Source organism: Motacilla alba, chromosome 3 (assembly GCF_015832195.1).
Source record: "Motacilla alba alba isolate MOTALB_02 chromosome 3, Motacilla_alba_V1.0_pri, whole genome shotgun sequence".
In the NCBI taxonomy this organism is placed as follows: domain Eukaryota; kingdom Metazoa; phylum Chordata; class Aves; order Passeriformes; family Motacillidae; genus Motacilla; species Motacilla alba.
In genome coordinates, this window is record NC_052018.1 from 105,617,073 (window position 1) to 105,759,858 (window position 142,786).

Here is a 142,786-nt window from a genome sequence, read left to right on the forward strand (position 1 = left end):
TCTTTGCCAGGAGTTGAACACTCTTGCCCCAGCATGGTATACACAAGATCTGGGCTGACACGAACAAGTGGAAAAGTGAACTGCAATGCTCCAGCTTACTCTGCCACTTTTGCAAGGCCTCTGAACATGCTGGCCTTGAATCTTTCAGAAAATCTGCTCTGAAGCTCACATAATCTAATTCCCTTGTCAGCTTTTTATACTTTGCTTTTTAAACTTTAACATAAGCATTTAACAGCTCAAACAACTGCTGTTTTTACAGCTGCAAGGTCTAGAGCCAAAGGAGAAAAACTAAACAATGTCTATCAGAACTCAAAACAAGGAAAGTTACTGTAACTTTGTACACTGATACATATATACACTTGATGCAAAACTCTTATGAACAGCAGAGTTAACTCTTCTCAAAAGGTTAAGAATAATCTGACTGGGATTTTGAACTGAACTGCACTGCATCTTGTTCAGTAAAGTCTTAAGTGAAGTGGTTTATATGTTTATGGCTTTGGAATAAAGATAATACCATAACCTGTTTTCCTGTTCCTCAGGAGAGACCATTTATTCACTTACCTGTTCTCTCCCTCTGAAGTGTCAGCTGTCAGGATTTCACAGATGCTCAAGTGTAAGATCAGGCAGCCTGGGCATTTCTGGGCTCTGTTAACTGAGTAGCACCAGCTGAGCCTGCTGGTAAATAAATACCTGGCACTGGCAGACAAGGCCACCTGCCTTATGAGCACCTCAGCTCCACCAGCCTCTCCTTCCCAAGTGGAGGAAAGGCAAAGAGGCTTGTCTTCAGGAGGCTGCTAACAGAGCGATTAAAACAAAGGAAGATTAAAAAACAAGTAAAGTACCAGTGATTTTCATGGCATGAATAGGCCTCAGCTTCTGCTGAGCTGCTGTTCATGCCCCAGAACAGGACACTGCTCACTTGAGTGTCCATTCCCACACCAGAAGATGACACAGCCACAAGCAGCGGGCCCACCGCACAAGCACTTTGTTTATTGACGTCAGGAAGTCGTACAGGTACAAGCTTTGTACAAAAACCTACAAAAGTCGATTTCCTAGCTTGACTCCCAAGAGTTTAAAACTGTGCGTCTGGTTTGAACTGTGTGACATTTCAGCTGGATCTGCAGCTGCTCACCAGAGGCAGGACATTTGTTTGCCTTGCTGCGAGTTCTGCCTTACAGGGAAACACACAGAGGAGGGTCTTAGTCAGGATCCAGCAAGCAGTGGGTGTCAGAGTTGTAGCTTATCTAACTCGCCCTCAGGAAAGCTGATACCTACCAGACAGTGCAGAATCCCACTATTTGTGCTCAGATCTAGCTCTGCTGATTACACGTTTGACTCCCAGAACTGAGATGGGTTGTGTGAGTGTGTGTGTGTGTGTGTGTTTAAAAGAGACTGGCATTCAATTCTCGGACTTTTAAAATATTTCCTATGTTTAGCTTGCAAGCCAGAAAGAGGCAGAAAGCATAAAACTTCAAGGTACACACACGCCCCTTGCCTTAAATCAATGTCAGTAGAATCCAGGAGGGTTCTCAGACTGCCACCACTTGACTTACAAAAACGTGGGGGAGGTGCTGGATGTGTCTGTGGTAGGGAACACCTTGGTATTTCCTTCTCTAAATTCACAGTATGAAAACTACTTGAATACCACCTCAGCTTGAAAGAGGGTAAGTTTTTAAAAAACAATTTGTGGACAATTACAAATAGGTTTCAGTATTAAATTCTGCTCTCATCCTCCTTCCCCTACTTGTTATAAAACCCTCTCAATATGCAGCCACCATCACAATGTTACAAATTCATTCAAGGTAGTCAGCTGGTGCCTTGAAGCAGCACAGAAGCACTCAGAGTTTCCTGCAAGCTGTGGGCTGTGCTGGCAGTCCAGGCAGGACAGACACAGCAGGAAAGAGCAGCTTTGTCCTCGTGGAATGCACCCTTGGCTTCCAGGGCACGGGGCTGCTGCATCTCAAGAGGATGGAGAGCTGGGGAGCAACGCAGGGGAGGCTTAGAACGCTCTCTGCAAGGCTCAGCTGGACCGGGCCCTCAGAACAACACAAGTTCCTTCTTACTACTCCTCTGGCTTCTTGCCCCTACTGCTCCAGTATTTGCTGTATGCCTCTTGGAACATGTTTTTGCAGGGAATTTTGGCCTTCAGTTTGGTGCAGATCAGGAAAGAGCCGCCCATCTTCCGATGAAGAGAGTAGGTCTCCTCCGGCGGGGGGATGAGCCGATGCTTCAGCATGATTGGGATTAAACCATGGATCTTTTCAGTGGTGCTTTGGTTGCCAAAATCAAAAGGCTCCTTAGATGCAAAAGCCTCTCCCAGGATGAGGACAGCATTTAAGTGGGCATCTTCCATTTCCTGCTCAAAGGAAAGAGGGATAAGTAACACCACTAGCCATGGCAACCACCAAGGAGGAAAAGAAATGCTAGTGCTAACAGCAGCAGCTCAGGAGAAATAGCCCTGCCCATAACAAAGGGAACCTCCAGCCCCCAGCAGGACTGAGGAACATTTAGTTCATGTAGTTTTAAGCAACTAAACCTTCCAGAAGAATATCTTCCCAGTCATGAAACTTCAGGAACTGTCATCAGCTGCAGGGTCTTGCATGGGGAGAGAAAGAAGGACAGTGGTTTTTGGGGCTAGCTGCATCCTCATTACTCTTCCTGCTCCCAAAAGGAAGTGAGAACAAAAGCCAAAACCTTTTTTACCCTCCTCCCTTGTGCTTATCAAAAGGGCTTTTGGACTGACACTTTTACCACATCAAGAAGTCTGGGGAAGTTCACAGACCTGCAATCACCTTATCTGTGACCAACACCAAAATCAGACCCTTCTGCTCCATACCTTGATTTCATAGCCAGTGAGGAATTTCATTTCAATGGACTTCTTCAGTACTCTCTCTCTGTCCATGTCAGCAGCTGCCTTGATTACCTGAGAAGGAGGAATGCTTTCAGGAGAGCCAAGAGAAGACTGAACAAGGTTTTGAGCACAGGACTGCTGCACGGGCCACAGGAGCACACATCAACACCAGCCACCTGCTCGCTCCCTTGCCTCTGCCCTCTCTTCAGGGGCCTGCGTGCTGGGCAGGTTAAGAGCTGCTGGCTAAAAGATCCACCTCTTCCCAAGAGGGCTACACGTGGCCCAGAGAATGAAAGGGACAGCAAAAAAGCTTCACAAAGAGCCAGCCCCTCCCGCAAAGAAATAGCAGAGCTGACTGAGAGCAGCTTTGGGTGGCAGCTGCTGGCCCTGGCAGCTCAGTTACCACATGCAGAACATGGTGATCACAAAGGAAGCACGTTTGACTTCACATCAATTCATCTATCTGTGGAAAAATCTCAGGAAGAGGTGGGGAACAAGCAATTCCTGCATATCCTCACATAAAAATCACAGAATTGTGAGTGCTCTGATACAGCCTGTTGCCCAAGGCCCCCAGCAAGCATCACTGCAGTTCACTTTTGTGAACATGCCACCTCAGAGAGCCAGCAGCTTGCAGCACATGTGCAGACAGCCATGGCAAGGGATGAAACAGGAACAGAGACCACTCTCTTGCCTCCAGCCCTGCTTCCCTCCACACCCAAAGTGTATTCCAGTAGAAAGTGATAACAGCTAAGAGATAAGAGTATTTGCAAAATCAAGTGCGGCTCTCTAGGACACAGTGCAAGTCCTCACCTCTATGTAGACATCTGTGAACTTCTCATCAAACCCTCGCGTTGCTCCAAAGTCCAGCAGGGCCACCTGGAAATGGACAAAGCTGTCTGTGTTAGAGTCAGCCACTCTGGCAGAACCTGATCTTAAGAATGCTGCTGATTTCTTCAGGAAGCTCAGCTGGCTTTCCCAGCTCTCCTCTGCATCCCAACTGCCCCAACTCCTTTATTCCCAGTCTGCAGCCCCAGCAGCTGCACCAGGACAGGGCTGAGGCCAATGCCCAGTGCCCACACTGCACACCTGCTCTGCTGGCAGCTCCACTCAGGCTCCTCGTGCAGGGACAGAGCAGCACTGAACCTTTTCCCAGCCCTTTGCAGCACAGACCTCAGGAATAAAAAGCCCTACAGAGCACAGACAAGCGGCCAAAGCAATGAGCAGGAATTGCTACCCTTATCTTCAGCACAGCACAAGAGCATTTAACTGCAGAGTCCTGGGCTCAGGTGTGTGCTGGTAGAGCACTGCCTGCTGCAGCTTCCCACTCACCATCTTCAAAACAGATCCTGAGGTTAAGGAAGCAGCTGTGACTGCTCAAGGGGCAGGGTTAGAGCAGCCCTGCTTTCCTACAGAGCCCTGGCAAAGGGAGGTTCCCCTGTGCTATCTGCCCATGCCTCAAGGACAGGAAACTGAGAGACTCTCTCAGTCAGGACTCATTAAGTGGGGAGTGGGAGTGAGGAATAATCAAAAGCTGGTGAAAACTAATGTTTGCATAGGCAGAGAGCAGTGGCTGCCCAGGCTTACCTTGTGCAGCTGTGGGTCATAGAAGAAGTTGGACCAGTTGGGGTCAGTCTGCATGTACCGGAACTCAAACAGCTCCCGCAGGCACAGCACCAGGATGTTGTGACAGATCTTTTAAAACAAGGAGGAACAAGAAACGAGTCAGGAGGGCAGCAAGCCCTACTCACACCTGTAACTTAGAGCAGGCGTCAGCAAACAGGGCACACATTGCCACACCAGCAGGAACCATCTGCTGTATGCTGCCAGACTCCTGCAGAGCTGAAGGAACACCTCTCACCACAACACCAGCAACTCCCAGCCCACCCCTGCCACGGGACATCCTTAGCAGATGGCACAGATGTTCCAGTGCTCATCCAACTGCATTCTGGTCCTGCCTTTTAACTTTTCAGCATTGCCTACACACAGGGTAGCTGCAAGAATGGGAATCTTGTATGATCCCAGACCCAGCATGCACTCCTGTGGGCTCAGCACTGACCTAGCTTGAGGGAGGAGCAGCAGAGCCACACCTTGGGACCAACAGGCAGAGAGAAGCAAGAGTAGCAGTCCCTGAAGACCCCCCCCGATGAATTACATACTCCAGCAGAGCTTTTCTGTGAGAATTGCCAAGCTGGAGCCTGTTCAGCAGAACTGCCAGCCTCAGTCTGCCCCTCTCCAGCTTCTGCAAAGCTGAGTGAAACCTCATAGGCAAGGTGGAAGGGAGCAAGCCCAGCCCTGCTACAGGACACTGCCATTTGGGACAGAAGGCAGAGGGTCAGCCAGGCCAGTGGCTTACAGGAAAGAAGGGCTGTTCCTGCAGCAACACCTCAGCTCGCAGCCTTTTAACATGAGTCCTGGTGATAGAGCAGCTCATTGCTGGGGACAGTCCCTAAGAATAGCCAGCCAGCTCTGGCACAGCTTCAAATCTAATGTGACACTGAGATCTGTTTAACTAGAGGAACAGACTCTGCCCTCTTCCCCAGTGACCTAACAGCTGACAGCTCACACCACACACACACACAAATACCAGGACAGTTATTTCTGCTACTAGAACAGCTGCTTGTCCCACCACAGCACTCCAATCCCTGGCTATATCCAGCACCAACGCCCACCTATCCCCACATCCCTGCTTTTGTTTACTGACAGGTACTTTTCCAGCAGCTCTGTGCAGCACAGGTCAGTCCTGCAGGAATGACACCCAACTGCTTGTACTGGCGTGATTCTGCAATCCTGCCCAGAAGAGCAGCTGCATAAAGCACCTTTGCCTTTACTGACAGTCCCCCCAAACTTAAGGGCATCAGAAATGGCATCACACAGTGAGGCTACCTCCCCTTCAGCTGCCCTTGCCATTCACCCCCTCCAACTCCTCCCTGCTGAATGCTGGTGCCTGCAAGGCCCAAATAAGCCTGGAGAGACTCCAGTATCACCGCCACCTTCCCTAAACAAGTCTTCCTAGAGGCTCCAGACAGTCCCTGACTCCAGCCCTGCTCAGGGTTTGCTGTGCCACAAGGCATCCCCCAGTCTGGCAGTCACAGACAGGCTGAACACAGAGCTCTGAGCAACGGCAACAACCCAACATCCCAATTCACCTCGTTTCGAATCTCCTGGCTCAGTCCTTCAGCTTGATCCAGGGGAAAGCCAGACACCAGCTCTGTGGTCAGCACGTGCTTGCTGCACAGCTCATCTATCACTCTTGGTACATAAAAGAAGGGGTGGTCTTTCAGCAGCTCCCTAGGGATGGAGAAAGGAGAGGAAATGGTTTAGGAGTCCTGAGAGCAGACAGACCCATCAGCAACACCTCACATAGCCCTTGACCAGCTCTCCCCACACCCTGGCTGGGGCTGCCAGGATGTGTTTTCCTCAGCAATTACAGTAGGGATTAAGTCAGCAGGAACCCTGCCAGTGACTTAGAGCTGCTGCCAGCTCCTGAGGTCACACCTCCTGCCAGAGCAGAGATATTAAGAAGGCTCGAGGCTGGTGCATCAAGGGGCACTGGGCTCTTTTGCTTACCCCACTTGGCTTTAGGGCCAGACGACACACATGGAAGAATTGCTCTGCCAAGGGGAGCAGTGCCACAGGGGCAGTTCTGCAGCAGGACAGGGAGAGCATCCAGCCACCATGTAAAAATAGTCTGGATGCTATGGCAAGCCAGGGGAGCAGGCAGCACTGGTGGTGGTAAATGCTTTAAGAGAGCTGAACTGAAAACCTCCCAGGCTGAAGGATGGGAGAAGTTAACAACAGGCTGAGATACAACCCAGCCTCAGGAGTTACTGCAGCACCTTCACACGTGGCACAACTGCCAGACTTGCACAGGAGGAGGTGAACACATTTCAGCTGACTGAAGCCATGCCCAGCTGAGACAAGGTGGTGATTTTGGGGGACAGCTCAGGCCACAACCACGCACCCTTCCCCTGTACCACATGGCAGGGCACTGCAGCCAGCTCCCCACCATCCCTGAAGTTAAGCAAGCTCTCCTGCCTCTCCCCCCCACACACACAGAAGGGGTTCAAGGCAATGGTGGGAACATACTGGAATTTCCTTGCACAGGCAGCTTCTCTCAGGTAGTCACACTCCAGGGCCAGCTCTCTGCTCACAACTTCAATCAAGTGCTCTGGGAACAAACCTGAAAGTCAAATAGCACAGGAGAGAGCAGGCTTAGAAAAAAAGGATCTCCTGAGGCTAAGCTTTCCAGAGCTGCAGCTGAGGAGCAGCCTGCTATCCGGCCAGCTGAGCTGAGGAGTAAGGAGGCCCCAGAGAGCCAAGGTGCAGTTCCAACTAGATGCAGGTTGTGCAGTAATCCCAGGCCCAAGCTACAGAGCTGCTCCTAAGCCAAGGTACATCCACAGCACTGCTTTGTGCAGCAGAGCTCTGTCCTCTCCCAGCTCCCACCCCAATCCCAAACTGTCCATTCCTGCTACTGGCATGGCTGTGCAGGGACACGCACCAGACAAGCACCCGAACGCTGGGCAAAAGCGGCAAAAACAGCTCCATATCTGCCTCCGAGTGGCAGCAGGCACTGCCAGGTAGAAACAGTCAGCATGACTAATACAGTGTACTGCAGCAGCAGCACGTAGCCACGGCCCGAGATGCCAAGCCCAGTCTTCTTAGTCTTGAATTTGGAAAACCAATCTCCTTCTAGGGCCAGACACAGCTGGGGCTGCAGCAACCTCTGCAGGGCCCTGCCCAGCCACCAGAGAGAACAGTCCCAGATTCTGTCAGCACCCAGCCTGATTTTAGAGCAGCATTTTACAGTCCCACGGATATTTACAGCTGCTGCATGTATTTGGAAAGAGGAGTAGTAAGTCCCACATTTCCTGTGGGAAAAGGGACTTATCCATGTGCTGGATAAGTCTGAGCATGTTCTAAGTCAGACAGTTCTCCACAGCTCTGAAAGAGAACATCTGGGAAGAGCACAGAATGGCAGGCATGGAAAGCTACAAGGGAACATGGAGAAGAATGAGTTCTGCCAAATGTACCAGAAAGTAACGGGACAAAGCAAGACTACCTCACCTGAACACTGCCCACACTCCAAGCCTAGAAAGCCACCAAAAGTGAGTATTCCCAGGCACTTTATATTTTGCCAAGAATCCCTATGGGTCTGTCTCTATAGAGAACACACAGAGACAAGTGCAGGTTACTCTGGCACGTGTGTGCATCCACATGGCCAGCAAACACACAGGTGCACTCCCCACCCCACCAAGTGGGCACTGGAGCAGGCACATGCCCCAGCAAAGGCAGCAGCAGCTCTGCAGCAGAACAGGGGAACAGAGCATGGCTCCCCAAGCTGGCCCTGCACCCTCTGCCCACATCTGCTGCCTCTCCTGCTTTCTGCAGGAAATCAGGATACTGAGTCTGCCCAGTAGCAAAGTCCCTTTCCCCAGTCTTTGGAGGGACACATGAAATGTGCAGTTTGAAAGGGGCTGGCAGAACTCGACCTGCACCACTGGGAACACAGGGCCTGCCTGGGTCTCTGTCTTTTTACCTTCAGGGAGAATATTGCTCATGCTCAGGACAGCCATCAGGTTGTTGACATCACTGTTGATGCTCTGGGCGACTCCAGGGTACTGTGGGACAGAATGGGAGAGAGCAGTGTTGAGATCAGATGGTCTGGTTGTACAGGGCATGATAAAAACACCTGGCTCAGCATCCACTGCCCCCACATCACAGCCACCTACAGCCTGGCGATGAGCCAGGGTATTCCTGAGCCACACATCCCTCCTCTAAAACCTTATTCAAAGCCCAGCATCTAAACCCAGAGACACACAGAAAGGTTAAGATGCAGCTCCTTGCAATCAGAATGGCTTGTTCAGATCCCCTGATGGGAATTCTTCCAACACATGACGGATTCTCAGACACACAAATCTCACAACAGCCACGGCAGTCAGTCCTTTCCCTCCCACAGCTGAAAGCACACACCCCTGGAAGCCCCAGTGTGTCATTCCCAGCACTAGGGCAAGTGGTGAAGCCCCATCCCAGTCCTGGCAAAGGCACCTCATCCTGTTCTCACCCTGTCTGTCAAGAAGGGAAGGAGCCTGCACTGCTGAGGGAAATGTGTGCTGATGCCAGAGGGTTGAGTTTCTGCTGCTGTTACCTTGGCCCGACTTCAGAGAGTACTTGGGGCACAAACGGCTTCAGAAGATACCCACACCCATTGATACTATTTCAAAAGTCTCCCCGTACTACAAAAACCCACCAATGAGTTGACCAGCTTTGCCTGGGATACTGCTCAGTCAGCAAGGAACCTCGCTCCTTGGGACTGTAAACCATGCTGTACAAAGAGCTTTAGCTCTAGAACGTCATTCGGTTGGAAACGGCCACCTGAGGTTGCTGACACTCAGAAAGGGGCCTGGGGCATGTGCACATCCCAGAAAGGGGACTGACCTAGGGAGCAAGTGGGAGCCTCCCATACAGCCTAAAAGTACAAGCAGTCCCTCAGCACCATTATCCCATCCTGCAGTGAAGAATCTATGGGATGTCTCCTGCTCATCTGGACTCACGCTGGCTCAAGCTGCAAAACCTTTCCTGTCTTTTCCACTCAGCTTGCACTGTGTAAGACATCACATCTTCGCTTCCTTTAAAGTGTTCCTTATTTCTCTAGCAGTACACACAGAGCTCCCCTGCCCTTCTATGAGCACAAACAAGACATGGCTGCTCTGTGAAGCCCACCTGGATTTTCATAGCAACTTCTTTCCCATTTTTCAAGCGTGCCAGGTGAACCTGACCAATTGAAGCAGCAGCAAAGGGGCGTTCTTCAAAGGACTCCAGTTTATCCCTCCAGTTGGGGCCCAGATCGTTGTTCAGAGTTTTCTACAAATAAATAGAAAGGATCAGGGTATGGGAAGCAAAAATTTAAGACTTTCAGTCTTGGAAATCACATTCCTCTAAGGTGACTGAGTTCTGAGTACCTATAACCTGCTTTCCAGATCATCCTCTGTGCCTTGTCATTGCACACCAAGGCAGGGAGTGGTGCAGCCAGCAATGCTGACCCAGCACTGAACAGGTGCTGATCAGATCAGTGTGGGGCTCTGCCCTAAGGGACAGAAATCTTGAACGCAAACATTGCTGCCTTGGCATACAAACATCCCCTTTTAGGCGCCACTTGCTATCTCCCAGAAAATGAGCAAAGAAAATGAGTTAGCTATTTCTCCTCTTTCATCATCCTGCCAAGCTGAAGAGAAGCAATCCAGGCATGACTCTCTTTAAGGCAATATTGACAATTAAACATCACAGCCTGCTTTAACACCTTTTTTGCTACCCTGCCAGACTGCCATATTTAAGTTCTAGCTCTGCTTAGTGTCTTTCAGAAGATAAGTAGTGCTGGCAGTTCCTTTGGCATCACTCTTTACACTTCAATTTACAGAGAACATATACACTGGGGAAAGCAAACTTAGCTTCATTCTGGGTTTTCTTGATAGCAAGTTAACCAAAATGGTAAGGACAAAGCTGCTGTTAATTTTCCATCAGACTGAGGCTTGTAAGTCTGTTTCTAAAATGGGATGTAGACATATCTAGACACCACTTTAAGACCCACACGAAAGAGAAGAGGAAACACAAGAGGAGGCTACACTCAACAAGACCCTGTAACTGTATTTGGGGCAGCATCCTGCTCCATATCAACATTAATCTCAGGACATGAAAAACTCTCACATTTTTCCCCTCTGTCAAGACCCAAACTTCCAATTTTTTGGGAGAAAAGACAGCACATAATTGAGAGAAGAAATCACGCGTTACCCCCAACTGAAAATACGCAACATTATTGAAATATTCTATAAAATCCCCATCCACCTCCCTTACTAGGGCATGTCACAGGTGACATTTTTTCTGTCCATTGTCTTTTTCCCTGATAAGCACTCAGGAATATTCCTCACCATCATCTGCTTTATTGGCATGAAGTCGGCGCTCTGACGCACGCGCTCAAAAATCCTCTGGAGATGGGGGTTGATGAAGGCATCGTCTGCCAAGGGAGAGCACACAGCAGTCAGTGCAGCCATTGCATCCTTCAACACACAAATGTGCTCCTGCATTCACACAAGTCAGGCTGTCCTACCCCAGGCACACCCCAGTGAAGGTTTTAGAAGTAATTCTTTAATTCTTTTGGTGTGGTGACAGGCTGCACAGACCCAAGAGCAGAGTGCTCTGCCTCTGTCACACACCAGCCCATCTTCTGGCTGGCAGCAGTAGAGCATCCAGGTCTAGGAGAGGCCACTGCCTCATGGAAATGCAGGTCACAGAAGGGACCCCTGGAGAGCCATCCCAATGCTCCAAGGTTCCCCATGTGGTTTAATCCAGTCCATATTAAGGGGCAGCAGCTCCTCTAGAATGCTGTGCAATGGTAAAACACCACTTACACAAGTACTGAACTCTTGGAGACATCAGGATTCAGCATCTGCTACTGTAAACAACTGCCCAAACACAGAGCAACTACAAGTGGGCAGAAGAGAACAGAGCTGAGCCCAAACTTATCTCAGAAGTATTTAGCAAGAAAATATTTACATTCACAAGAGAAGGGACTGGGGCATCTTGAAAGATTAGTCCTCTGCTTGAGCAAAGGCTTCTACAACAACTCAGAGAAAAACTACCAGTGCTGGCAAACTTTTCATTTCATAAATGATTATAGAGGAATCAGATTTATCTGCTGCTCTCCCAGCACTGGGAAAGTCCAGGCTACAAGCCTTGATCCTGAGAACTGAACCTGCAGATGCAATTGTGACATTCAAACAAAAAAAAAATATTGTTCCTTTCTAACTACACATGCATGAACCACCTTATGTCTATCCCAGGAAACAAGAAACAAACAGTGACCTTAAGAGGACTGTCCTGGGAAGAAGGGTGGAAAGGAATGGAGAAAAAAAGGTAAATAATGCAGAGATGTGACATTAACACTCAGCATTGTTTACAAATTCCCACTGAAGCCATAGCAGCATTTAAAAGTACTAACACAACCCCACTGTGGAACCAAGAGAAGTTTTTAAGAGGAGCAGGCTTTGCAGGAACAGTGAGTAGAGCTCCGGCTGTGACGTTACAAACCCGCAAGAAGGTGAGACACTGAAAGAAACACCTGCTCTGTCACTGATGGTGTATCACTGCCCAGCCTCTGAGCATGCTAAACAATATTCTCAGGGCTAGGTGAAGGTATTAACCATCATGCTGCAACGTGTCACCTGCACTGCCAAGGGTGACTGGGCTAAAGGAGAATGGATCTCACTAAGAGCGACTCCCACTCCCAGGAGCTGTTTGTGTCAAAGCCATCAGCATCTGCCACAGGCATTCAGGATCAACTTCCTTTATTCTGCTCACTGCTGACATCCAAAAGCTCTCAAGGGGTTTCCACCCCTAGTCTGGGAGGGCATCCATCCTCAGCCGGGGTGTTTGACCACCCCCAGCCTTTGTTCATGAGCACAACGTCAAATAGCCAAGGAACCTGCAAGGCCAGGCTGACTGTACAGAAACTCAGCAGCAATGTCAAAAATCAGTCCTGCCGTGGAAGCAACTCTGCCAGGCTTACAACATGCTGATGCATAAGGTTTTACGTCTTTGTGGTCAGCTGCTGAGGCCTTACTGGAACTAAACACGAAGCAGGAGCCAAGGTAGGGCACTCTCAGCTGGCAAATGCAGCTGCCTTTTCACCACCTCTCAGAACACAGGATGACCAGGGGCCTTTGGCATCTTTTCTGTGCGTGACCTTTAGGAATGTGGGTCCCTAACAAATCCACTGACTCCCACATCAAGGAGACACAACAGACGTCAGGGGTTCTAAGGAAATTGCTTTGTGAATTGTGCTCAGCCTCAGGGAGCCCAGCCCCCAGAGGCTCCCAGACCTGCTGACAAAAGCAGGGAGTTCAAACTCGCCAGGCCTCAGAGAAGCCCATGGAGTGGCAGGACCTGCGTGAAACCCTCCTGTCCAAACAGCCACCCCAAGAAAGACACTCTGCATTGTCTGATTTATCTCACCACAGCTGTCCCCCAGCAAGGTCACCACGGGCCAGTGTTCTTGCCAGGCACAGCAGAGTCCACACACTTACAGCAAGAGTCCAAACGAGGGCTGGGTACAACCACTGAGGTTGCTGAAGGCCTGTTCCTGACACCAGAGTGAAGTCAATCACCAAGTATTTGACACTCCTGCCAGGGCACCGTAACATTAGGAGACAGCAGGCAAGTTATAAAAATCCAGAACATTTCTGCTCCTCAGGGACAGCCTTTCATAGCTCCCTCCTCTGCACTCGCATCCAGACTTGGGCACACAGCAGGCACAACTCAGTGGTGTCCCAAGAATCTGAAATTAATCCCACCTATGGCAGATGAGTTTAAATGCAGAGCTGATTTCCAGGCATGGCTTGCTCAGCCCACACACCAGAGGCACTGGAAAGCCAGGAGCACAGGAGCTCCTCCTGGATCTGCACTGTGAGCCAGCAGTGGCACCTGGCAGTTTCTGGAGGGTGAGAAAACAGCATGTGGGTGGCAGCCTTTGACACAGCAGCTGATGCCTCCCACTAGGCTCTGCCAGGTGGCCATCAGCCTGGCAACCACCTAAACCAATTGATTAGCAAATGACATGCCAATCAGGGCCCTCTGGGACAGTGAACTGATCTTGTTTTGTTGGCAAGCCCCGAGTATTTAATACTCTACTAGATCCAGTCTCATCAGTTGGTACCTACAAAAATTAAAGCAGAAGCACAAGCCAAGCAAAGTGAGTACTTCAAACACTCAGACACTTACTCAATTTCAGGAACATATTGAAAGCTATTTACAGACAAGTCTTACAGCTATTTTTGGCTGGTTCTTTCTTTCTCTATGAGGCTGGGCAGGAAGGCAAACTGGAAAGATCCTGATAAGGTTTGAACTGAGCACACCTGCCAATTCCCTAACAGTTCAGTGCAGACACTGATGCCACTCGTGCCTTCACCTGTGTCACTGGCCTCAGAGCTTCATGGGTTAAGTAGCAGTTTGAAGTCTTCTCAGGATGGAAACAATGTTTTATACCTGATAAGATTATCAGCTGTACTGGCCTTTCCAGTAAAGCTTCAGTGCCCAAAGAGCATGTAAACCACAATCAGGTTGCTATAATGGGAGAGTATTGTGGATATAACCTTGACCACTTTTGGTGAACAAAGAACAGGATCCCATTCTTGTTGTCACCCTCCTCCTTTCTAGCAGGACATCTGCAATTAGAGTGTAATACAGCTCTGCTGCTTAACAATTGCTTGTAACACAGACATAAAAATTCACAGTGTCACCCTACTGTCAACCAACTTCAGTTACAGTAAGGACATTGAGAGAGTAGTGGTGTCTTTCATACTGGGATTAGATGGAACTCACACATTTCCATCACTGCTCTCACAGGAGAAAGCCATTTGTTCAGAGTCTCCATATTCACTTGACACTGCCTGACTGCAGACAGTGTGTCACACCTGGCAGCACTAAGGACAGCTGAGGACCTGTGCTGCCACTTACCTTGAATGCTTAGCATCTGTCCCAGCTTCAGTGCTGCTCCCCGGACCTTGCACAAGGTCCTCACGATCCTCTCTGCATTGGCCTCTGACAGGAAGGGGCTAGAATCCATCACTGCTTTCTTCCCTGAAGGTAAGGAGAGAGTATGAATGAAGAACACCCTTATCTTGGCAAGCCCACTCCACTGTGTTAGCCCACATTCAACAGGAGATTTGCCCTTCCCTGGGGAAATCAAACCAGGACTACACTGAGTGCCTTCACTGCAACCCAGGGCACTGAACTGTACACGTGCCTTGGGACAACTTTGACATTGTTGGCTTGAGGGTCAGGAGCAGCAAGTCACAGCCTCCAAGAATGTGCTGCTCTGCAAGCTGTCTGGCATCCTGGGTAGATGCTGGTGCTTGAACTCACTGTGCCAGCCAGCACAGCCTAAAACACTGTGCAAAGGTGTCTTGAGTCCCACAGCACAGCCATAGCCTCAGAAGGGCAGTGGGAGTGAGCCACAAGGGGGAAGCCTCAAAAGCCTTGGAAGCACACCGGCACAGACCAACAGGCCTCTTCCAACCTCTTAATGTGGAAGCCTACACAGAACAAGGCCAAAATATACACACTCAAACACACACTTTCCTGTCCCCAAGCACGTGTAAAGCCTGATGTCTGACAGGCTCAGAGAGGTCACACAGCCATGTACACTCCAGTGCCACAGTTCCAAGTATGCACAGGGGGATTGTGTGGCATAAGAAGCACTTCATTTTAATTTTTTTTATTATTTATTTTTTTATTGAGGGAGAGGGGAAGGTGACCTTGATTTAGTTTGTGGTCCCTTTGGGAGAAGCAACCCAGAACTACCATCCAGGGAATTGCCCAGCAGAGCAGGGACAGAGCAGAGGGGGCAGGCAGACACCCACCCACCTCTTCTGCTGGGGCTGTAGGTCAGCTCCTGCTGCCAGCCAGCCAAGCAGGAGCAAGGTCAGCTCTTGCAGCCAGGCTGCAGAGCTCACGGCTCATATGCTGATCTTGCAGCTACATTGTTTTTAGAATACTTTAGAGGAACGGAAGACGGAACAGCTGAAGCCCCCAGAAACAATCATCACAACCCAAAAAGGCACAGCAGATGAAAAGAGCCCTGGAGGTCTCAGGCAGCAGATGGAAATTACTGGTGTGCCATGGGCTGACTAGAGATCCTCTCCATCTCCTGGCAGCTCTCAGGAAGGTACACAGAGGGACTCAGACTGGCCAGGAGAAATAACAGACTGAGGTAGCTGCTGTCTGAACTCTGGTAGCTCCCACAACTTGGTACCGTTTTCTCGAGGTGCTAAGCATGTTACTGATCTGACAGACACCCTTCAGTCCCTGCAAGCAGCTGCATTGCTTAGAGACCCTCCCTGCAGAGGTGATTCCACAGAACTCTCCACTGGCAGAGCACAGATGTGTCAGGTACAGGCTGTTCTCCTGCCCTTCATCCCCCCCTCTTTCTTTCATCTGTTTTGTGGGATAGCAGCAGGATGGCACTGCATGTGGGACATTCTCTCTACAAATCCCTGTCCTAAGTCAAGGATGTAGAGGAAAAAGAGGAATAAAAACACCAGGAGTACACAGGACAGCCATCCTGCTCTTGAGAGCAAGATATGGAAAAGCAGGACAGATCCAGAATTCACCATTTCCAGCACATGGCAATCCTCAGAACACATTTTGCTCTGGATAATGGATGTAAGGAGACTTAAAGAGACTGAACAGGTAGAGCTACCCAGGGCACAAGGATCTGGCTTTGCACACTTGAAAAGCTCTCTCTCAAGTGTCCTGTCAGGAAAACTGTATGAGATGGCACACAGGTCCTAGGGAAAGCACTGAATCAAGGCCGTATCTCCCTCCACACCACTGCACACAAAAACATCCTCCTCTGAGTCAGCAGCAGAATAAAGGGGTTAGTTAATGATTAAAGTCACATCCAGAAGCCAGTGAACCCTGACCATTTTAACTCTTATCAGAGAAAGAGCCAAACACAGGCAGTCCCAAATCCTCTTCTCCTGGCAGGCTTCTCATTGAAGTCAAGCCTCCAGGGGCAATACCTGATCACCAGGCAGCCCAACAGCACAGGAGCAGCTCTTGCTTGTGTACTTTGGTACAAGTGTGCATGAACAAGAAGGTGACCTGGAAGCAAGAGTGAAAAGCAGTGCCATGTCAGTGGCAAGCAGAGAGAAAACAGACACAGGCTTCCAAGGCTGGGTGGAAAGGAAGTGGGGATAAAACCCACCACAAGTTCATGGAAAAATATACCAATTTTCAGTGAGTTAACATTTTACCCAAAAGATGGCTGGCACCTTTTGGTGCCTCACATTATTTCTTCCCCATCTTCAGATCACAAAGCTGGTTTCACCTATTTTACTAGGGAAAGGAAAAAAGGCAAATAGAAGTCCCATGCAAGCTGTGGCAACATGGACACCTCAGACATTAAGGCTCCTGCAGCCCCAGTGGCTGGGCTGTGAGTTCTTCCACAAAACAGGCAGCAGGCAGACACCCTCCCTAGTGCTTGACCCCCTTTTAGTTTTTTTTTTTCCTTTCCAAATTCAGAATCAGCATGAACCTTTCCAAACCCGTGTGCGACTCACTGCTGCATCACTCCTTTGGAGAACTAGTGACCAGATTTTGTATTTGTTTTAGGACCATCTGCCACAGAAACTCTGGGGCAAAGGAATATTTAAGAACATGGCCTAAGCACTTGAGACTGACAACCCAAGAATATTGCATTACTGCCTTTCATAAGAAAATCCCTCTGTGTCCAAAGCCAGGCCAAGTGCCAGCCTGTTGGGATTCTGTCCAGCCTGGCATTTGTGCAGGGCCTGAAGAACTGCCCGGGACAGATCATTAATAAGTGACAAAGTTGTCCTTGAACCCAGTCTCTGTACTTGTAACAGCAGCTGTTTATTTGGGCACTCACAGTTTAATTCCTGGGAATTTATTCTACTTTCCCATTCCCACCCTGTGTGGGCCTTCTACTGTATTTACATACAAGTGTGTATTTACATACACACTTTAAATACTGAGGCTGCCATCAAGGTCACCAGTGACAGAGGAGGTTTTCAGCCTACCAGGAAAATTCAAACTGGAAATCAAGTCTGTCATCTTCTTTTTAACAGGATAAGATGAGCCAAACCACTTAAAGATGGCAGCATTAGGGCCTTAAGCATTAAGAAAAAACAAAACAAAACAAAACACCAAAAAAGCCTACACCTACTTACAAGAATTTGGCAGCAGAATGAATTTATGTCCAGGACATCAGGCTTGGACAGAAAAGGAAGAAATTCACCAATTCTTGCACCAGACATATTTGGTCTAGGCTAAGTCCATAAGAAGTGAATTGTTTATGGAAAAAGAGACAATCCAAAGTAGGGAGAGAAGGGTCCTGTGGCTACTAAACAAAGATGGGGAAGCTGAGCAGGAAAAAACAGATCAGCACTAGCACAATTGCTAGAGAATGTGCAGGAGAATAGGAATTTGCAGTCCCTCTGACAGCAGCAATGGAAAGAAGAAGTACAAGCTGTGCTATCAGGACCGTGTGTAGCTCAGGAGTGTCTGGCTAAGGGGTTGGGAATAAAGGACCAGTGTTTCTAACTCCATTTTAAAGGTGTAAAGACACTTTAGTTTGTACTATCTAGGCAAGAGGAAGGCAACCAAGTGAAAACTCTTCCTCATTACTCCTGGATGCCAGTGAGAGTGTGAAATTCTTAGGCATGCCTTTGAGCATACACACACATCCCACTTGTTTAAGTCTGGAGTGCCAAGAAGTTCTTACTAATATTGCAGCAGGAGGGAGAGAAATTACATGCTCCAGCAGCTTCCCAGGAACAGGACAATATGTCATTCTCCAAAGAGACAGGTATCAGCCCAAACTCATGGTGCTAGCAGCCACAAAACTTGGGAACAAATGCCTCAAGCTGAAATCAGGAAAGAGGTATTTTTAAAGAAATGTAAAGGTACTTATGTCATGAGATTTCCCCACAGAACAGCTCAGGTTGGTACTGTCAGAAAAACAGTAAGAAAATGGGATCTCCCACTGTGTCCCTATCCTCTGCTGTGCATTTCTGCAGGAGCAGAGCCCATGGAGAGAGCTCTCATTCATGGAGCCTTACCCACCACTCTAAAATACTGTGGAAAACACACATCCAAGGACATTAACTAGAAGCTGTAGCTGAGTCACCTGGAAATCTTCCTGTGTCTTTTGCCTGAGAGGCTCCAGAAGAGTACAAAGGTTGGAAGTCTTTCACTTTTGCCTCACCTCCACGCTTGCTGCTCTTGGCCCATTCTCAGTTCCACTATTTATATTACTCTCCTTTGCAGCACAACCTCTGCTCCAAGATCTTATCTAAGCAGACTTGACAGCAAGAGGGGAAGCAACAAGGAAAGACAAACAAACACCTAAAAATAAAAGCCAGGTCATTTTCTTATTCCCTGCCTAGCACTGAAGTTGGCAATTCTCATGGCCACCTTTTTTAATCAAGGTTTATTCAAGAAAATAACTCTTCCCAAAGCAAGATTCAAGACTGTAAAGCAGGCTTCCAACAGAGAAAAACAGTAGTTTCCCCATCAGGAAGATAAAAGTTTAGACATGCAATTGCTTTATTGCAAGGAGAAAGGGTCTTCTGCCCTCTAAATAATAAAAAAACCCTAATCCTTCTCATGCTGTAAGAGAGAGGAAGAAAGCTCATGTTATTGCCTCCAACTTCATAGCTCTGCAAGCTCATGTTTTCATTTAGGGTGTGCCTAATTAGAAAACACTCTGGCAAGCAGAGAAATACCAACAGTTGTGCAATTCAGCCTCTGTTAAAAGCAACACAAATCATCAGCTTCCAACAGGTATCAACAACCTGTCAAACAACCCGGGTGCTGAAAGGAAAAGGCCTTCAAGGATTCTCTACAGGATGAGCTGTGTTTGCCTGAGTGCATGTTTTTAAATCAAAGCAAAGAAACCCACCTATCCTCAAACACCTCAGGTCTTAAAGAAAAACAAGAACTCTTTGCCAAGGATCCTTTTTCTCTGCTGGGCTGCTCTGTATTGCCTTGCTGTTAATATTTGTATTTTGGTATTCCAAATACAAGCAGAGTGCTGGGTCATCCACAACCCCTGCCTCCCATTAATGGGAATGTGTTTCATATCCTGAAGTGTTGTTTTATGGTTTAGGAATTTATTTTGGTTGGGATTTTTTTCTTCAGTTGCTTTGTTTTTTCAGTGTTTCCCCCCCCCTCTAAATTTCTTCATTTTTCAGCCACTCCAGTACCTCCTGAAACAGAGGTTCAGTTTCCATCCTTCTTCCACCCCTAAAGATGACCAGGGTGAAGACAGAAACTGAGTTAGAGTAGGATTAAAAGGACCCAGCAGTTGTCATTATCTGAAAGTAATGCTTCTGAATCAGGAACAATCTGACTTCATTTTTACTTCTAGCTACAAGTATTTCAACCTTCCACCAGCTCTCTCCAGTCACTGGAAGTAACCTAAACACACAACCATACCAGCCAAACCAGAGAGACCAGCTGCAGACCAAACAGCCTGCAGCAACTCTAACAGACCTTGACATTTTGCAGTATTCCCCACCAAAGCTTTTTCTGGATAACAAACAAGTGAATGGAACCACAAACTTTAGAGTAATCTCTTGTTTTTTGGAGAGGAACAGCTGATTTTTCTATGCCCTAAACCATGCATCCACAGACCCCCCCCCCCCCATATTTTACCAACACATATGCTTAGAAGAAAGCCACTACAACATGATCAGGTACAACTTAGGAACATTTTACATAAGCTGGAAAGAGGATCAGGTCAATTTCCACAGCACAGCCTTTTCCATGTTATGAGAATCCTTTAGAAGGCAGCACAAGACAGATATTGGAAAGAGATAATTCCCATTTAACAGGAGCATAAAGTGCTTTGTCTCTCTTACAAGAGAACAGCCATCCTCCAAGATCCTCCTAGGCAGAACATCCTTTAATTTCAAACAGACTGCAACCACTAACAAAATTTTCAGACACAGAGGCTCATGTAAAGTTTCTGTACTGATTGAAATGCATTGTTCCACTGAACAGTTTAAAAAGACTTGTTAAATCAAGGCAATCCAAGAATGGGCACAGGGATAGTATTGAACCTCAGGGATGGCTATGGGGAAGTAAAGCTGGACAAACTGTGCTGGCACAAACACATTCTCTGGAATATCTTCTGACCTCTGTCTATGTAGTGAGGCTGTGATGTACTGAGATGGGAGAAAAGCCAAGAGATGAAGAATAATATTGAAAATAAAAGAACTACCCATATCCCCTGTTAGTCTGTCTCACTGCCCAGCCTTCAAAAGAATACAAATTTGGCAAATGCAGGTAAACTGTGGCTAGAAATAAAATAAAGAGGAAGATAAAAGAAAATGGAAGAGCATTGAAATGGCTTACCACTGCGTTCCTCAGGTCTGAGGCTCTTCTTTGCCACTTCTGCCAGTGCCCCAATGCCAAGACCAACAGCGAGTCCTTTAAAATAAGAAGAAAAAGACTCAATCAGAATGAAAAAACTTTCCAAGCCACATACAGAGGCATTTTTGGTAATTAAATTTAAGCCACCCATTCAAATGTACAACAGCTCTATTAGAACATCCTGGCTTTTGCAATGGAGTCATCTTCACTGGACGCTGGAGAGTTTTCTCCTGTACTTCTTCAGCCCAGCATGCCAGCCAGGAATCCTAGGCTAGGCCAGTCTGGGACATCTGGCTTTCATAAAGCATGTCACAAGTGTTACTCAGAGCTTTGTGCCCTGGCTGATGTCCTGCTGTAGACTCCAATCATGGAGTTTTAAAAAGGGGAAGAAAAAGAAGCCAAAACTCTCACAAACATGGCTCTCAGTACAATTCTCAAGAAGGAACAGAATTCCTCTCACTGCCCACCGTGCCACAGCAGCAGGAGGAAAAACCTTATTTAGGATGAAGCCACTGCAACCCTGCTGCCTAAGCATGAGGTTTAATTGCTCTCATTAGCTGCCTCTTCCTTCCATGAGCTCATTCACTGTGGTGAACAGAAACATGTTTCACCCCAAGGCTCACCTTACACCAGCAGTGTTACACCTGCAGTCCAGGGAGCTGGGCTGGGGAGTAATCCCTCACAGCAGTAAAACCAGGAGACAAAACACCAACCAGCACTCCACATGCACTGTCACCCTGGCAAGCAGTGAGTTGCAGGGTGGTTTCGCAGCCACAGGTTAAGCCGGGACTACAAAAGCAGCATTATCTGCCTCTGCTAACCAGAGCAAAGGCACCCAAGATTAAATGAGGCACAGATCTAATCACGCAGCAATCCATATACAACCAAAGGTCTCACTGCCTTCCCAATATAAAAATATTTATTTTTCTGGATAATAAAGGGCATAAGCAACCAGAACAGATGGTGCTGCTCCACGTCTCCTCAGCAGTGGTGCATCCTGCTGTGCTCTACTCCCACACTGCTGACAGTACTGGGTGCACCTGCTTTTCAAGCACTCCAAGCCTTCCTTAAGGCACTACTGGAAAACTTCCCAGGTGAAACAACTGGGGAACAAAGTCAGCACAGTGAAGGAAGCAGAGCTGCCCAGCACATGGCATTTTGCACATGTGCAGGAAGAACCACATGCACAAGTTTTGCAGACTCAAGTGAGAAAGCCTGGCCACAAACAAGGTGACACTCATCCTGCACTGGAGCTTTTCCTCTCTCCCATCAGGCAATTACAACTCCCCCTCTCCCAGTACAATTTCAGGCTTGTATTGTTTTTCTGCTTCATAAACAGCTCCACTTTTAATCTTACAGACTACATGCACTGGGGCCAGAGAATCCTGCATAAGGTGAAGCACAGGAGGCATCAATGACATTACAAGGTGGTTGGGGTTTGGGTTTTTTGGTTGGTTTGGTGGTGGTTTTTGTGGGATGGTTTTTGTTTGGGGTTTGTAAAAAAACGTTTCTGTATTTCCTGCAAGTTCTTCTATGGAGTCACAGCACTGAAGGAAGTGTGATGTTAGTAACTAACTTGTGTAGACCCTTCAATTGTGCCAAACCATGCATCACCAATTAGCAAGTGTTTTGCACCAGAAATCCAGAGATTTTATTAGCTAAACAAAGTGAGAAAAATATCCCTAAGCTTCACAGAAAACAAGCAAAAAGGCTTTTCAAACACAGCATGAACATCTACTAAAATGCTGATACACAATTATTTCCAATCAGATCCCACATACAAGACAGTTAACTCGGAGCAAGCAGTATCAAGAGTCAGATAGGAAGCCAATAAATACAGATCTCATCGATAAGATGTGACTTCCTACACTAAATACCACTCATAGAACATTTCTGTTGGCCTTGATCCCACTTTTACCACCTCCAAAACAATGCTCCTCACCACAAATCAGCTTGGTCATTACCAGAGCTAGACTGAACTGACTGGCAGTAATTGGTTTCAGATTAAAAACATCACATCTTCTTCTTTAGGCTCCATGTTCAATGTCTGAAATTAAAAATTACCAGATTTACTGTCTGGGCATAAAATATCTGAAGTTTCTAATCTCTTCATCATTAAGACACAAACCACTTCAGAGGTAAATGAAAGTCTAGGAACCAGATTCTACTCTGTCTTGCAGAATAACGCTGAAGAAGTTACAGCTTGTTTAAAAGCAGCTTGGGTTTACATCAGTGTGGGCAAGATCAGACTACAAATGAACATGTTTTGCACCTTCCCTCTCATGGATGTGCAGAGCTAAGCATCTGTACTAATAGTGCAGACTGCACTAGAAAAAGACCTGCTTTTTCAATAGGTGCTCTTACAACTTCCTCACTGCTCACTCTGTCCAATTTCCAAAGAAAAAAACAATGAACCCAAATCACCAATCAACAACAGTTTCAGATAAACTATGGTTGGGCAAAAACAAGTGCATGGTTAAACAGCTGCTAAGCTTTAAAGAGCTGAAGTTTAAACAAAGGCTTCAAGCATCTTCAAACAATAATCACAGTGTTTGCTGCTGCTTAGCAGCCAAGCTTGCAAAAAAGGAGGATGTAAGGGTGGATGTTTGGGGCTGTTTGCCTTCCCAAGTAACCACTACAGATGCTGAGGTCCTGCTTCCCAAGAAGTACAGGACATCTGCCTGCCAGCAGGGAGTCATGAATGAACTCCTCTTGCTACTTTGCTTGAACATGGAGCTTTCTTTGCTTTCCCTCTGAAACTGCCTTTATCTCAGCTCCCAAGTTGTCTCCAAGTTTTTGCTCTTTCCTATTTCTTCCTGCAGTGGGAGGAAATGAGTAAGCAGCTCTAGGGGGCTGAGCTGCTGCTGGTCACCTGTTACCAGGAACAAGTCACCCCTCCAAAGAACCTGGAGTGCTACAAAAGCACTCTCCTCCTCTGGGCCACTAATCTGCTTGCACAGGACACTCCTGACATCCTTCACTTCCCTTGTCTGCAAGAGGTGTATTTCCTCCAAGATTAATCATTTTGGGACACTTCTCAGCATTGCTCAACAGCTATTGTTCAGCACCTTGAAAAAATAATATCCTTAAGTACCTCTATAAAGTCATTTTCCTACATTTTGCACTTCATGCAGATTATTTCAGGGCTGGAAAATGCCACTTGGTTTTAGACCAGCAGAGTGGCTCTTAGAATATTTTCCAGGCATCTGCAGCATCTGGTACACTTCAAACCAAGCCTATCAAGGGATGATCTGGAACCAGTTTTATTCAGGGCAAAACCTCTTGCTCAGCAACTGAGACAACAAAACAAACAGGAGCTGAATGGGCTGTTATCACTCTGCTCAGCCTGCCAAGCACAGGGTGGGAGCAAGACCCTCTCCTGGGGCAGCCTGTGCCCTGGTTTTGGTCACCTAAAACACCACGAACACCACACAGCACACACTGAAAGCTCCTCAGCTGGACAGGGCAATGAAGAATATAATGAAAGGCTCATGGGTCAAGATAAGGACAGGGAGATGACTCAGCAATCACCATCACAAGCAAAACAGACTCATCCTGGGGAAATTAGCTCAATTTATTACCAATCAAATCAGAGTAGGATAATGAGAAATTAATAAAAGACATTGCTTCTACTCCTCTACCAGATTTGCAAGGTGCCCCTGAGTGGGAAGAATGATGTGCAGAACTCCAGCGTCTGGGAATGATTGGCATCTGCCTCCATGATATCAGAAGGCAAATTAATTACTTTATTATACTATATTACACTATATCACACTAACAAGAACTATCACTAACTAACTCAAGAAACTTGTGACTCTCTGCCCGAGAGTCCCCAACACCCACACGTGGATCCAACTGGTCAATGAATGCAAAACACCATCACCAGAATGCAATCGAGCAATCACCTCGGGTAAACAATCTGCAGAACACATTCCACATGGGCACAAACACAGGAGCAGCAAATGAGATAAGAATTGTTTCAATCATTCTTTCCTCTGCTTCTCTCAGGAGAACCCTGAGAAAGCTAAATCTCTCTCTGTTCAGAGGGCATGTGAATACCACACTCCTCCCTTCTTTCTGAGTTTAACTTTATTTCTGAATTCTCCACCTCCTTGCCCTCCCCAGCAACAAAGGGGGAAGGGGATGGTGGTTACAGCCATTCCAGCCCATGTTGTTTCTGCTGCTCCTTCCTCCTCAGGGAGAGAACTCCTCACACTCTGCCCCTGCTCCAGCCTGGGGCTGCTCCCACAGGAGACAATTCTCCACAAACTTCTCCAATGGGAGTCCTTCCCATGGGCTGCAGCTCTTCACAGACTGCCCCTTGCACAGGGTGCAATCCTTCAGGAACAGGCTGCTCCAGGGGCACAAGTCCTGCCAGCAAACCTGCTCCTCTGGGGGCTTCACACAACTTCCTTCAAGCATCCATCTCTTCCACTGGGGGTTCTCCTCCACGGGCTGCAGGTGGAACTCCTCCATTGTGGCCCTCTATGGCTGCAGGAGCACAGCTGCCTCACCATGGCCTTCCCCCACAGGCTGCCAGAGAATCTCAGCTCCAGCATCTGGAGCACCTTCTCCACCTCCTTCTTCCCTGACCTTGGTGTCTGCAGGGCTGCTTCTCTCACTCCTCCCTCCAGCTGCATTTTTTTCTGGATTTTTTTCCCCTTCTTAACTCTTATCCCAGAGGTGCTGCCACCATTGCTGATGGCCTTGGCTTGGAGCCATCTTGGATTCAGACACGGGGGAAGCTTCTGGAAGCTTCTCCCAGAAGCCACCCTGCAGCCAAACCCTTGACAAGCCAACCTGATCCATTCACATGAGTATCTGAATCCTGCAGCTGTCAGGTCTGTATATGCTTTACTAACATACCTCAACAGAGTAGGCTTTTGCTTTTTTTGTTTTCAAAATTGTTAAAATCACATTAAATCTAGACTTCACCACAAGCTTCCTGAATTTTCTTTATTGCAAAGGAATCTTATTATCTCATTAAAATAATAAACTTAGAAACCAGGAATATGATTAAGGGAGACAAGAACAGCTTAGAAAAGTCAAATAAGGCAAGGAAGGGAGAATGGAAATTTAAAAAAAAAATCAAGAACCGAGTAGTGGAACTGATGACCCATCAGGCTACAAAACAACCATGGAACAAAAAAACTGCAGAAAAATCTGTTTTGTCAATTACAATCCTGGGAAGAATAAATAAATAAAAATCAAGGATGCTATTTAGTACTATAAATACACCTCCCAGCAGTCACTCTGGCTGCTGCAAGAAGCAAACAAAAATACATATAAAGGACTAAGAAGTTCAGTAGAGGATCTTGTGCTGATCACAGAGCAATATTAGCTCAGTATTACAGGCAAGTGTTGGAAAACATGATCTTCAATCTTTCCAGTAAAATGCTCTTTGCCCACAGAAGAGGTGAGAAGCCAGGCAAACTCAGCAGCCCAAGTATTTTTGCCTCCTGTTGCTAATTTGTCCATCACTCACCAGAGTGTCCTGACATCATGGCTGAGACACAGCTGAACACTCCCTGTAACACTGGAGGGGATGAAAGAAAACATACAAAGACAGGAGGAGGAATGGGATCATGCCAACAGCATGGGAATTCAGCTATCTGAACCCCAGAAACAGTTATATGAACTCTGGTTTTGACCTACTCAACATCACTCCATCCTATCAAACATTAAAATAATACTGTTCTAATATGGAAATAAAGGGGGAAAGTGGGTTGTATTAAAAAAAAAAAATCAAATGCTAATTTGACTGTGGTGGAGACCGGAGGAGAAGAATTCACCTCAACCACTTTATTTCCCAGAATGATTTCTTGGGGTCTTCAAATGAAGATGGCATCCCAAAGCACACAAGAAAATTCCTGCAAAAAAGTTTACTTGCTTTAAGCTACATTCCCTCACAGATATGGAGCAGCCTCCTGCCTTTAGTTATTTTTAAGGCAATGTAAAGAGCCAGGCAGTAGAGCAGGAAATAATCACCCCCACCTCTGGCATTCCTTGTCTGAGTCTAATCATTTCAATCTCCTAGGAGTGAGGACATAGCTGGCTCCCTAATATTCCACAGGTTAACAGTGATGTTTCCTGCAGTATTTCTTCATCCTCCCCCATCCAACCTGGCCTTCAACACATCCAGAGATGGGATATTCCCAATTTCTCTGGGCAGGCTGTGCCAGTGCCTCACCACCCTCAGAATAAAAGATTTATTCCTAACAACTTATCTAAGCCTGCCCTCTGTCAGTTTAAAGGCATTATCCCTCATCCTGTTACCACAGGCCCTTGTAAAAAAGTCCCAAAATATTACCAAGGGATATCTTAAACTGAAATAAACTACCTATAGACCACATCTGTTGTTTGCTAAGCCACTGTATTGACAGTACTGTTTCTCTTTGCTGCTGCAAGTTAAAATTCAGAGGGAAAGATAAGCAACGAATGCCAACATGAGATTGCAGAGACCAGAGAATCTGAACAATTTCTGCAAAAGAATTTTCCCCCAGCAGCCCTCTAAAAGCAAGCACTCTCTTGCCAGCCATTTTAATCGTATAAAGCAGACAACTGGAGGACAGTAGCAAGACCAAAAGAAATAAATGACACACAGATGTCTGGAGATGCTGCTTATAAGCAATCTCTTTCTTTCCTACTCTCCCTTAGTGGTTTTGGTCTGATGGGGCTATTTGTTTTGGTTTTACCTTGAGGTTAGGAGAAGACAGGCTGTACTTCCCCTAGAATGAGTTAGTCTTCCCTCACACAACAGCCTTGGGTGCCAAAAGCTGGAACACAAAGCAACAGCACTGGAACCCAAAGTTCACAGAAAATTTGGTCACCTGCCACTTCACATCCCCCAGCTGTCAGCAAGCAGCAACAGAAGAACTCAGAAGATGACAAATAAAAGTGCTGTGATACTTCCCCTAACGTTCAATGCTAGATTAGAATGGAGACCTGTGTGTTACTAGAGCTTAAGAACAGAGTCGATGAGTTTTCAAGTAATGTCTTGTTACTCCAAAAAGCAGATCATGAACGCTGCTTCCCCTTAAGGAATAATAAGCATGCTGTGAAGCCAGAGTGCCTGCAACAGACTACAGGGTTAAAGAGATCTGACAAGCATGAAAAACTCATCACAAAATTCACTTGCTGTTTACTCCTGCACTGCACAGGATCAGCCCCTGCCCCAGCTCCTCCTAGTGTGCCTATTAGTCTGACAAAAGGACACAGAGAAAGAATAATTGTTTTTTTTTCTGTAATAGTTGATTTGAATTACATTTGACAGGTTATTTTTCTTTCTTCTGGGATCTGTAACACAAGGATGTCCACTTTGTACATGTGCTTCTCTATCAAATTTTGTGGAAGAGAATCACAAGAGCCACAAGAGACTGTTCAAAACCTAGATAGGCCACTATCATCTCAAAACACTACAAAAAACCTCAACCACAGCAGCAGATAGACTCCTCATCCAATGATTACCCTAAGCAGCACTAGCTGTGTTCATCTCTCCACCTGCAACATGTCATACCTTATTCCTTAGGAACATTTTAAGTCCTTTGATGACTTTAGATAAAAGACATTAAATAAGCATCATCTGTCAATATTACTTAAGATATTTAGCTGGTTTTTGCAAGTAAAATTCATTTAGGTTTCAGCTAGCTTGACCTTACAAGCTCAGAACTTATATGCTTCCTGGGAGAAATCAGTCTACAAGCAATGGCTTAGTAAATCAAACCCTGAGTGTTATCATCTCCCCATGCTCAGAAAGGAATACCAAGAGGAAATGTTTTATATTTAAACACTGTTCAGAGAAGCAGCGAGGATAAGGTTGGGGAAAGATTACTTAGAATAACAGCTGCTCCAGCTGTCTCTGCTTGACAGTAACAGCAAACTGTATGGACTAGGAGAGTTTCCTCAAAGTGCAATCACACGTGCAGGAACCAGGGTATTTGTACAGGCTGGGGAACAACCTGCACCTCAGTGTCCCATTAAAACAGCACAGCCCACATGGTGTGTGTCACCGAGACGATGTGCAGCTCTACTACACACCCCCAAATCGTCTGCCCCAAACTCTTAAGAGCAATGAAAAAACCCAAATCGAGCTGTTTGTGGGAAAGCACTTTCCTATTAGCAAGCTGAGCTGGCAGCTGGAGCCACCCAGTGCTGCAGAGCAGGAGCCCTGCCACAGGCAGCCATTAAGAGCAGGTGCCAGTGCCATGGCAAGCGTGGGAGCGCAGACTGACCTCCAAAGTTGGCGAGTCGGCCGATCCTGGTGACGGGAACCTTCCTTTCCCGGGCCCGCTCGCTGAGCTGCAGGGGAGACAGAGGGGAAAAACAAAACAAGAAATCCACAAATGAACCGGGCACATGCTCAGATACCTGCAAAGTCAGAGCACAGGCCAGAGCACTTGAACAACTCCATGCTGCAGAAAGCTCTCCTTGAACCTTTGAGATTTTCAAGGGAATACAGGCAGAACAGAACTGAAATACACACTGAGCAGAGGAGAGGACAAGAGGGTGGGAAAGACAGAAGAGCTGATATGTTTGGAAATCCCATTTTCACGTTCAATCCCATTTTCAGCAGCCCTTGTATTGTGAACTTGGAGATGCCCCACAATGCTAACCCCAACTCCCTTCCACGCATGGAATTAGAACTCATGGAGGGTCATCAGATTCACAGGACTGCAGGCAGCTCCTCCACACACAACAGCAGGAGCAGCTAAGGATACAGTTTCATCCAATATCCTGAGTGAGTGATCCCAGTGGCATCTGATACTGGATGTGGGGAAGGAGCACAAGGTCAGAGCGGGTGACAAGTATCTGCACTGTGGCTTCTGCACTCACACAAGGCCATGAAGCGCTAAAGTGAAAATTGTGAGCTGTGCTACTCTCCAATCTACTTATGCTCAGGGCAGCATTGCCTCCACCTCTACAACTGCAAGATGCCACACAGGAAGCCACAGTCTCCACTCTGAGGGGCTTGGGTCCAACTCTAAGCCTGTGTACACTTTTTGAACATCCTCTAGCATCAGATTATCTGACATAGAGGGAGCAAGCGTGAAAAGAGAGACTGAAAAGCTATTGACAGAACAAATATCACAGGGTTAATGTGCACTGACACTTCCCTCTTTTGCCTCCAAAAAAGGGAATAAGTGGAAGAGGAAGAAATGAGAGAAACATAGGAGAAGGTGAGTAAGGGCAATCTAGTACAGACACCACAGCACTGAGAATCCTTAATTAAAACAACATACCATCTGTTTGTAGGGTTTCTGCCCTGAACCTGTTTTGGCCTGTCTGGCTTTATCAATATCTTCAGCTGTTAATCCACCAACAGAGGAATGGTCTTGGTGAAAAGCTCTATTTTGTCCAAAGGCAGTAGCAAAAGGATTTCCAGGGTCCCTAATGCCTCCAAATAACCGTGCATCCATTTTGGGAGGGAAAGGCTTCTGAGCCACGCCAGAATCTCCAGTCTCATCAATATTTCTAAAAGGTCCATTTGTTGTGTAGGAATAAGCAGGGCCTTCAGTGCTGTGTTCCTGAGGCTTGCCAGGGGCAGTGGAGAAGTCCATTGGAGCATCTGATGGCTCTCGGGCTGAGAAGTCGTAGTCTTTCCCAAAATCCTCGCCGAAGTCAGAAAAGTTCTCCTGCTGTTTGCCAAGCTCCTGCAAACAAGAATTGAAACACTTCAAGAAAAGATCTTAAACTTTGCTCCCTACCCACCCGTGGTCCTCAGATGAGCATGCAGCTGGGTGTCATGTCTCCACGGTAAAGAATTGTAGAGACAGAGACTCTGGCACTGCAGACATTCACAGCAAGAGACAAGAAAGAAAGGAAGAGACACTGAAGATGCCTGGAATCCCTGACAACCTTTTAACTCCACTGATGGGACAAATTCTTTAACAGTTTCTCAAATGTCCATAACTGGAGACACGCTGTTTTTACATTCACTGCCAGAAAGGGTCACTAAACATGGAGTTCACTAGAAGCAATGCACTGCTCAGAAACAACAGGTGATTGGAGCTGCAATATCACATAAGAATAACATTGTTCTCCCTCTTCCCATCCTGTTTCCAGTCACACAACATGAGCACTTCCCAGCCCAAAGCCACCTGAAGCAATACCAGATACCTACTTACAGGCAGAGTAAGCTCAGCCTTTCACAGTTCATAACACTACCAACTGCAAAACACATTCCATTATTCAACCACCAAACTATGTGTTGTCATCCCAAAATAAATAAAATTCTGTGCCTGGAGCAAGGATAACAGCATCAGGCACAGCAACACTCCAGACAAGCTTCTCCTGACACTCTTTTCTGTCCTAACCTTGCAAAAGCTGCCTCACAAAGCCCAGATATTTCTTAATACTTTTCAGTCAATAATGAATACATAAATAAAAACCAACCAGAGCATAAATAAAAACCAACCAGAGCATAATCTCTAGTTACCTATCTCAGCAGTGGCAATACCATAAAATAACTGATGACTATTACAGGCTATCAACAGGATTTTAAATCCTGCTGTGGTCAGGCAAGCAGGCAGCATATTTTGGGCTCTTTCCTAAATACCAATTACATTTCCCTTCCTTAGAGAAAAAGCAGAACACGGTCTTTCCTGTTATTCAGCAGGTCCCATGCTATTCTAAACCTCAACATCACAGTGGGGGAGGAGAGGGGAGATGTTTATAGATGGGGACTGTGCCTCACAATACTGACCAGTGATTACAAGCAAGAAAGCTTTCTTACCTCCATACTTAAGTTTTTAGAAACATGCCAGACAGCTAAAACCCTGTCACTTAATGTAAAAGATCTTCCTCTCTTCAAAATAGAAAATGCTGTATGGTTATATTTGTTACTGAGCTCTGCTTTGACAGGAGCTTCTCTTGCAACCCATTTACACAAAGCAGGGCAAGTGTTCTGCAGTTGTGCTCATTGGGCTCCTCTTGTGCAGAGAAACATGCACAGAAACAGAACATCATCTCTCTCTCCTCTTGGGTGCAAGAGGAGAACAATGACAAGACAAAGCACTATCCCCACAAACACCCAAGTTAGTTCTACTGCAAGCTTAAATAGAACCAAGAAAACACTGGCCCGGATTCTAGGGCTGAAGCTATAGATTGCTCATTGCATAAAAACCATCAAAATCTCATTCCTAAGTTTCTGCTTCAAAAATGATCATCTGAGCTACACACTCCTTCTAAAGGATGACAAGAGAGAAATGCCACAGAAAAGCCCCTAGCTTTCAAAAGATGGCAGCACAGCAAATGTGAAGCTCTTATAAATCTATCCCCAACTCTGATGAGAGAAGCTGCTGTCTGGCTTTCCTTATGCTCCTCATTTGAAAGCCAGTTCCAAAAATCCAGCCTGGGCTGTAAGTGGGGAATGTGCAAACACCTGACCCTGAGCCACTCAAAAATATCACCAATTCTGCCAAGAAAGGAAGCAGCACTAAGATAAATCCATGCACTCTAAAAGAGCTCCTTCATCCAATGCACCCTAAAAGAGAGGCAAATCAACGCCCGAAGTTTAAAGGAGACTCTAAATAACAGAGTTGCTGACCAATCTTAGCAAGAGCTTGATCTTTGACAAGATGGGACAAATAGAGCACTTTTCTTATTCAGCATGTCTTAAACAGTCAGTAATGGAAACACTAACATTCCCCTCCCATTCCTGTCCAAACACCTTCCACACACCACAGATTCCAAAGAATTCCCAGAGCACTGCAACGTTACTATTATCAATCCCACACTTCAGAACTAGGCTCTCATTCAAGATGTGAGCTCCCTGACACTCACACAACAAAACCAAAAAAAAAGTACCTGGAGAAAAAGCAAAACATCAGACTAGACTGTGCTCAAAGAGCTTGGCTTACCTGCACCTTCCCCAAGGCAGAGCTGAACTGTTGCTCAGCAGTGGCCTGGAGAGTCTTTGCAATGGTGACTGCATCTCCCCCGAGGAGCACCTGCCGAAGCTGTCCTGCCTGGGTCTCCAGGATGGCTTTACTGAGCTTGGTCAAGCCCCTCATGACCATGATGGCATCACCCGCCATGACTGATGTCTTCCTGTGCTGAAAGATAAAAAGGGGGAGGGAGCAGAGAGACAAGACGTCAAGAACAAGGTTGTAACAGGTTTCATGTCCTCTAAGAGCCGGTAGCAGATCCCTGGAAAATCTCTTCCTGCTTTGGCAAGCAGCCACCATGGGAACCTGTCTGCAGCCCAGAGAGCACCAGGCCAGCCTGAGGGCTTGGTTAGCTGATCTTCCCAGGAAAAGAGAACTCTCCCTGTTCTCATAAGTTAGGATAACTGTCCAGGACTCTATACAAATATCCAAGTTACCACTGACCAAGGCAAGCAAAGACAGTAAATGTCAGTAAACACTACAAAGATTGTCTTGATTCCTTCCAGATGTTACAAGTGGATTAAAAACATTAACAATTGACCTTTAATTATTGTGGGGCCTTGGAACATGTTCTTAGGCCCTGATAGCACTGATGAAGTTCACTGGCACATTCCATTCCTGATCTGGAGTTGTGCCTGCTCATTTTACATAGCTAAATTTCTTCACTCCCACACCAGTGATTAAGCTTTGCCCATCCTCCAAAGGTAGCCTGCTCCATAGTCTGTTCTGTCTCCAACTTGTAGCTCACTCTGCTACTTCTAATTGGAAGTTTAAGCATCTCACAACACCTACCTACTACAGCATTTGCAAGTGCTGCACTACAGTCAGCTTTTGACTCACTCAGCCCCACTTCCTTTTCAAGGGGTTCCATCTCAGATTTGTAACAGCCTGTGCCATTTCAGTGTCTTCAAATACAAACTGGGCACTGCAGGATGGAGGACAGAGTGTGTCTGACAAGAGTGATTTCCATCAACTCCTTTGGCTCAGCCTAGAACCAGGCTCAGGACACTGGCTCTCTCACATCACTGTGGTTCGTGTAAAAGAAATCCAGTCGTTGAGGTGCAAAACCATTTTGAGGGGAGATTTTCACCTGCTTATTTCACTCATCTGCTACACCCTTAAAGCACAGACAGGGTCACAGTTCCAGGACTGGCTCAGCTGCCCATGTTCCCATCTTTACTGACACAGAAGACAGAGGCATGCAGTCGGAACAAGATGCTGACTAAGGTCAAACCTTGCCCATACAGCAGCCTCTGTAATGATCTGGAAAGGGAAAAAAAAAATATTCTGACTGCAATAGGTAGAGAGCACTAGTCTAAGGCCACATATTTAAGTTATTTCCTAGGTAGGTACACAGGTATCAATCAGTTCTTAGAAGATAACCTGTCAACATGCACATATACTCAACTATAAATGTTAATATACTGATGTGGTACAAGTGGTCTTGAGTCAAAGCACGCAAGGCATTACACCCAGCTGCAGACCACAAGTAACTGGATAAAGTTACCTTCTCAGGAAACACAAGCCCTATCTCAAACATGTCTGCTGTGCCTGTCATGAAGGAGAAGAATGGACAGCTAAAGCTAAATTTCTGTCTAGGTACACAAATTTGCTGCAATCACCCAGGAACTGCGCAGATTACTACAGCTGAACTTCAGAGAGACATTATTATACAGATGCAGGATAAAGCCCAGTTATTGGGATATTTGTTCAACCACAGTATCAGTGATCAAAACTGGGAAGAAGCTCTGCAGCCTGGAAGTGTTACACTTACACATTGTAAGAACACTGTTAAAAGGACAGCAATGGATCTGAGCCTAACAGGTTAGCTGCAAAAAAAAAAAAAAAAAAAAAAAAAAAAAACTCAAGCCCACCTAGGTCATTTTTCTGTGGTTCTCATTACAAGGCCTATCCATATGCTCCAGACCTCTAAGAAGTGCTACTCCTGCATTTCTCTCAGTTTAACCACTATGATTTGTTTTAACCTTGTATTCTGCACTTTTAAACTCAAAAGTTGCCTGTCAGGTAAGGAAATCTACTCTGTCAACAGGAAGTGTTTTTCTACCCCTACATCTTTACACTGGAAATTTCCACATGGATCTCACCCAAAGCATTTATTTGCAGGCTGTCCCTGCAATTCAGAGCCAGGCAAGGAAATCAGCCAACAACCCAATACTGTCCCAGCTGAAATGAGACCATTCAAAGGTTGCCACTATTAAGAAATGAGTGCTTTTGTGATCACAAGTATTAGCAGCAAGGAAAGTTTGAGTGCAAAAGAAGTTCATTTCCTCCGTCCCAAGAAGGGCAACAAAAGGTAAGCCAATACAGACTTGGACAACACACACAACAACAAATCCACTTTTAACATGTATTCTTACTAATCAACAGCAGTAAAACTATACACTTCTTTCACCCAAAACCAGCCAAAGACCTTGTCATAACGTGCCAGTTAGGATATGCTAAATGTATGCTTTTTAAAAGAAATAAATCTCCAAACAAAATTTCAGGGAAGCTAATGCAGCCACAAGTAGAAAACATACATTGCACAACCCTCATTCAACCCTCCACTGCTAAATATATCAACATGCAAAGAGGACCTATTGCCCTGCAAAATTTGGCTACAAGACACTGCACAGGAGAAATCCTCACCAACCTCTCTCTGACTTCCATTTTATCAGCCCCACTTGCCCTGCACAGCAGCTGTAACCACCTAGGTACCAGGTAAGTGGTTTGTCAGCTCAGAAGCATCAGCAACATGCTCCTATGCAGTGCTGCCAAAAGCCAGGCTATTCTAAATAAAATATATGCTACACAGTCAGAAAGGTAAAACATTACACACCAAAAAAAAAAAACAAACAAACCCAAAACCACACCAAAAAAACCCAAGCACTAGGAAAATTACTTTTTTCTCCAATGAAAAGGCAATAAGCACAAACGAGGACAAGAGACACAAAAACTGAGACAGGAAGCACACACTTCTCAGAAGGCTGCTACTGTACCCAACAACTACAGTTGTGTTAATATCCAGCACAGACAGCAGGCAAGGCATTTTTTCCCCCTAAGACAAGTTCTATTCCTACCCTACTAAATCAATAAATACAGTATAAGCAAGCTCTAGCAGAAGGAGATTTAGGGAGTGGTTCCAAATGGAATTAGCCCAAGTGTACAAAGTCTGTATCACACTTGACTTGCTCCCTGAGGATTCTTTATCTAGCACTAGCAAAGTGGGGCACTGCTAGCACAGAGCACGCACAGGTCAGTGGTGTCTGCACAAGCTGTCAGAGTGCCTCTGACCTGGCCTGAAGAGGGCTGACAAGTGTTGATCGTGAGCCCTTTTCCAAAAATAGGCAGGGTCACAGATTTGGCTTAGTAAGCTTCTCACAGTTGAATGAACCCCTGGAACACCCCCACACCTCCCAGCACGGGGAGGCTCGAGCCAAGCCATGCTCAGGCACCAGGCAAGGTACACACGGTGGGCAGAGGGGCTCCTGCAGGTTAGATGCCACCTTATTCAGAGCCCAGCACAACTCAGCCAGCGCTGAGATCCTCCTGTGTGCAGCAACGCTCAGCCTCACAGCCCACCATTCTCTGGAGTCACTGACTGCCAAGTGTTTCCTCCCCTTTTCAACATTCCAGACTATTGGACTGAAGGTTTAAGCAAGTGCAGCTTGCTTATCACTCAGCTTATCAGAGGCCACTAACAGAAACCAAGAGCCTCACTACAAGCACCACAAGAAATCATGTATTTGTCCCACTTTACAAACACATTCTTCCATTCATTCCCTTTCTTTTCCATGGCGCACAGATCTGCTTGAGACTCCATAAGCTTTCTTCCAGATGCTTGTACAGTGAAAAGTTTTACTCAGACATATATATACACATGCATACACACACACACACATATATATATAGGATGGACCAAGTTTATACACAAGATTTCTAATCATACAAATAGCAGAAACATATCTGAAAGTTTCCTGTGCATGACAACACAGCCTCTTTCAGTTTATGGGAACTACTTCTACTCTCAATACTTTGCTAAACACCAAACGCTGTTGAATAATTTAAAAACCAAAACAATATAACACAAAATAACTGACCAAAGAAAAAAACATCAAAAAATCCCCCAAACAAAACCAGAGCAGTTTTACAGCAGCCCATATTCCCCCTGTCAGGTCTGCAGTTTTAGCTGCCTTCTCTATCTTCAACTTTTATTCTAAATAAATGAAAGTAAATAATAAAATAATATTAGCCTGACAGATAGTAAGGCAGATAATTAGATATCACATATCAAGAAAACAGCCTCTACATCTTCCCTCTCTCCATTATCCTTTATTACAAGCAGTGTTATCTCAGTTGTATCTAAACAAGGACTAAAACCCCGGCTTCAGTGTTATAACCACCCACACCATCAGAGCAAGTGTGGCAAGAGTATAATGAAATAAAAATAATAAACACCACAAACAAGATGCAGAAAGGCAGATACTCAGGACATTGTTCCATGGCCATGAACCAACAGTAGACTAAGTCCAATATAACTATTATTCATTAAGCTGCCCTGTAACTGTTCTTTTACAGATTTTTTTTCAATTTCTTTTTATGTTTGTTGCCATACCAACCCTTTCATGTGATCCTTTCATTCATGGCCTTTTTCAGTTCCATCACACACCTCCCCACCAGCTCCTTTGATACCAGATTGCCAGGTCCCTGCCTAGATGTATTTTCATTAGCTGAATTCCTTGGGTTGCAGCTGACCCAAATTTTAACCATGCAGGGCACAAAACCAGCATTTTAAAAGGAAGAAGTTGCCATCATCCTTCAAATCAAACTGAAAATCCACCTTGCTTATCCTTCATTTTTCCCTTCCCCATAACTCCTATACATTGCAGAATACAGAAATGTATTTTAAGATGTGACCTGTGACAGAAGTAAGGACCCCTATATTTGATCCTGCCCCTGTGGCCTGCACTCAAGCCCCCTTGAGCTGAATTAATCAAGTCTCTGAAAGCTGCTTTACAACCACCCTCCCACAAAGCACTTCGCCAATGGCATTTTAAACAAACACCTTTGAAGGGCAAGCGGAACTGGTTTGCTCCCTAATCACTGCAATAGCAGTACACACACTGATAAAAACTGCTTGGCACACAAATGCCTCTTTCCAACAAAATTCAGAAGGCTTAGCCCTCATTTTTGGCAAATGACAGTTAGTTCGAGACCCAATTTTCCCCATAAATGGCTTGACACACATAAGAGTGAAAAGAATGCTTGGACACTTTAGCAAGGCCTGCTTTATTTTAGCACAGATACATCCACGAATGCTCTGGACCAACAGTCCTGTTTACTTCTTTCTGGACAATGTCTGGGGAATGCAATAGCACAGTCACAGCCCACATGCCTGGAATTAAAACGTATCCTTCTACCCACAGATGGAAATAATCTACACAGAGCTAGAAATAATTTAGCCACAATTAAGATTTACCACAATTAAGAGAGCACAAGCCTCAGTACAGGTCACTTCTGATATGCCTTGACACAGTACACCAATAAATCCTGCCCTGGGCACGCACTGTTTGCTGTTACCCTGAGGTAGATCCAACTCAGCTGCTGAGATTTTAAGGTCACTGCTCGTTCACTGTTCCCCAAGAATGTGATCTCTATCTGTTCCTGAGAATTAAGTCTTTGCAGTTGGGGGCCCAAAATAATAATTAAAAAAAAATTCCATTTCTCTCATTTGCAAGGCAAAAAGTTTTGGGCCATGGGGATGGATTTCAATCTGGAGTTGTATTTATACCTAACACACAATCTTTGTATTACCTCTGTTATCAAGAGGAAAGGGAGAAAGAATAAGAGGACAAGGGAAAAAAAGGGTTTTCTCTTCTGTTTACACAGTGGGCTGTGCTTGTAAGTACATGGCACTGCATCCTCTGCTTAGCTCGAAAGCCTTAAGTGTAACTTTAATTTCATTAATCCAGAGTTCATCAGAATTATTCATGTTAATTCCCATGCATGTAGATCTTTCACCCAGCAACAAGGACAACGGTTTATTAAAATCAAAATGGAGCATGACTTCCAAACACACAGATTAATATGAGATTCTGGCAGATGCAATATTTGAAGCATGTACTTAAGAAACAGAACTACTACAAGGTGAAACCTTTATTTAGGTTTATGGCAAGTTTACACAAAAGCACAGTCCACTAGTTCCAAGTCACCCCATCAATGGTAACATACAGCATTACTTGAGAAGACAAATCCCCCACATCTGTATGGAATAACTCTACCTAGCAGTATTTATTAAAAGGTTACACTAAAGCTCTTCACTGATCAAACCCAAACACTGAGCTTCAAACAAAATCTGAGCACTACAAACACCTTCCCCAAGTCTGCAGAGCAGCTCCATTCTCTCAGTCACTTCAGCATTAGAGCACAAGAGATCATCAAAGTTCAGCTCCCTCTGATGCACAGTTCTGCACAGCAATCAACAGAGCTCCCCAGTGGTTTTGTACTCTGAATTAGAATATAAAGTATAAATAAACGAGGTTAACAACTTGCAGCTAACTTTTTTTTTCTTTTTTTTTTGTTTGGTATACACTGCAATGGTACAATTATTTTTATTGGAAGTTTACACTTTCCAAAAGCACACCAAGGTTAATTTAGGAACTAGAAACCGATAAAGTGCTACGCCTCACAAACAAGTGCAGATTCCTTTAGACTCAAATACACCACTACTTAAAGCACAAGTCTTGAGAAAAACAGCAGCTCTTCCTCTTGCATTTAAACACACACCTTTCTCCACTTATAACTCTCAAAAAGATCAGGAAAGGGGACTGATACCACAGTTGAATACTTTAGAGGGAAGAGAACAGCAGTGTACCCAAACTTACACTGCTTGTCAGGCACAGGGTTGGGACACAATCCTAATGCTCTCCACAGTGATCCTTACAGCACACAGCCTATCCCTAAGAGTCCTCTAAACACCTACCTCTACAGATCAAAGCCAAACAAGAATTTAGAGCTGGTTTGCTGACCACCTAAACCTTATATTGCCAACAGTCACCATTAAATGCCACTCCAGCAGTGGCTTCTAGTCAGAACCTCTCTAAGAACTAGACACAGCCTGTGACTGAGCTGCACACCTGCTCTTCCTCAGGAATAAGAAGGTATTTTGCCTGTCACCCTTTGTGTACACCAGGGCAGACCCTTGCACAGCCCACCCCAAGCTGCTGTTACCGAGTCCTTAAGTGGCACCCCCACAGAGCAATCCCTCTGTCACCTCTGGGAGCAGCAGGCAAACACCACACGCACTGATCCCACTATTGATCCTGCAGGCATTCGTGTCTCTATAGATCTCATGGCTTCCAACCTTGCCCTGGAAACCGGGGTTAAGTTCCAATTTAGCAACTTAGAACACATCCCAGTCTATTCATAGCCCCCTGACACACCAGCACCCTGGCTGTCAGAGCTCCCATTTTTCTGGCTGTGCCAAATCCTCCCTGCAAGAAGAGAACCATGGGCAAAAAAAGGCATCCTCAAGAAGCCATAAAATGATCTCTGTGCTGCAGGGCAACATGGTCTTTCAGAACCTACAGCTCCAGCATGGCAGCTCTGCCACAGACAAGGTATTTCTGTTTGCTCCTGCTCCCCACACATAGGTACTTTTGAAACTAGGGTAAATGAGAATAATGAGCTCTGCATTTCTCTTACAGCTAAGCCTAACCTGCAAGCTCTCACACCTGATACAGAATCTGTAATCTACAATTGTTTAGGCTCTCTCTCTATGTATAGACTTAATGAAATCACATCTGCATAATATAAATACATTGCCTTTCCATACTAGAAAAACCAAGGCTTTTTGCAGCTTATAGTTTAAAGAAATAAAAATCCCCAAACTCCGAGTGAATTCTGGAAGGCCATGCTCCACAATGCTTTGCTGTGCAATGTAAAATGGTATCAGGCTTATTGATTTCAGAAGGGTTCTCGAAAGGAAACACTCAATCCACTTGCAGTTTACTGCCCAGTCATTCTCCCTGCCATCTCTTCCTTAATCCCAAATACTCTGTTGATGAGCACTTTGACCAGATCAAATTAGGATGAGGATTTAATCCTTCCAAATGGCACAATCCAGGCAGCAGGAGAGCTGTGACATTTCAGAACAATGCCCCAAGCCCTTTCATAGTTCACTTCTTCAGCAGACCCAGGAAAAAACCAAGACATGCAACTGGTTAAAAAGGAGGCATGAATAGCAATGGAAGGGGCCACATAAAGACCTAATCTACATCAAAAACCAGGACAAACTACAGAGGAAAAACAAACACAGTAGGAGAACTTTGTAAGAGGAAGTTATCACCTGCATGTCACAAAACAGCTCTAGGACCATAGAGAGCACAAGTAGATCATCTTTTCCCATGTCTTCACATACAGAATCTACAGTCTTTACAAAAAAGACAAAGTCTTATGCAGCTTCCAGAAAAAAAAAAAACCAAAACAAAACACCAAAAAAAACCCTGCTTTTAAACTGTGGACGGGCATGCAGGCTTGTTTAAGCAAACATATAAACTTGTAAAGTTTCTAAAAGCCAGCTCCACAGACTGACAGCTAAGTTTTTCAGAGCAAGTAATGTCATTTTCTATGCTGTGAGAAGCACACAGAACATTTCAGAGACTGGATAGATGGGAAGTGAACATGCTTTATTTAGCTCCACACCTCTACTGACTGACAAAACACAAAAGCCATTAAAATGCCATTAAAATAAAGTGCAGAAACACAACTGTGCAAAGAAAGGGCAAAACTTCTGTATCTAGTTCTTTCTTGGGTCTCTGTCACCAGCTCAGATTGATTTAATTTTGCCATCTACTGTACGAGGGAAGGGGAGCTGAGAGGAACAAAATAAGTGGCATTTAAACAACTGAGAAGCTAAAGACAAAAAATTGAATGTGAGGATAGGAATGTGCCTATAAAACGAGTTTTCACTGCTGGGTGGGAGAGCAATGATTGAACCCACGCCCTCAAACTACTGGGCTTCACTGCCAGCTTGTATTTTAGCTCCACGTGCAAATAACTGACTTTCTTCTTCAGATCCTGAAGGAAAGCAGGCACCTGCAGCACAAGGCAGCACTTTTATAAAACAAGCTGAAAGAGAAGCTGCTCTTCTCCTAAAGCTGCTCTGTTCCAGAATATACAGCTCCTTAAGGCAAAAGGGCTCCTCTTCCAGACTCCTTTCTTTTGCAGTTTTAGAGGGAGAAGACAAGACCTACACCACACTGGAGACGTGATTCCTAAATACTGCTTCACACTCACTGCCTCCATCCTAGGCTGGACTGTTCACCCAGCAGGACAGATTTAAGGAAAAGGAGAAATGCTTATTCATGCACTAAGTCCTGAGATGCATTTGGCAAGCCACCTGGATCAAACAATTTATCCCATGCACACTAACACACAAGATGACAGACCACGAGACACACCTGCACCCTGGTTGAAACAATGAAGAAAAAACACATGCAGACAGAAAAAAAACCACCAACCTCTGCTTAAAAAGATCCCAACTCCATAAGCAATCAACTAGCTTTACCATAAAAAAAATGAGAAGCAGGAATTCAGCTCCTGTCCCTTGCTCCCTCTCAGTTTCCAGAAAAACGATACAGCCTGACAAACAGGGTGTGAAACAACAGACCACCACCTGCCTTTAAAAGGAGTACTGGAAGACCAGAAGCCAAAAACAGTTCAGTTCTTGCTGCACGGATGCATTAAGCTATTATTAACTTGTGTTAACTATCACAAATGAATTAACCAGAGCTGCGCTGCACAGCACAGAATTCCCCGTGGCAGGAATGAAACAAGGTGATCAGCACTCTGATGGTAAAGGAGGCAATTCTCCACATCTGGCCTTTTCTTCTGCTCATCTCACTACCTCATTATTAAAAGGGAGACACTGCCAAAGCACAGCAGGCCACCCACTTTTTTCCCCCCACATCGAGTAAGACTGGACGACATAAAACTGTTTATTCTAAGCATACTTTATTCAAGGTTACTGATGTCACTGCTAATTACCAGCAATGAAAAAAACATCTACAAAATACAAAAAGAACTCTCCCGGTCTAAGAACAAGAAGGTTCTTGCTTGCTCTTGCTAGCTGCAGTTCCTGTGAACCAAACTCCTTCTGATAACATATGAATGTTCTTACCCCATGACAGAGAAATGCAAAACTACCAATATACCTTCAGACACCAATCTGCATTCAGTCTGTATAAAGAACAGTTTCTTAATCCCTTCTTTTATTGAGTCTTTTATTGAGCTACTATTGACTTTGGCCACTATCTTTCTACACCCAGTGCTAAGACTTATTTTGCATATTCTTAATACACCTGAGTCTAGTAAAACAATATGATTAAAAAACGAGCAACTGAGAAAAAAAATCATAAATTGTTAGGTCAATTCTTTTTAGGAAAATGATACTTTCAGTTATTGAAAGAAAAGCTTTTATTTCCTTTCCTAACACTGACCACAAAGTATGGATTTTCATTGCATGGAGGGGAATACAGAGAATCTCCTCACCTACATTCCTGCCGAGTAGCACACAACCTTGTTGGGCTACCAGAAATAGTGTTATTTCTTATGATACAGTCCTGCAGAAATCAAAACTGTCAATAACCATGAAAACAACATTATACAGCGTTGTCTTAAACCAAACTTTCATGCTTGTAGTTATTTATAGGTCGCTTGTTCGGTGTCCGTTTCTCCCCATCAGTTCCTGTTCACATCGTTACAAAGATTTTACAAGCCTGTTTGCCTATAGAAAGAAAGATTATTTCCTCAGGCACTTTACCAGGGGGCTCACAGGTTTTTTTTTACCCCCATTTCAGCCACAAGCAAAGCTTTAATAACACCCGACAGCTTTATTTTACAGCCATCTCCGACCAGACGCGCGGATCGGTCCCAGCGACTGAGAGCAGCGAGGCTCCGAGCCGGAGCAGCCCGGAAAGCAGCGCAGCACCAGGTTCGCTCGATAGCCTCGGGAAAGGAGCATTCCCTACGGAGCGGAGCAGCGGATTCCAAGCCCTTTTCCCTGATCCCCCTCCGGCTGCGCTCCCCGCTCGGCCCGCGCATCTTCCCGGCCGCGCTGAGGCGCCGGCCCCGCTCAGGAGGCGGAACCCGGCCGGCCCCGCTCTCACCCCGCCGGGACGCGGCCAAGGGCACGGGAAGGCCGCAGCCCCGGGCGCCTCCTGCCCGGGCGCAGCCCCGCGGCCGCCATCGACCGCCGGACCCCGCACACGTCCCCCCGCCGGGGAACGCGCCCCGGGCGAGCGACCCCCGGCCCGAGGCGCCGCGCCAGGCACGGGCGTCCTTCCTACGGCAGCGCCGCCACCATCCCCCGCATCCCTTCCCGCACCGCTCCCCCGCACGGCAACGGACCAACTCCCCCAGCCGGGGCACCGCCGCTAACCGGGGGCACCGCCACTACCGGGTGCTGCGCTGCCCCCACCCTGCTGCCAGCGCAGCCCGGCACAGGCCGCCCCAGCCCGGCCCAGCCCCTCCACTGCCGCGGCCGCTTCCCATACCCTATCCCGGCACAGCCCAGCGGCCACCGGCTCCGTTCGGCTCGGCTAGGTCCCGCTCGGCTCGGCGGCCGCGGCCCGGGCCCGCACGCCTGTTTACCGCCGCCGCCGCCCCCGGCCGCGGCCGGGCCGCGCGCCCCGCCCCCGCCGCGCTCCCATTGGCGGAGCCCGCGCGCCCCGCGCCTCCGCCAATGGGCGACGGGCACGGGCGGGGCTCCGGCCAATGCGGGGCGGGCCCGGCGCGGCGCGCGCGGCGGCTGCAGGGGGACGTGAGGCCCGTGAGGCCCGTGAGGTCCGTGCGGCGGCGGGCGGGGGGGGCGCGGGGAGCCGGGCGAGGCGTGAGGAGCGTGTGCTGCGAGCGGGGCGGCGACAGCCGCCGTCTGTCGGCGCTGGGCCGGCTCCCCCCCAGGCTGGGCTTCTGTAACGAGCGGGGACCGCCCGGTCGCGGTGTCCGTCGGAAGTGGCGGCGTCTCGCCGCGGTACCGGCTGGCGGGGCGGGGGAGGGTGGTCCCGCTGTGGGAAAGGATGGAGCGGGCAGCGCTCGCACCCCACGGCTGAGGTGGGCTCGGGGAGGCCGGGGGATCGCTGCTCCGGCGGTCCCACGTTCCCCATTAATGTGCATGAGGAGCCCCGCGCCCGGCGGGCTGCAGGGAGATGCCGGGCGAGGGGACCAGCTCCCGATTCGTGGCGCTCCGTGTCGGGAAACCTTAGTTTGTGGCTGCCTGTGTGGTTTTTCAAAGCATCGTGTCACGCAGGCATTGGGAACTAGTCGGGTTGTTGGGAAACGCTCGTAGGCACGTTGGAGACAAACGCAGCGCCTGGTTCCCTGCAGGTCGATGCCGGGGATGCGGCGTCTGACAGAGGCTGCGAGGGGCTCGCAGCGGCAGCCGGCTCGTCTGGATGCTCTGGTCAGCGCCCGCCTCTGTCAGCAACTTTCCCGTCTGAAAAATCACAATACAGCCGTTCTGGGGCATTTGCCACATGGCTGCATCAGTGCAGGAGTACATTCGGATGAGGTTTGGAGATTAAATCATTCATTCCTTCCTAAACCAGACAGGATTCATTATCCTTCTCCAGTTGTAGCGCAGCTTGCAGGAGTGACCAACAAACAGCCCCGAGCTTTAATTTCACTATTATCAATTGCTTGTTTTGGCTTACCTTTTCAGCTAACTAGTAGCTTGAATTGAGCACTTAAATCCACACCAGAGGACCTGTATGTAAGTCAGTAGGAGTTGTGGATGCTGTGGATTTGTGAAGAAGGAAAATGGATAAATGGTCTGCTGTAAGTGTGTAGAGAGGTTTAACTACAAAACCTGTGACTATTACTGCCAATCTGCTATTGCCAAAGTTACCCTCCTCTGTAGAGGGAGACAATTATTATCTCCAGCTGCTCAGACCAAAGATTGTTTGGCTGGTATTTACCAAGTATTGTTCAAGTATTACACATATTCCTTCATGTTTTTTAAAAAACCCAAAAATATTTGCATCTCCCCCAAGCCCCTCTCAGTTTCCCACGTAAACCCTGAGAAGGTTTCTGTAAGGCACTGAACAGACAGCTACAAATTAATTTAGCAAAATTAATCACCCAAACATTATCAAATTAGAAGCCAGCTCCAATCAGGACTAAAAAGGCTGGATTTGAATTTGAAAGGTGAAAAAAGAAACAGTTCCCTGGGAAAGGCACATTATTGAATTAAATGCTTAACACACAGGCTGTGTGTAGACAAAATATATCTGAAATGGAAAGGGCAAACACCTCCTCCCCCCTTTGATAAGGGGACGGAGGCTCAATAGGTAGATGAAGCAAAAACATGACTGTAATAAGATGCCAGCCTTGAGAAGTTTTGTCAAAAAAACGCCTTGTTTTCTTCATTTCGCTGCTCACACCTGTGGAAATTCACACAAATGAATCCTTCTGTTTGTGGTTAAGTTCATACTATTTCTAATAAAGGAAAGATCATATCTGCCCTCATCTGGAAAGAGATAAATTTAAGGTGTCTTTTCTAAGGACACCCCTTTTATCTATTCCTGCGCTGGATTTGGATGTCAGTGCTCAGTTTCTGTGTAACATCACTTTGCTTGCGTCAGCTCGGCGCTAATTGTGAAACATCTTGCTCACTGTGCTGAGCACGGAGAACTGGAAGGTTTCTGCATGAGCAGGCTGCCATAGTCTGAGATGGAGGCAGAGCAAGCACAGGGTGAAGCCCTCCTCATCTCTCAAAGACAGGCCTGGCTGGTTCCCTTTATTCACACGTGGTAAACCATTGGATATTTCTGCCGCTGCTGTTCAATTTGCATCACACCTTCTCCTGCCAGACTTTCTGCAGCCTTAAAAGACCCATTGAACTTGAGCTCTTTCTGTACATAAAGAAGAGAGAAGTGTCTGTATTCCCACCTAATTTGGAGTGCAAAGAGGTAGGACTGAAAGCTGGACTGAAGCTGCTGGGAAAAAATAGTGTATGTCCCTCTTTGTTACTTTGTAGTTCTTAGGGGGAATAGGGACAGGACACCCAGGACTCAATCCAGAATCCAGAGGTTAATTTTTGTGGGGACAGTTGACTGCTTTGTCCACAGTCCTGAATAAAAAGTTGAACGTGATGTATATGAAGTGCTGGGAGAGATGTTCCATGGCAGGTCTCCCTGTAAAGTGAGGAAAAAGGGTAACAGAGAAAAAATACTCTCAGTATTTGGGATTGGTTTAGTGCTACCAATTATGAGATTGACAGCCTTTGATCCTGAAAAAAGGAGGTGGTGTACTTGGGAAATAGACCAGGGAGTCATCCTGTTCTTCGGGAAGGGTATCAGTGGTTTATGGAACAGCCTTGTTGGCAGTTCCTCTGGGCTTTGGGGTGTTCAAATTCAGGTTCCCCTCTCTGCTTGTGAAGATGTAACAGCACCCCACACACTGAGACCCTCATCATTATGCATACTTGTCTTCTCTCTTCAGCCTTGCTCATATTATTTAATGGGAAAGTTCAGCAAGAGGAAATGAGAATGGAGCAATCCTCCAATCCCATCCAAATCCCAGACAAATCTGCAGTCAGGCCTTGTGCAAACTGTGCCTTGTGCAGTGGCAGGAGACGTGGACAGGAATCCTGTGGGGATCAGCCCAGGCTGCCCCATTCTGGTTTTGTGCCCTCCACCAAAGCAGTGTAGGTGAAACAGCAGCTTCATCCAGGCCCTGAATCTGGGCAGGGCTTGTGTAGAAGCTGACCTGCTGAATGTCCTGTGCAAACATTAACACTTATAAAAGTCCTTCCAAGCAGGGTAGAGGGAAGAAATCCAGTCCCTATAGGGAGGTCCTTTTTACAAGGGCCTGTAGGGACACAGGACAAGGAGGAATGGATTCAATCTAAAAGAGAGCTGACTTAGGATAGATATTAAAAAGAAATTCTTTGTTGTGAGGGTGGTGTGGCACTGGCACAGGTTGCCCAGAGAAGCTGTGGCTGCCCCATCCCTGGAAGTGTTCAAGGCCGGGTGGATGGGGCTCTGAGCAACCTGGTCTAGTGAAGGTGTCCTCGCCCATAGCAGAGGGTTGGAACTAGTCAAACTTTTAAGGTCCCTTCCAACCCAAACTATTCTATGATTCTGTGAAGCTTCTTTGTAAAGACCTAAACATTGACATCCATGTGACAGCAGAATGAGGTTGTTGCAGGTTAAAAGTTTTTGCATCAGTGTCTAAATCTCATGTAATTTTTGAGCTATATGCCTGCACTCTTTTGGAGGTGTGTGCAGTGCAGAGATGAATTTGCAGAGCAAGCCAAAGCAGCAAAGCAGTCTTATGAAAAAGCAAGTTCCTAGACTTAGTCTCTTGATTAGCTATAAGAATAAGAAGTGAACGTTATTAATAAATCAGCTAAACACATTTTTGGCAATACAGCTGTCATTTTCTTCTTGTAGCTTGCTTGGTAGTGTTCTATTCAGTCAAATTTCAGCATACTCACTGCCTTATCTAGAAACATTTCTGTGGGCATTTCTAGCAAGAAACTTACAACCATGAGGAGTAAATCAGTCTTTTATTAAATTATAATAAAATCATTATGAGTTTGATTATAGTAATATCAATTATTATAAACCTATAAATACTACAATGATCTATCTATCCTTATGATGTATATAAATATAATCACAAGTATAATAAATTTAAATTATAACTAATAGTTGCAATTTCACTAGTGTCAAAATCACATTCCCCCGGAGTGTGATTCTCCCTACTAATGTTAAAATTATGTGTTCGGGATAATTTAATTCTCAAAATATCCTAATTTTTCAGGTCAGTGGGAAAGCCTCATGTAGCAGCTGGAAGTCCTGACTCCACAGCAGATGCTTTAGCTGTGCCATCCTATCCCCACCCCACACTGCTTGTTAATCTTTATGTAATGAAGGGCTTCATGGGGTGCATAAACAGCTCTGCTGCAGGCCTGGGCTAGGAGCAGCAAGAAGGACACTGGGAAGGGCAAGCCCAAGGCTCCTTGGCTGTGACTTCCAGCCAGGGATCTTCTTCCTTCTCCTGTTCACTGTTAGTTCTGAGAGGAGTCTCTTTATTCACCGGAGATCAGCTCACCATTTACTGGGTGCCAGGGAACACCCAAATAAACCTCTGCCAGTGCTGATGCTGACTGAAGCATCTGGGGAAAGCTGACTTCCTCAAAGCCTTGTACAAAGTGGGGCATGTTCCCAGAGAGGAATGAGCCAGAAGGGCTAAACTTCTACAAACAGAAAAAGTCAGAGAACCAGAGCCTGGAAGGATCTTTGGGCCCTGCAGTAAGAAGGCCTCCATTGCAACAGAAAATTACTGGGCAGACTACTGACCTGCAGAAAAAAAGCTAATGGAGCCTCAATTAAGCAGCAGTTGGTCATGTAATTAGGTTGTCAAGTACCCAGGCTGTTCAGAGAACACTCAGAAATTCTCTTGCATAGGACAGGCCCAAGCTTTTTCTCCAACCACAATATGTATGGTTGGACTCGATGAACTTGGAGGTCTTTTCCAACCTTAACGATTCTAGGAATCTCTAATATACGTCACCATCCTTCTCTCATGTTCATACAGCTAACCACAAAGCAAAAGCTGCTCTGGAAGTGTTTCCCTCAGTCCTTCTCCAAGCAACTTCTGAGGCTCAGATGAGCTACCTCTTGAGGGGTTTTGCCTTGAGTTCACTCATCTTCTCTAGAAGGTAATTTTTTCAGGGCAGATGGAATGTCTTCTCTGACTCTGAAGATTTATGGCGTCCCATCAACATAATAATACAGGGATGATGAAGTGGAACAACTCAAGTGGAAGTCACTGGACAGGTGGCTTGGTTTTAGTAGTTAGCTTGTAGGTATTTCAAAACTTTGGCAGGTGTCAGTGGTGCTGTTGGTACCATATGTTATTTATATGGCTTTATGGCCAAGAATGAGAGCAATAGCTCTCAGAGAAATGGCATCTGGCTGACTCAGTCAATGGTAGATGCACATCCAGTACCATCATAGGATCCAAATGATGAGCTATTTTTGTTAAGCTTAGTACTGCTCTGGTTTCTGAACTGTATATCTTCATCCCAAAGCATTCTGGCATTCATTGCACTTGCCCTTCCTTTTTCTCTCTCCACTCAGGGCAAAGGGACAGAGACAAGGTGCCATTTCAGTTAGCACTTTAGTTTTAAGATGATTTAGTGCTGTCAGAAGCGGGTGGTGTGGCAGTTCTCAAGATTAATATTTTCTGTCCAAGAGGAAGATACAGTGCAGGGAGCAGGACAGATGTTTCCTAGAATCACAGAATATGCTGAGTGGAAAGGGATACACAAGGATCATTAACTCCAACTTCTGGGCCTGCACAGGACACCACAACACTCACACCATGTGCCTGACAAACACCTCTTGGATTATGTCAGGCTTGATGCTGTGACCACTTCCCTGGGGAGCCTGTTTCAGTGCCCAACCACTCTCTGGCTGAAGAACCTTTTCCTAATATCTAACCTAAACCCTCCCTGACATGACTTTATGCCGTTCCCTCAGGTCATGTCACTGGTCACCACAGAGAAATTTCATGATTCCCACCCCTGTTTTCCTTCTGGAGCTTTCAGTGAGCAGCCTTGCTCTGCACAGCTGGAGAGGGCAGGGAATGCCAGTGGGGCTGGGAGGAGGTGAGCAGAGGTGGCTCTGTGGAGGAGAGGGGACTGCTGAAGGGCTGTCTTGTCCCCTAATTGAAAAAAGGGAGGGTGAAGAAGACCCTAAACCCTTCCCTTTGCCCCCTGTGTTTTGCCTTGCCTCTCTGTGTCCCTGCTCACACCTCCCTCCTTTCCATATCACCCAGAAAGGAGCTGCTTTGGGGAAGGATGAAGAAAGAAATCAAATCTAGGTGCTGCTGTCAGGGTGAGGTGGTAACAAGCCACAACAAGCCTGAGCCACGCCGTGTTCCTCAGTGACAGGAGGCTGCCAGGAAGGGCTGTGCAGCACACCATGGAAACACCACCATGCCAGGCGTGGCTGTACCACCCAGCTCTCCTCCAGACTTCACCGTGTGGCTGCCAAGGGCTCCTGGGTGCTTTGGAAATGGGACAGAAGCCATGGGAGTGGAGTATGTTAAGAGAAGGACAGTGCCAGGTGAAGAGGTGCAGATGCAAGCACTAAGTGGAAGAAAGGGATACCAGTCCTTGTCTTTGGGTTAGTGTGTGGGACAGTGCAGGGAATGGACAGGCACCCTGCCACCTTAGCAATTTATACAGTAAAACATTCACAATATTGTACTTGCCAGTTCAAATTGTGTTGCACAACAGTGCTTTTTATGGGTGTTGAGCAAAGCCATTCTGAATGAGATGAAGAGTGCAGTAGCCTGATTTGCAGCTGTGTGCCTCAAGAACATGACATTTCTGTTTCTCTGTTGGACTCAGTTAAACATTATCCAGTCTGTAATTCTTCTTTGTCTGGACTAGACAGATGAGTTGTTTCTGCTCATTGTAAATTGCCTTTGCTTGCATAGTTTGGTGTTTTGCTCTCTCCCCTTGGCACCTGATTGTTTACATGTACCTCAATCGATCCTGCATGGACAAGGTGGAAAGGCTGAGTTGTTTGTAGCTTCCAGCCAGGATTCACTTTACAGATGATAACTGGCAAAGCCATTCACCCCCTGGGCAAACATGGCAAATTAATTTTAAAGCTAGGCAAACAAGAACAAGTTCTTTGCCTGCATTTAGCCACTCTGAAAAGCCTTTTGCCAAGGACAGAAGGGTTATCTGAACAATTTGGGCAGAGCTGTTCTAAATGGGAAAACAGGCTGGAGCCAGAGAACATGGGAGAAACAGAGTTATTTCTGAACACTTTACTGGAACTAAGAATTAACACTAGCCATCATAGTTCTGCTGGTTAATGGCAAAGTGTGCTGCCAAACTCAGGCACTGCCCCAGCTTTTGGCACAGCATTGCCATGTCTCACAGAGCTGGAGAGCAGTGAGCCACCTTGCCCTAGCCTGGAATCATCCCTAAGACACCATGTTTTCTTTCACTGCCCTGAAAGCCAGAATTTGTTCTGGCTTCCTGGCTTCCTGCCTCGCTGTTCCAAACACAGCAAGGTGTGGGATGGAGACACGGAAAGCTGCAGGGTGTTTCTGAGTGCCTGTGTGGCAAATAGACAAACTCACAACCTCCATCCACTTGCCAGACGCTGATTCACAGACAGTCATGACAATTTACTTCTAGCAGTCAGTCTGCAGGGATGTTGTGGCTTCAAAAACCAAAAGCAGTATGGGAAAGCAGGATTGTTGCTACCTTTGGATGCTGACTGACCCTTTTCCTGCTTTGATGTAGCTACCAATCCAATTCCAGAGGCCAATTGAGCAGGACTGCATAATCTAACCTCTGCTGTCTGTGTCTGCATACCTGGACAGAGGGAGACCAACTGGTGGCAGAACATCCTGACTGGCACGTACCAGAGTGCAACTAAGAGGGAGACACCAGTAATTAACAAGCCTCGGGTAGGAGTGACTGATGGAGAGATGCTCCAGACATCCAGGTTAAGCCCTTCATTTGACCCTGAGCAAATTATTCAACTCCTATCTGTAAAATAGGGTTAATGGCATTCTTTTGCTCTGTCGTGCTCCTAATGCCTAAAGAAGTGTTTGGAAAGCCTCAGTGGAAGCACAGCAGAGGAATTTCAACCTGCTCAGTGCTAGTGTGCAGGGAAAAGGGTTTGCCTTGAGGCACAGCAGTGCTGAGAACCAGCACTGCAGGTTCACTCTTCCATCAACTGGCAGACACTTGTGAGATTTCTAGCCTGGAGGAGCCCAAGGTGTGAGCACAAAGATGACTCTTTCCTTCAGCAGTCCCACCAGACAGTATCTGAGGATGCAGCCTGGACAGTGACTACAACCCTGCACCATCCACTCAGTGCACTGTAGCAACTTTGGCTTCAGTTTAGCTGGAAATGTTACTCCTTTCCTGAAATACAGATGTTCTCACTGCTCTGCAGCAGCACTCCTATTTCATGACAGTGGTACACAGCATGTGCATACAAGAGTAGCAGAGAAGCTTTATATGCTTTTACAACCCTTTACATGCTAAATGCCCTCATTTCCCCATCCTATTTAAGTCCTCGTTTGGTGCATTTGCCATTTCATTCTTGCTTGCTCACCCAAATCACACAGGGACAGAGATCAGGGCAATTATTTTCCGTATTAAAGAAGAAAGTTAAACAGTTGTCATGCCCCTTGAAACTCACAGAACACTCGAGAAGACTATTAGCACAATAGCTGGAGAACAAAAATAGCTCAAATCTGAACTTCCCAGAATATCACAAAGACTGTATTTGGTAGGGGCTTAAAGAGAAGGCATGTCTTTTCTGGCTTGATGAAGGGATGACGTTGCTGTTTAGAACAGTTCTGTTAATGCTACTGGCATTTTATTGCTACTAACTGTTGGTACACAGGATATGTAGCTTTTAAAATAATCCTGAATCCTACCTTCAGCGCCAGGGATCTTGCTTGTCTTACACCAGTTTTGTAGGAAGGCTCATATTCTTTTATACACAAATGCAGCTCAGTGAAGTCAGGGAGAATTTTAAATGCTTGTAGCTTAAGCTTTGTAAAGGTTGAAGATGGCATGGCCTAAGTTAAATAGGCTGGATCAGTTTTCCACACTTTCACTTTATGCATTGTTCCTGATCTGCTTGAATGCAAGTTAGCTGTGGAGTTACTCATATTTTATACCTGGGTGAGCAAAGTGTCCTTGAAATCATAGATACCAGTGATCCAGGAGAAAATAGGCCTAATGCCTTTCCTACTCCACCCCCTTCTGCAAGGCAGGTTCAGGAGTGCCAGGCTTCCTAGCATTTATTTCAGCACAGATCTAATCCCAAGTTGGCTGTGGGAGCTGTCACTTACCTCAGGTTCCATTTAATAGGGCTCGAACAGTTCCCAGTTTTGGAAAACTTCCACTTCATCTACTTGGCCCTGTACCTGTCTCAGGTTTCTATATCAAGGAGTTTAGCTAGTTCCACTTCAAAGTCTCTGCTTATTTAGATCTTTTTAATAGTGAGCCACAAATAGTGCTGAGAACTGACATCTCCCAAATTGTGCTCTTGGGCACCTATCAAATGTGTTGCACAAAGAAGATAACAGTTCATATTTGCTTAACTCCTTCAGTGCTCAGGGCAAACGTCTTGCATTTAAGTGGCAAAAGGTGGGTAATGGCAAACCTGCAGCAAAGCAATATGTAAAAAAGAAGTAGCAGTGACTTGTGTGATGGTGTTTGATGCCATGATCTGATATGGACAGATCTTCTTTATGTATCCAAGCTCAAACCCAGAATGATCAGGTGGCCTACCAGTAGCTGAGGGGAGCCCAAAAGAAAGAGGGAGAGGTCCTTTTTACAAGGGCATGTAGTGATAGGACAAGGGGGAATTGCTTCAAACTGAAAGACAGTAAGTTTAGATTAGTTATTAGGACAAAATTCTTCACTGTGATAGTGGTGAGACACTGGCACAGGTTGCCCAGAGAAGCTGTGGCTCCCCATCCCTGGATGTGTTCAAGGCCAGGCTGGATAAAGCAACCTGGTCCAGTAGAAGGTGTCCCTACCCATATGAGGGGGTTGGAACTAGATGATTTTAAGGTGCCTTCCCACCCAAACCATTCTATAATTCCATGATTTACTCTCTTGCTTTGTTTCCCACTTGTAGAATGAGAACAGCTCACATCACGATACCTGACTCAGGAAGAAAGGATAAATTCAATGAGGAATACAGTGTGTGTTGGGGGCATACAAACAGCATTGTAGGAGAACTTCTGGCAAAGATACCACATCTCTCCAGACTGCTTTCTTACAAAACAACCAAGAAAATAAGATACCCCCTTGTCCTCTTGAGGACACAAACATCAGAGAATCATAGAATGGTTTGGGTGGGAAAGGACCTTAAAAACCATCTAGTACCAACTCCCCTGCCATGGGCACGGACACCTTCCATTAGACCACGTTGCTCAAAGCCCATCCAACACTTTCTATCTTGTCCCTAGATTTCTCAGTGCCAAGAGCTGGAAGGACAGCTGTGTGCTCTTTTTTCCTCCCAGATTAGCAAGACCTACTGGGATAGGAGACCAGAAGAGGAAGAATGACTAATAAGTAAGTATAATTATTCCTTTCTTTCTTAAAGATGCTCAGAAGAAATCTTTATTTATGTAATAAATTGAATTTAGCAATGCCTGGAGGAGCCCCTGACTTATGCTTGGGGCTTTGAGGAGTGAAACTAGGACTAGATGATATATTAAAAAAAGAAAAGGGGGAGAGAACCCAACCAAAATGGAGTGTAACAACAGCATCTCACCTAGGACTGCAGTGCTGAACATGGCATCACACTGAAAAGAGCTGGTTTTGAATGAATTCTGGTTGAGCCTGAGCTTTTCTCACTCAAAGTCTCACCCATGCTGGGCCAAAACTACAGCTGTGCTGGGGTGTGAGGTGCCTGCCTTTCTTTTTTTTCCTGCCACGAAGGAGACTGCAGGGCCTTCAGCCACTCTGAAAAACAAGGGGCACATGGCAGAGTACTTTAAAATGGCTGGTACTTCTCCACATAGACCTACTGCCCTCCCGTGGCTGCCAAGGAGCATCTCTAAAGCAGAAACTGAGATCGGGGACTGAGGGAAACAAAAAAGAAAAATAACTCTATATTCAATTTAAACCAAAACCCAGTCTGAGTTACAAAGAAGAGGAAAGCAAACACAGCGGGATTAACTGGAAGTACCTATGAAGGCAAGAACAAAGAGCCTGAAGTCAGGTTTGATGAATCAGACCATGAGTATCAAATGAAAGCTGTGTGCTTCTGCAAGGACTATCCAGTTTCTGTCTTTTTCATTATGACTGTGATGCTTCTTGTGCATCCTCTGAGGACAGGGCTCATCTCCAGTCTTTGACACACAGCAGACACTTCAGCAAAACAACCCCAGACCTCCCACCAGAAGTTTCAATGGGGGGTTGCACTAGGCAGGCTCACTGCTACATTTTTGTTCGTGGACTTGGCTTCAGTCTTAGATCTTTAAGATTAATGTATGCCCAAGCTACATTTGAGAGTAGATGCCATGGAACACTCATTTCAGACTGGAGAGGAGGGATGAGTGTGAGCGGGATCACACAGGAACATGCCAACACGCGGCACCTCCTGTAGGACTTCAGATGTTGAGTGACACCAGCATCAAGAAAGGTGTCACCTCAGTGTACCTGGCAGCTGTGCTGGTTCAAAGCATGCAGCAAGGTGAATGAACACATTAGGCAGACAAATGCTTTGCTGATTCAAGTTGCCAGGTCACTGAGTCAGTAGCTCATGTAGCAGCCAGCTGTGAGTAGGGTAAATCCTGCCCTCTGCATTTCACATCTAAGGCCATGCTGCACAATGTTAACATCACAAACAAAACTTCACTTTATGCACAGCGAAAATGTCCAAAGAGATGAGAAATCACTCCATGTAATTTTAAAATTTGCGTGTCTGTGTGTATGTGGACACACAAACACAAATATATATTTGTAGTAAATACATATGAACTTTTATACAATTATAACCACTCCAGTATACCCAAGATAAACTCCTTTCACTCACCAGGACAATACATTGTGTTGCACTGCCAGAATCTCTTGCTCAGTTACCTTTTAAATTAAAATTCTCTTAAGTTCTGCAGAATTGGTCAGTGGAAGGCCAGTCTTTGGCAAGCGGGTATCTGCAGAAAACCAGTGGTGATCCTTCAATATGTGAAGGGTCCCCTCCCAGTTTCCTTCAAGTATCAACTCTGCTTTCATAGAAACACAACCCTGATAAGCCAAGCAGGATTCTTCTTTCAGTATATACAAATAATTCATATCCTCTCTACGCCATGCAATGCAAAAAGTAAAATCACCTTTCCCAGTGATTCTAGTCCAATTTGGCCCTATAACTGTTTTCATTAAAAAGAACAGACACAAACAAACAAATAGAAAAAGCAACTCTCACATAAACCTTAAAAATCAGCAAACAAAGCTCTACTGATTTACATTTCCAAAGGAAATACCTTTTAGTAATAGTTAACTCTGCAGTTGTTAAGTCCAAACATTGCACATATGAGAAATGAGGACGGAAAACTAACAAAGAGCAAGAGTTACTGACTTGTCCAGACTGAGACACACACACACACACGCACCTTTTAAAAACACTTATGCACTTTTTAAAAATTAGTCTGAATCACCTGTGTGATGTCCTTGTTAATTATCAAAGCAGATGAGCTTGAACAAGTCTACTGGAAAAAGCACGACATAAAATTGTGTAATTCAAAGCCTTTGCTGAAAAGTATTTCCAGAAATTAAGTTCTATGTCTCTCAAAGACGTTGCATTATTCATGGATTCTCACATGTTACATTTACTGACACTGATCAGCTGTCAAAGAAAACTGAGCTTGTTTGAGTAACAGACACAAGTAAAAAGAAAAGGAAAAATAAAATCACAGAACTTTGGCAACTATTGAAAAACTGACTCTAAGAGTAGAAACAAAATTACTTTCAAAGGTGGACAAAACAAAGTTTCAGTCTGTCCTATGTATTTTTTACTGACATCAAGCACTGTGATTTTCTTAATGAACTCACTTGAGGGTGTAGAGCTATTTCTAAAAGTAATGTAACAACAGATTGAAGTTTGCACCCCAATATTTTGATACAAACTATGACTGGATATTTCCAAAAGAGTTCCTTTGACACTAAATAGCTATTTTAAAATTTGTAATTAAAAAAATAATCTTTAAACAGTACAAAAACCTAGGTAAAGCAAGTCTCAGTCAGTGTAAGAGAGGACCTCTTAATAAAGGGAAGGTAAATCCTCCTTTGGAGTAGTTACAACAATGCACAGAAATGAGACCAGAAACACAGGTAGTAAGTTACAGGTCTGATTTACTGGAGTTGTTCAGTCATTTCCACCTTAGGGTCACTTCAGGATTGTAGTAATGACCCAGGAAAATATTTCCTAAAAAATAAAATGTTGGGAGGAGAGAGCAGTATCTGTTTCCGCACGCTGAGGATCTGATGCGCTGGAAGGGGCAGCCCTGCCTCCATCAGCTGCTTGCTGCACTGGTGGATGTGCTCAGAGCCAGGAGCATGATGCTCCACCATCCCACCATCCTGTCTTGATCCCTCATGGCTCGCCATGTCTAACTAAGGTCAGGATAAATGGGCCCTTGGGGCAATTTCAACAGATGCTGTGTGCACAGCAGCCAGCGTAGGAAGTTCAGCCTCACTTCTCTAATGGCTCACACACTGCTCTGTGCATGCTCCCAGCTGGGCTTTTCCAATCACTTGCGCCTCATGTTTGCACAACACTTCAGAAGTGTGAAGACTCGGAAATTCTAGACTGTGGTAAAAGATGACTGGAGTTCCAGGGCTAAAACACCTTACTTAGCTCCTGGAAGATCAGACCCCTCACCTCTCCAGTGTTCCATGCCACATACAGGTTTCTGTGCTCACAACAGCCACTGTGCACATCAAATAAAATAGAAGTAACACTCTGATATCAGCAAGGAGCCAGGCTTTTCACCAAAAGTCCTGTGAAAAATCTCAGTTCAACATGTAACTATTAGATTTTTAGTACACGGCCTATCAAGGAATTAGTGTTTTCCTTACAAATATATGGCACTAAGTGTAAAAACTTTATGACCTATTCCAAACATTTGTACCATACTTCACAGCAAAGCTTGAAAAAGAATCCTCTAACTCCCACTTCTTCTAAATATACAGCTGGTGGGAAGCCAGGGTGTCCATGAACGGTCGCACAAGGTTGTCCGTCGAGAAGTAGAAGATCAAGCCAAAGGTGATGGAGATGGGAAGAGCAGGCAGTGCTTTCTTAAAAACAGCCAGCAGTAAAAGTGTTAGGCATAAACCCTGTTAGAGAGAACAGAATAAAAATCACAAGGAGATAACAGTAAGACAGCCAGAAATATATCTGTCACCAACAAGCCAACATACAGATAATTATCTAAATGCACTGTAGAGCACTGCAGACTGCCTGAGCTACCAGCAGCAGAGTATGTATGTGCCACAGCTTCATCTTTCACACAAGTTGGCCAGGTTTTTCCTCAGCAATCTTGAGCACAGCTTTCTGCTGAGAAAGTGGTATAAACAGCTAATGCAGAGGTACAGCTGACCCCAAGAGGTTAATTCCTTTACACATTATTTTACTCCTTGTTCTGTGCCATTATGACTGAAGTACTGATCCAGCAGACGAAAGCGTTTAAATCCTTGTGAACTGCACAGATAGGAGTTCCACTGAAGGTCTCTAATATTTGTAACACATTCCCAGTTTACAAGGTCCCTTAGGGTAAAAAAGGAAAGAAAAACAAAAAATCCCGAAACCTAATCAAACATCCACTGCTGTTCTTTCGGCTGGATTGCTTGTTACAATGGGTGAGTTCTGGTTTTACCTGGATAGCAGGCCAAGATCTGTTTTTTGGAGCATGTGAGGAAGCTATTGTATATTCTGGGTAGATACTGTGGCTAAGTACCTCTAGATTCCTTCACTCATCAGAGCCCTTTTTAATTATTCCATGATGACAAAACTTCAAAGACACCGGGCTTCAAAAATATCAGCAGACAGGATTTTTTAAATTCTTTTTTGTAATCAGTGTTTCTAGACTGCAAACTTGTTCACAATCCACCTGATCCTGTAGTTCTGTTCTTATTCTCTCATGGACCATATCTGGCCTACACCTGCTCTTTAAATCTCATCTCCCTTTAGAGATGTGCTTACTGCTGGGAAACTGGGGGGGACATTTTTGGGAACCAGAAAGCCACGTAGCAGCAAGATTATGAAACTGCAAAAGGAGATGGAACTAGTTTTAACAGTACCACAAAAGACAGAGAATGGGGCATTTGGCCTCACAAGGTGGATGACCAAGAACATTTCCCCCAGCAAAGGGACCCCCCCTGTGCTGGACTGCAGCATATGGAGTTTGGTGATCCTATGGGTTTCTCTGAGCTGTGGGGTCAGAAAGCTACACTGGACAGACTCCAGTGAAGGCAGCTCATTAGTAGTTTGCATGCTTTTTGATGCACAATCGTCACAGTGAGATCTACGTAGGAAAATAGAGGCTCAAGAAGGACATAGTAATCTACTTTCTTTTACATTCTAAAAATCCTGCTGTTGTCTTTCTGGTTAATTTCCATGTTGAGGTAAACAGCAAGTGCATAGTAATTATTTTCCACTCAGGTGGAAGCTTAACAGTGTGTCTTCGTTAGACCTGGCAGGACCAACTCTTTAGCAGCTGCAGTATGTTAGTCATCTGCCCTTACTGATAATTTCCATGGATCTAAGTCTCCTTCCTTCTCATTTTTCCACCTCAAATAGTAGAATAAGATAGGTCCTCATCCTCTTATCTATCAGCTCCCCTTAGCATAACAGAGTTAACCTTTTCAACTACACTTGCTAATCAGTGTGGAGTTGCTAATATTGACTCTTGTGGCTGAAGCAAACACACCAGCAGTTCCCTGGGGCTGTTTCAGCCCCACCACATCCACGCTTGGCTCTGCTCGGATTAGCCTGGATCATTCTGCTGCAGTGCCTGTCTAAAGCCTAGAGACAGAGTATTCCTGAATACCTAGCAGGCTACCTGGACTGATTCAGCAGTGCTCAGCTGCTGGTACTCCTGGCAACACTTCTGTGCTGAACAGGGTGTGACAGAGCTTTTAAAAGCTGCTCACTTACTATGAGAATGGCTACAAAGCAGGCCAGTGTGGTATTCCAGTCTCCACTAGCTGTGGCAGCCGCTTTCCCAACAAGCACGCTGTAAAATATGAAGTCTCCGAGGCCCAGCTTCACACCCCCTGAAAGAAGTGGAAAAAGAAAACAAGTGTTAATTCTCAGCCTCCTGGTTTGCTTCCTCCTGAACAAATTCTTGTCCCCTGGGAGCAGGCAAAGGTTCCTAATCCTGGCTTCCAACCTGGACCCACACATTCCTGAGGAGGCTGAGACTTCCAGCCCCTCTTCCCCCTAATTGCTTTGCTCTCCCTCATTCTCTGAGGTGTTTCCCTGGGCTGCTTCACAAATGAACCAGGTGAGGAAGCCCAAGGACAGAGAGGGACAGAAGTCAGGGGGAAGAAGGAGCTGTTTTAAATAGTACAGGTAGCCAATAGATGTCACTGGAACCACAATCCCAGAACAGATTCTGCAGCAGCAAGAGGTAATACACAGTCAGACTCAAGATCTTCATTGCTCAGCAAGCACAGCTGTTCAAATGAACTGTGATTAGATTAGACTAGGTATCAGAGTGTTAACCACCAAGAGTAAAAATGTCAGGCTCTGACTACATGAAAACAAAGTATAAAGCTTCCCTTACTTTCCTCCTCCTCGAGCTCCTCTAAAGAAGTGATGGGGCGAGTTGGAACAGGACTCCTCGTCTCTGACATCTGAGACTCTGCATGAGAAGGGCTCCTGAGGTGTTCTCTCCCATCCTCAGCTTGGTTCCACAAAAACAGGCCAAGAGTGGATTAAGGGAAAAAAAAAAAAGAGAGAAACACAAGAGGAGACAGCTACATTTATAACATGTTACAGCCCATGAAATCCACACTCCTGTGAAGCTGCCCTGCAGTGGCTAAGCCCTTTGTCTCCTGGAGATGTGACCATCAGGACCAGCTGAAGCAGGGACATTTAGTGGCTTTGAGGGAAACATGTGTGTTATTGTTTGGAACAGTTGGAAGCGTGGGTGTTCACAGCTTCTCTGGCAGCCACCCAGGAGCTCAGTGGCTTTAACAAGGGAGCACGTACACAGACATAACATTGCTCTGCACAGCCCAGAATGACAAGGCAAATCCACCAAAGTTAATGTGCATTCCCATAGTGTTACACCTCTGGGGTGGAGGTGCTCAGGTATTCCCGAACCAGTCATATAACCAAAATGGATGACTAAGAGGATTGCCATTTGTGAGAGAAGTCCTGAGTCACACTGACATTCTTGGAGCTGACTGTTCACATATAGAAAGCAAGACACATCTCATTGTCCACAAATTTAACTTTTTTCCCCCCTCTGTTAAAGCACATCTGACAGAGCCTTTGGCAGTACTTTTGGAAGCAGCCAGTCTGTGATACATGACTTTATCTGACAACTCCTATTTTTCAGAAGCTCCTACAAACTCTTCAGTCCATGTCAGTTTGACAGGTTACTGTTGCTGCAGGTGCAAGCAGACTGTGATCTGGGACACAGAGCTTCCCCAGAGCATTCTGTACCTCTCGGCATGTAGTCTGTGCCTGCTCTGTGCCCCATTTCACAGCAGGTTTGTGTCCCTGCCATTCCTTGGTATGTCAGCTGCTTCATCCTGAAATAAGCAGCTTGTTCAGTTATCAAACCTTTGCACACATTTATTGCCTTAACATTCAAAAGTACTGTCATCTCTGAGGTGCAACAGGACTAGATGGGAAGTCCTCTCAAAACTACATGTAAGATTTGATTCAGTCACCTTAAAACTGCAGTTTAATTTGCATCTCAAGAAGATAAAGGCACCCAAATTACTGCAGAACCAGCTACAATGTAACCTTGAATCACAAAAGCTACTGGTGGGTAACTGCCTTAACACAAGGCTTTACCCAAGGGTAAAGATATTTATTTTCTTTAGCAGGGTGAGCCATAGAGCACTTACAGAGAGGTGCTCCATGGCACTGGTCTGAATACAACACTGAAGTTTACCAGCTCATCAGTATTATATTTAGAAGCCTATGTTGTAATTTACCATCCCCAGTATGGAAAAATATAAATCCCCACTAGCTCACTTTCAGCTTTGACTTCAGTACACCAAAAAAAAGTGAGAACAACACTTTTGTTTGATTTGTTGTTTGTTTGGGTTTTTTTTAAATAAAAGTGGCCTGGAGCTTCCTACACTGTCTGCTCATCTTTGCTGCCAGTCCTAACAGCAGGTTTATGAACATCACTGAGTTCTGCAAGTAACAACACTGAAAAAAAATCCATCCATCAGGATTTGGGAGCTTATGTTTGCATTCAGTCTCAAACATATTCATTATTTCTGTAGGACAGTGCTCTGTATGGGAGAGGAACACGCAAACAAACCTGCATCCCATGTCTGCTGACTTGGAGCTCTTGCTGCTGTGTCTGGCTTTGCCATTCCAACTGTCCACATCATAGCAGCTGGAAGAAAGAAAGTAATCACCTGCATAAAACATTTGCCACTATATCTCAGAGGAAATAAGTATTTAGCTGTCCCTGAAAATACAAACCCCTGCCCCTGTAAATGCTTCTAAAACACTCAACTGCTTTTCCTAGCACTGAGACAGCAAGGTGGGAGAAAGCCAAGGCAATGTATCCATTTGGTTTTTAAGAAAGTCCCAGGGCACAAGTAGCTAAGAGTCAGTATAATCTTCTCTGTGGATTAAAGAAAGCAAAATTCCAGAACTAGGGTCCTCAACTCCTTTGGTTTCTTCCCGATTTCTGGCTCTTCTCTTCAAAGAAAACAATTTCCCAGGGAATGGTGGTAATACAAAAGGTAACCAGAAGTAAACTAACAAAGCTTGCTCATGTTCTGCTAAAGGTACAGCACACAAGTGAGGGATTACAGGAGTTGTCAGAATGCAAGTTTTCTCTCTGCCTGTTGTGGTTCCATCCTGTCAAAATATTGCATATTAATGTTTTGGTTCCAATAGAACTGATGTTTGGGGGTTTATTCTTGGGATCCTTAAACTGAAAAGGAATACAAAAAATTCCAAAATCAGCGGAAGGGAACTCAAATCAGCTTTTTATTTAAGTGTGCATCAGTCTCCCTGATGTTACAGAAGCTAAGCTAAACAAAATAAGCTAAGGCAAACACAGTGCCTGCTTTTCCACGATGATCTCAGCCAAGGTGATGTTTTTGCATCTAGAGGGAGCCCCAGAATGTCATCTTGCAATGGGGACGCTGACATTCTGCACAACAACTTTTTGTTCAGTATTTATTATTTGCTGAACTGCATTCTCCTTTAGGGAAGCTCCTGTTTGTTAACTAAAGCATGTGAAAGACTTCATCTAGATTGTCTCAGGTCTGTGTAACAGAATCTCCTGTAAAAGGGAAGGCAGCTGAGGTGAACTGAGGCTCTGCTTGGAACACATAAAGGCATTTATGCAACATTAAATGCTTGAAGAAAAAAAAAATCCATCAGGTTGTAGGCATCCTCAGCTTAGCACCAAACATTTGGGAATAACCCTTCATCTTCCAAGTGATGTAATGAAAAAGTCACTGAGGTCCATGAAGCACTCGAGTTCAGGTCCTATGAGTGTTGAGTCTTCTGCCTTCCAACAATCTTATCTTAGGCATGTGGATACCTCAGGACAAGGGCACCAGACACTGTGGTAGTTAAAGAGCCCAAGAAAGCCAGGGGAGAGATGACTGATTCTGTTTGCAGAGCAATATTGAATGGAGCCCTTTGCAAAGCGAGGAGCCAAACAATGAACAATAAAGCAAAAATATTCTAAGCACTGGCATCTGTACAGTACAGAGGGCAAGAGGGGGCTGCAGGAAGCATGGAGCTTTATCACATGTTTGAAGTGTGTCTGTAAAGTATACACACAATGAATAAATGTATTGAGTGAGCATCACCTCATCACAGAACTTGGCAAACACTGCTGCCCACCTCACACAGGGTTTTGTGTGCAGAAAAAAAGAGGCACATTCTGCACTATATTCATGAAAGGATTAATCTGTTTCTGAACATCCAGCTTCGCAAGGTCAATGTGGGCTCCCTTTGGCTAATTATAGTTAGCAACATTGTAACTGATAAACAAGGCCTTCTACAAATTCCAGAATATAACTGGACACCCTTCTTAAGGCAAGAGAGTAGCTAAGACAGTGCTCTTTGCTTTGACACAGACATAGAGCTTCGTCTGGCTAAAAACATTAACTTTGTAATATTACTCACAGGAATATATCAATGCAGGGAAAATGGGCTCATTTCTCTCCTGTGCAGTTTCTACCAGCATTCTCAGTGGCCCCTTGGGACAGAGAACAGCCATCAGATCTGCAGAAAGAAAAGGACCAATCTCATCTTGAACTGTCATGCATATTTTACATTCTTTATCTTTAAGATGTTCTCTCCTTAAATCTACATCTATCCTTACAAACCAGATGATTTCCTGAATGCCACTTTCCACCACTTTGCATAACTCTAGCTGTTTTAAGTCCCTGAAAGTGTTGTTCTCTTAAAATACCATCTCCAAGCCTTAATGTAGTAATAAGAGTTTTCACTGTGCTAATCCTATAAAAAGCCCCTTGAGAATACCACACGAGTTCTTTGAAAGCTGATGGCAGCATTTCACTGAGATGTTAAATTTAATTAGAGGAGGAGTGGGGGTGCTTTGTTCACATTCCACAATCCATCACTACGTACTCTGGCTCTGTGCTTCACATGCAGGAAGGCCTTCAGCCCTCTTTGCCCACCCTCTCTCCTCCATTACATCTCCTCCCTCTTGTTCTGCAGGTTCTCTTGAAATTTAGAACTCATACCAAAATCCATGATCTCTTGACAACAATAAACAAAACCTGCAAGACTGTCAGGTCTGCTGCTGATAAAAATCCAGCCACCCCTACCATGCAGTCAGGTGAGGTTCAGTCCTTCCCTGACTTGGTGATCCACTTTGAAAGACCTGGTTGAGGTACACTACCTACACCAACAATTAGCAAGAGACAAGGCAGGGAGTCAAATTAATAGCCTATCTGACACTTTCTAAAGCTTTTAGCACCATGAAGTTGGTTTTTTGGAAGGACATACAGAGTCCTGAGATTGCCACAGAGTAACCTCTCCAGGAGCCACACCTTGAGAGTCACAACCCCAACTTACCGTAGATGGAGATTGCGCCTAGAATCACCCATGCTGACCACTCAGGTAGATACTTAATGAACACCAATGCCATTAGAGCACTGATCATAATGAGGTAAGCTTGCTGGAGCTGCAAGGGACCTTTCCAGTGGATGCAAATCATTCCAACAGCTCCAAAATTCCAGATGACTATGAACAGAGTGGGATAATCCATGGCCACGTTGTACGTCTTCAATACTTCCCTGGAATACCACAAGAAAATTTAGCTAAGCAGTGAAGGCAAGTGACATGCAAAGTAAAACAAAAGGTAAGGCTGTAGTTAAACAAAAAAGTCCCCAACTATACCAGGAGGAAGCAGAATAGAGCAACTCTCATCATGAAAGGGGAACCTGCCCTTTATCTACCTGCTGCTCTGAGCTCTGTTCCTCCTGTCTGAGATGGATGTGCTGTGTTAGCACCCCACTGCCTTAGTCCTCAGTGCAACAGCAATTCCAAGGGTTTGAGCTGGCAGGATTTCAAGTCTTAAATGAGCATAGGCCTGTGGCTACATGACTGTCTACAACAAAGAAATCCTGTCAGTGTCATCCCACCAGGTGCAATATGCTCACAGTTAAAAATGAGAATGTCTTAACAAATGTCACCCACAAGTTGAAAGTTTCCTTTCACCTGAGCTGGGAGCTAAGGGAATGAGCTTGAAACAATGTTGTCCAAGAAAAAAGACAAATCGGGAAAGTAACTTGGCACATGAAGTGGCTTTCCACATGCTTCTCAATGTATAATCCAGGGCCTCTGTACCACAAGATTCAGCCTGTTCATTTCATGCTCACAGTATCACTTCCCAGCAATTTTTGTAAAACTGAGCATTGACTATTAATGATCTTCTTTCCCAGTTTTTAGAAAAGAAAGCTATCTTCTTCTAACAACACTTAAAAATCCATTTGGAGAAGGGAAGACATTCCTTTTCTTGTTCAAAGTGGGAATTCTCAGCCAAGAGGTGAAGGAGCCCTGAACTGCCAGGTTACCTGCACCATTCCCACTTACCCGAGGTATATGTAGGTAAAGAGGAAGAGCAGCATCAGGGAGGACAGGATCAGCCAGCCATGGATGAACTATCAAGGGCAAGAAGAGACAGTGATTGGAGGGGCTGTTACTCCTGCACAGGTGACAGAACTGCAGCTCAATAGTCTCCTTCTGCACTCCTCTTCCAGTGGCCAAAGACCCTGCCTTCCCTATGGTCAGTGAAGGAGGAGGGACAGCCAGTTCCTCCCGGTTCTCCCACTTTCGTTTTGTATTCTGTCCCCTAGCGTTTTAGCTGGTTTGGGTTTATTGCAGTCTCTGGTCTAAGCATTTTCATGGGTATTCAGGCTGGCTGCTAGCTCACACAGGCGAGCGCATTCTTTCTGTTAGCTAGGAAGGAGGAGGGGTTTTCCCAAGGCTGAAAAATAAACTCTGTCTTTGGGACAAGTTTAAAAAGCAGGAGTGGACAGAGCTCAAATGCTGGGCTGGTACCACATGTAAGAACTCCCTGAGCACCATAGAACCTGAATGTGCCTTTCTCTCCAAGCCTTGTGCTCCTCTACCAGAGCTTCCACAGGCAGAAATAATACCAGTTCCCACAAAGCTTGTGTGAAATGTCTTAAGAGAAGGCATTCACAGTAAATAGTATAACTTAGTCCACAAGTACAAATCGCAAAACATTTGGATCAGCTGCAGAAGACTCAGACCTAACACAAAGTAGCAGACCTTGTTTTTAAGGGCCTGCCATTAGTGACAAAATAATAGCAAAGCCTATTCAGAGCCACAGCTCCATCACTACTGACAAAAAACTTCGGCACAGTATGATTCCTGCTGTGCCCAAGATGAGGATGAGCCAGTGCAGTGCCTGTGTCTCTCACTGCCATGCAAGGCCCATTTGATCCCAGGCTCAGAGCACAGAGATGGAAAAGGCTGTGGCACGGATGCTTTACCTTGTAGCAGCGATATTTATAGAGCAGCACTAGGAACACAGTCATTACAATGATGACACTGATCATTACGATGGTGTTCAACACCGAGTTCAAGAGACGCTGGCCCACAGACGGGGTGTCCTCACTGAAAGGGGTGTAGATCCTGCAGGATAAAGCAAAAGCTATATAAAGTATAGATATTCTCTTCCAACTATCTCTCCCAGATAAAACCAGACCTCTCTGTGTGTGGGAAAGAAAGGGAGGTAGAACTGCCAAGGACAGCAAACATGAGATGTAGGCTGGGCTCAAGTTAATTATCAACTAAAGATTAGTGGTCTCTATCAAAAGCACGTTCTTACAGAGCAGCCGGGTTCCCAGCTGTTCTGAAATGGGGGACACCCTTTCTTTCCACACTTGGTAGGAGAGTCTTAGACTCTTTTATCCCTTCTCACCACCCTACACCCCTTTCCCCATTTTGTTTCCTTTGATTCAGTTCAAGGGACCACAGTCCCCCTTTGTCCATGCCATATGTGAAGCAGTTACAGCCCCAGGAGCCAGGCACTGTCAGCAGGAGCTGGATAGAATTACGTATCCACACCACGAGCCTTTAGGAACCAGAAATATCACCAGGAAATGAGACACTCATCCAAATGAACATGCTATTCCCTCATTGCTGCCAGCTAGTGAGTGAACAGTCTAGGAGTTCAGCCTGGGCCTTTTCTGCTGCAGAAGGAAGCAGTTTCATTATTGTGGTGCTCTCAGGGCACCATAAATGACAGTGCTAACGCATCAGTGTAACGCAGGCGTGGGAAAAACTTACACAGGTGAACATAGCATACTTCAGGAAGCTCTCCCTCTGTTTCTACAGCCACCTTCACCTGTGTAAAGGTTCTCCCAGCCTGCCAAGGAAGCACTCTGCATGCACAGAGGGTGTGTGTGGAGCAGGGGGTCCCACATACTGAGGCTGTTTGCAGAGCCCACTTACAGCTGCCCGTTTTTCTCCGTATAGAAGCGCACTGACTTTATGGTGGCGACGACAACAATCATACAAAGGGTGACAGGCACAAAGAGCATGATTACATGCTTTGCTCCATATTTCAGAGTCAGTTCCTCTTCTTCATTTTCCAGGATGCTTTCTCTCACTGGAACACCTGAGCCGGACATTTCTCCAGCAGCAATATTGTTTGGGCCACGGCTGCCGCCTGCTCGCCTCTTCTGAAAAGAAATATTTGCATGTGTGTAAGATGCTTCTTTTCTTTGTGTTCAAAGCTTGATTCCATCATATCTCACGAGGCTGCTGTAGGCCTCCACAGCACAGCAGCCGAGTCCTAATAGAAAGGTATCAACTGAACAATACAATTAGAAATTCCATTAAATTCCATTGCAAACAGGTTGCCATAGTTTTTAAACCAATTTCTTGAATATCTAAGGACCTCTTCAAATACACATATATAGACAGAGACATGAACATGAAGGGCAAGATGCCCAGAAGTAGACAGAGAAGATGTCATCTAAGGTGACAAAAGCTTGACATGTTCCTCCTCTCTCAGCAATGCTGTGCTTGCTTTATCCCGCTGCTTTGCTGGCACCTGGACTAGATTCTCTTCTAACATTAGCTGCATCTGACCAGAGCAGACAAAGGGTATTTGGCAAAACAAGAAAAGCCAAAAAGGATGTCCTGCAACAGTCATATGTGCATCGGGTCCTGATTAAAAGCCTGTATCTTTACCAAAAGGAAGGAAAAGGGAGGAGTATATATGGAGATAAAAATGGGGGAAAAGTCAGAGTGGAGGAAATGGCAACAGGCAGTGCTGCTGCTGGCTGAGTGTGACACCAGGGAAACAACAACCCTAGAATCCAGTCTGGTAGGAGGGATTGAGGGGTAGCAGGACTACTTCTGCCACTACACCCTGTGAGGGACACACACCTACCCTATGTGCCTGTGCTTCCCCTGCTTCTGAGGCTTGCAGGCCATCCTGGTAGGAGGGTACTGGAGGGCTCTCTGCAGACATCAGGGATGTTCTCTCATTGCAGGGCTCCTCCTCGCTGTCCGAATTGTTCATGAACGTGATCATCGCCGCTGTGCTCAGGAGGGCACAGCCAAGCACTACCCAAGGCTGTGGGGACAAGCAGAGCAGAGGGGAAGAAAACAATGAACACCAACCACACTGCAAATAACTGAAAGTCTGAAGAGGATTCAGCAGGTCTCAGCAGGGAAGCTCCAGCACACCACGCAGCTCCATCTCCTCCCAAGAGCAGATTTATCCTGCCCTCACCCAGGCATGACAATCCCTTCAGTTCAAGTCCCTGGGACTGCTGCAGGCACGGATATCAGCAAAATGCAGCACTAAAAAAACTTACTTTTTCTTTACCACAGCTTTCACACTTGCTGCCTCTATCTCCCCTCTCCCATCAGTATGCCTTACCTTCCAAAAAAGGAGGTTTCTCAGTGTTTGTTTGGCAGGGGCCAGACACAGATTCACCTCGCACGCTGGCTGCCTGTCAGAAAGCTCAGCTCTTACACAACACTCCCGTGAGCATCAGCAAGGAGCAGAAGTTTCTGAGTAACCTGGAGCCTCAGCTTTACATAAGGCCCTAATCAGGAGCTACATGCTGTCTTATGACTGTTTATTAACCAGATGAATTTTATTAGCAGTGCTTCTCTTTGCTGATGAAGAGGTTTGCATAGCAAGGGAAACACCTGTCTCCTTTTAAGAGAGCCACTTGTGGGTTTTTCCTTATGTTGTCTTGTGATTAGAAGCAAAAAACTACTTGAATGGGCAAAAACACGGAGAATAAATGTCAGGGCTAGAGATGCTTGGCCTCTTTTCACCTACTGCTATGCAGAAAAGCAGGCAAAGCAGTGACAGAGTGCAGAAAGGAAAGAACAGCTCTTCTTTCCAGACACCAGAGGGAGAAGGTGCACTGCCCTGAACATGGCAGAACAGCCTTCAAATCGGGATTTCAGGAAGTTATAAATGCAACTAGTAGGAAAATTCCTTTCAGCATTTATTAAGGCAGCTTAACAAAGCAAGTAATTAATCACTTTTCTGATACTCAGCCACTTGTCCACGAGCAAAACCATACCTCTAATGCATTGTCAGCAGTTATATCTACCAAAACAACTCTCCTCTACAGAACCTTACCCAAGTTCCTGTGTCTCAGGAAACAGAAGAGGAAGCTGAAGAAGCCACGTGATTTGGACACAGTCACTTAAATCTGAATCATACATTCACAGCCCAACCAGCACATCAGAGTATTTACTTTGAAGATCTGTGAGATGTTCTCGCTTCTCACTAAAGAAACTGAAATTCACTTTGGAGGAAGGAAAGAGGGAGGTGTAGGAGAGCCCTCCTTTCTTTCACAGCCTCCTCAACACATCTGCACCTTCAAGAAATTTTAGAACATCAACTCAATCCACCCAAGTGAAACATTTTTCAGACATCTGCTCCTTCCCTGGCTTCTCTTGCTTTTTCATATAGTTTTGTTCCTCCTCTGGTGATAGAAATGGTACATTATGGGAAGCAGAAGCAGGGCTAACCCTCACACCAGGCCTGTCAGCTTCATAGTAATCCCATGTTCTTACTGAGTGAGCTGCTTAACACTTGTGTGCTTATTTCTTACAGAGACCAAGATCTCCTCTCTGGATGCTTGACACACTTTATTTAATTATTTTCTCTTTAAATATTTATTTTATTAATCAATTATATTTAAATATTTGTTACTACAGTAATTAAAAATTATTTAATAAATCATTTTACTATTTATAAATAATAAATAAATATATATTTGTTATAATATATATAATAAATATAATTATTATTTATAAATTATTTGCTCACTCTTTTGCCTGAGCACCTGAGGGCTCACAATTTACAGCTGGGACACCAGACTCTGCTCCACTTCTAGGATTTAGGTCTTTAAAGAAGTCAGATCCACAGTCATTCAGTCATGACATACTTCTGGATGAGGAACAGGATAAGTTATTCATGCCACAGGATCTGTGACCTACAGGATTTAAATAACTCTCAAAGGCTTCTGCTCATGCCAGAGACCAAGGAGGAAATAAAGCTTTACTCACTGATAGTTTGGGACCAATATTTAGGTTTTAACAACCCAATCAAAATACTGAAGAACTTTTTCTCCCATTACTTAAGCAATCATTTTTGCTACATAAAGAGAGCAATTCTGCAGAGGATTTTGAAGGGACAGCCATTTAGCCTACTTTCAATACCCTAGTTATGCTCACTGGAGGAGTTAAACCAATAGCAAAACCACTGTGCCAATTACTAACCTTCACAGTTACGTGGGAAGAAATAAATGTTGAAATACAGCCAATTTTAAGGACATTTTCTCCTAGGCTCCCCCAGCAAGGATATGGACATGCAGAGGTGCCATGATACTTCTGCTCAGCAAGCAGATTCAGACCTGAACACAGCTTCACTGTCCCTTGTTTGCACAGCCATGGTTCCAGTGAGGGCTGACACATCTGCCCCGCCACAGAGCCAGCAGGGATTTTACCTAATGCCACTATTTATTGATCAGGGGTGCACTTTGAACTGGCACCAAGGCTGTGCTGGCTGCCGGAGAGAGCTGTGGTTGGAGCAATGTGTCCCCCAGGGCAGGAAGGACCAGCCTGGTCACTGTCACACTCGTGCCCAGCACGACAGCACCCTTTGGGCTGAGCAGAGGGAAAGAACAGAAAGCCAGGGATTTGTCTGGCAAATAAAAAGGGAGCCACAGAGCACCAGGCAGCTAAGACAGGGGTGTTACAAAGCCACACTGTTTTCTGGTCTCATTTCACTACTTAAAATAAGGAAAAGGGTCTTGTGCAAATTGCTTCTGCCTGCCAAAAGGATGCTGCAGACACCACAATGGAAAGCAAGGGAGCTTCTTTCCTACTCGTACTCATGACAGCAAGTATGTCTGTGCAAATTGACTGTTTTTCTAGGCTGAACTGAAGAAGGGAGAAGGGCAGCTCAGGAATGGAAAACATGGAGCGCTGAGATAAATGTAAGCTGTTTCTGTATTCACAGAAAGCTTTAGAGCATGATCTACCAAATACATTAACATGCCAGGCCATTATCAAACTGAAGCACTGAGTTATATCAGGCAAGGTTCTCCTCTCTGCCTCTCAAACCATCAGGTCCCATTCAAAAAAAAATCATACCATGCTTAAGAGCAAAATGACCCAACTCTCAAAACTGTATAGAAAAAATGCAAGAGGACAAAACGTCGGCCAGTAGTAAGTGCTTCTCAGAAGAGCTGAGGTGGGAACACAATTACTCCTGCTTTACAGCAGTCTTGTGAATCCTGAAGGGAAGCAGGAGTCCCCAGTTCTCTTTTCAGATGTCCTTCATGCAAGAGACCTCTTTCCTCAACTGCAAGAAACCAGCTTTATGGACTTTGATTAAACTGGGCCAGTTCACTAATTAAGATCTAGCCTGTTTGCCTTTTATTTTCATGCTGCAAACAATCTAAATCCTTTGCTTTGCATTTCATCCACCACAAATAATACCTCCACAATATACAGCACAGAATATATACTGCTATAGCCTGGCAGAATACTTAATTATCCACTTGAGAGTTAAAATTCCTTCTTATCCATATTGCTCTCTTTGATGGCAATTAGATTAGGAAAAATTTATTTTCTTTGCTATATTTAGATCAAGAGAAAGCTCTGAGATGATACTGACAGCCTGATGTTCTCCCAAGTTTTGGCTGCTGTTGATAAATATGAAGAGAACGAAATAAACTTAAGAAATCAGAAGTGGTGGGGCCAAAATTAGGAGGAGAGATTTCCATGCTCTGCCAATAAATACAGTCAGAACAGGCATGCTGCTAAAATGACAGGGGACTTGGAGCACACCATCTCAGAGCACAAATACCACTCCCTTTCAGCCCCAGGAACACAAAAATGACAAACCACAAGATGCTGTGGGAAGTAGTAAAGATTTGTAGCTTTCTATCTACATTGTGGCTGAACTAGCACTGCTTCCTCTTGTCCCACAAAAAAGGCTCAAGATGTAGCCCCAAGGGGCGATTCTGCTGGCAGAGCTGAAAGCAGACACTGCCTGAGAGGGTCAGAAGGAGGGTCAGGAGGATTATTCTGCCAGCACTGAGCCCGAATACTCCATGAGCCAACTCCCTGTCACAGCACCAAGGCACCACAGCCCTGCGGAGCTGCTCACACAGCTAAAACCTCCACGCCTGGGAGCAGCAACTCCGGATCCCAGTATTGCCGAGGGCATCAGAGCCAGCAGCGGCTGGAGGTGACACTTCGGGGACACCCAAGGACACCCGTGCCGGGGCTGAGTTCCTGTGTCCTGCCTGTCCCTGTCCCTGCCCTGGCCCCGCAAGGGGACACGGGCACACAGCGGGGCTGGGCCCTGCGCATCCCAGGCGCACGGCCCGGGACACCGACAGCAAACATGAAAGAAAAGCGGAAAAAAAAAACAAACTCAAGACAAGCCCAAGCTCAGCAGGCAGAGACTGTGCAGGAGCCAGAGGAGCTCCTGCCTCCATGCCGATGTTCTCGCTCCCCAGCTGCCCCTCTGGGCGCTTAAAGAACTCTGCCTGTCTCCCGAGGGGCGCCGGAGGCGCTTCCAAGTGAAAGCCGGGACACGCCGCCCCCGCCCAGGAGAAACAGGTACACGGCTATTTTAACACACGTGCGTACACAAACACACATGGAAATATGTAAATTTTATATAAAATATGCACCTATATAGAACATGCATTTATACACACCAAGACACAGGCAGCTCTGGGATGCGCGGCGACCCCGAGACCCCGCGCGAACGCCGGCGGCTGGCCTGGCCAGGCCCGTCCCAGCCCGCCCCATACACAGCCCGCAGCATGCCGATCCCGATCCCGCCTCCCAACCCCGCATCCCGGTGCCGGTGGCGGCGGCGCGCCCCGGCCGGCCCCGCTGTTTACCTGCTCCCGGCACCGCACGCGCCCCCCGCCGCTCCCATTGGCTCCCGCCCCAGCGCCGGCCGGGAGGGACGGCCAAGCACGCCCATTCGTCGCCGCAGCCGTCGCTCAGCGGTTGTCCCCGCCTATGGGCCGCTCTCCTCCAATAGGAGAGAAAAAGGGGAAGAGGATCGGCCAATAGGAAGGCGGCTCTGTCCCCGCCCGCCCGGTGCTCGGCGGCGGCCTGTGAGGCGGCGGCGCCGCCATGGTGGGGCGGGTGCGGGCCGTGCCCCAGCCTCGGGGAGCGCCCAGTCCCGCAATGGCTGGAGTTGGAATGGGTCGTGAAGGTCATCCAGTGCCAACCCCTTGAATGGCTTGGAGCCTTCCACTAAACCATGTTGCTCAAGGCCCTGTCCAACATGTCCCTGAACACTTCCAGGGATGGGGCATCCGCAGCTCCTCTGGGCAGCCTGTGCCAGCGCCTCACCACCCTCACAGTACGAAACTTCCTCCTAATATCTAATATATAATCGAAACCTCCTCTCTTACAGGCTGAATCCATTCTCACTTGTCTTGGCACTGAATCCCCTTGAAAAAGTCCATTTCTTTCTTTCTTGTATGCCCCTTTCAAGTATTGGAAGGGTTAAATGCACATCGACTTATCCCTTCAGTAAATAAAATGGTATGCAGATGCTGATGGAAATAAAAGGAGTAATAAATAATAAGAGAGAAGTGTGGAGGAGTAAACTGAGAAACCAGAGGATAGTCCTGCTAGAATTGTCTGACCCCTGCTCAGGATAGAGATCAGAGGGTGAATAAGGAAAATTACAATTTCGCCCTGTTTGCAATGGGTGTGGGGAGTTTGTATTTTCACACTGTAAGCGTTTTTGTCTAAAATTAAAAATTAAAAGAAGAAAAAAAAAGCATAATGGTAAGCAAGATAATCCAGTAGACGGATGAAATTGCTCTTCAGTCAGAAGAAAACCACTCTTGCCTCTGTTCCCATTGCTTCATCAAGCAGCAGCCAAGTGAAATTAAGATTCTGGCAGCTCTGTAGCACTTGCTCATCATCTGTGGGGGCAGAGACACGAACTGGAGTCATGGCACAGACACAGGGAGATTCACACTCCTCTTTGCTCCATGCCACACAGGATGATTCTGTATACAGGAGGAATGAAGAGTAAGATGGTAACGGAGGAGACACGAGGTACAAATACGTGAATTGCCCCACTATAAATCAGTGGATAAAATGGAATCTTTTGCAGATTCCAAATCTTAAGTTGGCCATCACATTCTTTTCCCCGAAGTCCCTGCACAACATCAGTGACAAGTGATCCACCTTCCTTGTACCCATAATTCTTATTTTGAACACTGCACACAGAACTAAGTCACATGGAAAATTCTTCAGAGCCCTGGAGAGCTGCCTATCCCAGCATGGCCAGCTGGGCTTTGCCAAGGTAAAGTCAGCCTGGAAAAACGGATAAACTCTGTGCTTGGCTGTGTTCTTCACTAGCCAAGAGCTCTTCACTATCAGAGCTCTTTCTAACAGGTTTCCCTCAAAGGCTGTGTCTACTTTTGGTCTTTGTGCTGAGCTCTTGAGTTCCTTTTCACCGGACACTTGATCCAGCTGGAGATTTTTTTTTAATGGGAATCTTTCTGATGGATTGAGTCCTTCAAACATGTGAAGGATGCTGCTTGGTTAAGTTGAACATCAGGGGAAGGAATCGTTTTGGCTGCACTCAGATTTTCCATAACTGACAATGATTTTACTCCCCTTCACTTTTACGTGGAGCAAAAGTATCTGACACAAATTTGGGATAATAGTAAAAAATATTAATCTGTTTTAAAACATTTTACAACTTCAAAGCCAAAGTGTTGACAGTCTGAACTGTACTGCTCTTCACCTCACTGGCAGCTGTCAATCCAGCTGAGCCTGCCACAGATCTGTGCAGGAGATAGGGAAATTGTTCTTAGGCTCCTTCTTCTAGGGGCTGAAGGGATGGGAACTGGTTTTACAAGCCCAGTTGCCCATATCAGTAGCTTTAGAAGCTAAACTTGCAGCTTTTTATATCTCTCAAAAGTGCTGCTCTGCTGTAGGAAGGGCTCACAGGTGCCTACTCTGGACTAAAATTTAGAGACAAACAAATTCCTTGCTTCTTTCCACATTCTCACTAAATCCTCCCTTTTTTGCTCTCACCCTGATGGACAAATGCTAAGAGGTGTAAGTCTTGTGCAACCTAGCAAAGGGTTTTATGAGAAAAAATTGATGTACTTCAACCATCATGGAAGCACAAGTACGTGAAACCCAGCTGTGTTTCTCAGAATGCATATCCTGCCTGCCTCCTTTGTAGCATGAGGCAAAAATCTATCTCAGCTCAGTGTTCCCTTTCTGTAGCCTAAAGTGGGTAATAGGGAGACAAATAGTTGTTTTGGCCTCCCCATCCATGAGTGTTAATTCCGTGCTGCTTTCAGTTAGAATGCCTTTTCACAGGTTTTTTTATTAGCTGCATCACATGAGAAGCATCTGACCTGGGAGCAAGTTAACAGGCTCTTTGATAGCCTCTCTTCTCTTGCTCTGTATGTTATGGACACCAAAAATATTTCTGGTTTTTTTTCTTTTTTATTTTTTAACAGATCTGTGCAGTCATTTCCTTAAAGGATCTCTCCCAGATAATGCAGATTTGTGCTTATTGCCAGGGAAATCACATGCCCAGATGCATCACAGCTCCATGACTTGGGAGGTCAGTGTCTCTGGCCAGGCTGGTGGTTGTTCTGAAGTACACGGGGACATTCTCTGGGATTACCCTAATGTGTTTCATTTTGGTACTGAGATGTTTATGGTAGGAAATCTCAGGGAGGTTTTGGTCACAGACTGTTGCAGTCCTTCAAATATATCCAAGGAATTGTGACTGTTTTATTTCAGGAGATGTAAATAATACCCGGAAATAGGCCTACTGACACAAATCCAAACAGAGACGCTCCCTTGGCTTTTGAATGGAAACAGACGTGACACCATCCATCAAAATAACATTAAAACCTCTTGTGCTTGCACAGAAGATATGAATAGGGTCAGGCCCAGCACACTGGAGTTTTGTTCTGGAATAGACAGTACTTTCCAGGAGTCTTGCTCAGTTTATTCCACTCCACAGATCTGCAGTCCCTCAAGGAAAGGTCATTACTGAGTACCAAAGCTAACAGTTTCCTCATAACTGAAGGAGATCTCATTCATGAGAGGGCTTAGCAAGCAGCCAGGGCTCATGACTGAGTGCCACCTGTGGGCAGGAATCATGTATTGGCATCACGCTCCTGGGTGGATTTTTAAAGAGTGTTCCCACATTGGTGTATCCCTGATGCCTCCGATGTAACCAGACCGTTCAGAGTGTGGTGTATCCTTCTGTCTAAAACAGAGCTAAGTACAGATCCTAAGTCCCCTAGACTGTAAGCTCTCTGCAGGGTCTGACCCTTGGAAGCTCAGCTTTGTGCTAAGGGGATAGTATAAGATGTGTCATGAATGTTCAGTCAATACAAATCCCCCAAGGTGTTGCACAGACCTGAGATTCACCTCGTGGTCCATTCCTTCCAGGTCTACAGCATCACAGGAGCTGTGTAGACGGCTTCTTTCTAAAGGATATAGAATTTAGCTAAATATGAGATTCTCTCCAAACAGACAGGGCCAAAGCGGTGGGAAGGGAACAGGAATTAAATCTGGTAGTGTGCAGTCACAAAGCAGTCAGTGATGCATCCAAGTCAATAGAATGCCACCAAAATCTTGCTTTTAGGCACGGGTCCTTGGCAGGCCCATCTAGCAGGAGCCCAGTGGGAGTGCCCTGTGCCTGCCTGGGAGCAGAGCTCCTGCTGCCATGGTATCCTCTGGACCACTGTGTTTGTCAGCTTCTCCTGCTTCCTTATGTACAAGTTCTGCACAGTTTTGCTAAAGGATGAAATTTCCCTTTGGGAGACAAACACACACCAGTCTGACAAGCAGCATTTTGCCTTCAAGGTTGTTGGTATCTCTTTGGCTTTTCAGATCTTGGGACGAGTGCTTCAGGCGATCCCCAGGCTCCGAGCGATCAGCAGAGCTCTTCACGTGGCTTGGAAAACTGTGAGTTCACACTGCTCTGCTCTCTTTGAAGACAATGATTTGAACTGAAATGAGGTCTGTCCTGGGAAAAAGGGCACCAAATATCTAACATATTTTCAAAATGCACATGGAAAAGAAAGAAAAAACTAAAAAGAGAATAAAAATTTCTAATTAAGTTCCCCATAACTACTCAGATGGACTGTATAATTGACTTGGGCCTGTTGGTGAGGAGGTTGGGACATTCCTCACTCATGTCCCCTCCTGGTAAGGGGGACATGAGTGAGGAATGTGAATTATACATTCCTGCTCCAATAAATCCTTCCCTGTTTCACTGGAAGGAGATTCCCCATGCACAAGCTGTCAAGGAGCATCTCTCTTGCCCGCTAGGGGACAGAGCTCTGCTGCATACATCCCTCTCTCCTCGCAGTGGGATGAACTCCGACAGCTGCAGCTCCAGCCCCGGCACTCTCTGGGACAAGCCTTTCAGGGAATTTTTAGTGTAATCAGATCCCTGCAAAATACATTCTCTGCTTATATAGCCCTCCATGGAGAATGTGTCTGTGCTGCGAAACTCCTGACACTACAAGAACGATTGATTTGAAGCCACGTTATTTGCCGGATTCCACCTCGCTCGCCGGGGCTCACGCTGAGCCCATCTTGCTTCTGCTGGCGCAGTTGTATCATGACCAGCGTTCCCACTGCACAGCTGTAGCAGCAATGGCAAGAAAACTGAGAAAATGCAGGCAAAATTGTATTTTTCACTGCCTTAAGGGGAAAGGGGAAAAGTGTTGTATCTTGATCTTTGTTTATAAAAGGTGCAAGGTTTAGTTGCTTTCTGTTTCCGTGCTTCGCTCATGTACTCGTGCTGAGCAGCAGTTTTCCAGAGTCCATTGTCATAGCTCTGCAAGTTTTTCTGCACAGAAGCACTTAGAATAGTTTATCTTAGTAACTTTTAAAGTAAATTAAATGAGTTTGTTTTAAACTCCTTACCCTTCAGCAGGAGTGGCAATTCCTAAAATAGCTTTTACTGGCACTTAGTTTATTTAACTTTACATTAGCACCATTTAATCAAGCCCTAAATTAGGTTTTGAATGGGCCTAGTTGAACTGGATCAAGCTAGTTTGATTCTCAGTTATTCAGTAACCGAAGAGGTTATAACATACTAAGATAAATTAAAGAAGAGAGTTTTTTACAGGGATTTTCTACTGATCAAATAAAGCAGGTAAAAGGTAAATCTACAGTTAAACCACAGTTAAACTGTGGCTTTTCAAAACCTTGAGGCATTTTTTTCCTCTTGTACAATGAAACTGTAAGTTGAAGGAAAAAGTATTTATTTTATATATCAAAGGCATTCAAGCATAGATCTCAAATTAAGGAAATAACAGTAACTAGTACCTCCTCATCTTTAGAACTTCCCTCCTCTTTTCTACATCTGACAAGCATCAATTGCTTAAAGAAGAACTTCAGAAGTGAATTATTTTAAAATTCTGCACGGTATTGTACTTTGCTGATGAATAATACTTCTGATCTGTAACTTTTTGTAAGCACAGTCAAGCACACCTTTATTGCCAGTCCATTGCCATATTTCATCCAAATCACCTTGGTGTTCCCATACATCTCACAGATGTTTCCACATAACAATAATACCTGTTTCCAGGGCAACAAAACTTTGCAGGCAGTATGGGAGACACTCATCCTTGGTCAAAAACTTGTCTTCCTGAAACACAGTCATGCTGCAGCTTTCACAAACAGCCAGAGTTGATTGTTGGGGTGGGATGAACTCTTTTATCTGCTCCTGTCTGTGTTTGTCTCCTAAAGCCTGTGTAGAACCTGGACATCATGATATGTATATATATATGTACAGCTGCTATTTAACAGCTCACGAAATTACATAGAATAGTTGAGGAGAGAGAAATGAAAGAACATCACAGAGATCTGACATTGTCAAGGTGAAGTTACCCTGTCCAAAATTCATTCTTCAATAGACAGTTACAGAGGAGAGGACATGGCAAATAAATAAAAATAACAAAGATTCATTTGAATGCAAGCTACAGGTTTTCCAAAATGTCTGTGGTATCTGTGGAGATGTACTGTTGTTTTTTTTTTTTTTTCCTAAAGCCATATGAGGAACTGGATACTTGCACAAATAGAAACAGTGTGGGCCTAATATATGGAAGCTGGGAAAATAGCAGAAAAGAGAATGCACTGTGGTAGAGCCAAAGTGAGCACCTGAGCAAAGGGAGGTGTGGCACCAGAATTTGGATTGGTGCTCACTGATGCAGTCTGAATTCCCTGACATTTCCAACTGCGAAGTTGCCCTGAGAAAATCTAGACCTGTGTCAAGCAGTCAACTTGGTTTCCTCTTAGTTCAGTCAGGAGCTTTTTCGTGCTTGAAATCCTTGCTAAAAGAATGCCACCACTCTGTGGCCACGTTGCCTGACAGTCACCAAGCAGCTCAACTCCAGCATCTGCGCTGTCACTGAAGGCAGTGTCAAACTCAGCAAGACAGAGGGTGGGTGTAGTGCTGTCAGGGGAGCTGCAATACCCCTATCCAAAAGGAGAAAAATTACAGTTCTTCGTGGCATATAGGGAAGATGCAGTTTCCTCATCTACCCTATGAAGTCAGATGAGTTTACTCATACAAATGTCAGGGAAAAGCAAATGCAACTCCATAGATACCTCCATGTTATTTGTGGACAGCTTGTATTACAATGTGAATACAAAAGCTGTGATAAGTAACATCCAAATCACACACATTATTTAAAAAGAAGATTCCTTCACTTTTAGAAAAAGAAACTAATTGTGGTAACTTTCTGCATGAGCTACAGTAGCATTTAAGAGACCAACGTGTCCCATGTACTCAGCTCAAATGCTGAATCTGAGACACCTTGGACCTTGTTTTTCTATGTGCTGAGCAGACAATAGTCCACCCTTGTGCAAGTCATGAGGTTCATGAAGGTCATGAGGTTCATGAAAGTCATGGCTTTCATTAAGGAAACAAGACTGGTTTCCTTTTAGACATCAAGCCTCCAAAAATCAGTTTTTAAAATGTTGGTCTTGACCTTTCCCTGCCTTGGTTTTCCCATCTGCATGGCACCGATGATAATCCCACCACTGAGAAGTGCCTCCAGGGAGGGAAGGGGTAGCAAAGTGCTGTGCTGTGCATGGAGATGAGCAATGCCCACTGTACTGCACACAATGCCAACGCTTAGATCATTTCTCACCCACCTCTGCTTTCCTCCCTCATCTGCATTTCTGTCTCCTGTGTCTTTCTCAGAGCTTTTCACACCCCTGTTTATTGCAACATGTATACAGGAGGTTCCATAACAACTTGAGATTCATTTACTTTTTCCTCCCAGCGCAGCTATATTAGAAACCCGTTAAAACATTTCACCTCCTAAAGTAATTTCTTGTCTCAGACAGCCACTGCGACACTTCTTATAAACTCAACACCTACTCTGCTTATTCAGGGAAGATTCCTTGTGAGTGCTGAATCAAGTCTAGCCCTCAGATCCCAAGCTGCAGTTAAAACAGCCAGTGCCACAGCAGAGGCACTCGGTAGGTGATGGCAGAGGAGTGCTCCTAGACCTTGAAAAGATGAATTGTTCCTGCTGTAGAGGTTCTGTCTGAACACAGAACCTCTGTTTGACTCTAACCCCAGTGCTGAGTTAATATGTCTAATGACTTCTGAAGAACTACCTTGTGCACACTGAAGGAATTTGGCCCTTCTGAGATCCTTGAACCACCAGAACCAGAGTAGCTTTGCTGTAGAAAGGAAATGTAAGCTGGAAATTTGAGTTGCAAGGAAAGAACAGCTTCTGGCTTGGGCCCTGATTTAGAACACTCGTAGTCCAGGCTGGTTTCCCAATTCCTGCACGGACTTACTAAATATTCATAGAGATAAGAACCTTTCTGACACCTGACTTAGAGAGTAAACTCTTGGGCAGAGAGATTCCTGCATGTTATATACACATGCTTTTCACTTATGTTTATGAGGTTCTGACTCATAGGCTAATTTGAATAAATTTTGAGTTGGGTAGCTGAGCCAAATAAATCAGAGTTGGACTGAAATTGGTTTGAACTGATCCATAGTAGAGATATATGGGTTGTATTTGCATTCAAAATAAAAACTGTAAAATGTTGCTCTGGTTTGTGGAACATACTTTACTCAACTCAAAATGAAATCCTTCCTTCTCATAGTGAAAAAAAAAGAAAAGTTAAATAGTAGATTAACATTATAAAGTAGCTGATGGTAGTGGCCACCTCTTCTGCAAACACAAGCCATCATGTAGGCAGTGTAAAACCCACATCTGAAAGGATGTGACCCACATCTCTCATTTCTCACAGAAGCATCTTCTCAAAGCTGTTTTACATCCACTAGATTTAGTCAAAGGGAGGAACTCTGTTTAATGTTGTAAAGTCAATACATTTCTGACATGCTGAAATAGTTCTTTTCTATGTTAACAACATAATTTTTGGTTCAGTGAAGCTATACTGCAAAGCTGATGGACAGCTAATCACTCAAAACATGTGCCTCAGGTGTCAGCATCTCATATTACTGTTTGTGGTTTATTTGAACTATTCAATTGATTTCTATAAATAGGATATGCTCTCCCATTGAAACCTATAAAGAGTGGAAACAGCATGCAAATGATAGCAGCCTCCTGTGGACCTTTATAGAAGGACTTACAGTGATGGGAGGCTTTTTGCTGTAAAATAGCTCTTGTGAAGTCTGAAACAAGCAGAAGTTGACTCATGGAAGAAAAATTGAATCATAAAGCACGGCTACTCAAACATACACAGCAATGAACCCTAACACCTCCTTTGGTGTCTGCAGATTGTCAAATTGACTCTAACCACTGCGTGAGCTGACCAGTCCTCACCATTGGGGAAAGAAGAGCTAAAAAGAGAAAGAAAGAATAGCAGATGGGACAAAGAATCAACAATACAGAAACTTTTAACTCTGCTGCCTTCAAAACTAAAACTTTTTCAGAAGTCTGCAGTCTCATTTATGCCAGATGTTCTGAGAAAACACATCAAACTTTTGCATATGGATCATGGTGCAACATAGAATTCTGAACAAATACCTGCAGGGTTGCATTGCCCATCTCACTCCAGAAAGCAATGCATCTTCTTCATCTTTCCTAATGCTCTTCTGTGCTTCCTTGTCTATTTGTCATCCTAATCCAGAGTCCATCCTGCCAGATGCTGAGCTCACCGTGGTGCTTGTGCTGCCAAGAGCTGAGTGCCCTTGAAACCATTGTTCACTTGAGTTTTGTCACAAGGTCTCTGTTTTCCTTGGTTTCCAAAGTTTCCTCATGGCCAGCAATACTGCATGGTGATAAACAATAGTATGAGCTGTTCTCCAGAAGGAGGGAGAGAAAGAGGAGGCAGAGAAGGAAGGAAGAAAGGAGAGAAGGAAAGATGGGGAGAAAAACAAGAAGAAGGGTTAAGAGGAACAAAGAGGGAGGGAAGAAGTGGAAAGGGAATTGCTTCCTGAACAGCACTTGTTCTGGCAAATCCCAGAGTCCCTGATTCATGCCATTGTTGAGCATTCAGCAGTCACTGAGCACTGGACTGTGTCATTTCCAGTGTGCCATAAAAGCATATCCACTCACCACGGAGACAGGAAGGACGGTGTGTGCCTCCTGTAGGACAGCTGGGCAGCTTTGCCAGCTGTAGTGCTGTCGTTACATCCCCACGTAATGTAGGATGGACAGGAAAACTCCAAACCTGTTCCTTGCGCTCTCCCTTAGTCTGACCTGAGGGGAGGAAGGAGGTTTGACTCACCAGGAAATAGAAGTGATGTGTTTTAAGGGAATGGCCTTTGTTGCTGGTGAAGCTTCTGCATTAGCCACATGCTGCCCTTTTTCTGGGTTTTGCTGAGCACACCACTTCTGCCTGGGGCCTTTGGCTTCCTTCCCTGGGCTGGGACAAACCAGTTCATCTCCCTGAAAGCAGCCCCTTGGGGTACAGAGACTGCAGAGACAGGACAAGCCAACTAGAAAAGAGTTATTATGGTGTGGTGAAGTATCAGATGGAGTTGGATGCCAACCAGAGTCTGTCTGTGGAGTCATGGTGATGAGGGATCATTCTCCTTGCAGAAGCTGCTCCTACCACAGGCTGCATGTCTGGACTTCTCCTCAGGCAGCCTTCCTTCAAACCTGGGTCTGGTGGGAGCGCATCAAGTGCTGTTTTTATACAACTTACAGGTTCATGGCAGCTGATGTCATCTCTCTTGAAATAAGGGTCATAATAGAAGAGTACCAAAAAATGCAGAGGAGACAAGTTAGTTGTCATCATTTCCAAACCAGGAAAGGCAAAGCTATGATAACTAAGAATTTTATTCCAAAAAATAAATAAAAGGTGGAGATTAAAAAGGCCTCATAGGGGCATTTTGAATCTAAGGTTGAGGCTGAATAAAATGTTACAATACAGTTTTGTTAAGTCATAACCCTCCTTGTGATTTTTGTCCTTTGGGAGCAGAGAAGTGTAGACTTTTCCAAAGCATCAAAATTGATGTAGAAACACAAATATTAGTTGTCTTCAGCCACTTCAATGTGGAATGAATTTGTAGGTAGTAACATGATGCTAGCATCTATCTTGTCAGTGTTCAGCAGATGCCACAAGAAAATATAAATTTTTGGTACAGTAAGATATGGATCAAGTACAAAAAAAAACACAGTATGATGACACTATCTTTCCACTTCCTGGGCTTGAAGTAATAAGAAATAACCAAAACCTATTTTTTTTTTCAGTATTTCTGCTGCTAAGAAATACTGTGTCAAGATTTGCTGAGAATATCCTGAGAAACAAAATCAGGACATTCCCTACCATCCTCATCTGCTACCTTGTAAAGGCTTTCTGTATATGTACCTACATCTGTCCTACCAGACATCCTGAGAGTTCTTTCATGTGCAAAGGAACTGATTTACCTTGCCAAAAGTACAGCCTGCTGCTGCTAGTGCTTGAAGTTTCTCGGATGAGGCAGATACTGGAGAACCTCTTTCTATTTTGCTGAATCCATGAAGATTAGGTTGACAACTGAAATTTGCATGGATTCAGTTTCAAATATTTGCAGAAGTCCTTTCTTTTTGAAGAATCCTGCAGTAAGCACTGTGCAGTTTCCAGCATCACCCCACCAAATTGACTGGAACCAATTGCTGCTGACAAATTTCCAGAGTTTCTTCAGGAAGAAGAGGGATGAAAATCTTTGCCAAGAGCTCTCCTCAAAAAAGCTAGCACCTATGTTCATGGCCAGGGTTGATCTGGCTTTTTCTTTTAGTAGAGGTGCAAAAGGAGCAGCAGCAGCAGCTTTCCTGTCACATACTGGAGGGACAAGAGAGGTTCAGACTGCTAACTCAACTGTCTTGTCTGGAACAGAAACTCAAGATGTTTCTGAGGAAGAAGGCTTCATTTTCAGTGTATTTTCTTGATTTGACTAAAATCTCCAGCTGTGGCCCTTTACCTGACCTGCCAGGCTTTGTCCTGCTAGACAAGATGCAAAATGAAAAGCAGTGGTGCCAACTGCCTGGGGAGCCCAGCTGATAGTTCTCAAATGTCACCAAAACACCCGTGCTCCTATCACAGCCTGGCCTCTGCCTTTTGGCAAAATGAAGCAGAGGCAGAAGAAGTTGCTAAATCACAGTGGTTGCTTTTCATTTATAAAGCTGCAGATGTTTTTGAGCCAAGGGTCAGGAAGTAAATAAAGCTGTGTTTGCATTTCATAAGTCCTGAAAGGTCAGTGCTGCATCCAGTTGCCTCTGGGAGTTGGTCTCCCAGGGCGAAGAGGGAAACTGTTAGGAGTAGCAGTGTCCCAAACTTGAACTTTTTCAGCTGGGCACCCTTCACCTATGCAGAAATGTTTGTACACTTGTTGTTCTTGGGGTGAAGCTCCTGTTTCACTGCCAAGGCAGAGCTTTGAGCAGCAGGGCTGGGGCTGCAGCCACTGCTGTGCTTGTGGGGCTGCTTCTCCTCTAGGCATGGCTTCCCCTCCTCCATGTGGCACCCTGACTGGCACCTCCTGGCCTCCTCTATTTACCTGTGGGTCTCCAGATAAAAGAAATAATGCTAAAAGAAAACAGAAATCTGTTTTCTATGTCTCTCAACTTCTTCTGCAGAATAACCCAGCTCTGTGGTTTCATCAGCACTGCTTCAGGTGCTGAGGTGATGCTCTTAACTTTCAGCAGTGTCTCAGTGGCTGCTCCATAGGATTAGCTGTAAATAAAAGGCTGCTTAAGCACATTTTCAAAATGAAATAGACAGGAGCTACTCATTCCAGCCCTTTCTTGGGTTGGTTTTAATATGCTTTTATTTGATATTTACCCTTCAGGAGCCCAAACAGCAAAACCAATGATGCTCCACCGAGCTTTTAGATTCAACCCTCTCTGCAAGACTGCATGTCTTTCAGTAAAGGAAAAATTTGATTCAATGCCTGTAGGAGTCAGTGATTCTCTTCCCTTCAGCATTTGGGTCTGACTCCATGAGTTTTACGAAACACTAACAGCAGTGTGAGGCCAATGAATGTGAGCCCAAGAAGTACTGGAATATTATGGGCAGAGCCAGTAGAAGCTGGGGCTAATAGAAGTTTAGGTGGAGTGGGAAGGGTCTCCTTCAGCTGCCTGAGCACCATGGAAAGCCTGGCCCAGATAGACACACAGAGCAAATTGTCTGGACTTTGCTGTTCACCTGCAGGGAGAGGATGTGATGGACAGCAAAGGCTCTCCATGCAGGCTGAGAAACTGTGGCAGGGCCAAGCTGAGCTGAGGCAGCTGCAGATAAATTACTACAGCAAGAGCTCAGATAGTAACTGTGTCAAAGAACAGGACAAGTACAAGTAACCTACCCAGTGTGTGGGCTTCACTCAAGTTCATCATGCAAACGTAACCATGAGAAAACAGGAATGAGGAAAAAGGCTTTAGGTATTTTTAGCTATTTACCTCTGTCCTTCTCTCTAAATACAAAAGCCAAGGCTATCAATGCAGCCCTGAGACCCCAGAGTGGTCCTGGCTTGGCCTTATTGCTTTCTCTGCTGCTGCTTCCCTGCACTGTGTTGGACATCACTGTCACTGCTGTTGCCCTCTGTTTTCTGACTTGTGCCATGGGCAGGACTGGCCTCCTCACTGCCAAATGCTCAGAGCTCTTCCATCTGCACGGAGTTACCTATTCATTCATCCATCCTGTTTACATTGCATCAGCTTGTGAAAAGAAAGGCCGGTCCAGTGTGCTTAACTTAAATGTGGATGGAAAAAATTATATCTCCCCAGTGGAAACTGATTTGAATTCAGCAGATTATTTAGCACCTTGTATGTAAATCCTTGCTTTCGATCTTTGAATAGTACAAGTGAAAATAGGAAATGTGGAAAACATTACTTCCTCAGAAACAGAAGGGATTTTGAACTGAATTCTGGAACAGAGAACTTGATAAGTTTCTGTCCCAGAGACAGATGAATTTCTAATTTAGGTGTACAGTACAAGACCTGATCTGTAGCCTATTCAAATCAGCAGGTATTTTTCTTTGGACATAACAGAGTAACATATGCAGACTATAATTTGTGTTTCCAGCTACAATTGTTAGCCTTTTGGGGATTTTTTAATGTATTATCTAAGTGACAGAGCCAAAACTTATTTCAGGTGGGATGTAATTCATTTTATGTGAGTCTTCCCAGGGACTGATCTAGTTTATTATTCTGAAATAATTCTGATTATTTCAAATGTGGGCAAAATTAATTAAAGGCTTTCAAACCCTGCTAAAACTCAGAATTGCTGCAATAATTTTGCACTTATTGATGAAAAAGCTTCCATAATTTTAAGTGCTTAAGCATATTAGCATAAAATATTTGACTGTAATCTCATCCTTCTGTAATGATTTGGAAAACGGAGTGCTCTAGCAGCTATTCCAGATCCATTTACCTGCAATACAGCTAATGTCTCGATTAAACTAAATCAACCAAAACTCATCAACATTTATATCACAAGTGTGTTATGCACACTTTGAAAATGAAAATTACTTCAAAACCGACCCCTCAAGACTACCTTCCCAAAGACAGAATTTATCACTGAGGGCAGGTTAGACCAGGTGTGGGCTTTTTAAACCAGTACTTTATTTGAGACAGAATTTGACAAAGCCGCTGAAGTTTTTAGATAACTCAAGGCCCAACCTTCCCTTTTTACAACTTATTGTACCAGGCAAATGATACCATTCACCTCAAGCTTGAGGAAAAAAAAGACCCCTCTGAGAACCACTTAAGCATTAAGAGTGGGAGAGTATATCTATGTATTTTGAGGGAGAAAATGATGAATGTCATTAATCAGATTTTTAACAGAGAGTGAAGTGCAGTACTGACTTCAGGCATTGTCTATCTCTGGTAAAGCTGGTAGATGACATCTCTTAACAACTGCCAGGCAAATTTCATCCACAGGAAATTGTTCTGCACTCTTCCTGCAAGGATCATCATCCTTTTTCTGGATGTACAAAAGCTGAGACACATTTTATTTCCTTGTAAATGCAACTGAAATGTGTGTTCATATTGACAGCTTGCATCTGAGGGACTCCAACCTCCTTCCATCCATCTTCCATTTGAAATGAAAATCTATTTGTTCAATTACCTTAGGACACAGAAGCTGCCCCAGCACTATTTTCCCTCCAAAGGAAAGGGATGAACCCTTGTTTTGTCAGGACTATAAGGACTCCCCTAGTCCTTGCAGTATATTTTTCTTGGATGCATTGCAACTGTAGGTGCCACTAAGTGTCTTGCCATGGAAGTCAAGTTTTCCATCAGGGAGCAAACAAGTTGGGAATATGGGAAAACTGAGGCAAGGAGAGTTACATTTCTGTGAAGACTCAGCTGGCCACCAGCCAGCAAAGCCATCACTTGCAGCTGTTTAGTTAAAAAAAAAAAAAAAAAAAAAAAAAAAAAAAAAAAAAAAAAAAAAAGAGAGCGAGAGAAATGTAATATTTGTTGACAATCTAATGTCAAAGTCCATGATATCACCTGCCTCCAGCTGCTGATTAATCTTGTGAAAGAAATTAGCTTGGCCATGAAAGAGTGTGAATCTGGGACAAATAACTGTGTTCAGAAAGGAATGAGGAGGAAAGAACTTACCAAGTGTTTGGTCAAACAATTTATTTTAGAACAGCCACAACCCCCAGTTCTCTCTTTCCCTGTAAAATTTGCTACTAAATCCTCATGGTCTGATTGCACTCCTATCAGATTCAGTCTTTTTCCTTCCATGGAATTACTACAGGTTTCTCCATGAGCAGAACTGTCCATGAGCTTGACTGGAGGTGAGAAAATGGCATGGAAGGAACATTAAAACACCGACAATTGAGAAGTTTCAGTGAGGATGAGCAGAGAAAGAATTGCTGGTGTGTGTCAAGAATTTCAGGGAGGCTTCCTAGGGCACTTACCACTTCCAGTAACATGGGCATTTTGTCTCTCATTCTCCTTACCTCAGCTTTCAGAAGTGTTCCTAAGAGTTCACAGAACTTGTGTATACTTGTCACTTTCCATCCAGGTTGATTTCCCTGGGAGAAGATAGAAATGTGACAGTGCAGGTACTTCAGGGCTCTCAGGTTAGGAGTGGGGAAGTGTAACAATCTCTGCAGGTGAGATCACTGTTGAGGCAGTAAATCTGATGGCTGCCCTTTAGTTAGTTGTCAGAGTTCATCTCCTCCTCTCTGGCCATCTCAAGTGTGCAAAGGAAAGCCTTCTGCAGCAAAATGGAAGCTGATTTGTAGAAGACCGGAGTTTCACCTGTTGTTCTGAAGTCCCTTCCAGTGTCCCTCCAGCAGCTATCATGGAATGACATCCAGGGGAGAGCTGGGCCCAGCCTGTTGAGCAGGGCAGTGATGATGCACTCCATTCTCTGGTTCATCACTGATGCACTTTCTAGATTGCTAAGGCAGCCTCCAGCTGTCGTTCTTGGAGCTTTCAAGTCTGAGTACACTCATGTGATGTTTCCTCCAGAACCGGAGCCTTGCCTAACTCAACAGCCTCACATAGGATCTGTTCCTGCAAATAATCCAAATTTCCATTTGTCTAACTTCAAAGTCTGTTCCATCCACTGTAATAAATCTTAGCCTGCTCCATTTTCCTCTTCATGTCTCTTTGAAGCAATTGAAATGGTAGATCATTCCCTGATGACCACTGTTGCTGGTGACGCAAATGGCACCACACCGGATCCTGTAAGTCTTCTTCAGCCCCATCTATCATCTTAACAGGGAAGAAGAGACGTTAGGCAAACTGCCTCTTAATGAAAGATAGGGCTGTAAAAAAGAAAAATATTTCATTGTTTCAACATTTTGTTCCTTTTAGGAAATGCCACATATGTAAAACAGAAAGAAACAAACTGGTTGGGGTTTTTTTGTTACATGTTTGTTTGTTTGTTTGTTTTTGTTTTAACAGAAAACACTTGTGATCCAGTCCAGAAATGATCTTGAGAAGAGTTAAAGAATCTTGCTTGTGTAGCTAAGGAATGAAGTGAGTATCTCTGCCAAATGATGGGTGTTTCCAGGATACTGTGTCTCCAACCAGAAAGGGTTATTCCAAGGCATTTCTCTGGCAGCTTTTATTAATCTCCCTCGCTCTGAGCCAGAAGACAGGAAGATGTCAGACATCTGTGCTCTTGCACTGTTCCCCTTTTCCTATTCAGGGCAAGGCTGTCCTCAGCCAGTGGGAGAGAACGTAAAGGAACTGGCAAAGCTCAAACAGTTTGTCAAAGGGAGACACATTTGTAAAGTTAATCCTAGTGCTCTGTCCGGGTGCTCTCTTCCCGCTCCTCATAAAACAGCCATGAAGAAAAACAGTTTCAGTCTGTTCCCAGGGGAGAGAAGACCATGACAGCTGCCAGCTTTTCCAGTGCCTCCAGCTGGGGGTGCAGGCTGTGTCCACAGAGGGTGAAGAGACATCAAAGAATCCACCATCTCTGAGGGCAAAGCTGGAACTGGAGCCAGCAGAGCCTCGCCAGCTCTCCTGGTTCTCCCATCTCCATGCTCTTTCTGTCCAGGCAGGGTGTCTCTCTGTCCCACTCACCAGACAGGTCCTGCTTTTCTCCATCAGCAGAAGCCCATGGGCAGAGTGGCCAGAGTGTGGGTGCAGGCCCAGCGGGAGGGAGCTGTGGGAGCTCCCCACTAGGGAGGAGTTGAGCCTCTCTGCCATGCCCCTCTGCAGCTCCATCTTCTGCCAGCTCTGCCTGGCTCAGGCCAGCCTGAAATCCTACCTAACCCAGTCTGGAATGCTGCTCTCGAGGGCTATGGGAGAATCTGGTTCAGACATCAAGGGCTACAGTCCCTATAGGTGTGCCCAGAAAGGAGGGGAGCAAAGGATGGAAAAGGAGTGAAGAACAAGTGGGAAGTAAACACAGCATTTCTGCTGAGGACTTGCAGGCCCCACATCTCTCCTCTTCTCCACTTGCTTTTGCATCTCATTAAGTTACTTAAGGAAATACATGAATTCTCCTGGGAAGAAAAGAGCAGCCAGCTGGAACTCTGTGGTATCAGTCCCCATCCAGCAGGAAGTGGGGAGAAAATACATAACATTTAGGAGCCATTAATGCTGCGGTCTAGCTCATCAGCCCCCATTCAGCAACATAGGAAATGGATGGTTAAGATCTCCCCTCTCAAGGGCCAGTCCTTCATCTTCCCCAGCTGTAGTGTGTCTTTAGTGTCCTAATTTCAAGCAGCCAGACCATGAAATATCTTTCATCTTTTGCAAAGGAAAAGAAGAATTGGGAACCTTTCCCTTGGAGCACAGACAGTCGTGAAGAATGACAAACTTCATGGTGGTGTGAGGGAGCATCCCAGCTCTTGACATCTGTCTTCAAACTCAGGCATCTAAACATGCCTGAGGGTTTAAATTCTTCAGTTTAGGTACACAGAGGTAAAAACGAAAGCTGTAGTGTTGCCTGGTATTAGAGAGCTCACAGGCAGTGGAGTGGGAAATGCCAATGACCTGAAGCTATGCAGTGGTGACTTTAAAATCTTAGACAAGTGCCCTCTCAGTGCTAAATAACTCTGCCAATCCAGGAGCAACCTGGAAATGCCTGAGGGAGGAGGAAGGGCAGCACAAGAGGGAGTCTGTCCAGGGCAGACCAGCCAGAGGGGGTGGGAGCACAGCACATGAGACTATGCTGCATTGCTCAGTTTGCTGCTCAAATGCAGAGCTGGGGAGGCAGCTCCAGGAGTGGATGTCTCCAGAGTGCTCCAAGAGTGGTTATCTCCAGAGCTGGGGCAAGGGGCAGCAGGGAGATAAGGCTCTGACTATTGCTAGTTGCAGCTGGAGAAGCTGTTCTTGGTGCTATTAAAGTGCTCCTTTATTATGCCTGGGCATATTCGTGTGTATGGATGCATCTATAGGAACTTGTGACAGTTCTGAAAATATCCTGTGTATGCTGTTGTTTCCATAAGGGCTTTACTTACCTCTAGCTGTTCAGAGGAAAAGCATGATCCAGCATGCAGATCTCAGTCTTTCTGGGAAAGATGTTCTTGCTTGAAGCAATCTTGTGTGCAAGGACTGGTGTTTTCCAGTGACTGCTATAACCCAGCTGCTTTGCAGGGTCAGGGTCTGCTGACCTCTGTGATTTGTTGCATAGCAATGAACAGTGCTGCATACAGAAAACAGCACAGATAATACTCTTCTGTCTGGCAACATCATTTAGGAATATTTTCATAACTCTATTGCTTTAGATATTTAAAGTTAGGAAGAATCAACCTAGACCTGCTAGTTTATTTAACTGTGCTGCACTCGTTCAAAGTTCAGCTTTTTTTCCTTTCAAAGGCATAGGAACAAAGATAAACATCTGTCCATCATAGCAATATTATGGTAAATCCTTAAAATAATTATACTGCAAGCAAAAATAGATTCCTCAAGAAAACCAAATTGCTTTATTTAAAATTAAATGGCTACAGCTCAGTATGAACTTTAAAATTATTAATCATGTCTTCTTCAGAGCCTTCTCTCTCCCAGTTCTTCAAAACACAGCTATCACTCATTGCAGAGTGGAAACTTGGACAGCATTTCTTGTGATTCCATGCTCATCTCATCCCTAAAAGGTGGCGTGGAATCTCACAGCCCCTCCATATACTACTGATTCCAAAAAAGTCTATGTGACACACACTGCTCACTTGGAAAGCAGCTTGTCTTTTTCCTGCTGTGATCGAAGCTATCTCAAATAAATGCAAAGCTGCTCAATTATGGCTGTGTGGTCACAGTCTAGTGGAATTACTGTGACCCATGAACAGAAAAAACTTCTTCAGATACCAAAGCACTATTTGAGTTCTAATTGTTTTATTCCCTCAGCAACAGAACTGGGTACAACTTTTTGTAGCCTCAAGCCCCAAGGGGGAAAACCCCTTTATGGTTTTAGTTTTAGTGAATGTCAGTAAAACTCAACAATACTTATTTGATGTGCTTCTATTGCCTGTAGAAGCACATCAAATTTTTTTGATCTGTGCAAAAAAAAGAAAACATTTATGCCGAATCATGAGTTAGTCCCAAACATGCACAAGTTTATATTCCTATTATCTGCAAATAGCAACTGTGAGCCAAAGCGCCTATGCAAAGCCCTGCTGCAGCCCAGAGGACCACAGCTGTGGCACACACCAACTGCAAAGCTGGGCTCTTCCCTGGAATCCAGAAAAAAACAGGAAGGGTGGCACTGAAACTGCTGGCCATAGCCAGACATAAAACCAAGCTTTCACATCAGACCTTCACATCCTCACCCTGGGGAGTTTACCAGCTGAGGGAAAGGTACCACAGCCATATGTGCATTGCATCAAGAGGAAATGTCATATCCTGCGCTTGTTCAAGAGCTCCTAAACATTCTTGCCTATACTGTGTGTACATTACTCCTTGTTAGAGTAATGCACTATGCATAATATTTTCCATACATACATCTCAGTCTCTTGAGCTCTGTCAGAGTTCTCCAAAGTCCAGCTGCAAATCCTGAAGCCTGTGAGGCAAACTGATGTTCTTAGCACAGCACTAAAGCTCTGCATATGTGTGCTGGGCACGGACACATGGTATGTACGTATCCCTTCCCTCAAGGCCTCCAGATGTGTACCGGCCTTCAGGCAGGTCACACACCCCAAGTCCCCAGAAGACACGGGATGTCACAGTCCATCCTGCCTGTTCTGCACCTGGGCAGTCCCCTCATTGCTCAGGCCCCAGGGCACAGCAGGGGCAGAGCCCGGAACGGATCACAGAGATCTTTGGCTGCCTTTCCTGGCTGTGCTGAGCCGCGGCTCTCGCTGCAGCACAGGGCGAGGCTCAGCCAGGAATGCGTGGAGGAGGCTCCCAGGGAACAAAACTGGTTCCTTTGTGCTCTGGGAGGACGTGCAAGCTCAGGCAGATGTAGGTGCAGTACAAAGACTGCCCTAAATCACAGTGACTTGCTACAGGTGTCTTTGCAGAGCCCTGTGTTCTTGTTCCCTGAACAGGAGGTGGCACAGGGAATATTAACCAGCCACTGCCTACTTCTGCCATGATGTGTGTTCTTGTGGGATAGCGGGAAGGGAGAAGATGACTGGATAACCCAGCTCAGAGGTCACTGAGAGCTGGGAAAACCAGCTTCTTTCTGGCCTGTTTTACCACTGAAGGAAGGCAAAAGGGCCGGTGCAAGGTAAGCATCCAGAGGCCTTTGCTCAGGGCTGTGTTTCCTCTGCCAGCCCAGACAGGGCAGATGTGTGCCGTGCCTGTGACAGCCACCTGCCTGAACAGAGATGATTCTCAGCACATAATTCAGTGTTGTGTTTTCACTTGTGTCTTCTGTGGGTCTTTTTCTTGTAAAATGTTAGCCAGATTTATTCTCTGTCGTGCTGGCGTGAACACAAAGTCAATCTGTTGACTGTAGAATTACTCTGCATTTATCCATTAATGTCTATATTTTGCATAAACCTAGGATTCAACTCACTGGTGAGGAAATGCTGTCAGATACGGACTTCCACTGATGGGTGCTAACGGTGCTGATGCTGGATGGGATGAACAGTGACAGTCCAGACAACTCATCTTTGAAACACAGGGAAGGCTGTCTTGCCCAACTAGTCCAAAATATGACAGGGAGTAATAATTTTTAAAATGAATTTTATAATAAAGAAAGAATGGATCGAGGAGGGTACTTGAGGATTGTAGTTGTTTTTCGATTAAATTGTTATGATTTTTTCTGTTTTGTTTTTACAACTGGATTGATTGTGGTCCATCTAGCTTTATAATGCAGCCTACACCATATTAATTATGTGTCTTCAAGGATTCAAGTGATTACAATGACCATGCAAGTAATCTCCCTTCTCAACAGAAGCAGGTATTTCTGCAGCACGGGATCTTGTTTCAGTAGGTGTTTTGGATTTGGTTTTTTTGCCTGTTACTTTGGTTTGAATTGGGGAAGAGGTTCTTCTTCAATTCAGTACATGTGGACCAGGATCTCAACTCCATGGGAAGAGAATGTAAAAAACAGCAAATGACAGCTCTAGCTGTGCTTGAGAGGGTCACCAGCACTGTAGTGGTCTCCTGTTCCTCCCGCTGGATGCCATTTGGCAGGGCTGCCCCATCAGTCCTTTTTGTAAAGCCACCACCACCCTGCAGTGATCAGCAGCCCCAGCACAGCTGAGCCGCCCTTGCTGCTTGTGGGGCACAGTGAGCACATTCAGGACGACTAATTTTCCATGAAACATGGTAATAGACGTGTCTCCCTTCGAGTACACAGAGGTGATGAGAGGCCATTCACTTTGACAGCTGTGGTATTTCTTTCCCTAAATGCCTCTTAGCCAGTGTGTCAGTGGGAGATGTTACACAGATAGGACAGCTCCATGCCCTTCTCCAAGTGTCTGCCCTCACTTTATTTCAGACTGAATACATTCTGCAGTGGGTATGTGCCCCTCCTAAGTGGAAGATCCTGTTCATTTTAATGGCTCCACTCCCCTGAATAAGGACAAGACGAAAGTTGGCTGGATCAACTGTTTGCCCTAACCCAGCCTGTTTTCAGTATCCTTAAGCACTGTAATGATTTTCTTTGGAAGCAGGAAGTATAAATTTAAATTAAGAGCATAGCTTAAGGAGAAACAAGATCTTTTAACACCCAACACTGGAGTTTTACTTGAAGAATGTGCACTGAGAGAGTCAGAGTGGAACGATGTTTTTGTTCTCTTTCTACAGCACCTAAGGCAAGGCTGCCAAAGCCACCGAGAAGGCTCCTCAGCAACATCAAGTAACTACAGCAGTACTAGTGCCCAGGGTCTGTGCCTGTGAAAGCAACTTTTCTCTTTTCTTGCTTCCATCCTTGTCCCGGGATTGGACTAGCAACCTGTATCGGTTGTGTTTTCCATTTAGGCTAACCTCAAACACTTGGTTTCCCCTTGATTGGAAACAAGTGTGCTGAAAGCTGTCTGCTCTTTCTTCCCTACACAATGTGGACTGCTGCCTGGCTCCTGTCTGGAAACAATTATTTTCCTCATGTACCTACTGGTTCTGAACAGTCAAAGACTTATCCCTAGACTTTATTTTCCTTTATGCACTTTTATTAGCCTTTTTTGCTTTATAAACAGAACTTGTCATTATATGTAATGCCCACAGAACAGCTCTAGCTCTGTTACTTTACAAAATTACTGCCACATTTTAAGGCCAGGTCTCCCTTGAGGGAGTTTTGTATCTGTAAATGTGCCATGGTGAATTCACCACTCCTTTATCCGTTCTGATAGGATGAATTTTTGATGGTGTTTGATTTTGTGGGACTTTAAGAAAGGGTGGGACTTCAAGCACACATTACAGTGTGTTACAGAGGTGTAAATATTCTCCAACAACCCCAAAGAATGGTCAAAACATCCACACACAGATGTGCAGTAATGCCTCCAAGTATTTGCAGATGCTATCAGCATAGCATAGTGCAGCTGTTTTAAAAAAGAACGTACCTGTTTATCTGCCTGTACTCCTGGATTTATTCTTTCTTTCAAATGTTCCTACTTTTTGATGTGTGTGTGCAGACACGAGGGAATGTGAGCAACAGATGACCAGAATCTGCAGATATTTGCACACAGGGGTAAGCTTATGCCATGAATAGTGCCATTATACTGAGCAGGGTCACTTTTCTCAGAGAGATTGAGCTCATACTTTATTTCACAAAGACTAGTTCCCGACTTAGCACAGACTGTGAGGAAACGACTTGGAGTGGAAAGAGTCTATAAATTTCTTTTCCTGCACTGAATTCAAAATAGCATTTTTCTTACTGGAAAAACAAACACAAGCTCATTTTGGGTGTCTCTGTCTGCCTGCCTGTGGGATTGGTAGTCCACACCTTCTGCCAATTCGGAGACCTCTCTGCCCCCGTTTATGCTCTAGAGGTTATGTCTTAATTACAGAAAAGCTGATCTGCTGTGACATCAATTTCCCTCTCTAGGGGAAATTCCTAGCTGTGAAATCCTAGCAGAGGCAAATTGCTGTTCTTTTTTCTTTTTCTTTTTTTTTTTCTTTGCCTAGTCCAGATCAACCCCAAAACTGCCATCTCGGTTTGACCTTGACTACTGCTTTGAGAGCGAATCGGAGAGCCTGCTCTCCTAAAGTGCTGACGTACAGACAACTATTTCCAATGAGTTATCTTGATACAGAACTCGGGCTGTATCACAGCCAAGAGCCTGCTTCTCCTGCCAAGCAGGACCCAAGCCTGGGGGCTGCAGGAGCTGAGAAAGTGCTGTGCCCCTCCATGAACCAAAAGGATGGGCAGTGTCCTGAACGAGGACACTGCAGCCCTGCCTAAACCCGTGGCAACATCACGGCAAGTCGAAGTGCCATCGACCCTCTGGAGAGATCTGGGGGGTCATCTTACCTCCCTTGGGATGTGCTCACCCAAAGCCACGCAACCTGGCAGGGAGGGCTTTGTGCCAGCCTCGGGATCGTGCGAATGACCAACACGCTGAGAAGCAGCAGGGCTGATGAGCCGTGCTGCCTGGGGAAGGGGGATGCCGGGAGAAATGGCTGTGTTAGCCCGTGCCTTCCAGCCGGCTGCGTGGGGAGGTGGGTGGCCTTAGGCTGCGCGCTGCCGGCACCACCCTTTGCCTTGACCGCTGTGCCCGGGGAGGACTCGAGCGGCCGGCAGCGCCGGGAGGCCGGGATGCGGAGGGGAGGCGGGGGATGCCCCCCGGGCGGGCGGGCGGTGCCGGGGCTGACCGGGGGCTCTGCCGGGCCCGCACCGCACGCAGCGGCCGCGGGTGGAAAATGCCTTGTGTGTCTTGAACCCACAGCCCAGCCACCAAAGCACGGCGACGGTGTTGTTTTTGTTTTTTTTTTTTTCTAAGTTAACAATGGAAACTTTTTTTTTTTCAGTATTTCCCTCCAGCCTGAGCCGAGCGAGGAAAAAAAAAAAAAAAAAAAAAACTTGTTCCGCTGAGTTCAACCCCAGACAGACTCACAACTTCCTTCCTGCTCTCCTACCTCCCTCCCTCCGCTCTCCTCCTCCTCGCCGCTCCTCTCCCTCTCCTCCTCCTCCTCCTCCTCCTCCTCCTCCTCCTCCTCCTCCTGCTCTCTCCGCCTTTCCAGCCGCACCGGGAGCGGGCGCCGGGGCCGCGGCGCGGAGCTGCCCGGAGCGCGGAGCCGCCCGGAGCGCGGAGCCGCCCGGAGCGCGGAGCCGCCCGCGCAGCCTTGGCCGCGGAGGGGCAGAGCCCGGCGCGGCCGGCCCGCCCCGGGGCGAGGAGAGGCGCTCGGAGCCGCGGAGGGAGCGGGAGTCCCGGCAGCCCCGCGGCGATGGTTTCGGCAGCGCCCCGCGGCCGCCGGCGGGCGCTGCCGGGCGGCGCGCACTGAGGGCGGCCGCGGACCCCGACCCCAGGTGAGCAGCGGCGAGGGGGAAAGGCGGGGGTCGCGGCCGCCCCTCCGCCGGGGGATCTCCGGCAGCCGCGCCCGGGGGCGGTGCGGGGGCCAGCCGGGCCCCGCGGGGAGGAAGGGGCGAGCTGGGGGCGGGCAGAAGGGCAGGGTGCTGCCCCGGGGTCCAGCGGGCTGTCCCACGCCCCAAGTCTGGCCGAGCACCTTATGCCGGTGCTCGCTTTGGCAGCCGAGCCGGAGTGCTGGGAGCGTTGCTGTGCCGGGGATCCCTGCAAAGAGTGGCTGTCCGCGCTGCCGGGGCTCTGCTGAGCTTCTCGCTGCCTCCAAGCAGTGCCTGGAGGGATGGGAAGCCCTTTGGTCACGCCGTCAGTTGGGGCTGCGCTTAGACTTGAGGGCATTTACCTGCCAGGAGCCTCACAGGGGGACGCACAGGGATACCGCTGATAGCATCGCACACGAGTGCTTCCAGAGGCATGTACACCCATAGCCAGAGTTAGCGCACTGTGTGTAAACAAGTTTGTACTCTCATGTGGGCAGTGTGTTTGTGCAGATCTCAGGAGTTCCCATGCCCCGGCATGGGATGGGGACTGCAACTCCAGGGCACGTGGAGCAAACAGGAGATGACGGAAAGCACACTGTCAGGCACAGGGGCACAGAGGGCCACCTCCGAAAGCAGAGCCTCTCTCTCTCACGTGTGTACACAGTCACACACTCGGCAGAACAAACAGCGCTGCACATCTCTGCATGTGCGGTCCGGGCTGTGACTTGGAGGCAGTTGCAGCCTGCAGTGTCCTGGACAGCAGATGTGCACAGGGAAGGCACATTTATCCAGGGCATTCATGAAGATGTGCAAAGCCATGTTGTTGCACATGGTGAGTTAGGGGACTAACTTAAGAATGACCCTGTACCATACAAAACATTGCAAGCAGGGAGTCGTCCCATGTATCATATAACATAAATCCATTCCTGAGACTTGGTCTTGCTGTAAGTGATGGACTGGACGGTGACAAGTTTAAGTTGTTTGGAGTTTTTATCTTCCTTTAGAAAATGCCAGGTTGTGGGGTGAACGCTTGAAAGCTGCCAACTTTCAGTTGACAACGGTTAACCATAATTCTCTTATTCTTTGGTGAGAATGGCTGCTGGCTGTGTGTCCTCTCGGACGCTGCTGCTGCAGCTGTGTGGACAGGCGACCTGGAGAGGGGGCAGGGAAGGCAGGGAAGAGGGGAAACAGCCGCAAACCTGACTTCCCTTTCACTCAGATCCTTCTGGTGGCTGGCCCGTGTCCCCAGGGGTGGCACACTGGGCGTGCATGCAGGTGGGAGGGGCACACAGGAAGGGAAGAGTCTGGCACGCTGTGTGCCCAGCTGGATGGTGAGCTGAGGGAGGGCACAGAACTGCTCTCACTGCTTCTCTCTCCTCAGCTGTCCCGTTTTATGGAGCTGCGGGCCAGGGCCAGCCCAGCTCCCCGTTTTCCCGCTGGCCATGCTGCCGGTCCCGTCGTGGAGAGACGCTGGGCAGCCCCGCAGAGCCTGAGCGCCGAGGCGGCAGTGGCGACGGCCCCCCTGTGCTCCCCGGCTGACTACTATGGCCGTGTACTGCTATGCGCTCAATAGCTTGGTGATGATGAATAGCAACAGCGAGGTGACAAGCGGCAGGAGCAAGACGCCGCCTCCTCCCGGACAAGTGCTGCCCGGGGGTCCGGAGACGCCCGGCAGCTGCCGCTCGCTCCCCGTCTTCAGCCCGGCCCCGGTGCCGCCCCGCTCCCCGCGCTGCGGCCCCGCTTTCCTCTTCCCGCTGCCTGAGGAGCCCCTGCGGCAGCCAGGCAGCCCCGGGGGGCGGCGGGGCAGCCGGGGCGAAGAGGGACAGCCGGGGCCCCCCATGGCACGGCAGCTTCAACGGGAGCTGCACAACGTGCAGGTGAACCAGAAAGTGGGGCTCTTCGAGGCGCACATCCAGGCGCACAGCTCTGCTGCCCAGCCACCCCGGAGCCCCCGGCTAGCCCGGCCCCGGCCCGCCAGCCCCACGGCACCGGCGGTGGGACTTGGAACTGGACCCCGGCCGCGAGCCCTAGGAGAGAGCGAGGCTCCCGATGCTGGTGGGGGACAGGTTTGTCTGAGCACCGCAGAGCCCTCCGGGAGGCCGGTGATGATGGTGGAGCTGGCAGAGAGCAGCAGACCCCTGGAGCAGTCAGGGCCTGCAGCACGGCAGGAGGAGGTGATGGTGGTTCCCACAGGACTGAAGGGCCAGCACCCAGCCGTGGGTGGAAGCATCCCTGCCGTCATTGTCACAGACCTGGGGGGCCCGGAGGAGGAGGCGGGCGCCGTGCCCCCTGGCAGCCTGCCCGTCCGGAAGCTCTCATCATCCTCTGCCTCTTCCACTGGCTTCTCCTCGTCCTGGGAGGAGTCCGAGGAGGACATCTCCAGTGACCCCGAGCGCACCCTGGACCAGACCCCAGCCTTCCTGCAGACCCTGGACCAGCAGAAACCCCGAGTGGTGAGTCTTGCAGCAGCCCTGGGGAGGTGGGGTGAAGCGTGGCAGCATCCCTGCTCCAAGGCACAGCTGCAGCAGGAGGGCAGAGGTCTGTTGCAGCCGAGAAACTTTACACTTGCTCGGTGGTGCTCGCTTTCCCTCACATGAAAAGCTTTCAGACTTGGAAGAGGGGTTCCTAGCCGGAAAATCCTCTCACGAGAGAGCAGTGCTACCTGTTTCTTTGGGCACAGTCCTTGCAGAGCTTCCCTGGTGCTGCAAAGCTGCCTGCCAGCATGCTTAAAATACATCCATGGACTGCAGCCTTCTGCTGACATGTGGTTATGAGCCTCAGTTTTTCCTCAGCACAGCTTCTCTGGGTGCTGGAGGTTTCCCATGGTTTACATGAGCCTGAGGGAGAATTTATTTCCTCCCTGGAGTTGAAACTGTGTGGGCCAACTGTCTGTTCAGGTTTACAGTGATGCCCATCACCACGATGTCTCTGTGTGTTTCACACAGAAGCAAAATGCTCTAGAATTTCTGGTAATTCTCCTTTTGAATAATACTTCTTGGTTGTGGGATATCTTATATTTTAGGTAAGCGTATTTTTATTAGGTATTTATATTGTTAATTTGTTTCAGGATCTTTGTTGTGGAGCTGGTTGTGAGGCTTAAGGCGAGAGAAATCATCAGTGTTGCATTACCCTTAGAGAAGAAAGGTCTCCTCAGAGAGGAGAGCTCTGAGGCATTCTCCAAAGGCATGAGACAGTCATGGGATTTGTTGTGTCTCTAGGGGAGTTCATTGCTTGTGTGAGTGCAACACACAGAGCGTGCTTTGCTCTGAGCTCTCACACCAGTTGTCCAGAGGGCTTTGAACCACTTTAACCCAGAGCAGGGCACCCATCACGAGATTCTCCAACCAGCACATGCTATCATCCAGCTCTGAGACTGATTTGAGCCCAGCACAGGAGCCTCCCATTGACAAACCTTGAAACATGCAGGACAACCCAGTGGCTCCTTAGTTTAAGGAGTTTAATAAAGGCTCATGAACTTTCAGTGATGTATTTCACTATGTTTAATTTCCTGTAGACACATGGTAGTGAAGCTCCTGCTAAACGCAATGACACAAGGAAAACTAGTGCAGGGAAACATCTAAGTGAAGGCATCAAACTTGGAAGAGCTGGGACTGTGGTTTGTAAAACACTCAGCAGGCTGAAATAAGCATCTTTTCTTTTGTTCTCCTTTTGTCCTATTCCAAGAATCTAGGCTTGGTTCTGCTCAGGATGGAGCAGCAGCTGAGTAAAAGCAGTTAACAAAGTTACGAGCCTGTAGTTCATCGTGTTTGCAGACAGTTTTGTATTTTGGGGCTCTCAGCTGATGAATCAGCTTGTTCCCTTTGGGAGCTGCTACAATCCCTCTGCTGATTAAATTCTGCTGGTTTTATGTGCATGAGCTGTAGTAATCTCTGCTCCGTTCTCTGCGCTAATGACTGTTCCTAGTGCCAGATCCCACTGATTTGCTGCTGAAAACAGTTCATTGATGGGCAGAAGCATGCCTGATGCTCCTGTGGAAAGCTTCCTGGAGCCTCAAGCTGACTCTGCACAAGCTCCCGTGGCCTCCAGTGAGCTCAGCCAGCCAGTGGCTCAGCAGTGAACAGGCAAGGCTCATTTGTATTGCTAAAAGCTCTGGATGAGAGCGAGCTCAGATCAGGTCTAAGATCAGAGTAACTGCTGGGCTCCATGGGACTACTCAGGCTAAACAAGATGAAGACATGGTCCAAAATGTGTCAGGCAGCCTAAGGAGGTGCACTTGATTTTGTGTTTCAGTGCTGGAGTCTCAGCAGGGGCAGTGAGGCTAATTTACAGCGATACTTTCCACTGGGCTCCTCAGGTCCCATGCAGGGCTGATCACTGACTTTGGCAGGTTATAGTCAACTTCTCAGCAGGATCATGTGCAAATGCCCAGTAATTCAAAATTGATTTCATGTAAATAACACCCAGCTTTGTGTACTGGTTGGCAGTATCTTGTAAATCCGTAACGACAGCAGAAGGCAGCTACTGAAGCAGTGTCAGGTTGCACACTCATTTGTTTTCATGAACTCACTATTTCCTTTCAGCAGCGCACACAGTCTGGAAATGAGTTGTGTAATGAGGGAGAATGTGTGAGAAGCTCTCTCCACAACTCATGCTTTTAGTCAAATCCTGGGAGATCTCAGCCAAGAGAAACCAGCAAGGTGCCTCTGGGTGCCTGTGGGTTGAGCAGATAAATGCAAGGCAGGCAGAGAGCCCTGCCTGCCTGCCTGCTCTGGGCACTGCTGGCTCAGGGGAGGCTGTTGTACCTGGAGGAGAGGTAATGAGGAGCAGCAGGAGAGCAGTTTCTGCCGCAGATACAGTCTGTGCTGCACATCTCACATAGCATGTTTACAGATTTGATAAACAGCAGGCCTGCTCCTGCCCTTCCTTTTTGGAGGCTGTCTGGTTTAGCAAATCTGTTAGGGATGTCCGGCGGTCTATTGTAGTTCCTCCTGACATCCCGGGGAAACAGGCAGATCCCTCCGGCTGGCATGGACTCATCCTCCATTTGTACTGCAGGTACAGTACAAAGGAAACTTTGTTTATGTTCAGGCCTGAAAATTGGCCAGTAAGAAAATTATGTTGCCAGGTGAAAGGGAAGGAGGTATTGTGGCCACATTTTTGGACGCTGTGACCTGGAGCAGCTCTGTGAGTGAAACAGGCTCTGTGTCTGTTTGTTGAAACAGTTTGCTCCGTGCTTTCCCTGCCCCTGGAGTGCCCTGGTGCTGCACAGCACCAGGGAACGGTGACCCTGCCACCGTGGTTGCAGACTTGTGAAGTGCAGTGACAGTAAGAGCAGCGTGACGTTTTGCTGTTTAATTGCAAATCCACTTAAGGTCTGAGTAAACTTCCACGTAAGGGCTTTTGCAGCTGTGGCTTTCCCCGGGCTGTGGGCTGCTGCCGGAGAAACCCCACGCTTGTTTATTGATGCTTGCGAGGTTTCAGAGACACTCCAGCGATTGCACTTCTCGGGCTGTGTGGGAGGGACGGGCTGTCCAGGCAGCGCGCTGGGATGGGGACACTGTGGTTTGGAAATGCCGCAGGGGAGCACTCTCTGCACACCCCCTGTGACCACCATGGGCAGTTTGGGGAAGAGCTGACCTGAGGCCTCTGCTCACCAACCACCTGAGGCAGGAGGATGCCGCGACTGTTGGAAGGCATCCGCCCCCATCGCTGTCTCGTGCTGGTGGGGAGAATTTCTCCCATCCTGGCTGATCACACAGGTTGGGTGTGCAGGGAAGGGAGAAGGTGCTCCTTTGCCCCAGGTTCTGAGTGGCACAGGTAGCCTGAAATGGCAGCCCAGTCTCCTGAGGAGATTTCACACCTAAAATAAGATACGTTCTAGCTGTGACTCCCACTGACTTCTCGACTGGAAAAATAGCAGTGTATGAGTTTTGCCGTTCTGGGGGCTCTGTTGGCTCTTCCCAAGGAAGAGCTGATAAACCAGGATGTACTCTGCAGCAGCAGACTTGTCCCACTCTTGGAAACTGGCTGCGCCCCTTAAGCAAAAGATATTCCAGAGCTGGTCATTAGTGAGTCCTTGTCATTGACCTAAATTCCCTAGTTTGTCAGCTTCTCCAAAACTGGAGACAAAGCAGCAGACAAGTGGGGGGAAAGGCAGAAACTGTGCAAGCACACACGTACTATAGAAAAATGACATGCTGGGGGGGAAAGGAACCCCTTCCTGGAAAAACAGTGCAAGACACTGCAGCGTTCCTCTTCCTGGCTTTCCCACAGCTGCTGTGGAAGTGCAAGGATGTACAGCAGAAAAGTAATCAAGGGACTTGGTACTCTGTGAAACTTCTGCTCCTTTCAGCAGGCTGAGTAGGTTTCTCGGAATAAGAGACTTCCATTAACCTGTGCGAAATGGCAAAAACTTTTGGAAAAAGCTAACGGCAGTGCTGATGACAGGCATTCTTTTAATTGATTTATTTGTTTGACTCACAATGGCTGTTAATGCAGTCCTAAAAGGAGCCAAGTTTAGATAGGGCTAGTGTCAGCCAAGGGCCTGTGGGACCTTTGCTTATTTCTCTTTGAGATGTTCCAAGGCATAAGCTGACAACAGGAGTCCTGATTTGTTCCTATAAAAATCAATCAAATTAAATATGCTTTCATTCCCTTTCCAAGCTGTCGCTGTGATCAGGAAGTCTCCGTGTAACAGAAACCATGACCACATGGCTGTGGTGATACATGCAAGCCCCGTGAATATATATCTTTATGCCAACTGTGTTTATGTGTTTCACTCCTTACTCCCACTGTGTTTGTCTTAAAAGCTCCTAAGCTTATGAGCTTGTGAGTGGTATCTCTGATTTAGTATCAGTATAATGTCTGGTGTATTAGGGCCCTGCTGGCTCACTCAGAAGAGCGACTGTTCTTTTAGTAATGCACATCATTGAAAGGGAAGATGCTTAGCACACCTGGTAAGCTGCCAAGGGATGGAGTCTCCCTGCTGCAGGAAGACTAGGGGGGAGACGGGAGTGAGGTGGGCACCTGTGTGTTTCTCCTTTCAGAGCAGCACGCTCCCCAGACCTGGCAGCGCGGCGTGTCCTGCCTGCCGGGATGAGATGAGGACACCCCGGGGCTCGGCGGGCTGGGCAGAGCTTCAGGCTCTTTGTGGATGGAGGCTGTGCACTCCAGGGACTCCACAAAGCATCACTCCCTATTCCATAGCTAATCCTCTACCTACTCACGTGACCTTCTCAGGGAATAAGCAGCTTTCTTATGGGCTCCCACCCACAGAGGCCAAGTGAAGATGCTGCCATAACCCAATATGAGAGACATATGGTGCTACTTCAAGTCTGTTTTCATCAGCACTTTTAAGCTCATTGGGAAGGGTTTCTTCTCTGTGCACCATTCTCCATGATTGACAGGGCAGGAATTACATGGCACATAGCAGATCCTTTTCATAGAGGGACTTGCTTGCTAGCACAGCTGCTGTCTCTTGCATATTTTGTTTCTCAAAAAAAAAATTTCATGCTGAAAGCATCCATTAAAGTAGCAAAATGAACGTCCCCTCATACTTCTGAGGTGCAGGAAGAACAAACATTAGGCCCATCATCCTTAGGGTCCCCAGCTCTGGAAAGAGCCAGATTCCACCTCTTCTGGTGGGAATTGCAGGATGTCAGGAGCCTGCCCATTTGGATCCTTTGGATGGAAAACTGAACGTGAGTGAATTTCATGGATTGGTGGAAACTTCAGAGTTTTGCCTTCACCTTTTTAGAGGCTTGCAATGACAGAGCCCAAACCGTAGTCAGCACTTGCCTCATGTTTTCCATATTATTTCTACAATGTGTTAGGACAGATTTGCATGTGAAGAAAATATTAGCGCAGCACTGAGTTCTCACGTGCCATGTGATGGCTGAAAGCCACTGCTGAGCTAATGTTTTCTCTGTATGTAATTCTGTTCTAGCTCACTACAGAAATAATGGCATCCATGTATGACACTAAATGTCGCTCCAGCTAAGATTAGTCTTCTGTAATGGTTAGAGATTATTTTGTTTATACCAGTAGGTAAATTTGTGCAGTAAATTTGACCTGCTTTCTTCCAATGAAGCCCAGCCAAGCTTTCTAAGAAAGATATATTAATCTTTAACAGACAGTGAAAACTAAATGTTAACATTTTCAAATCACTGAGTAACTTTGCAGCCTAATCCCTTTTCTTAAATGTGACTTTCTGGGGAATGCTGGCATCCACACTTGCTGTGTCACTTGAAATGGCCCTTCTATGGCATTCATCTTGCTTAGCCTTGCTGGGTGTCTCCTCAGGCATCCTAAGGTTCTCCTAACATAGCTTTCTTCTCTCTTACTCTAATGGGATCTTGGCAACTTGCCCAAGAGTTTGCTTTAAGACAGAGGAATCTGTTTCTGAATGTCTTCTATAAAATTTATTGGAATTTCATTTTTATTCCTACACATAAAAACCCAGGTCATGCATAGCCTGCGCCATGGCTCCAAGTAGTTCAGAAAGCTGATTCAGTCTGAGGTACCAGCCTCAAAGGCAAGTGCCTGTGATTGGCTTTTAAATCAGTCTTTAGGCAGCAAAATTCAACTTGCTGTGTAACAGGATGATCATCCAGCAGTGCCATCCAGCATGAATTGGTGCAGGTACCTTCACAAGTTCAGGGTCTCCAGCTGCAAGTTTCAGTCTGGGTGCACGCTCTGTGAATGCACTGGGAATTTTTGGAAGCCTTTGGAAAATGCAGGCTGCAGCTCCTTCTTTCCCAGGCATGGTGGGAGTTCAGCCCAGGGCTGCTGTCACAGCTGTGTGCCTGTAGAGATCCTCATCGCTGCTGTCAGCCTCGGGATGCGTTTACAGAGTGGTTTCTGACCTTAATTTCCCAGAGATGGGTAATATTGGAGTCAGGAGCTGCTGCAGGCTGCTCAGACCCATGTTAGACTCTTCCCTCTCCCGATATTTATTTCAGTCTTTTCATGCATTTCAGCCGTGAAAAGAAAGAAGTGGTTTTTCTTTTTTTGTAGTAAAGAAAGTTCTTTTCATTAATGACATGGGAAAAGGGACAAGCCAGTAGAAGGAATTCAAGTCTCCTTTTAGATGTAAGATTTATTGCTGGTCAACACACAAGGATTGCTTTTGGAAGGAGAACTTGGGGGTAAAACAACAAGTGCTGAGCACTTACAACTACTTCTTGTAAGCAGTACAGTGTAGTATCTGATCAGTGCTACACAACAGGAACTTCATTAGCATTCTGCACTGTTGTGGTTTTAGGTAATAGTAAAGCATCCCTCGTCTCTGTGAAAGACATAGATGTGCTCGGAAGGGACATGCCTGCAGACATTTTAATGAGTTAGATTCAAAGAACAGAATCAGGTTGTCCCTTCACTGCTAGCTTCACACACTTGGTTTGCAGAGATGTTGGCACCTGGGGTTGCTGCGGCGTGGACCTCGCTGAAGTGATGTGAGTTTTTCCCAGGGTTTCATCCTTGACTTTAAGTCTTGTACTTGGGATTTTGGACAATAAGGTTCCTGTACTATGCAAAGCAGAGGGAGGTCTCATGGGGCCTCCAGTCTTTGCTGTCACAAAACTCCCTGCAGCCAGAATGAGGACCAGTATATCTACACCAGGAGTAACCAGCACAACATTTTGGTTGAATGGCTGTGGCAAGGAGATGACACAACTCTTTCCTCCCACCCCATCAGCATTTGCAGAAGGGGCTGTTTAGCCAGGGCTAAGCAATGGCAGCACCTACCTTCAGCATCAGCTCCTTCTCCTCCCCCTTCGCTTCCTGTCCCTTTGCCCTTGCTTGGGCAATTCATCTGCAGCAAGATAGAATCAAAGAACCCTCTTCCTTTGCTAAACAATTCGCTCCTTTTGTTAGGGTCAGATAAAACGCTGATAAAAGCTGTTGTAGCTCTGCTGAAGCCAGCAGGAGCATGCTGCAGGTTTGGCCCTTGATCGTTTTTCTTTGCTGTGCTCACTCCTGCATGTATCCAGTTACATCTTGTGGTAAATCCAACCTTAAGCTGAATTAATGAACCAGAGATGCAGTCCCTCTGGAGGGGGTTTGCCCATTCACAGGTACAGTGCCTCAGAGCCTTTGGAGACAGGAGGTTTATAAGTGGAAAGTTCTGCAGGGAGGCTTTTTGGAAACTCCGTTTTAGGGTTGGGTGTTTTCCTCTCGTTTCTTGCTCAACAATCTCTGATCCCTGCCACTCGGGAGAAGGGCAGGAGCCAAGGTTGGCCTTCAGCTCACCACTGAGCCTTGTGGGTTGCAGACCTGCATTTTGGGAAGGCGTGGGAATAGTTTTTATCCCATTGAGCTAAACGCATTCAAAACATTTTCATTCAAGGGGTACTTAAGTACAGGCCCAGGCTCACCGCTCAAAAGAGAGGAGACCTGGGCTCCAAGAAGGGGTGGGAGGAAGGAGGAGGTGAGCAGGCTCCTTCTCACCATGCGGACCATAGGACTTGCTTTGCTGGCAGCTGCAAGCTCCATTAGTTATCCAGGGGTATCCTCCCACTGCAGGCGAGGTACTGAGCAGCCAGTTGGAGAATTAGCAACGTGTCCAAATGTAACATGGTTGCTATTACGGGTAATATATATTTAACACTCTGCAGGGACCGTTTAAACCTGCATCTGCAGGAAGGGGAAAAAAGTCAGGTTTGCTTTCTTGGCAGACTGCAGATCAGAGAGTCCAATCTGTAATCTCTCTTGGTATGTTTTATGTGGGTGGGTTTTGTTAAATTACAGGCAAAGTTATTGCACCCCTAGGCTACTCGCATTAAATGTTTCTCCAATTTTAGCAACATTCTTTCCAGGCTCAGCTACATTTGTTTTTGTCTTCTCTATGGCAATTGATGAGCTCAGTCTGAAATGTATAACTCCACGGGATCTCCTGTTATATATTTCTTTCACAGCTGTAGCTGAATCGGTGCAGTGTAATCCAATGACTTGTTGTAATGCCTAGTGCTTTCTTTAATACATTCCAGATTAAAGGAGTCAGCAAAGTTTACATATCCAAAGTAATAAATTTAAACAATAATAATGGCAAATCCAAAACCATGATTATATCTTGAAAATACTGGGCTTTTTTTTTTTCCTCCTATCTTTTCTGGTCTGGCTAAAGTCTGTTTTTAGGAAACTGAACAGGACAGATAAAAGATGATGAGACAAACAACTTAATCCCTTAATAATGTCAAGTGGAAAATCCAACAACAGATTGGCAAGAAACTGTAATAACAACTGCTAAGTGACCCTTACTGAGGACTAAAGAACTGGTTTTAAAGGCTGAACTTGGGACATAATTAGAGATGAGCCTGAATCAGTGCCCATAGGCTCAAATATTTCTTTGAACTCTGACATGGAGCCAAATTTCTTTTCTTTTTTTTTTTATCCATGCCTGTACAGCATCATCTTAGCTGCGCTGCGGCCAGTTCAGCATCACCTCGTACCTTGTACTGCCCTGGGTACCCACACAAAATGACCAATCCCAGGGTGGTATTCCCACCTCTGGGCGCTGTTGCAGATGGAGTGTGGGATAACAGCTAGTGTGCACAACCCAGGTAGGTGCTTGTTGTGGCAGCAGAAGAAGGGATGGGCAGTGCCTCCATGTGGGAGGAGAAGAGATGAGCGTTTCTGCATTGGCCTTTCAGTCCCAGCATCTCATCGTGCCCTTGCCAGGGACTGCACCTCTAAACTCCGAACAGTCTTGGGCTGCCATTAATAGATACACCTTGGAAGCAAGGAATGTGGTCACAGGAGTAGGAGGCACTTGGAATTGTAATTGCCAAAGCAGAGTCAGAAAGAGGGCGTTAATTATTATCTCTCCTTGGAGCCACATTTACTTAGAGCTGACAGCCCTCCACCCTGGGGTTCCTGGGAGGAATGTCTTGCTGGGGTGGAGACCAGGGCTGCCAGAAAGGAAACAAAGGAAAGAGATTTTAGAACAGTGGCTTATCTCTATCCACCTGAATTACTGTTGTATTTTAAAAGAATATGGGAAAAATGATTGTTTGAAAAAGCCTTGACAAGTGTACTCTCCCAGCTCCATTGTTTTAACCTTCTCCTAGGAATTTGTGTATAAAATGTTCTCAATTCAGTTTATCTCTGCTTGACAAATCCTGTGTTTCCCTTCCGTGCTTTTAGTGGAGTGGGAACTAACCTTGATCTTTTTGCAAAGCAAACAGAAGCTGGATGTCACATTCCCACCTTCACACACAAACAGTGCGTGTCACAGCTTTTGAGCAAGATGTACAATCACTGACAGAAAAATTGTGTAAAATTCATATTCAAGATGAGCTTTTAGAAAAAGCAGCTCCAAACTGAACCAGACTCTCAGAGGAGGGAGCAGTTGGTGTTGTCTGGCTCTTGTGGAAGCCACCTTGCTCAGCAGGTTAAAACAAATGGTCTGAAGCCAGGACTGTGACTCAGCTCCTCTATTAAGAGCCCCTCATCTATGTCCCATCTTGAGGAGAAAAGACTTGGCCTCTCTCCTCAGGTCTCTGCTTTCTCATCCTGTGTTGCTGGAATGGCTTTTCTGAGCCAAGGGAAGCAGCAGGGGAGTCCAGGTGGTCACAAGTGACCAAAACATTGACCAGATGCTGGGCTGGTAATGAGAGGGAAATGCAGAGGTAGCACGATGCCACCTAGTCTGTTATTGTCTTCCCTGTGCCATACATCCCAACCAACTCTGCTACTTGCTTTTTGAGCATTTGGGTGGCTCAGGAGGCAGTTGCAGATTCCAGGTTTGTTCCTGTGGATGGGAACCCTTCCCAGAAGGGAGAAAGCTCAGAGGAGCCTGTTTAATATAGGCTGATCTCATGCTTGAGCATACGCAGGAGTTGACCTTTCAGTGCTGAAATAAGAAGTGATGGGAATAGAATAAATCACAGTCTTGAAAGAAAAGCCAAGGAGCTTAGAGATGCACCTCAGGAGAAGGAATCAAGGTAGGGAGGCTGGGAGCCACAGAAGGGCCAAATGACAGATTCAAAAAGCAATCTTTCAGCAGTGAGTTTGATGGATCTTTGCAGAGCAAAGGCTGTTGAGATGAGGAATGGGGATATGATGTGATGAGCCCAGAAAGTGAATTTTGTTTGGGTGGATAGGCTGGAAAGACTCTTTTAGGGATGCTATCCTGAAAAAAATCCGCAAGACTTTCAGATAGGTTGGATGTGAGGACTGAAAGAGATCCAAGTTTTCCACTTACTGAAAGTTTCAGGGTAGTAGCAAAACATGCACAAATGGGAGCAGTAACATTTATACTTGCACTGCAAAGGCATGAATTGTTCTGTGAATCACCAGGCTATGAAGAATTAAACCTCTACATTGCATTAAAAGCCTCAGAGCTTTCATGGCTTGACTGAATCCAAAGCTAAATTTTCTGTAACCTCGATAGGAGACAGCTCCAAGCCTCTATGGTCCATCCACTTAACCTTCAGGAGCCTGGCTTTGAATGCAGGATTTTTCCAAGAGAACCAAAACTCTAAGCACTCCCCTCATACCTGGAAGCCACAGCCTGATGAGGAACTCCTGTGTGGTGGCCTCTGTTGGAGCCCAACTCCCTGTTCAGCCTCAAGACAGGGTGGCTCAGAGCTTTTTCAGGTGGCTCAGAGCTTTTTCACTGCCTGGACAGAGGCTGGGGTTTGCCCTCCTGGCCTGCTCTTCCTCTGGGCCATCCGTGCTGTGTCCCCAGGGCAGTCAGAGCCTCAGAGCCAGACAAACCCTGGCAGGACAGGAGATTGTAGGAGCTGGCTGGATCTGGAAGAACAGTTTTTTTGGCAGAGAATAGATTTTCCAGCAAATGTCAGGGGAGAGGGGGAGTCAAAATGATTCACAAATTCAAACACATTTTCTGAATAGTTCTGGCCTAGAAAAAAATACAGAGGTGGGGGAAGAAGGAGGGATGTTAAAAATAGCAGTGCATGTCATTCTGACACTTTCAGAATGAACTGTTTCATTTTGGGGATGGTTTGTTTATGTTTTGCAAGTATTTGAAATGTAGATTTGATTCAAAAGGGCATTTTTCACTTAAAAGTTGATCTCATCACTAAAACACATTGGAAGAATAGAAGAGAAAAGGTTTCTTAGGACTTTCATAGCCCAAAATGAAACACCTCCTTTTGCTTTGGTTCCAGATGAGACATTGTGGTGTTTTCCTTTCACAGCCCCATGATCTTAGCTGTGTCCAGCCCAATCTGAATATTTCCTCTCCCCTAGTTTTTTGATTGAGCTCCCGTGTTAGGAAATAAATCCAGCTTCCATGCTGGCCAACCCTTAAGTCTAATGCCATGGAGCAAGTACTTTAGTTTATTCTGAGGTCAACCACACATTGCCATGATTCAGATTGAAACCTGTGGTATCAAATTAATAAGAGCTGTAGCTTTTGTAGATAACTGGCATCTTCCCCAGAAGATGCAGTGTTGAACCTTACTTAGAAAAATAACCCAGACTCCTGAAGCCCTGAAATCTGATCTAGAAATCTTCAGAGAAGCCAGAGTTTGCAGACAGCTGAATGACAGACTTTCACTCCCCTGACACTCACCCTGCTCTCGTTCAAGTGATTCATTAAAGGAAGATGAGCAAACAGCTGGTAATCACTTTGCTGTAGCCAAAACGTGCCACAGAGTTTCCCCAGGCAGAGGGGAAGGAACACACGTGTTTGCTGTACGATGAGCCATAGCTGAGTTTACTGTTCCCTGCTGTGTTTTCTGTCTGGCTGAGACACATTGTGCCATTTCCTCATGCCTTGGTGACTGAGTGGAGCCTCCTTTGCTGAGATTTACCTTCATTGTCTCCTGAGCCCCTCCTCTCTGTACCTTTGGAGGGTTTGGGCACAAAAGAAGGAGGGCACAGATGCTACAGTGTGGGATGGCAAACTTCTTAGCATCAGCCCCTTTGGGGCAAGGGCTATAGGAAAGATCTTTTCCATTCATGGGAAGATCCTGGGTTTCACCTGAAACAGGCAGATTTGTAAGCATTTTTCTGGCCTGCTGTAATATGAGTGTTACTGAAAGATGGATCTCAGTGTGGACAGGACATGGATATTTTTATGATAGAGGAGAGGCTGGCAGTGGCTGAGCATCAGAGCAGACTGTGCTCCCTGCTGGGATAGCTCTGATGCTTTCTGTGGTGGTTTGGGGTCCTCCAGCACTGGAGAGGGCAGGGATCAGTGCCTGTAGCAGGATAAGGAGTCAAGGCCAATGAGTACAACAGCGATGCAATTCCCTCGATCATGCACTTACTGTTCAAACACTGCCAACTCAAGCTCTCCTAGAAAACAATGAGGATTGCCTTAAAAACTACCAAAAGTTTCAAGGTTTTTGGAAGTGCCGGGCTTATTTGATTGTTTTCCTGGTTTCCATGCCTATAAGTCACACTCAGGACAATTTTTCAATCTGTTTTCTGCAAGGCAGAACCCTAGAAATGTACTTTAAAAAAAAAAAAGTAAACTCAGAGTCTCAGCTACCTGATGACTGCAAGAGCTGGGGGCTGTGAGAACAAGGCAGAGCTCATGTTAGACCTGCAGGGGTGGGCAAGGGGCCTGTTGAAAGAGCTGCTTCTCTGGGTTGAGAATGGGGCTGAATGGAAAGAAAGGCCAGGAGGGCAGAGCGTGTAAGCCGATTCAGCTTGCCTGGAACAATCGGAGCACGCCAGTGCTCCCTCCCCGCCCCGGCTGAAACAAAAAGCCCATACACAGCTAAAGCAAAATCTGCCTTCCTGTTTGTATGCCTGTCGTGAGGCCTGGGAGGGCAGGTGGTGTTTGACTCTTGCATCCCCACCAAAACCCAAAGTCCTCTCTCTCCCAGCTGAATCCAGAGGCAGGGGTGCAGGAGGAGATCCAGGCGTCACTGAAGAGCAAGGACCGTACAAACTGCACAAGAGGGCCCGCACTCCTTCCCTGTCGATAGTTTATATAAAACACAATTTGAGAGCTAATTACTGTTTCTACTTGTAGAAGTGATTCACAGGTCTTTGACACAAGCAGCTGCCAGGAGATGGGAGTACAGCTTTGATAATGTTAATGCAAGGAGGCAGCAACTTTTGAAGTGAGCACTTGCATTTGGACAGTCTGTGGACAGTCTACATCTTTCAGCAACGAATCTTAGGCTGTGATAGGTCCCAGAAAATTCCAGGCAGGGTTGTTGAGCCATCCCAAGCCACCTTGTCATTGAATGGTGCAGAGGTGCTGTGTGAAGTGATGCCAGGCATTCTCTAGCAGCTCTAATGGTGTTTGGATTTCAATTTACTCCCATCAGATACGCTGACATGTTCCTCAGTTTGCCACTTGAATTAAGATGCTGCAGTGTTCATTTTTCCCCTTTCCAGCTGATGGGGATGTGTCCTTGCTCCCCCACATGGGGAGGAAAGCAAGTATATTCTTCTTTTTAGCATGCCCTTAGAGCAATTACACATTTGAAGGGAATTAATCCTCAGAGCAAAGGCCAGGGCATTTTGTGTGTGTCACATTCCAGCTGGTGGGCTGTTCCCAGGTGCTCCATCTGCAGGGAGCACTTCAGTGAAATCACACCAGGAGGGCAGTTCTGAAGGTTGCATACACCATGCAGCTGGTCTTCTGGAGAGCAGATGCCTTTGGAAAGCTAGCTAGAACTACTGATGGCGTAACAAACAGAATATTTCCAGGATATAAAATTGAGGGAGGGAAGTGGCTTTACTGGCCATTGTCAGAAAACAGAGGTTTGCATAACAGCAACATTTTCCATACACTGCGCAATGAAGTTCCTTGCTTGGGAATTAAATTGCAAGTCAGTTTTAGACAGCGTGCCCAGCTGTAACGTAGCGCACATTGCAACATACATGCCGAATGTTAGTACTTGGTGTCAGTGTTTATTGAAGCTAGTGGGGATTTGAGAAACAAGCTCTGGCACGGGAAACACTAACAATGTGATGGCACTTAATGCCTCAGAGAGTGTAAGAACTTTGGGGAATAAATTCTCCAAAGACAGAGTACTTTAGAAAATACATGCTAATCCCTTGAAGCCCCTAAGACACTTTAATTTTTGTACTGGGTGATGATAAGCCACAGATTTCACCACTAATCTAAAAAATATCCTGTGGTTTTTGGAAAAGCACGGGAGACTCCAGGTGCAGGTTCAGTGGCAGATTTTGCAGTGGCAGCTCCAGCTGATCTCAGTGGAAAGAGTTTATTTGCTGCTGTCTGCTGGTCCCTTGCTGTCTTCTTTTGCTACTGCAGGAACCAGGGTCAGGAAACTTGCACTACACTTCCCTGTCACCTTTATGGAGAAGATTCAGCACTCTAGAACTTCATTTTAGCTGCAAGACTAGAATCAGATTGGGCCAAATCAGTTCTGTTGTATCTCTGTTGAGTCTGGTGGGCTTGCACAATGGATGAACGTGATCCAGAGTAAGAATAGCACTAACCACAGATGGCTGGGTTAAGTGCATTGTTTGTATTCATGGCTAGACCATGGAGAGCTGCCTGCATTGCAAAATCCCCCTCCCATCTGGCTCCTTCGAGGCATCTGAAATCACAGCAAGGGGGGACCAGCAACAAAATGTGGCACAAAGACCAAAATTTCCCCTGTGCTCAGAGATGTGGACCTGTGGGCAGTGGTGCATGGGCTCAGCTCACCAGCTGTGCTGAGCTAGCATCTCAGGGAGCAGGACAGGTCACATTGCTGTGCCCTCTGATGGCAGTAAAGTTATAAATACATTTTTGGAACAAAAATAGGAACCATCCACCACAGCTATTTCTGATGACCTAAGAATAAAGTTAGATTTTGGGTATTTTTTTCCCTTTGTTTCTTAGCAAGGCTGCTGAGCTCTCCAGCAGAACAGGAAGTAGGCTGAGGAGCTGTTTGAGTAACCAGGGTCGTCAGATCAATGGAAAAAGTGGTTTGAGTACACTCTGTGAAAGTGCAGTCAACAATTTTGAAATTACTGCAGCTTCTCTTCCTAGGTCAGGGCTCTTGTTCATGCCAAGGGGACTTAAGTTACTACTGCTCTTTCTGTAGGCAAACAGAACATTTCTTTTTGATGATGTACATAATGTGCACCCAGGGGTGAAGCAGAAAGCTTTCCCTTGGTGTCCTTGGATCAGATTCCAGATGACTCAGGAGATAATTTGATCAAGATCCTACGTAATTTTGAGATGCCTACCGTGCTATTTGGAGGAAAAGTAAACTTGCTTTTATTAGGAGTTGGGCATGGAGAGGTCAGAGTAGGTGAGGAGCAAGGGAGAGGATAAGGGACAACATTTTGCTGTCAAGGAGGAAGATGTACAGTTGTCAATCTCTGAATTAAGGCTGATCCTACATTTTAGTGACACTTGCAGCTTCTTTCATGTTTTGCAAGTTCATCTGAGAACTGAATGCATGCCAAATGAATCTTTCAAGGGAAGTGGAGCTGGGTTGAAAATATCCTCCAGCACAGATAATTCAAAGGAAGTGCAACTTTCAAAAAAAACATGTGAAATGGCTCTAAGAATCTACCTGTTTTTTCCTGTTTACTTTTTTCTTTTTTCTCTTTCCTCCCCTTAGTCCTACATTTCACCTCTCCTCTGCCATCACATCACTTTTTTTTGCCTTTAGTTGATCTCACAGAGGCATACAAAGGGTTTTCGGTCCCGTCACATGCTCCAGCTGGAACTAGAGCACGATTCCTTTCTGACACTATTTTCTCCAGGATTCTGTCGAGCTGAGCCACAGACTCTCCCTGCTTTTTCTCTGATTGTCTTTTCAGCTGTCCTCCTCTTGCCACACTCACGTTGCAGCCAGGCAAAGGCCGGGGCGAGCTGCAGAGTGGAGACCATGCCGTGAGTGCAGGAGCAAGGGGTGTCCAGGGGGATGGGGCGGCTGCGGGGCGGGAGCGGCGTGGGAGAGCAGGGCCAGGAGAGAGAGATAAGGCGGGCAGGAAGGGGAAAGGCAGGTGGAAAAGGGAAATGACCACGGGGGCCAGGAAGACTAAAGAGAATACAAGGGAAGCTGTGAAGCCATCTGGGAATCTGCTCTAGCCACGTGTAAGTCCTACGCGTCCTTGGGGCGTCGCAGTGCGCGCGGAGCGAAGCGGCGCCCGCCCGGGGAGGCCGGGAACAGCTGGGATGGCGGTGTGGAGCTGTGCGGGGTGAGCCCGTGGGGTGAGTGGGGGCGCGTGGGGACAGCCCCAGGGGCACGGTGGTGGTGGGTGTGGGGGCGAGGGGAAGTGTGTGGGTGCTCCAAGGTGGGGTGCAGGGGTGGCTGAGATGTCATGGCTCTCCAGGGACTTGCCTGCCTATTGCCGTTCGTTGCTCTTCTTAAAGACAACATCTTGAAGACTCTTTCTTCTTGAAATAAGCTTACTTGCTTTGCCCCAGCAAAAAATACTGAGTTTTGGGCGTGATGCAGGCTACCTTTAACTGGAGGTGATGGTGGAGTGTGGATTATTGTGGAGCAGTGTCCCGTGAGGATGAGGGCAGAGCTCGATGGAGCCGCTTTTACTTGGAGTTGTGTCCAACTGCGTCGGGTGCTGGGTGATGGCCCAAGAGCAGGAGGAGAGGTGGGTGCTATGGGGTGGAGGCAGAATGGGAAGTTTGGGAGAAACTGAGTGCAAAATCTCATCAGGAGATGGAAAAGGAGCAAAGGAGGGGGGAAGATAATGTGAAAAGTTGCTTTGTGGAAAAGTAGTGGAAGAAAGCGTGCAAGCATCGTGCAAGGCTGACATGGAAAGGCAGGGGGAAGAGAGGAGAGCTTGGATAACAAGACTTTAAAAGTACTTAATGATGGATGACTGGGATAGGATTTGTGGCAAATGGCTAGATCTGAGCCAGCCTCCCTTTGTGGGAAGAAACAGGCCCCTGCAGAACACACTGTGTGTGACCTGTCTGCACAGCAGGAGAGGAGCTGAGGCTCAGCAGCCCTGTGACTGTAAAAGGAGTTAACTAGGATAGATGCAGTCATCTACATTGAACATGTCTAAAAATAGGTGAGATGAATTTCAGTCCAGAGGACAAAATGTTAGAGTAAATGAATACAAACAATCTCATGGTATCTAGCTGGGGTCCTTCATGTCTCCTCCATGCATGTGCATGCAGGAGGTGTGTGACCAATTTCAGGGCTTGTGCACGTGTGGACACCAGCACAAACCTGGCTGCAATGTTCATGTCTGACATCTTCTGTGCAAAAGTCCTCTGCACCTTAAATGCTGAAAAATGGAGCTGTGATGCTGGAGCAGGCTGTAGTTCCTCAGGCATCTGCAGTTTTTATTTTAAATCATTCCTAAGAGCCTCAAGGAAGAGCAGGGAGATGTGCTGCATTTTCAGGGAGTGCTGCTGCTGACCCCATCACTCTCAGCTTCATTGTGGGACTGCCTGGTTTTTTCTCAGCTCTCCTGGCTGCCAGAGGTGTGGGGGTTACTTTGCTTTAACTCACACTGAGAGGCACCAGTGTGACAGGGAAGAAAAGTCCCAGTTCCCAGTGGTGCCATGTGCCCCATGCCACCTTGCCAACTCTTCTGAAGGAGAGACAATTTCTTTCCCCTGGTGAGAGGACTGGCTGGAAAAGAACAGCCACATCTCTGTAGGGACACTCGTGGGATGTGCCAAGAGAAGCCCAGGCAGATGCAGTTGTTTAATGGGATCCCTCAGGGATGGATCTGGAGCCTGTCTGTATTAGAGGCATCCTCTGGCTGCCCCAGGCAGCTCCCTGTAGCCCTGCTCTCCTTCCTTGTTCCAGTCCCTGCACATGTCCTCATCTCCAAAATTAGGTCTGCAGGTCCCCTGCCTCATCTTTAAAACTCTCTGTGCAATTAACATGCACAGGCACATCCTTGGCAGAAAATGTCCCCAAAGGATGGGCAACAGGAGGATGGCACAGTTTGACTGAGTGGCTCAAGGTTATTTGTAGGAAAAGCTGGGAATGTCTCTCTCTGCACCAAGAAGTGGCAGCATGCTCATGGAGGTCGTGAGTCTCTGGTATGACCTGAGCTCATTTAACAGTCTCCACTGTGGAAGAGAACAGAGTTTTGATTTAATGAGGGTGATGTTGGGCTTTAGTGCTTTAGTGCTTGGGTCTGATTAGTCGTAATTGAGCTCCTCTTTCACTTAGTCTTTTACTGGTGGCTGCTCATTCTCATGCTGCGCATTTCCTCTGCCTGCAAAAGCACTTAGAGCAGCTTGCATCCCCAAGTCACATATTCTCAATATTTATGCCCCCTGAGTGGTTTTCCAGGGAAGCTCTTAATCTACCAAGTCAAGAAAAGACACGTATTTGTTAGAATGAATTCTAGCAAGGTGCAGAGTTCATTCTTAGGCAGCAGGTGGGTTAGAAAGTCTTATTTTTGTGCAACTAATTTTGTAAAAGCTCCCTCCCCCCTTCTCCATGCTTTCATTTTCTTTTGTGTCCTGTGGTCTCAGAACACAAAGGTTTTTAAGGGTCGGTGTGTGCCTTGAGATCACTTGCAGGTAATGCCCAGAGGAGCAGCACATTTCTATTTCCACATTCATGTTAGCTGTTGAAACATGTTGTCTCACCCCAGTAATTCTTTAAACCTGTTCAGAGGGGATCAGTAGAAACCCAATAAGCCAGTTTCACATAACTGTAATAATTTCTAGATTATTTTGTTTAGAAACCTGTGTGAAAGATTACTTCTTGCCTTCCTCTGTCACCCCTCAGGCTGAAAGTGAAAAGGTCTTGGTGAAGAAAACTGAGTAAGGAGATCAACAAAGTTTAAATATGGAATTATTTAGCCTGCAAACTAACGGGTTTTGAGTGAAATATCTAAGATAGTTGCAAAAACTCTTCCATTTATTGCTTTCTACTCTACCCTGCCTGGTAAATCGACATACACTTTGTGAGATGGAATTGTGAGGATACGCACACAGACTTGGAGAAGGAATTAGTGGGCTCCATGCAGAGCCACCCTGGGGAACTCCCAGCTGTGGGATGCCCTGAGCCCACCTGTGCCAAGGGGAGAAAGGGCTGGGGAGCACTCCAGCCACCTGCTTGCAGCTTTGCAGGCTGGCATAGGCAGCCACATGTGGGATTCCAGCAGCGGCCATAAACTGGGCTCTGGAAGGAACAGGATGGGATTTTTGCACTGCAGCCTCCATGGCTCCATGGGTGGGGCTGTCTGTGATGGAAAGGGGGCTGCAGAGGCACTGCCTGGCCCATGGCAAAGGCCCACAGCTTTCTGGGGTGGTGAAAGGCTGTGCACTGAATGAAAGGGCAGCTCCTCATGTGGGTTCATCTTCCTGTGAAACAGGGGCACAGCTGAGAGCAAACACCTGGAATGCACCTGCTGTGATCTGGGCCATGGAGGCTCTGCTGCCCTCAGAGCTGGAACTCTCAGGAACAGCATTTGCCCAGTTTCCTACTAAATGCAGCACCTGAGACAGTGAAAGCCTTAGGTTCTGTAGCTCCTCAGACCTCACATCACAAATGATGAGCCCCAGGTCCATCACACAGAATTGCACTAGCCCAGTGTCAATCTCAGGCACCTCAGGAGCAGGACCCAAATGGGTATGGTTTTCCCCCCAGGGTTGGTGTGAATTCCCAGCATATGCCATGCAAAACTGGCAGTGATCCCAAGTGGCTGTTCCTTGGGGGGTGATACCAGCAGGGTGTCCCTGAGCATCTTGCACTGATGGACTTGGTGGGCAACATCTTCCCCTGCTGTGAAATCTCCAAGCTGCTGTAGCTTCAGCCCAGCTCTCACTTTTACACCAGCTGAGGATCTGGCTGCCACCTCAAAGGGTTACACACAGTTTGAGCTCTGTTACAAAGCCCCACCCTTTTCCTGCAGTTTTACTCTGAGGGGTAGTGCTGCTTGAGATGCCTTGTTGTAACAGAAAATGAAGAGAGATGTGGAAAAATGAGGCAGTAAGATACTTGGTTAAAGGCATGCTGCTGATATTTTTTTTTTATCTAGGGAGGGGAAGAAGGTACCCTTTCTTCAGTAGGTGGTTTTAGATTATATTTGTTTAAACAAGGAATGAAGTGTTTAGGACCATAGGGCTCCCCCAGGTTTCTGCATTCTACATGGGCATTGCTTAGAGAGTGGGCAGCTCTGGCCCACAAGTCGTTTGTGCATGGCTGTGTTTGCCCTTTCAGCAGAGGGACTTCAATCCTGCTCTGTGCCAGGAGGGAAGCTCTGCTGGAGCATCACCAGCAGACCCAGGGATTGCTGGGTGTCTTTACGAAACTCAGAAATTCCTGACTGCCAGAAAGGTCTCAGGACCGAGAAAAGGATGTTGTTTGGGATTTGAGGCACATCAGCAGGGATCTCAGGCAGTAGCTGGTCCATCATATTCCCTCATACAGGAGCTGTGCAGTTGAAGTGCTGGAGCTGTTCCCCAGCCTCCCATCCACAGCCTGTGTGGTTCATGTGCTGGGCCTGGAAAAAGCAGGATTTGCAGGTACAGCCGGGTGATTGGTGAGTGAGACACTTTGAAGGGAGAAACTGATGCACCAGCACCACAACAGGGAGCTGATGGGCTGGAGAGAACAGCCAGCTTGCAGTCCTAAGGCATCTTGGGGACCAACATGCATCATTATTTACCAGGGGAAGGCTTTTCTGGGACTGCACCACCTGCCTTCTGAGACCTCTGTGTTCACTGGTGTTCTTTACTGTGTTTTGTGGATTTGGGTAGTCCAGGGAGTTCTGTTGGATGCTGCAATGTGTTGTGTGCCATTAGGCTGCATGGCCCCGCGGGAAGGGATGCTTTTGCAGCTCTTGAGCTCTTCTCTGCCTCTTCTCTGTTCAGGCAAGTGGTTGTGTTTTTCTTCCTTGGTCCAGCAAGACATGTCCCTACAGGCGGACCCTCTGACTCTGCCAACTGACAGCCTTGCAGTTTCAGTCTGCGGCAGAATTTCCACAGAAATTCCCCACTCCTCCTGCACTGGGTTTTTCTCCTCCAAGTGGTGGGACTGGCTCTTTTTACCATCCCATCAGGCTGGGAGCTCTGCCAGCTCCCAGCCAGGCTCCACTGCCTGCACACAGCCAGCACAGGACAACAGAGATTGTCTCTGATGGGTCAGGCACCCCCAGGCTCTGCTCTGCAAAGCAGCAGCATATCTAATCCTGTGGGAGTTTCATCCCTTTCAGTCAGAGCTCTGTACAATTCCTTTCAATGATTAGCTCTCTGAATGTTAAGAATCCACAATTTGCTTAGTGCTGGGTCTTTTTCACAGGCCACCTCCCAAAGTAACTGCTGAAGGGGCAGACGGGTGAGGTCAGACATAAAAGCAGATGCTGCAGGGGTGCATGACCACAGAGATGCACACGGCCTCATGCTGAGGGGAGTCCTTAACCTCTCCTAAAAGAAGAGAGAAGCAGTGTGTTTCCTTCTTCTGGTGGCAGGTTGCCAAGGTGAGCAGGTTAGCACCGATATAAACATCTCTCTTTTCTACCCTCAAACGAGGGCCTGTGGGTTTCCTCTTCAGATTTGCACTTCTCTTGCAACCCCTTTCAGCTGGCCTGAGGTGCAGTAAGTGACACGCAGGTGGAAGAGACCTGGGGACGTTGGTTGTGAGTGGCTTGAGGAGGAGCGGGGGCACGAGTGTGCACACCCAGGGATGCACACCCAGAACCCAGAGACCTCCTGTTCTGTTACGGCGTTTCCTGGCATGGTGTTGCTTTTGCCATGCACCTCGCCAGTGTGCTTTAGCCACAGGGATGGCAGGAATAACTTGCCAACACATATGCCACAGCACACGTGCACGCACAGGCAGCACATCTGCACATGCAGTGGCCACTGCCACTGCCAGTGCTTGGACCTTCAAAGATGTGAGCTTTTTGTCTGGGGAGAAGAACATGATTTGAGGAGGGGTTCACATGTCCTTTGTGCTGTGGTGCAGGGTGTGGATGGGGACAGGAGCTCTTGGATCTGACTGACCAGAAGTGACATCCTCCCTCTCCGCTCCTGCTCTGGGGTGTGAGTGCTTCCAGCCATGCATTGACGAGTGCCTCAGTTGTATTTATACCCTGTGGACCAACTCCAAAACTTCTTTCAATTTTGCCTCTATTCTTACTGGAAAGCAATGCTCTCAGTGAAATTTTTGTGGAGTTTTTTGATAAAAAGGACTGTTAAAAGAAGTCCTTCATGATTTTGTCCAATATGAAGGTAGGTTTTACTTTAGGTTTCACAGAAATCACAAACATCCCTAGTTGCTGTAATAACAGTTGAAGTCAGAATAGAAACATGCTGTTTATGTGGCGTGGGGAATGAGAAAGAGCTGGTGAATCTAAAACCATGACCCCTCTGTGACTGTAACCAATAAAACCTGTTCCAAAGACCTGCTCCTTGAGAGGGGTGCTCACGAGCAGAAGCCTGAGTGGCATTTGTTACAAACCCCGGAGCGAGGCAGTGTGTCCTGCACTGCCACCTCATTTCAGAGCGGCGCCCTCTTCTGCTTCACCACAGCCTGGGGAGGGATGGCATGCTGGGCCCACAGGGATGCTCTGTTGCAGGAATCTCTCGGGAAGTTCAGGCTGCTAGGCTGGACCTACAGCACCTCCCTTAGCAAGGGACATTCTGCACTGTGAGCATCCACCCTCAGGTTTCTCTGTTACCAGCAAGAAGTGTCTGCCTAGGTTTTCTGGACGCTTTGTTCCCAAAGCTGGCATTACAACCTGATGAGGTTTTCATCAAGTTTTCATCAAGCATCTGGGTAGGAGAAGCCAGGTGTCTACACATGTGCTGTGCATTGAAGGCTGCCTGGGGTGGGAACAGCTTCATCCTTTGGAGGATATGGCAGGTCTGAATTTCCATAGCCTTCTCCCTGTCCTGTTGTCCCTGGTCCTGTGGCAGCCTGGCTGTGACCTTTGGGCCCTGCTGGGGTTGCAAGGGACACGGCTGGGACACAACCCTGTGTGGGCAGCTGGGGATGAGAACAGCAGGCATCAGCTGTGGTGGAGCTGGGGCTCTGCTAAGCAGAGCCATAGCATGAATCTGTTCTGGCTCAGCTGCAGCTGCTGCACTGTCACCAGAAGGGGTGGGCATGCCAGCCTCCCAGTGCCCCTACTCCATCATAATGCCAAAGAAGAAGAAATTGTGCCAGGGACAGACGTGTTGGGTCTTGGCTGCTGAGTGTGGTTGCTACTACCAGGGACCTAGCATTTCTTCTCTGGATCTGGATTTCTTTCCTGAGCATTGTACTAATTCTTGTTGTGCTTTTCCCTTCTCTGTTTTTCCTTAATTACTTTCTTTGACCTCTTTTCCTGGCAAGCGAATGCCATGAAATCCGGGCACCAAATCCAGAGGGAGAGTGGCAGCATTGACTTTCTGGGCAGGCTCCTGTGGACTCTGCAACCTTCTTATGAAACTCCTTTGGTGGAAGCAATTTGGCTGCTTTTGTCAGTCACCTCTGCCTGCAGCCATCACCAGTGACTTGCCTTTCTCAGGATTTAGACAATCTGCCTCTGAAATGCAGAAAGTTTTATTAGAAGTTGCACATTGTACTATAAGGTCTTGGTAGTAATATGCATCATCTTTTCATCTCTTTTATTACACAGGATGTACCACAAATAGGCCCTGATTCCTGTTTACTTTAAGCATTATCTCAGCATTAGTACACAGGCTTTCCTGATTATTTCTCCTCCTCTGCCACAGGCTTTAGAGATTTTAAAATATTTTGTATTTAACACATCACACAAGTCAAAAGTTGGGTTTTATAATCAATATGGTAAGGACAAGTGAAATACAAACCTTTCCAACAGAAAAGAGCTGGACACAATTATTTTGTCCTGGTAAGGGAAGAGGTGGGTATGGCCCCACAGTGACTGCAAGCACTGCAGAAGCTCCCCTCCTTTTTGGGAGCCCCTGTGGAGGAACAGAGTGAGGGGCAATAAAAGCTGAGCTTTCCAGCTCTACTCCTGCCAGCTGATTTGGGCCTCCCTGTACTTTTGTTGAAGTGTCACCCGCCAGGCTCTCTGCCCTTGGTTTTGTGAGCACATGTGTGGCTGTGCCAGGGGCAGGCATGGGAGCTCTTTGTTAGCAGCTGTGGGGTGCAGCCCCCTGGCTGGGACAGCAAATGCTCTCTTGCTTCCAAGGCTCACATCTGTGTGGGAATAATCGTGTCACAGGCGTCCTTGTGTGCTCCATTTTAGAAATGAGGAAAGCCTGGCGGAGAGGTCAGGCTTACCTTGAGCACCCGCTTACTTGGATACCCCTGGTTTGTAGCAAGTTTTGAGGCTGGCAAGGCTGAAGTGCAGCTTTTGGTTCAGACAGTGCTTCACGCTCATAAGCACTGCAGGAAGGGTCCTGGCCCTCCACACTTCAGTGGCCCTCAGGGAAAAACTCTGGCTTCAGTGAGCACATCCAGTGCCTGCTGGAGCACAGAGCACTTCTCAGACCTCCCCTTTCCTCACTGCTCAGCCCTCGGAGTCACACCGCGGTCTCCCAGGCACACATGGCCCTCTGTCAGGCAGCCTTTAACATGACTCTGTAACTCTTTTTTGTTCTCTGTCTTATTTATGGCTGTAAAGTCTGTTTCCTCCAGGCCAGCAGAAAACAAGTCGATGTAGAAAACAATATGTGCTTCAGTTTGCAGCGGTGCATCTAATTTACAGGAACTGGCTCCTTGCAGTACAGTACATGCTGTGAAAGAGCAGGTCTGCCTTGGCACCGACTGGACAAACAGAGGTGACTAAGCAATGCAACTGATTTATAGCAACAGCCTTGCACAGGAGATCCGGGAAACCTCTGGGAAAACTGCCTCTAGCTCAGGGAATCACCATGTGAGAATTATAAAGGCTCCTGGGTGACCTGTCGTCAGAGCCTGAGGAGTGAAACATGAGGCAGGAGAGCACTTAGTGCTTTGGGCACTCCTCTCCCGGAGCTCTCCGAGTCGAGTCTCGGGCTGGCGGCAGAGTCTCGGTGTGTGCGGAGGAGCCTTTCCCGTGGGATTGCCATGCAAGCCAGCGATGACGGGCTGTTGTGGGAATTCCTGTCCCAGGTAGGGTTCTGGGGGCAGGCAGGGAGGAGTGACAGGTGCTTGGAAGGTTTGAGGCACGGCTGATTTTCCGTGGCAGAGAGATGGGAATGGGGGAGGTTGGTGTGGGTGGAGTGGCTGCATAGCAGGGTGATGGAGGAGGACAGAGGTTTCAGGGGTGTCAAATGCCTTCAGTCTTTGGAAATGAGGGACTTGAGGGTGCTTATTCCTGTGGCAGTGCGGTGTTTTGTGTCAGGCAAATTATGGGCCCCTGGCTATAGGTGGTGCAGAGAATGTTTTAATGAATAAGGAGGAAAAGGAATTTACTTGATTTGACTTATGATAAGAGGCCTTCCATCACAACAGGGAATATATGAACAGTCTCTGAATGCCAGCTGTGCTGTCTCTATGAAATGCTATTAGACTTTCATTTTGGGATTCCTTTTGCCTAACCCACTTGCATCTTCAGTATGGTGTCCCACGGCCCCACCACCCCGCAACTTAGATTTTACTGGCTTGAGCTGCAGAGATTTTTTGTTCTCAAGGCCAGCTGAAGCAATGTTGTAAGAAGCTGTTTTGGCAGTGCGAGGATTTTTGGGGTTAAGTGGTGGGGAAGAAGCAGGGCAGTGTTCAGCTCTGCAGCCCAGCAGGCAAGGGCTATTCTGCCTTCCCTCTTCCTCTTCCTCACATCCCACCCTTTTCCCTCATCCCTCAGCACTCTGTGCTGGAGCACACAGGCTCTTTGTTGCTTGTGCTTTCCTGGTACCTGGCGCTGCCATGTTTGGCATGCCATGGCCACCCCCGCAAGCTCTGGCAGTGACAAGGGAAATTTGCCTCGTCTCAGACACCACTCAGTTCCCAAGCTCTCGGTGTCTGCTGTGCAGGGCAGCCCATCAGAAACACCCTGGCACGTTTCACAAGCTGATGCCACTGCTCTCTGGGAAGGGTTGTGTTCTTCCTGCCCTCCCCTCCGGAGTCCATGGAACTGCATCCCATGGGGATGAAGAAATGAATGTCCCACGTCATCAGGGAGCTCTGGGGGTGACAAATGCTCGGTGCAATCTTCAGAAGTAATAGGAAAACAAAGGGATTGCCACATTTCCTAGGAAAACACGAGTAACTTGCTGGCAGGGACGGCTGCCCTAGCCTGTGAAATGGAGGGGCTGTTGCTGGAGATGCAGCTCTGTGTCCTGTTGCACAAGGGGCCTCAGCTTTAGTGGCCAAGTCTGGGGAGAAATGAGACAGAAAGGATGAATCAAGCTAAAACAGAAAAGTTTGCTGCTTGGACCTACAAGTGTGAGTGTGCAGGGTGTGAAATACTGGATTTACTGGTGGAGGAGAGTGGGGAGCAGAAGGCAGATGCTCTGCCTGTTGATCCGGGCACAGGTGCTGTGGTATGTAAAGCACCTTTGGATCACTCGAGGAGTGGAGGAGGAGGGAGTCTGGCTGCATACCATTGAAATTACTGCCTCTCTCTGAGAGGAATTGATTAATGAGATCAGGTAGGGGCAAGGCTTACCAGATTAAAATGACTTTGCAACACCTTCCCTGTTTCTTGTGGGGCACCACCCAGAAACACAGATCGAAAATCCACCTCTGGGTTTCGCTGGATGAGTGGCCCTGCACATCTCCACCCCTTATGTCTGGAGTCTCTGTGCCAGCTGTAGCAGCTGTGTCAGCCGTGAAGGAATCCTGCCTGTGGGCTGCTCTGCCACAGCAAAATGGGGCAGAAGGAGGTGGCAGGGATCAGCAGGCACCTGGCAAACCAGGATTGCCTCCTTCCACATGGGCTGCGGCAGCACTCGTGGCTGGCTCACAGTCTTATCCATGTGCCCCTCCCCTACACCTAGGGGCAGGGGTGGAGGTTTGGGTTCAGATAGGTCCCCACAGCCGTGTTTGTGTCCCACAGCCCAGAGAGGATCAGCGGACACTCGATGAGTTTAGGAATTGTACACAGTGCCATTGTAGCAGCGTGAAGGCACTGTGCAGATGCCTAAACTTGTGAAGCTCCTCACTTTGTGTAATGAACTGTGGAGAGAAGTGCTTGTGTGCATCTGAAAAACCTGATTCAAAGTCTTGAATGCTCGTGTTACTCTTCTGGAGGGTGACTATTCATCAGTGTGTAAACTCCCAGTATCTTATCCAAAAATCTAAGACAAACCCAAGGAAGCTGCGTAATAGGGGAAACTCATCAGGTGGGAATGGCATTAAAGAGCTGCTCCTCTGGGAAGCTGTAACTTTCTTTTCTGTGCATTTATCTGCAAGTATCTCAGCTGCCAACCCAACCACTTTCCTTGAAAACATTCTTTATTGCCAGACCCTGGGCGCTACAAGCCTGCATTCGGTAACTGGCTGGGTGGCACTGAGGCACTGGGAGTGCCAGACAAGGACTTTCCAAGCAAACCAGTGACCTTCGGCTTGCTCATGACCAATTTGAGGGTGGGTTATTTTGTACTGCTTTCTTATAGTAATGGTAGAGTTGAATCAATCTAGGGGTAGGCTTTTTACCTACTACTTATGTTTTGGAAAAATGTCACTTGCATGAAACACGAGTCTCAAGCTAGAGCTGTTGGGGCCTCTGCCTTTCCTGTTCTTCTTCTCTGTGTGTGTTGAAAGGAACCTAATTTAATATGGTCGCCCTGCAGTTTAGAAATGTGGTTATGCTAAATGGCTGTCTGCTAGATTTCTCTTGTGAGGTTTCCTCTAGATCCCATAGAAATTGCAGATGTTCATGCTCAACATTGCAAAGATAAGCTTGAAGTTCAAATGAAGCTTTGCATCAAAGTGGAAGGATGAAGCCAAATCTTGTCATTTCCTTGTCAGAGCTTTGTGTTTGATAGAACATGGATATGCAATTCATCACCACCTGGCTTTTCATGCAGCTGTAGCAAAAATGCATGTTCTCATATCTCCCTGTTTGCCATATGCAGCTGGGGAAGGTATATCCCAGGACAAGAAACAAAGGTGTTTTCAGACTCAGACGTTCAAAACACGTGCTTTAGGTGGTAACAGTCCTGGGATGTGGAAGATGTGGGCTCACTTTCTTCTGTTGTAGCATTTTTGTTCTTACGAAGCCCCTTGTAAGTGAATCAGGGCCAGTGACCTCATTTTCAGTAAATTACAAGGCTAGGTTATTGCTGATTTTTCTGTAGAGATGTCTGATTAAGCCTCGGAATAAATAATAGGAACAAACATTTCAGAAGGACCTCTCCCTCGGGGTTTATTCCCACTGAGTCAGTCCCTGTTACATCAACAAACAGTGCCACTTCAGTAAGTGCAGGAATCAACAGGGCTGAGCGGAAAGCACAACACAGCAAGCTGATTCCTCCTTTCCCCTCAGCTGGGTCATCACCATGGCTTTCAGTTTCCACCCTGCCCCAGTATGAATGTGGTCAGATAGCACAGCCTGGCCTTGAATTTAGAAAGCAGCAATGGATCATGGTAGTCCAACCCAGTCCCATGCCGAGAAACTCATCATTGGTCTGTCCTGCAAAACATTTGGCTCTGCATCATCTTCTTGAAGGTGAGCTCTGGGGTAAGCCCTGTGCTTCAGCAGCTGTCCTCTTGCTGTGGGACTGTCTGTCCCACAGCAACCCCATGTTCTGGGCACCAGTGCCAGGGCCCCCGGCTTCTGCTCTCCTCCTGCCTCTCAGCCTCGCTGCTGCAACTGAGCTTCTGCTCAGCCCCAATCAGGGACATCCTGCTGGTCCTGGAAAGTCTCTCATCCACAGGGAGAGGGGCCACTGTCCTTCTAGTGATTCTCTGCTGGTCTGGCAGCACTTCAGCATGGGACCTCCGTGTCTCTGAGAATGAGTGGGAGTGCTTGGCATGAAGGAGCAGTTTGGTAGCCCTGCTCTGTGCTGATCCATCGTTCCCGGCCACTGAGAGCAAGCACTGACCCACTGAGTCCTGCTCCGTTCACAGCTGCCAAAATCAGCTGGAGGGATCAGAACAGAACAGGGCAAAGCACCTGGGCTGAGGATCCTGCCCATCAACTGGGAATGGGCTGCAAGCTGAGAGCACAGCACAACTGGAAGCTGTCATCCCAGTTGTGCAGGCCTGACAGCTCATTTCCGTAGGGAGCAAGCCGTTGAGTGGGAATGCTGGAGTTGGCTGTCACTGGCTCCCCCCAGGCAGCCATGGCGTATTGCAACACGAGGTAGGGGATTCCAGCTGAGGCAACAGCCCCCAGATTCCTGGGAAATGGGGATACTAACAGTTTTCCAGCCAAACACCTCCGTGTCTGTGCTTTTACTGGGAACAAGACGGGGGCAGAGCTTCTCGCCTGCAGATGGGCAGCCCCAGTGTAAGGGCTGGAAATGTCCTGCTGAGCAGCAGACAGATGACAAGAAGTTGCATCCTGTCTGTTGTCAGCAGCCCATGCTGAAGGCACCTTTGGAGGCAGCAGCAGGGATTCAGCTTTAGGAGAAGCTGAGCCACCACACATCTACTCACCTGGCGTATTTGCCTTGCATTTTCCCCACCAGCCAGTTTGAGGTTACTAGGACAATGTCCTCTGTTGGAAAACATCCAGAAAAGATCACCAAAGAGGGAAAAGAGGTAAGAGAAGGGGCACAAGAGGGGGATGCAGTAAAATGGCATCAATGGAAATTATTTTTCAGCATGAAAAATGCAGGCTCAGGACAACTCCCAATTCCTCAGCCTGTCAACACTGCCCTTGAACCTCCTAGCCTGCCTTCCTCCCTGGGAAGGGGAAAGGACACAGTGTGCATTTGCTATCTTCTGCAAGGGCTTCAGATGAAATTCCCAGTGTTTTGGTGTTTGTGAGCCTCTGTGCAGGGTGAGGAAGTCCAGGGGAAGCACAATAGCCACAGGGGTGGCCTGGCACGGGTTCAGAGATAGCAGGTTTTCTGACTGATTGGTGCTGGGCTCAGAACTGCCTCTAAAAGTTGCAGGAAAATATTTTCAACTAATAACACTTTTTTTTTTTTTCCTGTTTTCCCTAAGCTCACATTCTTTTTCTCTGGCGTTTTGGCTGACAGTTGAATGGATTTATTGCTCTAATAGCAGAAAATGACCGTCAGCAAATCCCTGTGTTTTTGCTGCCCCTAAGGCAAACTGTTCATAGTTTCTCCATACTCCAGAGCACAGATATTTTGCAGGGTAGTTTTCCAGCCTCTGTTCCCAGGCTGGCTGGGGCAGCCAGGCTCTTCCAGCAGCAAAATTCCTGTACCTGCATTTCAGTGTCCTGCCAAGGGTGCCTTCTGCACACTGGGACAACACATGACAGCAATCCAGGGGGAGGCTTTGGGAGCTGTGAGGAGTTAGGGGGAGAGCCAGGACATAGAGCTGGCTCTGACAGTCTCAGTGACAATGACATATGGTGTGAGGCAGGGGAATCCACTCTGGCCAGGGGTCAGATTTGGCCTTCGTGCGGAAGGACAGGATGTTTCTGCTGCAATTCCACGCATTGGTGGAAGGGCATTTCCAGGGCAGAGCTTTGTGCTGTATCAGGTTTTGTACATCCATACTCTGCCAGCAGCTCGAGCCATTTTGGATATACATGCTGGATGCAGCTGTGCTCATGTGACTTCCTGGGCTAAACTTTGTTACGGGGGGAAAAAAGCAAAGTCTTTGTTTATCCGTCTCAATGGAAAAGTTTAGTCCTGGCCTGTCTTGCCAAGGAAGGAAGGAGTGTGCCAAAGTGATAGTACAGCGAATTCTGGCTGCTGGTGGGCCAGGGATGGAGCTGGCTGCCCGGCACACCATCAGCATCACACCCTGGCTGTGTAGGGCTGCCCTGGGGCATGGGGCTCCAGGATACAGTGAGCATCTGGCTCTTCCTTGGCTCTCTCCATTGCAGAGATGGCCACAGTGAGGTGCTGGTCGAGTTCCTTTTGTCTGTTTAGCAGAAAATGAGGAGGGGGAGAAGCAAGCATTGTGTTTGTGGGATGGGAATGGGTCAGGAAGGAAAATATCTTTGGCCACGTATGCCCAGATGATGTAGCATCATGCACGGTGGGACCAGTCCTTGGGTTTGCAGTGCCATCTTAATTTGAGTAATCACAGCTCTAGTGTCAACTCTCAATCACTGTGTACAGCTCTCAGCTTTCTCAAAGCATGCAGCTACCCAAGGGGCAAAGCTCCAGCCCTGAGTTCAGGCTTTATATTCATTTCTTTCTGTCCTCCTTCCCCTGACTCTGGTGTTATTGTCTCTTGAGCATGGGATGCTCAGCTGACACCGGGTGCTTGGCTGGCGTGGCTGCTCTCTCAGGGGGCTGAAAGGCACAAGTTGCCCCTATGGCTTTCATTTACATGGGTTGAAATTATCACAAGGTTAAATTACAGCCAGGCAATGCTCATGGGTGCTTTAAAAGTTGCAGGCTTTTAAAAGTTGGCTCCAGAAAGTTGCTCAAACTGGGCCCTGTAAAGGGAAACTCATCCAGGGTGAGTTTACCACACGCCTTCAATTCAGGAGCTGCTCTCCTGTGCCCAGCTTGGGCAGGGTGGTTCCCCCAAATCACAGCCTTCCCATTGTGGCCCAAAGCAGCACAGGAGTGGCGAAGGGCCCCATGGAACAGGATCTCCAGTGCACAAAGGGCAGGCTTGTCTGAAGAGAGGGTGGGTTTTTTTCATAGTTTCCAATGGGACTGGGAGGCTCAACAAGACTGGGACTGACTCACAAAATCCAGCTCTTGAGACCAGACTCTTGGAGTGGGTAGTTTTTTATATTGTCCTCTTTTTCATCCAAGGAAGCAGCTGTGCTGTGGGGCGAAGGATGGTGCCCCACATGAGCATTACCCATCCCCCTGCATCTGAAACTTTCCGCTTGAAACCAAGAGCCCTCACAGCGAGCTCTGCTGCCAGTCCCAAATCCCAGCACTCATTGCTGTGCAGCTGAAACACAGCTGCAGCTCCCCTCCTGATTTTGTCCAGATCCTCAGTTCTGTGAGTGTTTCTGCTCCTTTCCTTTGGAGCTGCTTAAACTCAAATTAACAACCTCTTCATGGGACCTGCATCTTCCAAAAGAGTCTCTGTTAGTTGCTTGCCACAGCTAAAACTTTCCAAATGCTTTCAATGATCCTTTTTTTAACAACCTCTCTATACAGAAAACAAAAATCTTCTACCCTCCTCTCATCTCGCCACTCTCTGGGATGTGCCAGTCATTGACTTGAGAATACTTTGTTCTTGTCTGGCACATCAGTGGGTGTCACAAATAGTCACCTCATCAACGCGTTTTTTTGTTAATATCTCAAACACCCTGTGGCTATTAAAAATACTATAAATACCTTAGCTCATTAACAAGACACTGTTTCCAGCATATAAACTTTTCCATTACAGAACCACTAACTGTACTGCCCTAAAAGCTTACAGCTGTTATAATCTAAGTAAAATAGGACACCTTCCCTCTGCTTGTGCCGTGCCTACTTGTGCTGGTGACTACACAAGAGGGACAGACCTGTGCTGCTGCTTCCGTCGGCAAGTGTTAGCCAAGATGAAATACTTTTATTTATGGATTTTTTTGTGGTTCTGCATCCACAGTACTGCTGCCTGGACAGCACCACTGACAGATTTAGCTCTTGTGAGATTTTTACATCTACCCTCATGAGCTAGAGCATGGGTTTTGGGGGTCCTGCCTTGCCCTCATGCAGGGGTGAGTGGGCTGAGGCAGGGGGCCCAGGCAGTCACTACCTGGGTGCACCAGCTTTGCATGGACAATTACATTTGTGATTAGGAATGGAGAAGATTTAGCCACAACATTTGCATAGCTCCTGTGCAGAGCTGTGCAAGTGCTGGCATATGGTCGATACCGAAGCCCAGGGTGTCAATCCTGCCCTTGGCCCAGGGCCCGTGTGCAGGAAGAGTGCTGGCAGCAGTTTTCTTGGACATTTTGCAGATGCCAGCTCAGGAGAAATGGATCCTTCTCCCTGGTGGTGTCCTGGGACATGTCCCTAGGTAGCTATGCCATCCTAGGCACGCAGTACCAGTGTACGCTGGTGAGGAGGTGTGAGCCTCCCCCAGGGACGAGGCTGTCACTGGGACTCAAATGTCTTGTGGTGTTTCTTGGGTTTGAAACACTTTGTCTGCTCTGAGAAGGGAGCACATGAAACATTTTCAGTAGTTCCTGAAGTGGTAGCATCACAAATGCCACTTTCTCATCAGTAGCTTCCTGACTTGTTTTTCATGTAGAGAGTCTTGGTGCTGCGCAGGTGAAGGAACAGTGAATCCAAATTGGTTTTATGCAAAAAATGCAAATACTGCTTTTATTAGTAGATTGCCATGTGCCAGGGATAGTACATTTGCAAAGCAGTACAGCTCATTTTCTGCAAATCTCTCCTCCTCATTCCATGTAAGGCCAGGGGTCCTGTAGGGCCAGTTACATCCCTGAGAGGCCCTGGCAGCTGCAGGCTGTTGAAGAGGTGTGACTTAGCAGTAAAAAATAAGGTTTTGTTCTCCACAGGCCAAAGAGTGGCTCCAAACAGTGGAGCCAAGCAGTGGAGCTCAGCAAAGTCACCAAAAAGCAACAAGCTCCAAAAGGTAACTTCTGATTTGGAGTTGATCATGGTACCCTTTGTTCCGAGACTGTGAAGGTCTCAGTGCTTCTCTCGAGAGAGCTGGACTTGATTTTCATACAGAAAATCTACAAGGGAAATATGGGGAACTTCTAGTGATCACCCTGTAGGTGAGACTGCTTGTCTGTAGCTTCCTTCTATCCCTAATCAACAACAGGAGCAATTCAAGAGCTTGGAAACACACAGGGTTTGTTTTTTTCCTTTTTTTTTTTTTTTTTTTCCTTCAGACAGGGGACGTTTCCCATGCCATGACTCAGTACCACTGAACTAATACTTTGGTTTTACACATTTCTGCTTGTCCCTGACTCCACAAGTGGGATTGCCACACTGCGAGCCAGCACACTGCTGAGAGAGGTGGATTTGTGAGGCAGCTGCAGCCTCCCAGTACTTGCACAGTGCCCCAGAGTTGTTGGGGGAATTAACCCTGCAGGGCAGGAGATCCCTGCAAGGAATGCAGAGACTGCTACTTCTGCCCACACCAGGGAAGGACAAACATATTTGGGAACACAGGAAAATGACTGAACCAAAGAGGAAACAGTGACCCTAAAATGTTGATCCTGAATTGTCATGATGAAATTACACCGTAACAGTTAGCTGAACTTCCAGCAAGCATACTCCATCCCCCAAAATGTTTGACCTGTACTTGAAATAGGTATGCCCAAAAATGGCTTGATGTTCACCAGTTGCCTATCTCTGGGGCTCGGAGGTGGTTAAAAACTACATAAGTTGTTGTGTTTGGTGGCATTTCATACCTCACAAGCCTGGCCTGCAGCTTCCAGCTGCGTGGGAGGTAGATAAGCTGTGACCAGAGATGCTACATAGCTCTGGCTTTGTGCAGAAGCTGGGCAGGCTGCTGCCCCGAGCTGCTGATTAAAGCACCATCCCTGTGGTTGTTGGTACCCAGCTGGGGGAGACGAGGGTTAAAATCGGTCCATGAACTAAGAGGAATATTTAGGGAGACCTGACCCTGAGAGCCACCAAAGCATGGAGCTGAGAGAGACCATGTGTATGGCAGGAGCTGCTCTTGTGGCTGGTTAGGCTGTGCTGCTGCTCCCCATCCGTGCTGCAAGGCAGAGGCCCTTCCCAAGAGTGAGCAGGGCTGGCTCAGCCCCCTTTAATCACTCTGGGGATGATGGCACGGCAGTGAAATGGGCATCCCTGTGAAGGGACTGGCAGCAGTGCCTCTGCTGGTACAGCCACATTGCCGTGGTCCCCGCACGCCCGGGTACCTGTGTAACACGCAGTGAGGACTGTGTCAACCCATCCTCCCCCAGGAGTCACCCCTGTGCTCCGCAGGCAAAGCCACCAGGAATTTTTGGTTCTCCACCCACACCTCGCTCTGCTTGGAACCTTGACTTTCCTATACCCACACTCTTGAGAGGTGTAGTGGTAGGTGTGCCCTTTTTTCGAGCCAGCTCTGAAAGCGTGCACTCATTTATTCCGAACAGGGCAGCTTTTGGCCGCACCGCGCGCTCCTTCTTTTAAACGTGCTGAAAGTAGCACACGACAGGTCCTGCAGAGCCCTGCCACCTCGCTGATCTCTCAGTGGCTCACTCAGGAAAGCTACCTCCTGCTCTGCAAGCTTCAGCACCGTGTAATGGAAAAATGTAGAAGTGGGGCCCGGCTGTGCGTCAGCGGCTGCCGTGGCAACCTCCGCCTGCGCTCTGCTCGGCAATAGGCGCGCGGGGCTGTCCATCTCCACCGGGGATGAAATGCAGCATTCAGCATCCCCCCCTCCCTTACGAGGGAGAAGGAGGAAATACCAGGGTTTGCTGGTGTCACTGGAGCTCGCCGGGTGCTAACAAAGCGGTGATTTATGAGTGCCGCGAAGAATTTCATCGTGCTTCAAAGCAGGACAGAGGCATCTGGCACTCGGCCACCGGGTTTGCATCAGTACAGGAAAAACGCTGAATTTCTTCAAAGCTGCCACAGCGTTTCCTATTTTTAGGTTAACAATGCCTGTTTTGCTGTACAGCATCAAATGTCAACAAAGAATGAAGATCTATTTATGTTGCTTTATTGTAAAGCTGAAGCAACAGGAAGCTGTGAGCCATCTGGGTGCCTTCTGAGCCCTCCAAAAACCCCATCCTGAGTCAGTTGTAAAGTGCAGTGGGTCACTGCCATGCCAGTGGGTTTGCTTCTGATGGGGGAGACATGATGGGAGTTTTGGAGGTTGCCTCCCTGTCCTCGGACCCTTTAGGATACTGTGCATAGGAGAGAAACCAAATGCCCAGCTCTAGATTGCGCTTGCATTCAGAGACACTTTGTTCCTTGCTGCTGTTCAAGCTCTCCCTTCTGAGGCTGCATCTCATCACCAGTGTGCACCTTGGTGTCGGTGCCTGCATTTCACAGTCAGAAGGCTCACTGGGGGAAGGGACAGTGTCAAGGGCTCTCCTGAGGATGAGAGGAGGCAGGAGGGGCAGCAGTTTTCCGGTGTTCTACAACACTGTTGGACAAAGCCAGTTTTGACAAAAGTTTCTATCCTTAAGGACTGTAATGCAGGAGCTGTGGTGGCTGGCTTACTAAAATCAACCCCAGAGGAAGTGCTGCTCTGACACTGTATTTCTGAGTTGGTGAATGGAGGACATCCAAGCTGGATGTGTGGCTTAGGTTGCAAGATAGTCCTTGCTGCTGGAAAACATCTGGAGCATGAGTGGTGTGTCAGAACACTGATTCTGCTGTGAGGGCAGGTGCCAACTGCCTGTAGGGGCACGAAGCAGTTCTCAGCTCCAGAGGATGCTTGGTACCTTGGCTTGCTGGAGAAGCTCATGGAGCTGTCGCTGAGCCAGAGGAAGTGGCAGCTCCTGCCCTCTCTCCTCCTGCACACTGCAGACACTCGCCTGGGTGTCTGCAGCAGTCACTGAGCTGTGGGGTGAAGTCCTGGTCACTCACTGCTCACACCCCCAGCCTCCTCCACTAGCTGTTTATTTGGGAAGGAACGTCCTTTTCCTCTTTTTATTTTGATCTGGAAAAATAAAAATAGAAAAAGCCTATCGGAGACAGAGTGACTGAGTGGTTCATGTGCTGCTGAAGTAAATGAACAGCAAAATGTCTGAGGGGAGAAGATGACTAAGTTTTTTTTCCTCCTCTTCTTCTTCCTCCTTCACCTTCTAAGAGAAGCTAAACATAGTTGCCTGCAGCGGGAGGAGTTCAGCAGCCGGCTGCTACCCACAGATGCAGCCTCAGAGATCGTGGGCTTGTGCCTTGATGGAAAACCCAGTCGTTCAGAAGACTGGGCGTCTTCCCTATATTCATTTCTCTTCTCCCTTGCTCTTCCCTCAAGCCAAAATATATTTAGAAACTCTAGGACACAATGAGCTAAACTCTGCCTGTGCTACACCCATGTTTATAATGTGTTCATTGTATTGCCTCTGCTCATTGTATTGCAAGTGCCCTCACTATTTTAGGGCTAGGAATAACTACCCTTCATCTTTGTCTCCTTTTTTGGACCAGAAAATTCACGAGAATTCTCTTCAACCATAACAAGCTGTTCCAAGAAAAACTATCTGAGTTTTAATATGAGACCCATGATCTCTACCTCTTTAAAGGATGCCACACTGTGGCATTCCACCCACCTTAAAATAGCCTCTTTCAAGAGAAATGTTTAGTTTAGAAACAATTTCACTTTTTTTTTTTTTTTTTTTTCCAAAAGAGCGAACAGATCTCTGGATCTGTCTTGAACCTGAATTGCCTGGGTGATCCTTGGGTGATGCTGTTTGTGGTCAGCATGTTGTCAGCATTGCTGTAGAACCCAGACCCTCTCTTCCCACATCCGGGACTCCCACGCAGGGCACTTGCCAGCTCTGCTATTACCCTGACCGAGCAGTGTTTCCCCCCAAAACCTCAGCATGTCCCAATCGTGCCCGTGCCAGCAGCAGCCCCCAGGGCTTTCCTGGGGTCCTGCGTGAGCTGACTTGGGGTGTTTTTCCCCAAGCATCCTCTCCCTGCTGCACACCCAGGGACTCAACACACAGCCACTGCAGAGGTGATTTTCTGCTATCAATGCTCAAAAGAAAGTTCCATTTTCCTGTTTCAGATGAGCATTTCCCTTTTGACTTAGAGAAACCTTTTCCTCCCCAGCACCCTGTGTGAGGCTGTGAACGTGCACCAAAGCAGCACATTTCTTTGCTGGCCCCTGCACTCCTCTTTCCACCAAAACACAACACCAAAACACCAAACCTCGGTGTTCCCCCGGCTGGCACCTCTGCAGCATGGCATGTACCACCAGCTCTCAGGAGACTGAGGCCAGTTGCACAGGAGTGATAAGCTTTTCCTCAATTTCTTAGAAGTTAACAGCTGAAATCCTCCTTTTCTTCCCCCGCCCCACCCCTGCGTGTCAGTGCACGGTTGGGTTGGAAAATCCAACGCTGCGTGCCGCACCAGGATGTAGGGTTGGGTAACCCTCTGTGTGTCTGAGGATCCCATTCCTTTCCCTAAGGGCTCAGGGGTGTGCCGGGGTGCAGCAGGGCTCGCCAGCTCTGCACACAAGCGTCAGAGGCAGCGTGGAAGAAGTGGTGGAGGATGAAACCTCCTTGCCTGCTGCTGTGACAGCTTCTTCCCCCAGCGCTGTGCTGGCCTTCCCCTCCCACAGCGCTGCCCAGCAGGCTCCTCGGATGCCCTCCCAGCAGCCAGGCGTGGCAGGACGGTGGCTTTGGGAGCAGAGGTATGTACCTGGCCCTGCAGGAGTCGAGCCGTGTAGCTACAGCTGACATTTTTCCATGACTCATAACTAAAATTGTGAAGGGGTGCGCGTGGGGCTCTGACTCTGAAAATGAAGCTGAGGATAAAATTACTGGTGGTTCTGTGTGAGGTCTGCTGGCTGCCAGCCCTTCTGCGGCAGTGGGCTGGGGGGCAGCTGAGGTGTGCTGGTAATATGAATTCCTCCCTCCATCCTGGTCTCCGCAGGGTCCCACATTGCATACTGGCTGCTCACAGCCAGTGCCCCGGCTCTGCCGAGCTGGTGCCACCCTCTGTCCCTGCCAGGCTAGGTGAGCCTGCTCCTGGGTATGGCAGTGAGAGCTCCCTGCCAGGCAGAGCATGAGCAGCTGGGTCTGGATCTGTATGGATAGGGAATGGGGTAATCTAGCTGAAGTAAATGTGGATAGATTCCCTGTTCTCAGCCTGACTCTGCTGTGTGGAGAATTGGGAATGAGCAGCTGAGCATGTGAGATGGTCCATGTTTGAAGCCCTGTAATTAGCTTGGTCTTGCCATGCTCGTGGGAGCCTCTGGCTCCAGCCCAGCCTGTGGTTGATGCGTCCAGTGAGGAAGGAGTTCCCACAAGCAGCTGCTTCTAAAGTGCATGGTTTGTGCTTCCCATATCCATTCGGGGCAGTGTGGCTGGAAAGCTGGTGGAGGAGGAAAAAGTCTCAGGGCACCCACGAGGTGGGTTTGGAAGCAGACCATGGAGAATGAGCTTGTGTCTCTCTCATTCTGAGGGAGAGAAGTCTCATGTACGCCCACAAGCCCTGGTTCAGGAGTAATGCAGAGCTGAAAAGCTGAGCTGAACCTGCAGCACACGGGGAGACTGCTCTGTGGGTGCTAAGTGCCTGTAACAAATCTCTCTCTGCCTTCAGGTTTAGGCCACTTTTTTAATAGCTCTTAGTGCTCTTTAGAGACCAAACCCTCTGAGATGCTGTGCCAAGTCTCGTGGGCAGATGCTTTGGGCACTGTGTGGTGCATACACAGCAGGTCAGCAGCTGTGAGGAAGGTGCTGTGTGCCGTGTGCCTGTGGCTTCCTGGCTGCTTGCAATGCCTCTCTCTGGGCAAAGGTGATTCCCAAAGCCATTGTGTTTCTACTGTGATCCTTCTGTAAGGATCTGAGACCAAGCAGGCCCAAACTGCACTCCCATTCCTGGAGGAGCTTCTGCTGGCTGCTGATTACATTTAGAAGCTGCCTAAGAGAAGGGGCCATGCCATGGTGATGTGTTGGGAGTGCTGAGGAGCCGTGGCCGAGGCAGGCTGGTGCTCCCAGCAGCTCCTGTGCAAGCAGAAACTCCTCCAGCCACTTAGCAGAGGATTTGTGGTCCCAGCTCCAAAGCAGGAGAGACAATAAAACTCCTAAATAGTACTTTAAATCACCAAAGTGCTATCCAAACATGAGGGACTCCAAACACAAATGAAAGTGCTAAACTGATTTAAAGGGGAATTAAAAGGTCACGCCTGTTGAACATTTAGCTTTAGAGTTTAGTCATGTTTGTGAAACTTATAACTGCTCTTCTAAATCACCTTTTTACACTTCCTATACCCACTAAATGTGAGCATGTTCAGCACTAATGACTAATTTTAAAAATTTTCTATTCTAAACAAATTTCCACAGCCAGAACTTGGCCCTTTCTTCCCTTCCAGCTCTGCCTTCCCACTTCACAGAAGGCACTCTAAAAGTATGTGAGCATTTCCCTTGGAAGTGTTCATGGGAGAGATGCATTTCTCATGCACACACTCCACAAAGTGAAGTGCAGTTATGGTCAAGCAGCAGAAGAGCAGGGATCTAACTCTGTGAGTGGACAGAGCAAGGGAACAGCAACGGAAAAGTTTTCTGTGTCCAAAACCAGTGTTAAGGTCTGGGGGTTTCAGCAACAGCAAAACTCAAGTCTACAAGCCAGGCCTTTCTCATCCAGCTTCTCCTGCAGATTGCTTCATTGACATGGCATGACTTGGCTAACCTTGCTTGTTTATCATCACTGCTTATGGGCATTATGCTCCCAGGGTGTTGCATGTACAGCATCCCTATCAATGCCCTCTGTGCTATGCCAGAGGAAATACTTCACATGGCTACAGCAGCACTGGAGGTCAGTGGCAGCGCTGTCTGGCCCGTGTCCACCCTGCTAGGTAAAGCCAGAATGAAGGGATGAGTGATGTGATATCATCACACCATAGCGTGTGCCTGCTCTGAGCCTTGTGCGGGGAGGAGATCCCTGTCCACTCCCCTTCTCTGGGGACATGAGCTCTGGGCATTTCAGCTCATGTCATGGCTCTTGTCAGAGAGCAGACTAGTCCAGCACCAAGATTTCTGGATCACCTCCTGAAGCTGACAGAAAGAAATCAGTCTCCAAAAAACAGGTATTAAGAATAAAGTATTGCTTTGTTCCAGTCATTGAGGTTACTGCTGTGTTTGGTGTGTCTGACCCA

General features: G+C 46.9%; 3 protein-coding genes across 6 annotated transcripts in view; 1 reads left to right on the top strand and 2 right to left on the bottom strand.

Annotated features, from left to right (window-relative positions):
• Window positions 1-967: 967 nt before the first annotated feature.
• Window positions 968-44,391, bottom strand: COQ8A (coenzyme Q8A). Of its 2 annotated transcripts, none has more exons than XM_038132521.1 (15): window positions 44,244-44,391; window positions 32,662-32,856; window positions 30,043-30,453; window positions 29,035-29,101; window positions 20,786-20,860; window positions 14,360-14,482; window positions 10,777-10,862; window positions 9,575-9,715; window positions 8,391-8,472; window positions 6,938-7,031; window positions 5,998-6,139; window positions 4,436-4,543; window positions 3,662-3,727; window positions 2,837-2,923; window positions 968-2,356 (listed from the first exon to the last, which is right to left on the bottom strand). In XM_038132521.1, exons 2-15 carry the CDS (start codon window positions 32,836-32,838, stop codon window positions 2,063-2,065), a joined length of 1,953 nt encoding a protein of 650 aa, XP_037988449.1. In that variant the 5' UTR covers window positions 32,839-32,856; window positions 44,244-44,391; the 3' UTR covers window positions 968-2,062. The 2 variants fall into 2 exon arrangements, with proteins under 2 accessions (XP_037988449.1, XP_037988450.1); XM_038132522.1 differs by having other exon boundaries at window positions 32,662-32,851; window positions 44,244-44,367.
• An 11,775-nt stretch (window positions 44,392-56,166) lies between these two features.
• On the bottom strand, window positions 56,167-74,445 carry PSEN2 (presenilin 2). 3 transcript variants are annotated; one of them, XM_038132524.1, is made up of 11 exons: window positions 74,387-74,445; window positions 69,379-69,564; window positions 68,433-68,662; window positions 67,469-67,610; window positions 66,543-66,610; window positions 65,523-65,743; window positions 64,605-64,703; window positions 62,767-62,844; window positions 61,045-61,164; window positions 60,414-60,532; window positions 56,167-58,594 (listed from the first exon to the last, which is right to left on the bottom strand). In XM_038132524.1, exons 2-11 carry the CDS (start codon window positions 69,520-69,522, stop codon window positions 58,439-58,441), a joined length of 1,377 nt encoding a protein of 458 aa, XP_037988452.1. In that variant the 5' UTR covers window positions 69,523-69,564; window positions 74,387-74,445; the 3' UTR covers window positions 56,167-58,438. The 3 variants fall into 3 exon arrangements, with proteins under 3 accessions (XP_037988452.1, XP_037988454.1, XP_037988455.1); XM_038132526.1 differs by lacking the exon at window positions 74,387-74,445 and adding an exon at window positions 74,198-74,317; XM_038132527.1 differs by lacking the exon at window positions 74,387-74,445 and adding an exon at window positions 69,809-69,832.
• Window positions 74,446-99,035: 24,590 nt separating this feature from the next.
• Window positions 99,036-142,786, top strand: part of ITPKB (inositol-trisphosphate 3-kinase B) — a 67,150-nt gene continuing 23,399 nt past the window's right edge. Inside the window, exons 1-2 of the mRNA XM_038131325.1 lie at window positions 99,036-99,251; window positions 100,666-101,737. Of these exons, the coding sequence (XP_037987253.1) occupies window positions 100,829-101,737 (909 nt within the window). The 5' untranslated portion in view covers window positions 99,036-99,251; window positions 100,666-100,828. The remainder of the gene's footprint in view (window positions 99,252-100,665; window positions 101,738-142,786) is intronic.

Coding starts and splice junctions, on each gene's coding strand:
- COQ8A (XM_038132521.1), bottom strand. CDS start 32,838: ATGGCGGGTGATGCCATCATGGTCATGAGGGGCTTGACCAAGCTCAGT. Junction 30,454..32,661: donor CTGCCTTGGGGAAGGTGCAG/GTAAGCCAAGCT, acceptor TCTTGTTTGCAG/GAGCTTGGCAAACAGCAGGA. Junction 4,544..5,997: donor GCCAGGAGATTCGAAACGAG/GTGAATTGGGAT, acceptor TTGTTTTAAAAG/ATCTGTCACAACATCCTGGT.
- PSEN2 (XM_038132524.1), bottom strand. CDS start 69,522: ATGATCACGTTCATGAACAATTCGGACAGCGAGGAGGAGCCCTGCAAT. Junction 64,704..65,522: donor AGGCGCAATCTCCATCTACG/GTAAGTTGGGGT, acceptor TTCTTTCTGCAG/ATCTGATGGCTGTTCTCTGT. Junction 60,533..61,044: donor GGAGCTCGAGGAGGAGGAAA/GTAAGGGAAGCT, acceptor CACTTCTTTCAG/GGGGTGTGAAGCTGGGCCTC.